General features: G+C 36.7%; 7 protein-coding genes across 10 annotated transcripts; 4 read left to right on the top strand and 3 right to left on the bottom strand.

Moving 5' to 3' along the window:
- The first annotated feature begins 2,729 nt into the window (after positions 1-2,729).
- Positions 2,730-5,471, top strand: mcl1b (MCL1 apoptosis regulator, BCL2 family member b). The gene is made up of 3 exons (XM_015605922.3): positions 2,730-3,296; positions 4,620-4,870; positions 5,153-5,471. The coding sequence occupies exons 1-3, from the start codon at positions 2,930-2,932 to the stop codon at positions 5,267-5,269; spliced, it is 735 nt and encodes a 244-aa protein (XP_015461408.2). The 5' UTR covers positions 2,730-2,929; the 3' UTR covers positions 5,270-5,471.
- Positions 5,472-25,101: 19,630 nt separating this feature from the next.
- On the top strand, positions 25,102-41,938 carry vps72b (vacuolar protein sorting 72 homolog b). 2 transcript variants are annotated; one of them, XR_002650430.2, is made up of 7 exons: positions 25,102-30,934; positions 32,070-32,222; positions 32,661-32,784; positions 33,707-33,883; positions 35,891-36,035; positions 39,618-40,497; positions 41,849-41,938. XR_002650430.2 is itself a non-coding variant. In XM_015605921.3 (6 exons), exons 1-6 carry the CDS (start codon positions 30,818-30,820, stop codon positions 40,042-40,044), a joined length of 1,143 nt encoding a protein of 380 aa, XP_015461407.1. In that variant the 5' UTR covers positions 25,102-30,817; the 3' UTR covers positions 40,045-41,756. The 2 variants fall into 2 exon arrangements, 1 of the variants encoding a protein (XP_015461407.1); XM_015605921.3 differs by lacking the exon at positions 41,849-41,938 and having other exon boundaries at positions 39,618-41,756.
- On the top strand, positions 41,850-59,150 carry tmod4 (tropomodulin 4 (muscle)). 2 transcript variants are annotated; one of them, XM_007249772.4, is made up of 10 exons: positions 41,850-41,939; positions 50,352-50,514; positions 50,827-50,983; positions 53,631-53,753; positions 56,824-56,916; positions 57,028-57,158; positions 57,798-57,905; positions 58,177-58,320; positions 58,450-58,594; positions 58,940-59,150. In XM_007249772.4, the coding sequence occupies exons 2-10, from the start codon at positions 50,407-50,409 to the stop codon at positions 58,960-58,962; spliced, it is 1,032 nt and encodes a 343-aa protein (XP_007249834.3). In that variant the 5' UTR covers positions 41,850-41,939; positions 50,352-50,406; the 3' UTR covers positions 58,963-59,150. The 2 variants fall into 2 exon arrangements, with proteins under 2 accessions (XP_007249834.3, XP_007249833.3); XM_007249771.4 differs by lacking the exon at positions 41,850-41,939 and adding an exon at positions 44,318-44,408.
- Positions 59,151-59,781: 631 nt separating this feature from the next.
- Positions 59,782-64,123, bottom strand: scnm1 (sodium channel modifier 1). Its single transcript, XM_007249776.4, has 8 exons — positions 63,955-64,123; positions 63,706-63,776; positions 62,713-62,801; positions 62,290-62,384; positions 62,077-62,177; positions 61,556-61,656; positions 61,281-61,413; positions 59,782-61,002 (listed from the first exon to the last, which is right to left on the bottom strand). The coding sequence occupies exons 1-8, from the start codon at positions 64,003-64,005 to the stop codon at positions 60,891-60,893; spliced, it is 753 nt and encodes a 250-aa protein (XP_007249838.3). The 5' UTR covers positions 64,006-64,123; the 3' UTR covers positions 59,782-60,890.
- Positions 64,124-64,185: 62 nt separating this feature from the next.
- On the top strand, positions 64,186-68,316 carry lysmd1 (LysM, putative peptidoglycan-binding, domain containing 1). 2 transcript variants are annotated; one of them, XM_007249775.4, is made up of 4 exons: positions 64,186-64,650; positions 65,286-65,528; positions 66,242-66,549; positions 66,810-68,316. In XM_007249775.4, exons 2-4 carry the CDS (start codon positions 65,349-65,351, stop codon positions 66,955-66,957), a joined length of 636 nt encoding a protein of 211 aa, XP_007249837.2. In that variant the 5' UTR covers positions 64,186-64,650; positions 65,286-65,348; the 3' UTR covers positions 66,958-68,316. The 2 variants fall into 2 exon arrangements, with proteins under 2 accessions (XP_007249837.2, XP_022529234.1); XM_022673513.2 differs by lacking the exon at positions 64,186-64,650 and having other exon boundaries at positions 64,658-65,528.
- An 802-nt stretch (positions 68,317-69,118) lies between these two features.
- Positions 69,119-82,345, bottom strand: tnfaip8l2b (tumor necrosis factor, alpha-induced protein 8-like 2b). Its single transcript, XM_007249777.4, has 3 exons — positions 82,001-82,345; positions 77,220-77,543; positions 69,119-69,750 (listed from the first exon to the last, which is right to left on the bottom strand). The coding sequence occupies exons 2-3, from the start codon at positions 77,535-77,537 to the stop codon at positions 69,508-69,510; spliced, it is 561 nt and encodes a 186-aa protein (XP_007249839.2). The 5' UTR covers positions 77,538-77,543; positions 82,001-82,345; the 3' UTR covers positions 69,119-69,507.
- A 5,971-nt stretch (positions 82,346-88,316) lies between these two features.
- Positions 88,317-103,108, bottom strand: LOC103038777 (soluble guanylate cyclase 88E). The gene is made up of 17 exons (XM_015605932.3): positions 102,621-103,108; positions 101,985-102,152; positions 101,477-101,609; positions 100,316-100,490; positions 99,064-99,155; positions 98,699-98,956; positions 97,586-97,727; positions 97,179-97,304; positions 96,429-96,549; positions 95,526-95,655; positions 94,385-94,531; positions 94,003-94,149; positions 91,908-92,064; positions 91,532-91,641; positions 91,252-91,341; positions 90,984-91,102; positions 88,317-89,383 (listed from the first exon to the last, which is right to left on the bottom strand). Exons 2-17 carry the CDS (start codon positions 102,110-102,112, stop codon positions 89,020-89,022), a joined length of 2,439 nt encoding a protein of 812 aa, XP_015461418.2. The 5' UTR covers positions 102,113-102,152; positions 102,621-103,108; the 3' UTR covers positions 88,317-89,019.
- Positions 103,109-122,803: the final 19,695 nt, after the last annotated feature.

Below are 122,803 nucleotides of genomic sequence, written 5' to 3'. Positions count from 1 at the left end.
ATGTATGTAAATAGATATGCCAAATATAATTGAACAGGAATGGGTAGTTTTTATGAGTTTTGCCATGTTGTATAAAAGCTAAAGCATGTTTTGAGGTGTAGTGTTATAAAGAATTTGATATTTTTGGTGTGTTGGATACTGGTTAGATTTCTATGTTTTTTCTTCATACAACTCAGATTTGTTTGAAGCTGAGGTGAAGGTGGTCAACTGCAGTGAGTTAAATCTAAAGTAGTACTCAAGTATTACTCAAGTTTTTGACATAGTTTCAAAAGAGAGGAATTTTGATGAATATGGGCAGAATGTGTAATGGTTTTAAGCAACTTAGTCTTATGTCCAAATAATTATATAATATACTAAAATCATGATTTCTGATCTGTAAAAGGAAAATGTAGTAAGGAAGAGAGTTTTTTTTTATTTAAGGAAATGTTTTCTGTTCTTCTTTCTGTTTCATAGAGAAAGTCCAAGGGTAAAACTCCTGTAAATTCTTCTTTGTAAAATTTCCCTTGCCTGTGTTTACAAAGTATCATATACTATTTGTTTATGTGATTGTAATCATTATTAACAAGGAAGTTGATAACCCTAATCAAAACACGTGGGTATTTCCCTGTTTTGATTTGGGAATACAGTTGTAGATTTTAGTAATTTCCCTGTTCTGACACTGTTTTATTACATGTCTGAGTGGTTTGTTGTAGATGGGTGTGTCTTTAAAAAATAATACTTAAGTATATTAGTGCACAGTATTATCCTGCTGCACAAACATTTAATTAAATGCTTCCAAACTAAAACTATATATTGACCATAATAACTGTCAACCATTTCTATATAAAAAAACTCAAATGTGCTTTATTTAAAAATACTACACACAGGTTTCCAATGCAATGTAAATAAAATAGCTATTCAATATTTTAGTTAATAGGATTTTCTAGCTATATATATATATTTATAGTGAAATATTAAAGTGCATTACAGACAGAAAACAGCACTCTTACATTTTTTTTTTTACATCACTGTAGATAAATCAGGTCTGAAATTGTTAATAAAACCATTGTGGGAATAATGCTAAAGCAGTGGTGGTTATTTTCCTTTAGAAAAACAATTGTTATCTGTATCTGTTCCATAGGGTTAAATGGAACTCCACAAGGCCCCAGTTTTTCTGTGTTGTGTTCAAAACACTTATTCAAACTAAATGCTTCTCATCTTTTCATTACTGTGACTCTGTTACTGTGGTATATCAATGGTCCGCTGCTGCGCTGGGCATTCTAGCACAAATTACATAAGCATTGTCATGACCCAGAATAAGCAGGATATTTTACACCAACTTGACATTATTTATATAAATGTATATAAATACAAATATATAAATACCATAATTTAAAACTAGAGAAGAGGGTAACACTTTACACTGCTGTAGCTCGGTAATGCTGGTAAATACAAGCACTTTCCAGCAGGTGGTGCGAATGTCACGGGCACTGTCCTATTTCCTTTGTATAATACGGAAGAGATTATTTCTCAGCAGACTCCCTGGTAAACAAAAACAGAACCAACAGCGTATGTTTTTAAACATTTTAGACAAAACATGTTACTCTAAAATTAGTGGTGTCAAATCGATTTAAAAAATTAAATTAATCACAATTAATCACACTTTTTCTTACTTAAGAATAAGCTCTTGATAATAGTTGTTTAAATGTGAATATAAGAATCATTTCTAGTATTGCTGCCAATCCCTTAAACGATAATTGTATTAATTACAACAATATTCTTTGACTAAATCATGAATAAAACCATTGCATTTTTTAAATGCTGGTACTTGTTACTGGTGTTTAACATGTATTTTTGGGAAGGGGACAAAATAATTTATTGTGGTATAAACCTGGCAGACTACTTTTTTTTTACTTATTATAATATCTCAGGGTAGTTTTGATGCTTTTTAAACTAGAATATTGCAATGTGCTGAGTTACTGAGTTTAATTGAAGAAAGAGACTGTTATTGGAAAAAATAAACCATAGTGTAGCTGTAGAGTTTTTTTTTTATTTTTTTTATTTTATTGAATTGAAAACCTCTGAAATATAATCAAGAGGAAGATGGATGATCACAAGCTATCAAACCAAGCTGAACTGCTTGAATGTTTGCACCAGGAGTGGCATAAAGTTATTTAAAAGCAGTGTGTAAGACTAGTGGAGGAGAACATGCTAAGCTGCATAAAAATTAGATTAAAAAACAGGGTTATTCCACCAAATATTGATTTCTGTACTCCTGAATCTTTATGAATATGAACTTGTTTTCTTTGCATTATTTAAGGTCTGAAAGCTCTGCATCTTTTCTCATTTTCTGCAAATAAATGCTCTAAATTACAATATTTTTTTATTTGAAATTTTGGGAGAAATGTTGTACGTAGTTTATAGAATAAAACAATGTTCATTTTACTCTCAAATATCCAAATCAGAGAAACTGAAGTGGTCTCTTCAATTGTTTTTCAGATGTGTACATTCCCGGGTTTGTGGCTATTCTGCACAGCGTACCACTCTACATAAAGGGATGTTCTTATTATTAGTATGCATATTTTTCTAAGCCACAACGTGCAGAACGAGACTCGGTTTGTGTTGAGAACAGGAACAAGGCCGCAGACTGTGTTGTGTGTGCTGTGTGTGAGCTACGTGTTTGTGGGTGTGTGGGTGGAGTCGTGGAGAACGGCACTCCCCCCACAGTCGGATATAAAAACTCCCTTCACCCACTTCCGCCGCGATATTTACAACAACTCGTCATACGGGGTCGGATTTTTTCTGGTAGGAAAAGATCAGCCAGTAAAGCAATAAACTAATAAAAATGTAACATTAAGATGATCTCTAAGGCATAGTCAGTAGTGTAGGTTCAGGTTCAATCTGCTGCGAGCTCTCAGAGTCTAATGAAAGAAGAAGAAACGCGGTGAAAATGATGAGCCCACAGGATATGTGTTCGTATAACAAGAAGACGGCCGACATTGTTCCCCGGGTCGCTGTTCGCGGAGGAGGGGGAGGAGCGGGGCTCTCGCTCGGTCTCGCGGCCGACATTAGACCTACCAGGCCCGGCGTCGACGACGGCTCAGTGCCCAGCTCCCCCTTGTCGGACTGCGGGGAGATGGCCGTTGGGAACTGCAAGCAGTACGAAACGCTGGACGGAGACACGCGAGAGATTATCAGTGACTTTCTGAGGAACTTTTGCGGACTCTCTCGGTCCTGTGGAGGACACGGTGCGGTTGTACAGACAATGAAGCGGGTGGTGGACGATCTGGTGGTCAAACATGGGATTGCGTACAAAGGTTGGTTAGCTTATCTAAGCTAACTTGCAGAGGTTGGTGACCCAGGTCCAGAAAGTAAAAATCCATCCCAGGGTTTTGTACCAACTGACTTGGCGGCTCTGCTGCTGGTACAAAACCATGGGATGGATTTTTACTTTTCGACCTAAGTTACCCACCTCTTAAGCTAAGCTAAGCAAGGCCTTATGCTATTTAACTGGAAACACCAGGAAGCGCTTTAGCTTGTGTACTGTCGCTTTTTAATGTTTTTTCTCCTTTATTTACTTTTAAATCGGAACCTCCTTTGTTTTATTGCTGTACCCTGCTGTTTGTCAATTTACAAGCTTTATTTAAGTAATGAGCTAGCAGTGGAAAGATAGTTAAGCTACTTTAGCTCATCTTGCTAGTGTTACATTTATTTCTTCTATTTTTTTGTTGTCTCCATTCACTTTTAGTGTTAGGTTTGAGATTATTTAGGGAACATTTAATGTGGCTGGTAATACTTTACATAAATAATCAATTAACAGTACGTGCAATAGCATTAGACCTTTCTTAAATTGTTACGAATTGTCTCAACTAATTATTAATTTATACTAGTTAAAGTATTAGTAAACAGTACTATTTTTTATTTTTATTTTTATTTTAATGTTAAAGATAAGAATGTTAGATAAGATACTCCTTTACTAGTCCCACAGTGGGGAATCTACTACACAGTATTACAGCAGCAAAGGCATAGCAAGGCACTAAATACATAAAATAAAAAGTACTGTATATGTATATGTGTGTGTGTGTGTGTATATATATATATATATATATATATATATATATATATATATATATATATATATATAATCACTCAAACACACAAATAAAAATAATGAAAAGTAAAGAACTTAAGACTGTATTTACAAATAGTTGCATAAGAGTAATAGGAAAATATTTTACAGTGTTCTGTTTTCTTTAAGTGTGCGTTTATGAAACAAATAATCATGTTTTTTGTGAATTCATAAAGTGTTGCCTAGTGTCAGTTAATAATTGAGACATAAGTACTGTTAACTAATGTACAATTACGGTAATGTTCCATAAGTTTAACTTGCTGTCTTCTACGGCTTGAGTAGCCCATTATAAGTATCTAAACTGTATCTAGCAAACACAGCTGTTCAAATAGGGTTGCCAAAAGTGAAACTATCTTGGAACAGTAACCCTTCTTAATTTACATGTTTATACCCAGAATATATTTTTGCTTTGTTTTGTAATCCCTAATATTCAAAAATGTCATTCAAATGTGTGTGTGTTTGTGTGATTTCATGTGGGTAAACCTGTATTGCTTGTGTTGCTCTCACTCAGGTATGTTGAACAAACTGGGTATGGAAGACAGAGGAGATGACATGTATGTAATTAGGGCAGTAGCTAAGGAGCTATTCAGTGATGGCATCACCAACTGGGGCAGGGTCGCCAGCCTGGTGGCCTTTGGAGCAGTGGTGTCCAAGCATCAGCATGACATGGGCCGAGGCCACTGTGTGAGTCTAGTGGGTGAAGAACTATCCTCATATCTTCTGTCAGACGAAAGGGACTGGCTCCTAAAAAACAAAGCATGGGTAAGTCACTGATGGGCCTGTGTTAGTAAAAATCAATGAAAAATTAAATTATGGATTGAATAGCACAGGGGGAAGATTGCACAATTTGAGTCTTAGCTTGTACAACAGGGCTAGCTATTTAAATATATAGTCACTGACCTAATGTGACCTTCCTGTTCTGTTAGAGATAAGTGATTAGATCAGTAGCCCCGCATTTCCTTTTTTTTTTTTTATGACGTCTGAAATAGGCATGTCTTAACTCCTTTTTTTTTTCTTCTCTTTTTTTTTCTTTTCCTTATTCAGGATGGCTTTGTGGAGTTTTTTCGTGTTCCTGATCCTGAGTCAACGATGAGAAATGCATTAATGGCCTTTGTTACTGTGGCAGGTCTTGGAGCCTCAATAGCATTTTTGGCAAGATAAGTTCAATGGACGTTGTGAATGATCTTGGACTTTTCTTTAAAAAAAGAGAAATTAATATTAAAATAAAGGACCACAGAATCCACTACGCACAAGGACTACATTTAAAGACAGTTGTGAAAAGACATTATTTTTGCTTACTTTGTCTGAACATACAGAATCTATTTTTGTATTAAAATATTTTAAACACTCCCTAGGGAAAAAAGTTTGCTGTATGCTGTTTATTGATTGTAAGATAGAATTACCGGTAGCTGCATTTGTACTGTTGGCCACAAACTGCTGGATCCTGCGCGAGCTGATTGTTAACTGGACTTTCAAATGAAGCTCAAAATATCACATTTGTCTTAACAGTTTGCTTAATACAATACAACGGTATACAACATGTACAATGTGAGACAATGACTAAGCACATAATTTCTATGATTCATCCCTGTAGGGGGGTCTGAGAAAAGCTAAAGGAGTTTACACTCAAATTTAATTGCTGCTTGGTAACTTGGTGCTTACCTGTGAACGTTTAGTATAGCTTATGCTGAATGGGTTTGAATAGTCACCTGGTACTTTTTTTTTTTTTTTTTTTTTTTTTTTTTTTAAATCTTGAATATTTTTTTTTGGAAATAACTAAATTGTTTTTTTTGGTGAGAATTTTCACTATTCACCCCGCCTTCATATTTCAACATATGTGTCTATAAGGAATACATTAACAGCAGTTCAGTTATCATGTGAATTTATGCAGTAAGTGTGGATTAATGCACCTTACCATTAAAACATATCATTATTGCATCAAATGCAATGCTTGGTTGCTCTGATGCTTCAATCAGATTGTGTGAATCACTTCTACTGAGCAATAAAAATGTTTCAGATGGTAAAACCAGCAACAGATCTACATAGCGATTAACAGGAAAATCACCAAAGCCAGTAATAGGTTGGACTGAGAGAGCAGTCTGGCAGAAACTAATTGATGTTTAGCGTTTGATTCAAGATGATGGTGTTACTCTATCTTATGTTGATTTTGCACTCAAGGGACGCAAAGCTATTATTACTTCTTGGTAAGCATGCGCACTGGGGCTTTAGGACCCCTCCTACCCTCCAGCTTTCTCCAGTCACCACAAGCTGTAGCCTTGGTGACGGTAACAACTTGCTTTTCAACAGACAGCTACTCATTCAGCCATGGAGTTTCTTTTAGTGTAGCTTTCTATTATATATGTATAAAACTACTTTTTTTAATATATAGACATTATAAAGACAGTGCTGCATAATTTAGCACTGTCCTAAGAAAACAAAATATTTTTCCTTTGGTGTACCCTTCATTTTTTCATCACTTTACATAAAAAATGTTAAATATTTTAAAGGTGATGGTAGAGGTATGAAGGAAACAAATTCTATGACTTAAGACTGAAACCAATTCTGAGTGATACTGGGTATGACTGTAGGAAGTAGATTGAGAGAATTGTTGAAATGCTCGAACTACACTTTCCTACAGTCATAAGACTTTGGAATCCTGTGTCATCAACTCATGAGAGATCACACACATGAAAGAAACAGTTCCTCATTTTAAAATTGATCATAGATTTGATCTTGTTTTTTTTTTATTCAGCCAGTCAAAGACATTTTGTCTACATGGTTATAATTTAAGATAAATATGATCACTACTGTTAATGAGAAAACTGAATGTAACATTGACTTTTCGGTGTAGGATTAGCATATCTGGATTCAGACTTGGAAAATTTGTGGTTTTAACTGAGGTTTTGTCAGATGATTGGGAACTGAAAAGGTTTTTAAAGCCTCAGCTGGAATGTATTCCATTGTATGTAACTTATCTCAGTGACTATCTGAGTCACAACCCTCACATGTTCAGTGCTGACCGATAAGTATAAAGCCTGCTATTCATTCTGATTTTTTTTTTGCATATGCAAGTCACTGTCAGATAGGTGAAAGATCAGCGGTTTAAGTGGTAAATGGTAATGTTCCTGAGTGGGCAAGACTGGGAACATTTAAGGAAGTAACAAAGATCTATTATCAGTTAAACACGTGCCCTGAGATTTAAATACCACTCTTAGATTGTCTAGACATGGCATCAGATTTACTTTAGAGTACGTAAAGCAGACAGGTTTACCATGGTAAGTGTTCTGTATGTGTTCACATATTAGTAATAAATGACAATTGGTAATTTCCAAAACTTTTTTAGTAATAAATATTTGCTTGCTAACTGTTATTTCAGAAGAGCTATACCAGCTGTAAAATAGGTCCACAAAAATTAGACTTATCATTAACTTCATTCATAATAGAAGACTTTTAAGAGGTGGAGTACAGGTCCATACAGTCCTGGCTGAGATCTCCTGCAGGTAGAGCAGTAGTCCCAGCCTGAGACCTCAGCGTGTTGAGTGTTCTTGTTTGTTCAGATGTGCTCTGTCTCTGGTTACAGGGCCATCCGCTGGGTATAATGAGGATTACCTGAGAATGGCACACACAAGGCTTTACCTGCTGCCTGCACCAGCACCTGCTGTGGTTACCTGATCCAGATAACATATGTTTATTATCCAGTGTGGAACATGGGTGACAACGAATCCACTCCACTGCTCTAAATCACACTGCATAACAACTAATAGGTATACCTGAACCTGACGAGCACTAGATGACAATTTTAGATTTTTTATATTTCTTAAAAAAAAATTATAATATTTTTTTGTTAAAGCTAATATATCAGGAATCCCAGAGCTGCCAAAAATATTATATATTAATTTTGCAATTGTGTAAACATGATGTTCACAAGTAATTAACTGCTTTCTATTTCTATTCTCTCTGCTAACTGCTGAGGTTCTGAGATGCGGTGCTTCCTGTCTGGTTGCTGTATTTACATTTTGCACAGACTTTATGTATCCAAGTCATTGCACACACTGTGCACTAATCATTGTGTAATATTAAGCCACATGCCTGAAATTCTGATATTGCTCAACTGCTCAGTGACTTGGAAGCAAGTGAGAAAGAAGACAATTTAATTGGGTCTGATGGCTTTTGTTTTTTAAATTATAAAAAAAGAAAAAAACATTTTTCTTAAGCCATTTTTAACATGAATGTGTGGATATTTCTTTTAAAGTATACCCATTGTAGACAAAAAATGTTTTATCTTTTAAGTCATACAAAAACATTGAAAGTAAAGTTTCACAACATATTGTTCACCCCCCCTATAAATTCCTTACGTGGAAATCAAATAACAAAAACAGAAAAAAATATTCAGAATTCCATTTTTTCAAATGTTTGAAGAACCAACAATATACATAAATCCATCTGGTCTTGTTTTCAGTGCAGCCCCAGCCTTTAACCCACCCAGCTATACTGCAGCTGTCAGTAGAATGCTTTTCAAATAAAGCAATAATGCAGGACAGCCAAACAGAGTAAAGTACATTTATCTCATATCTGCCTTAAAGGCACAGTTACAAAAACAGCCTGTGTAATCACAAAGGCATAAAGAGAGACTGGAAAAAGTTAGTGTAAAAATGCTGTTTTGTTTTTGCAACATAACCAAAACTAGAATGTGAAGTAATAACATAAAATGTAGTCTAAAACAGGATGTTGAACTGTCTTTTAATAGTAAGTTTCTGTGGTGTTGGAAACAGGAAATACAAATTTTCCAACATTTTTCAATGGCACAACCCAGACAAAGGCTGGGGAACCTTATAATCCTCTAGCTCACCCCTGGCATTAGAATCATGCAGATTCATAATGATCTTCCCCAGAGAGTTCTATTCTATTGGCAATACCTTGAGTTTTATTAACTAATTATGAATGACTAAGGTTGATGAGGTGGAGACATTCTCTTTTACTCTATATGTTGACTAAAAAAATGTCAGTTCTGTATGATTTTCTAAAAACGGAAATTGTTGGTATTCTCTTTCTGGTATCCTTTTTGTCTAAAACAAAACATGATTTGAATTAAGTAAAAGCTTAGGCAACAGGAAATGAGTTAAATTAAAAACCGAATCACAGTCTGTCACTTTGGCTTTCTGTTTTACAATCAGAGCAATGTGCTAGCTTGAAATGACTGTAGATGTTGGGAGCTATGTTATGGAGATATCCACGTCAGCAGTCAGTAAAAGGGTTATCATTCTTGGCAGTAGATTAGAAAAGGCAAAGAACAGATACTGTACCGTAACATTATCAGTACCATATTTGGAATAAAGATAAGCACATTCTGATGGTTAAAAGACGCCCGTGCTGCACCCTGACCCATTGGAAAGAGGTGAACGAGAGAGGTTAATTAAATATTACTATAATAAAAGTTTAATTGGTTTAATTATTCAGAAAAAATAAAATATCAGAAATAAATATTACTTTACCACTGAGTGTGAATGTGACATACTTAAATGTAAAGTAATCTGTTGATACTCTATAATTAAACTCCTCTTTTTTGATGCATTGTTTTTTATATTTCTTTCATTCATCGGTTATCCTATTTTCTTGGTCAGGGTTGTGATGGATCTAGAGCCTACCTGGAATCATTGGGTGGAAGGCAGGAATATCCTCTGGACAGGGAGCAGTTCATCACAGGGTACCATGCACAACCATTCACGTGTACCAAATACTTACATCTTGGGTCAAATTAGCTCATCTGCTGTTCTTGCTGAACATGTTGTTTTAAGATATATTTCAGAAAAACTACTTGGTAGGCTCAAACCCTGATAGCTCACAAAGCCTTGCCATGAGCATAATGGGCAGTGTTCAGCCTTACTCACAAGAGAACACCTCACAGCTTATACTGATAAGGAAGGGCATCACATAATGCTGAGCGCATGAACTGTAAGGCACACCTTTTTGGCGATGATAATGATAACCATGTAATATCAGCAACACAAACACTAAAGCAAAAGACAGCAATGACAGACACAAAGGAAAATCATTAGACCCTTTAACCCACACTAGCTTAGTAGAGCTCATTGCAGGTCCAGGCATGTCTGGAGAGAGAGCGTGTTTGAGTGTGATGTTTAGTCTGTTAACTGCATTAACATGAACAAGGGTCATTTGGTCATGATGCCCCCCGCACAGACCAGCGTCAGTTGTCAAAACACCTTAACGACCTGACCAGTAACTTGGGGGGGTTGGTGGGTAGCATACAGACATTGTATAAATGCCATGCAAACACTGTGTAGCAATAATTGTTTCCAGATTTACTATAAATTAACACATTATTACAAATATAGAAGAATTTGAACCTTTAAATTGACATATTGACATTACATTGACACTTTTTGTCATGTGGGTGGTGGGTTTACAAAGCATGGCCTGGTTAAATTGAACTAATCTTAAAGTGGATAATAACATTTCTAAAAGTTATATGTTTTGAAGAGGTTTTCAAATAATTTAGACATTTAATGTATTAATTTCACAATTAAGACATTAAAGTGTGTCATAAAAAAATCCTGTCTACCCTGTCATCTTGGGATAACCATTCCTTAAAAAAAAATTACCGTTGACACCAGTGACAACAATCATACTGTTTTATTTTCAGGAGACTTTCAGCTAATATTTATTATGTTGTCTCCACATTTAGATGAAAAAAACTGTCCACCCTATCATAGATTCAAGATTCAGGTAAAACATATCAAGTCAAGTCAAGTCAAGTAGTTTTATTGTCAATACTGCATATGTACAGGACATACGGAGAATTGAAATTACGTTACTCTCCTTCCCAATTTTACAGCAAGTACAGATAATAGATATAATAAAGGAGAATGGGAGACACTATGTGTACAATACAGCAGGGACACAAATAGACATACATGAGACAAAAACAAGGTGCAGTGGTGTGGGGGAGGAATAGATATATAAATATAAGTAAATAAGTAAAAATAGATATATAATTATAATATAAAAGAGTGGGAGACACTATATGTTCAATACAGCAAGACACAATAAACATACGTAAGACAATAGTGCAATATTGATGGTGATTGAGATGGAATGACAGTAAAAATAGTAAATAACAGTAGTGCAAATACGGTATATGGTATATAGCTTAAGGCTGGTAAAGTGAATGGGTGCGTAAGTCCTTAAAGTTCACAGTTTAATTAAGTGGAATTAAAGTGCGTATTGACAGTGCAAGTATATCAGTAGTGCAGGTGTTGTGTAGTGCAAGTCCGTTTGGAAGGGACCAGTACTTTGTGCATTGAAGTGCAGAGTTTCAGTACTTTATTAGTGGGGGGGTCAGGATGCTGAGTGAGTGTGTGCTTGGGACAGGATTGGGATGGGGGGTAGAGCAGGAAGAGAGTTCAGCATCCTCACAGCCTGATGGATGGGGCTGTCTCGCAGTCTGCTGGTCCTCGCCCCGAGACTCCGCAGTCTCCTCCCTGATGGCAGCAGGATGAAGAAGCTGTGTAGTGGGTGAGAGGGATCTCCTGCCAGACGGAGGGCTTTCCGTGTGAGGCGGGAGCTGTACAAGTCCTGAAGGGAGGGGAGAGAGGTGCCAACAATCTTCTCAGCTGCTCTCACGATGCGCTGGAGGGTCCTGCGGCAGGATGCTGTGCAGGCCCCGTACCACACGGTGAAACAGCTGGTCAGAATGCTCTCGATGGCCCCTCTGTAGAAGGTGGTCATGATGGGGGTGGGGGCTCCAGCTCTTCTCAGCTTGCGGAGAAAGTAGAGACGCTGATTTGCCTTCCTGGCCAGTGACGCTGAGTTGGTGCTCCAGGAGAGGTCCTCTGTGACGTGCACACCCAGGAACTTGGTGCTGCTCACCCTCTCCACAGCAGTTCCGTTGATGAACAGAGGGGTGTGCAATGTGTGAGTTCTCCTGAAGTCCACAACAATCTCCTTGGTCTTCTCTGTGTTCAGAGAGAGATTGTTGTGTTTGCACCAGGAGGCCAGGCGGCTCACCTCGTTCCTGTAGTGTGACTCATCGTTGTTGCTGATGAGACCCACCACCGTCGTGTCATCCGCAAACTTGACGAAGAGGTTGGAGGTGTGTGCTGGTGTGCAATCGTGGGTCAGCAGAGTGAACAGAAGGGGGCTCAGCACACATCCTTGGGGAGCCCCTGTGTTCAGTGTGGTGATGCTGGATGTGCTGCTGCCAACCCGCACTGCCTGTGGTCTTCCAGTCAGGAAGTCTAACAGCCAGTTGCACAGTGAAGTGCTCAGCCCCAGACTGTCCAGTTTGTGTATGAGCTGTTGGGGGACGATTGTGTTGAATGCTGAGCTGAAGTCAACAAACAGCATTCTGACGTAGGTGTTCTTCTTGTCTAGGTGTGTGAGGGCTGAGTGGAGAACAGTGGAGATGGCATCATCGGTCGAGCGATTTGACCGATAAGCAAACTGGTAGGGGTCCAGGGAGGGGGGGAGCAAAGACTTGATGTGATGCATGACTAGTCGTTCGAAGCACTTCATGAGGATGGGGGTGAGTGCAACTGGACGATAGTCATTGAAACAGGATGGCGATGCCTTCTTTGGGACAGGGATGATGGTGGTGGCTTTGAAGCATGTGGGAACCACCGCCTGACTCAGAGAGGTGTTATAAATGTCAGTATAAACCTCTGCGAGTTCCCAGGCACAGTCTCTCAGCACACGGCCAGGAATGGCCGTGAATTATATACAAATAATTAAAACTAAACCAAATGTATATTTGAACCATTTAAAATATTTGCAACTTTAGGTCAGCCATGTTTTTATCAAGTGCCAGTTTTCACTAAAATTGTCCACCCTGTCATTGTCCATCCTGTTATGCAGTTTGCCATGACAAGGTGGACAAATGCATGGAAGTAAAACTGTAAAGTGAGGAATTTTGGACATATTCTGTGTAGTCTGAAGACTTATAAATATGATAAATCAGCAAAAAGTTAAAAGAAATACATCGTTGTTTTATCTGCAACTTTGACTACATTTTATGTTTGCCATTTGGGAGGGCAGTACTGCAATATACAAGTTCAAAGTCAAAAGTCACAGAACACTTTTTATTTCAGAAACGAAAGGGAAACGTGCAATAGGGAAATTACGTATCTGAATGCACCATTAAGTAATGGCTGATCTGCCATATTTAGTTTCAGAAATAAAAGAAACTCCTACGTCTTTTGACTCATCTTGTAGAATTTGTGGTTTTACTCTATGAAGGGTCTTGTTATTTTTGCCGTTAAAGACGACACTCTGTCATCTTAGCGTCTTAGTATATAATGTAGTTGGAGGTTGAGGTCACATAGTGGTTGGTATATACAAAACAACACCAGTGAGCTCACCCAGCCCCAGGTGGCACTATGGCTGTTATCGCCGACAACAAATTTGCAGCAGCGTGTTTATAAGGAAAGAACAAGTGCATTTTTTTTCTTTTCATTCTTCTGAAATTATGATAAATGCATCTGTGATGTTTATCCTGACATCAGATGGATTTAGGTGGATACCTGAAGTTCCACAGATCTAGGCTAACAAACACTGTCCCACCATAATTACATGCTTCTATAGTCTAAATAATGGTTAAAGGCCGTCTAATTGTGAGATCAGTCTTGATGATACACTGCATGCACTGGGGCTGGTGACCTCATTCAATGCTTAAGCTTCCATTCAAGGTCTGGGTCAAGGTCTGCATTTGAGCTAACGGTGACCACATTACGGTTATATTTACAGAACCACAGACTGAGGTGAGATTTCAGTGCTGTTGTTCTGAAGCATATTTGAAGTTATTAATGATATGCTGGTGATTGACAGGACAACATCAAAGCTTTATATAATTATACAGTCCTCAGATCTTTTGTCTTCTATCAATAGGTACTGTTTATAAGATTTTTGTTAATGAATGGAGAGAGAGAGAGGAAGAGAGACAAAAAAAGAAAGAGGGAGACACAGGGAGCGTGTCTGTGATGGGGTTAATTTGTTGATGTTTACCTAAGATCTTATTTGTCTGTCCCCTACAGGTAGTAACTTCATGGGTCCAAACAAAGCAATAGGTATTATGATATGCAAATTTGAAATCTAACTCTTAAATTTAAAGATGTTACAAATTTGAACTAGGCCAAATGACCTTGAATCAGTATTTCGATTAATTAAACATTATACCTTGATCATAATTAATGAATGATATTACCCCGACTGTCTGCCAGTAGTTACCCTACCTACTTAATAAAACCCCCAACCCCCCATCACTAGTAAATTCCCCTTGTAAAGTTATTTACCGCCTCATTATGAACCATTGCTAATATAGCACCTGCTCTGAGGAAAGTGCAGCAACCCAGCTCTGATAGCCAACAGAATCATGTGCTGACCAACTTTACATTAGGAATGAAAAAGAAGGCCAATTGTGCTCTCTTAGACTCTGGCTGCTGATGGCATGTCCCAGGATTTGACCAGGCAATCCTTGGATCTTGGTGGCAGCACCTCACTATTTGGGTTCTCCTCTGTGTTAGTTCTATGTTTTAAAGTGGATGGGGTACATCACATGAAGTAGACAAACAATGGAAAAAGGAATGGAATTAGAAAAATGTATTAACACAATAAAAAAATAAATAGCTAATATAGGCAAGATTACGTAGGTTAGAGGCCCAGCCCTACTCCAAATATTTGCTATAGTACAACAAATAAAATCAAAAGTGGTTCTTCTATAGCATCAGATCTTGCCCTTTTGTTTAAGAAAGCAGCTTAAAAACAAAGTGAGTTAAAAAGCTGTTAAAAAGAGAATGTAAGTGAGTTGTAATTTGTCTATTGCTTTGCTATTATTGAAAAGGGTAACTGGTATTTCTTGAAATGAGCAAACTGACCTAAACTGTATTCATTAAAAATATGTGTTTGCCAGTGCTTTGCTACATGCAGTACAATATCTACAATATTACAATACCTTTCATATGATTCATCAACAATAAAGCATACAATATGCATCACCAGAGATTATTCTCTTACAGAAAAAAGTCTGCTAATCTTTACGATGCTTAGTCAACTGCTCTTGCATGCAAAATGTTTGAGTATAGTTGTTCACTGACCTTTAAGCAGATCATGCTAATCCTGCTAACCAATAAAATTGCAGAGATCTATAAACAGCAGACTCTGCCAAACATGTTGCTGTGACTTAGCTAATGGAGTTCTTTAAAAAAACAAAAACACATATCAATTCTTTTTTCTTTTTTCTTTTTTTATTAAACAACAAAAATGTGATTTATTTACAAGTATACTTGCACTTTATAAAATATCTTACAATAGTAGAGAAGTCCAAAAGGGAGAAATTATTAATTTATGATTATCTGATAAAAGTGCTAATAGTGAGAAGAAAATCTTATTTTTAGTCTTATTTTTAATCTGATCAAATTTTTTAGTAATTTAATCAATAAATATTACATTTAAGTAGGGTTAATAGTACAGCTGTGATGACTTAAAACCCTGTAAACTAAAATGTAATTTCAACATGGGCGAATTGGAAATGTATACAAATGCACTTAAAGTCTGAAATATGTATTATAATCATATCTGATTGGTTTAATTAGAAATTTTGAATTGTAGAACAGATAAATGGCATAGGGCATATAAATGTACAAACTAGCTATACAGGTCATGTTTATGCCACTAGCCTGGTGAAGGTTAACAGCTTTCTGTTTCATTATACCTCAAACATGGGTGAAATCTGAAACCATATTTAACTTTCAAAAATTCCCCATAGTACAAAAGATAACAAATAACAACATAAAGTTACTGTTAATGATGAGAAACAATAAAGGTACATTTTTTTAGGCCCAAACAGGAAGCGATGAAGTCATTCAACCTTACCTCTTTAAGAGAAGACAGAATAAAATAAAAACAAGTAAAACGTTCCTCAAAACAGTCTGATATTATTATTATTATTCTAGGATCATGTAAAAAACAGTCAGATACTTCAGAACTATTGTTTATCTATCAAGTCTTGAAAAAAACTGCTCATTTAAAAAAACTCCACAGTAGATTTGGTGTTTGGAGGGTTGTGGTTGCAGTTTGGCTGAAGAAATGTAGGACAACTGTTTTTAATGTTCTGCACTGCTTTTTTAAACAACAATGGTTTATAGTCACAGATTTTGCAGGAAGGAATGCTTGATTGTCAGACAGACAGATTAAAACCCTGTGAAAACATGCACATACACACCCACACAAATTTTCTTTCGATTTCACTGTGTGGGTGGGGAAACCTACAGTTACTGTGTGGACGGTGTCTCGGGAACATTTCCTCTGGATGCATTACATTACATTACATTTGGTTCCTCAAAACAGTCTGATATTATTATTATTATTCTAGGATCATGTAAAAAACAGTCAGATACTTCAGAACTATTGTTTATCTATCAAGTCTTGAAAAAAACTGCTCCATTAAAAAAACTCCACAGTAGATTTGGTGTTTGGAGGGTTGTGGTTGCAGTTTGGCTGAAGAAATGTAGGACAACTGTTTTAATGTTCTGCACTGCTTTTATAAACAACAATGGTTTATAGTCACAGATTTTGCAGGAAGGAATGCTTGATTGTCAGACAGATTAAAACCCTGTGAAAACATGCACATACACACCCACACAAATTTTCTTTCGATTTCACTGTGTGGGTGGGGAAACCTACAGTTACTGTGTGGACGGTGTCTTATAATGGTGAAGTACAAAAGTAATAGAAGTTGATTTTGTAACTTTGTATATATATATATATATATATATATATATATATATATATATACAGTTGTCCTACATTTCTTCAGCCAAACTGCAACCACAACCCTCCAAATTCCAAATTCTGCCTTTCTGCCTTTCAGACAGCTTCCTCTTGCATCCACAGTTAATCCTGTTGGATGTGGTTCGTCCTTCTTGGTGGTGTGCTGACATTACCCTGGATACCGTGGCTTTTGATTCATGACAAAGACTTGCTGTCTTGGTCACAGATAATCCAGCAAGATGTGTGCACCAACATTGCAATATTTTGTGCAAAACTGTGCTTATTGAACCTTTACACTTTGCTCTTACTGGTGCAATGTGCAATTAATAAAGATTGGCCACCAGGCTGGTCCAGTTTAGCCAGAAACCTCCCACACTAAAATGACAGGTGTTTTAGTTTCATTGTCCAACCCCTGTATATCGGCACTGAATGATGTTGGAATTCTGTACTCGCTGATTCACTGTCTTCTGCCTTTTGTCCCAAGTGTTAAACGGATGACACCATCTTTACCACATTCCACCCAGCCCTGACTAACCTGGACAATAAAAACCCTTACGTCAGATCTGTATTTAACACCATCGTCCATCAACATCTGGTTGAAGAAACTGAGCCTGGTTGATCGAAACACCTCCCTGTTACTGGATCCCGGAGTTTCTGACTGAGAGACCTTAGTCATTTAGAAACAGTACTGGTGTCCCCCAGGGCTGCATGCTCAGCCCACTGCTGTTCACTCTGACTCATGACTGTACTACAAAGGTACTACAAAGTACAGTGTAAGACACATTATTCAGTTTGAAGGTGACACAAACATGGTTGTAACCAGTTCTATAGTGATGAAAGCTTAGAAGCACCATTACTTCACAAAGGCTGAACTGAACTATTCTCTCAATTTAATGCACCCCTCTCTACTTTCTTGCAGATTTGTTCCAGAAATGTTTACTTGCTAAATGAACAGAAGTACTATATATTTCTACCTTATGAACTGTTGTTTTTTATATTCTATAAGCTGACTTAGAAATACCTATATGCCATAATGTGGCACATATCTTTGCACCTTTGTCCTCACCATCTACTGTATATACTATTCGTTATGTACTTATTCAGAAATCTGTGGTGGTTCTGCACTATCCTTAGTATGCTACTGTCTATCATTATAATCAGACTGCTTATTTGCACTTTTGCACATATCTTGGCACAAATGGTTGCACAATGGCAGTACTGTCTTGTCGTCTTGCGTAGTGTTTTGTTGCTCCATTTTGCACCATGCGCCTGGTAGAATTGACAAATAATTGCCTCTTGACCTCAAACACTGCTGTCTCCTCTTTCAACAGCAAAACTAACGTAATTAAAATGGTGCAGTAAAATAGGCCAAATCCACAGAGCCACTAACATTTACACAGGCTCTTACACAAACACAGCTCTAACTGTATGCCTTTCTCAAAGAGACCAGTCATGGGAAAGTTTTTAAAATTGAAACAATGGTTAAAAACTTTGGCTTCTGGAGCTGGACATCCACCAAAAGTAACCACAGTACTTATCACAGGCAAAAAGGAAAACGCAAACAAAGAAAGTGCTGGTGTTCTCTGAACAGTTAACCCAACATCCCGTCATCCAGACCTTAACGTCATTAAAACTGTCTGGAGTGATATAAATGGAAGCAGCTTATATCTAGCTATTGAGGCGTGTGGGTTTTGTGCCGTTACATACATAATTCTGCCTTGTTCTTGACACTGAAACACAAAGTCCTTATACTTGGTAGTACTTTTGACTGGAAATTAAAAAAAGGAACTCTCTCTAAATGTAAAATCCAACTTTTAAATCCAAGTGAATGCATCAAGCTAGGACATGAACTGTACTGTGCTCATAACTTCAGTTATATTTTGTTATTCATTTTGACCTTGACTTTAATGTGGTGTAGTTTTCCTCAGGACAGATATTTAGCATTTTATTCCTGCCTCTCTATCTTGTTCAAAGTTACGTCCTAAGGTAATCTCTTCAAGGCTCTGCTCTCGGACAAAACTTCCCAGCACTTCCCAGCAACATGTGAACATGATTCCCGCAGGTTGAGCAAATTTGTTTTGTTGTATGACGAGGGTCGGCAAACAACAAAGCAATGAGAGTCGTAGCTCCTAATGTGTCAAAACATGCTGTTATTTTGCCTTGTGTGCACTCATGGTTGGCGAGAAACTCTTTCAGATAACAATGTTTGTCCGCTATCCGCAAACAGACGCTGCTGCTTTGATCTCACTGCAATCCAAACATGGGAATTCAAGGTGAAAGACCTGCTGCAGCTGTAGCTATTAGGGATTGATGATGTCAGTCTGATACATGACAGAGCTTGTGCTGTTTGTGAAATGCTGTGTTTGGCCCTTAGGCTGTGATGTTATCAGTGCCAGAAAACTCTTCACATATTTCTAAAGAAAACAGGCTGTAAGGTTTCTGCATTCGTTGTGGATTAGAAGTTAATACCAAAACTGAAAATGCAAACCAAGTAAACAAGTATTTTTAAATTGAAGCATAACACATATTCCTTTAATATAGTGAAGTAAGAAGGCACTCTCAGGATTCGCTTTCATACAGTGTGCAAAATACCCTATGGCAATTGGGAAGTATTGGAACTGTTTTCCAATACTTACTGGCTGGCTGGGCAGCTGCTAAGTCACACTCATTCACTCAGGTGATGATTGATTATTATTAAAGTATTTTAGAGATAATTTAGACGCTGCTTTGTAGATTAGACCTGCTTAGCTTAAAGCTCATAAAGCTTTACCACATAGACATCTACACTACCTGACATCTGCTGACAATTTTAATGAGATTTTGAGCCCCTGAAACAGAGATAAAATAGAAAAACTTTAGAAAATATCAATATAGATCACATTATTATAAGTTGGAAGTTGGAAGGGATGCCTAGCAGGTTTGATAGTGGTCGTGATAAAGTTTAAGACATGACTTAAACAGGATCAATCAGTTTGCCATAGAGGCTTGTGTGACAACACATTATGAAATTCATGTTTGAGAATCTCTTTTATGTTCTATTTAATAAAATAGTTAAAATTCCATAAAAATGTGCCGTAAAATGGAATGGATGAGAAAAAAAAGTGCTCATTTTTTTTCTTTTTAGTTTGTTTTGCTCTACAAAGCATAAGTCAATGTGTGGGGCTAAGTAATTCACCAATATTAATCCCCAGATCTCACCATTTACCAGTCTGTGTGCCGTACCCACCATGTCCACCAACCAAATCTGTCTGTTTAACACTAGCTAACCCCAAAAAGGAGCGTGCCTTCTCCCATGAACTTCAGCCGCTGATCTTCGGAAATGATGCGTAATAGTATTCATGATGAATTCAATGGAAGAGTGGCAGCAGCAATAACAGTTCAGTGTAAGTATAGTGAAACTTATGACTAAACATTAGTGGAATCTGTGAATGAAGATTAGATTATTTTTCCTACTCTTTCTCCCACTATTGTTTGGGTTTAGAAGAGGAAACATTTACTATAATCATCAGTCACTGTAGAGATATGCCTGACTCTTTTACCAAGAAATCTATTTTGGTAAGCCATGTTCTGAACACCAAGCCATTTAACACAAATGTAATGAATGACGATTACCACCATAGTGAAATAGTTACATGGAACATCACAATTACAAAGATATGCAGGCAGATAAAAGAGACAGGAATAGCTAAAAATCATGGTTTTGTCATGGTTAGTTGAAATGTTACTGAAGTGTTTCCTTTTAAACATCTATATGGTCCATTGTCTGAAATCCTAATGAATGAAACTAGACCGGAAAAAGGCAGAAGAAGACAAAATGACGCAGAACATATTGTAAAGACAAATAAAGTATTTCAGAGAACACGCCAGCAAGTATTAGAGCCACACCCACCACACTAATCTAGGCTGTTTTATTAAAGTTATTACTAAGACAAAGAAGGACACACCAACTTATACCAACTATGGTTTAATACACTGTGAAGTATATCCACAGCAATGTTTACCATGTGTTCTCTATCAACCTCTCTGCATTCAAATGAATAGTTCCAATGAAAAGGCGTGTATTTGCCTTGTGTTTGTCTATGCTCTCAATATAATAAGCAGAACTGCAGGTGTGTATATCAGAGTGTGTGAGTGTGTGTGCACCTGCTTGGCAGTTTAACTGCTTTGCTATCTGTATTTTTCCATAGTGTTCACAGCTCCACTGTTTACAGAGTCATCCTCATGATGTAGTGTATACAGTAAACTGCACGTTGTGTGACATGTTAATGCTGAATTATTGTGTCACTGAACCACATTGCAACTATTTTTAACCGGAGAGAATGGCAGTAGTATACGTCTGCTAGGAAGTGTGGTTTCATTTTATAATTAAAAGCGTATATGTACACACTTCTAGATGTCCTTAAATAAAACATAGAGAATTATCATTAAATAAAGTTTTCAATTCAAACTTAACAGTAACTTTATTAACACCACCTCCATGTTTCTACATGCTTTGTCTATTTCATTAGCTTGATTTACCACATACGAGGACTGTGTAGTCCTATAAATCACAAACAGTAGTTCTTCCGTTTCTCTATTATCCTGTTTTACTCCTGTTCTTCAATGGTCAAGACCCCAGAGGATAAACCACCACAGACCAGCTATTATTATATGGGTGGCGGGTCATTCCCAGCACTGCAGTGATACTAGCAAGGTGGAGATGTGTTGGTAGTGTGGATTGTGATGGTATGAGTGGATCAGACACAGCAGTGCTGCTGGAGCTTTTAAACCCCTCAGTGTCACTGCTGGACTGAGAATAATCCGCTAACTAGGAATATCCAGCCAGCAGCGTCCTGTAAGCAGTGTCCTGATGAAGAATGACTACTTTTTACTACAATTATTTTTTATATATAAAAACATCATTATACATTCCATAATAACCAAGGGTTAGATTAATTCCTATACCTATTCATTCAAATCTGTGGCGCCAGTCGGGTGTAGGGGAAGGAGGAATGTTAGAGGTTATCTGCAAGCAGGGTTTATCACATTAACTACTTTAATGATTTCCATGAACTTTATATCTAAAATGATTTACATTTCCATCAGATTACAGCAGCAAAGCTCAGTGTTTGCCTTTCAAACACACACACACACACACAGTGTTTCACACGAGTTAACTTTGCTTATATTTGGCTGTTTATACGGCTGAGTAAGATTTGCTATACTGGTATGCTAGCTGGTTTACCAGCTCTTGACCTGCACAATGTATTGTAGCATCAGTGTGGGAAGGGTCAAAGTAACAAGGCTAAACCATAGCTCCATAGTCCCAGCAACTTTATTGAAATATTTCTTTTAAAAATGGCAGCCCACTGATAGAGACCCTTATTCACCCCTAACACTAACACCAGCAGGGTGAAAAATGCTCCACCATTGCAACCACCACAAATAAAATAAAAATAAATACAAATAATCACAAAAAACCTAAACGACCCAAGGAACAGAAAGAATGCAACTGAGCATGCTGAGAACTCTAGTTCTATGTTACACAATTTGCTGCAAGTTTGCACTTTGTTGTCTATATTGTACTGTTTGTTCCATGTTGCACCATGGTTCCAGAGGAACGTAATTTCATTGCACTGTGTACTTGGACTCGGATGAAACGGCAACAAAAGACTATTGACTTGACTTGAACTCCCTGATAGATCCTAAAATGAAAACTCAAAGATTAATTTTACCTTTAAACCTAGAGAACCTATGCATAACAACTCTAACTTAGGCACTATTAGTCCTCAAATAGGTTTTGGCAGACTTCTGACAGAGGTGTATGTTCCTCAAGCTGAACTGTGTTTCCACAGCCAATAAAAAGAGTTTGTATTGGTAGAGCTAGTATTGGTGTTTGTGGTAAAGAGTTGCTGATGAAAAATCAATTGTACTGAACCCTTATCTACTGAGCAAAAACCAAACGTTTTTGTCAGACAATATAGCATGTCTATTCATGCAAGACCATGTAATAAATAGCACAACAGTTACAATAATAAGTAAACAGCTCCTGTAAAAACATTTGTAGCCTACTATATGATGAAATATCAAGTCATAAACACTATACATATTGTTTTTAGACTGGATGTCAGGTAAAAGTATAAAATGTTTATGTATTATTTACTGCAACTAGTGTGTGCAATGAACAGATACATACTCACTAGTGAATACACTTCAAAGACACATACATGTTTTGTGAGAACATATGCCTGGAGCGATGGGGAGGTGCCCAGGGAGCAGTGGCCACTTAAGAGCCTTGCTCAACAGTGAGACAAATCCAGGTATCGAGCCTACAACCTGGTATTGTTTGTTTTAAGGGTGTAGCTAAACATTTCCTGCTAGACAAGTTGCATTCAATACAATACACTGCAACACAATAGCTTACATTCTAAAAAAAACCTTTAAAAATGGCAAAAATGTCTGGCAGCTAAAACGTCCAGACATTGACTGTAAAGATAAAGTAAGGGATAGGCTGATCTAAACTGGTAAGCATACAGTTTTCTAGTAACATCTATTTAACTTTGGCTATCAGAAAATCCTCATGTTTGCCTACATGTTAATCTGTTCACAGAAAGCAAATTTTGATATTCAAACCAGTCCATAAAGCATTAGCTGTGCTTATATTGTTCTTATAGAATTCTTTGAAAATATTTGCATCAAACTTCACTGACTTCAGGATAAGCTCTGCTTTGTTTAAACATTGTGGGGCTCTTTCCCCTAGTCTAGATCTAAACAGAATATGCTGTGTATTACAAGACTAAGCTTAATCCCTGCCTGGGAAAGTAATCCTGTATGATCAGGATTTGGTCCAGTCTTTTTACAATTTTTACATTGTCTAATGATGATGTTCATGGAAGGCCAGTGATTGTTTGACTAATCTATGTAGCATTTTACAGCTGGATAGACAATAGCTGGTTGCAGCCAGCCATTCATGAGTCAGAGTTATTTAGGCAGGGACACAATGTACAGAAGAAAAGTATGTTAGCCCTAAATCTCAGCGTGCCTTGGCATGAAGCCCTTACGTGAGATGCCATCCTTTTGACTTCACCGACCAGATAATCTGCCCTAAAAAGATAAAAGAAAAGAATGTGTTAAACAAAAAAAAAAACAGTTTTTGAACTTTCTTTGCAAACCATAGTATCCTAAATACTTTTAAATGTGGAGATGTTGTGAATTTGTGTTTAAATAACATACATTAGGTATGCCATGTATGCTGTACAACTTGTGTCACAGAGGGAAGCATGAAGCAATTCTGTTCTCTAACTTGAGACAGACTATGAAGAAATCTTTTGAAAAAACCCTGTATCTCATCATCTTCATGTTGCAGAACCTTCCTAAATGAGACAGAATGACGCACTGCATATCAGTACTGTCATGTCAATTATTATTACAATTTTATACACTTGAAAAAGGCAGCAGTCATTATATTTTATATGTAAACATTTTTTGACTAATGGACCAAAAGTAATTCTTCACAATTATGTTTATGTAAACTCATGACGCAGTCATTCACAGCAGTGTTTTGGCAGCAACAAAACACACTGCCACTATGACTGTGCATCAGTAGGAATGTTCCACTCCTTCACCAGTAGACTTTATGGTACGTCAAACCACAGGCTGACGTCAGTGTCCCATCCCTTCATTTCAGCAGTCCAGGAGATTAAAGATGATAAATAATAAACACCTGTCTCCTTTGTTTTGATTAATGCTGTTTTTGGGCAGGAAGGAAGGAAGCAGGAAATACGGGTAATTGTAAATGACAAAGTAGATCATTCAGAGGTGGCATATTCTGCATCATTTATGTATTATAAATGTGAGTGATGAAAATTGAAGAGTTCACTTTTATACATTAATAATAGTTAATCTTTGCATTCCTTATTATAATTGTTTCATTACTATATCACTTGACTGAGTTTTATCAGAAATTACTTTTTTATTTGTATTATAGAGCGACTTACAAGGTTAGTCCTTCTACAACCCAGTGTTAGAGGTATTGTCCAAGGACTCCTCTTGGTGTAGCACAGAATAGTCACCCAGACCGGGAATTGAACCCCAGTCTCCCAGATGGTGCACCAGTAGTAAAATTATGTGTTATTTGTATACATTTTATTTTTATTATATTTATTTCATGCCAATTTAACACTGTTAATTGTCCTTCTTTTTCTTTATTATTATTATTATTATTATTATTATTATTATTATTATTATTATTATTATTATTATATTATCATTACAAGTAAATGTCTCAGAAGACAAACCAACAATGTGCAAAATATTAACCAAGCAGTTTTATTTATAATAATAAATTGACTTAAATAAAAAGTGCTTGTTTTTGCCATTTTTAGTTGGATATTTTCGGTTGCCTAATATTTGGTGCATACCTATATTTTGTTATTAATGCCACACATTTTAATATAAAAAAAGAAGTGACGTGAAAAAAAATCAACTAAAAAAAGGTTATCCCAACCACCAGCCTCTCTCATCCCTTCAGCTTAGTCATTTTTCTCAGTCCTAGCTCCACTTATCAGAAGGGGTCTGGCCTTCCTGCCTCCTGCTCTGTCCCTCTTACAGTCTCCTCCCACAGTCTCCTCCCACATCATCATATCCTGATAGTGTGGTCAACTCTAGCTAAATAAAAAACTGTGCCTAATGTCCTATTACGGGTGTGAATGTGACATTGAAGATGAGTGCTGAATGTTACACAACCATATATACCACATATGTCACAGGCCCACCTTTTGATCTGATGCATGATGGGATGAAACAGTACAAGTCATGCTCTTTCTATTTCCTCCTCACTCACTTCAGAGCATGTGGTCTGGATTCCAGTCCTGTTATTAGAGGGGAGAGGGGAGATGCGGGTGGGGGTGTAATAGGCCTCCCTGTACTTCACCATCAGCAACAGCAGCAACAACACATACCCGACCAGTGAGATCATCGCCCACTCCATCTCACAGCTATGTAACTGGGGGCCTGTTGAGACACTCAAGGCCCAGGGTTCAGACAGACCACCCTGGATGAAACCAAAACAAAGGCCTTCATTCATAAAACTCTGCCTCAGAGTAAACTTTTCTAATGTTTAAAACAACAGTTTTTTTCTGTTTTATTTCTGTCCTTGATTCCAGTAAATTTTTTGATGTGAGGAAGGCTTTGTTTCCGTGGTTCTAGCAGATGTTCTGCAGAGAAAGAGCAAGAAAAAGAGACAGAGAGAGGGAGGGAGAGCGTGGGGAGGAATGTGGGGAGGAGACTTCAAAGTGATAAGTAACCAAATACGTCCCTTTGAGGACAAAGCTCTCTGTTTTTGTGGGAACAGACAATCTCAGGCTTTCTACCAGGAAAACCGAAACTGCCTTTTCTCCACAAAGGACAAGATAAATAGAACATTTTAACCCTACAATGGCAGAGCTTCTAAAAGTTTAATTCAAGATAATTTAAGTACATTGTTCTAGAAAAATAGAATGTACAGCTGGAGTTCCTTATAGACTCGTTTCAGTCTGATCTTTTGGTCTTTGGAGCATTTTAATTGGTTCGTTGCTGGCACATACCTACAGCACTCCCTGCATATCTTTACATAAATGAAAACGAGTCGAGACTTCTTCTTCATTCTTGTGTGCACGAGTCTGACACACCTTAGTTATACAAGCTGCTGCGTGGGAAGATAGATCAAACTCCACACTACAACAAATGTTAAAGAGTAAACTTCAATAAGCCTGATTCATTCACTGTGATTTCAGATCATTTCAAAGCAGTGTTAATAATATACTCATAACAACAAAGCAGCAGCAATGTCTTATCCAGAGGTTTCACAGTGAGTCAGTGAATATAGTCCTATGGTTTCCTGCTCTTAATATACCTTTAAAATGTTCTAGGAACATTAAGCAATAGGCACAGATTCATGTTTGGGGAAACTTTAGCAGTTGAAACATTTGCAGTTCTGTGCTCTTCATTATTGTGTGCATGTGAAGTCTGCAAGGCTTTAGTGTGGGGTGTCTCATTCTAGTCCTCTACACTCCCTTCCTGCAGCATTTGGTTACTGCAGATTTAAAAGTGCCCTAAATTTCCTTGAGGTACAGCCAAGAACTGATTGAGTTGAACTGATATGAGTTGATGGCCTTGTTTACACCTTTCTGACAAACAGCAGAGAACATTTCCAGCTGTTATTCAGCTGAGTTCATTCATTTAACTGCTCATTGAGCTGCATAATGTTTGTCATGTGAACTGAGCTGTGGAATACATCAACCAAATCAATGAAGGAAATGCGTTAAAACAGGAAAAATGGGTAAGCATAAAGATCTGAGCAACTGTGACATGGGACACGTTGTGTTGGCTAGACCAGTATTTCTTGACACTATTTATGGTGACTCACTCCCCTGCACTTTTTGGTTTTTTAGTGCTTCCAGATCCAAATAATCACTGAACAGCCCATTATTAAGTTAGAGTGTGTGTATGTTAAAGCAGAAAAAACATTAAAATTTGCAATACAGTGAGCCTCATTGACCAGGGTTAAGAAAACGAGAAAATGAAAAAAGAGTTAAACCACTGGGTCAAATCTTACAAAAATATCAATGGTATGCAGTGGTCAGTTTACCCATCAAAAGTGGTCTGAGAGAGGACATGCAATAATCTGATGATAGGGTCATGCACACCTATAGCTCACTGAGACCCCACCTCATAACATACAGGCATGCTGACTTAAAGGATCTGCTGCCAAGATAACAGAACTTTTTTAGAGGCCATTGTAATGGTCAGATCTGTTAAGCTGGCACAAGGGCGACTTATTCAGCATTAAACAGGTGGTGCTAATGCTATGACTGATCGCTGCACATGCAAATGAGCTTTAAAAAGGCAAACAAATAAACAAACATGTATGACCGATAACAATCTTTCTGGGTATGACATACGCAGAAACTGCACGCCACACCGCTCTGCCCTTTCAAACCCAGCACCCTCTAGGTGTTTTTCGCTCTGCATCTGCACACTGCAAATGTAACCAAACCTGGATGAGCACCGCATGGCTCATAGCTCTATTTGAGAAAGGCCTAATATAACAAAAAGCTAATAAAATAGTCAGGACTCATACCGGCGGCCATTGTGCGCCGTACAGGATGTGTAAACTTTGTTTAGGATAGTGTGTTCTTTCGTGAGTTTAGGGAAATGGAATACTTTTTTTTTTCCTTGAATGTGAATGTGTGAATGAAAAGTGGGAGACAAGCAATGTTTGTTCAAATCAACACTGCGTCCTTGTTCACCAAGGACAAGGCCTCTCTTTCAGCAGACCACATTCTTTTTAACAAAGGCAGGAATTATACTGCATGATCCACCACAGCCAATGAAAAAAATACCTCTTGATCTCATGGGGAATTCTGATGGGCCAACAGATATATCATTTTCTAAATGCCATTGTTTCTGTTGGGTTTGAGGAAAGTCCATCCTTATTTTATAGCAACACTTATTTTATGTCCTCTCCAGATACAACATCTTCTTACCTTAGATTTAGATTTTGAACCAAAGATCCCCGTAAATTTTACCCAGAAAGGGAATTCCCTTTCTGCTTTACTGTAAGTTGGGTAATTAAAGTATTTAGTTTCAATATGTGAGAGGGGAATCTATATAAATTCATTCAGTGTTTTTTATGGTTTGTTTTTCTGTTTTCAGTGTCCCATGAAGTCCCACACTCTTAGACTATCTCTTAGACTAGCTTTTAGACTAAGAAATCCTGCTTGTTAGCATTCTCTGTAAAATCATTCCAGCAATTACAAGCATGTAAAGGCAGGCAAAGTTCAAAGATTTCCGAAAACATTCCTGCTTGTGGTATAAGACAGCTATGTGGTAAAAAAAAAAAAAAAACTGCACACAAACTTACTCATCTTTTACTTCTAAAATAAAATATATTAATAGAGAGTTTGTTTCCACTTTGCAGCAGAAACAGCCTCTACTTTACTTTTCTGGGAAAGATTTACACTAAATGTTGAATCATTGCTGTGAGGATGTGATTATGTTTGGTGTTTGTGATTGTTTCTTGTTTCTCATTCAATGTTTTCCTATATTTCTTAACTTAACTTATTATTATGAATTATTTTTTCCCTCCTATTTTTATGTGCTGCATTTTTACTTGTTACAATTATAAAAATGTTAGAAATCATTTCAAACTCACATTATCACTTAAGCCAGAGCGGTAGATGCTCTGCACTGTCACTGGGTTCGATGAAGCTACTCATCATTGAGTATCAAACAATCAAGCTGATCTTATAAGAAGACCACAATGCTCCTGTTCTACATTTCAACTTTGAGAACTTTCCACTGCTTTCTGTAATAACTTCACAACACAGTACTGTTCTTTTACTTACAGTACTTTAGTTCAACATTTTACAATAAACTACTTGCTCAAATACTGCTTGCTTAAGTATAAAAAATGTTGAATACTTTAGTACTTCGACTTAAGTGATGTGCTTAACCCTTTCAGACAATGTATGCATTGCAATGGACATCATCTGTCTTCTTCTTTGTTTACTTAAAAAACACTTTAACTTCTACTCAAGTTGTTTTTGATTAAAATACTTGTACTTTTACTCACATCTGGGTCTCTAGTACTTTCATAAAATACAACATCAATGCTAAATATGCTAAAGGAAGAAGGAAACATTCTCTTTGCTGAATATTTTCTTCATTGCATTCCTGCTTCACATTCACACCAATTTACTTTAGGTATGCAACTAATGATTATTATGGCAGTTGATTAATCTAATGATTCTTTTTTTTTTATTAGTCGATTAGTCAACAATTATTTCTGCCATGTCCTTTAAAAACGATAGAAACAGCTGAACATAAGATTTAAAAAGCATTTCAATGTTGTTGAAACATGGAAATTACTGATATTTAGTGAGTAAATATGTAATCTGTGTAATATGTAATGAGTTTGGGCACTTTTGGAGACGATTAAGTTGAGTGTAATCTGCGTGAGTGAGCCTGTTACCCATCTCACATTGCACTTCTGTCCCCAGCACTTTAATGTGTAATGTGGTACTGATACAAATTAACGATTAGTTGACAATAACATTTGTAGTCGACAAATTAAAATAATCTAAATTGTTGATTATGTCGACTAATCGTTGCAGCCCAAGTTTATTTTACTGTAACAGGAGATGGCAGTTTAAATGGGCAAATCTCCATGGGCCTCATGATCCAGACCCACCTTGGTCCTGGGGAAGCCATGCTCTTCATATTTTTCTGATTTCTCTGAATTCTACACAAAGCTACACATGACCCAGCACATGATGAGCATGTTAATAAGTCACTGAGCTGAATGGAGATAAATGTCAGATAAAGGAAAGCTTATTATGAACAGAAAGACTTCAAAGCACCAAATCACAGTACGGGGTTACTGCAGTTCAGTCCCTCTCAGGACTTCTGTCTCCACCTGGCGCTCGTGCAGTGAATCATCGTAGTGCTCCATTAGCTGGGTCTGAATAAGGTAAAACACATCGATTGTGCTTTTTTAATGCGTATTAGCAAGTCTCTGAATTAGAAAGACGCGAATATTTTTACATGTAGTGAAAAAACACACACACACTCAGTGTCATAGTGTCTGTTTTAGTGCATTAAATAGAGGTGGGTAACCCAGGTCCTGAAAGTTAAAATCCACCCCAGGGTTTTGTACCAACTGCATGGGCAGCCCTGCTGCAGCTCATATATACAAAGAGCCTCCCAGGCAGTCGGTACAAAACCATGGGATGTATTTTTCTTCTACTTTCTGGACCTGGGTTACCCACCTCTACTATTAAAGCTCCTCAGGGTGGTCTGTGGACCCTGCTGCTAGCTACACAGTCTACCCATAAGTAGAGATACAGCCAGTTGATGTAACTCGGAGCCCCGCCGCTGTTCTGTGCTGGTTTATTTCTGAGGGAAGGAAAAATGAGCCTGGCGTTCAGTCGAGCTCCCCGGAAAAACGCGGGGAGCCGCATGTCCAAACTGCTGGATGCAGAGGAAGAAGACGAGTTCTACAAGACCACCTATGGAGGCTTCAATGATGTGAGGAGCATCTCCATTCCAGACTAGCCGGCTAGCTAATATGTACATACATGTGCACAGTGTATTCAGCACACTACATTACTATAGATATAACCTGAATTAGACTAGCAATGGAATTAATAAGAGTCCTTTACTAAATATGAAATGAGAAGTCATTTTTCTGATACTAAGGATTTTTTAGACACTAAGTTATTATTTTCAGATACTAAGTCATAACTGTGAGATACTCAGTCGTTATGAGATTCTAAGTCTTTATTTTTTTAGATACTAAGTCATTATTTTCAGATTCTAAGTAATTATTATGCTATACTAAGTCATTATTTTCAGATTCTAAGTCAATATTTTTCTATACTAAGTCATTATTTTCAGATACTAAGTCAATATTTTTCTATACTAAGTCATTATTTTCAGATACTAAGTCATTATTATTCTATACAGTCATTATTTTCAGATACTAAGTCATTATTATTCTATACAGTCATTATTTTCAGATACTAAGTCATTATTATGCTGTACTAAGTCATTATTTTCAGATACTAAGTCATTATTATTCTATACTAAGTCGTTATTTTCAGATACTAAGTCATTATTATTCTATACTAAGTCATTATTTTCAGATACTAAGTCATTATTTTTCTATACTAAGTCATTATTTTCAGATACTAAGTCATTATTATTCTATACTAAGTCATTTTCAGAAACTAAGTCATTATTATTCTATACTAAGTCATTATTTTCAGATTCTAAGTCATTATTTTTCTATACTAAGTCATTATTTTCAGATACTAAGTCATTATTATTCTATACAGTCATTATTTTCAGATACTAAGTCATTATTATTCTATACAGTCATTATTTTCAGATACTAAGTCATTATTATGCTATACTAAGTCATTATTTTCAGATACTAAGTCATTATTATTCTATACTAAGTCATTATTTTCAGATACTAAGTAAATACTAAATAATACCCCCACACTTAGTATCTCATAAGTACTTATAAGAACTTATTTCTGGAGTGTTGTGTACCCATTTGGCTGATTGTTGATCTTAGACATGAAGGTTTCAAACTATTATTATTACAGTGTCAGGTCAATAATTGTCATATTGTCTTCATTTGATGTGGTTGCTGTAGGAATCCGGAGATGATGAGTACAAAGGAGATCTTTCGGACACAGAGGATGAGGTGGACAGTGACTTTGACATCGATGAAGGAGAAGAACCTGACAGTGAGCAGGAGGAGGATGGACCTCGCAGGAAGACCAGAGTTGTTACCAAGGCCTACAAGGTGTTGAGCATCAGACAGCTTGATTAAACTTTTTTTCTATGTTAATTCTAATAGTAAAACTATTTTTAACCATCTACAAACAACTTATGTTACTAAGCATAAAAGTAAAATGTGGTTTCTTACACAAACCACATTTACACAACCAAGTCGGGGAAACGACTTTCATTTCTGAGAAATGTGCCACCCGACAAGCATGTGAAAGCAGCATTAATCCTGGTCCTGGAGGCACTCTCCCCTTTACAGTGGTTTCCTGGTTTAACTTGAAAGAACTTTTAATTAAGTCATTAGTTGAATTAGGTATAATAGTAAAGCAAGTGTCCAGAGCAGGGTGCCTCCAGGACAAGGATTGAAAAAAACTTTGTAAGGACATTTAGTACTATATATTACTTTTATTCAGTTTGTTTTCTGTGCTCTCTATGCTGATTATTGTTTGGTCAGGAGCCCATTAAAGCTGTGAAACCAAAGCCCAAGCCGAAGAAGCTCAGTGAGCTGCCCAGGAGGGCAGACAAGACCAAGACTGACAAACACAAAACCTTCGAGCTCCAAGAAGACATCAGCAAGAGTGAGCATGAGTATTATTTATTAGAATTGTATTCACATATTCACTGTGTCTCTTAACACACGCGTATTGCCTGAACTATGCTTCAAAATTCATTTTGAAGGCAAGGCTTATATATTAACCCATGCAACCTCAAATAATTATTTGAGAGCTTCAGGGGTCATTGAGTTTTCGAAAAGGCTTGTCAAAAAGGTTTGTCTAATTATTTTACAGTTTTCACAAGGTTTTAATAGTCCATGGTGCAATGAGAGTGTAAGAACTTGTTGCATGTATAGTAAGGCCCAAACATCTAAGTTTGATAGTCAAAATTCTATTTGATTAAAAAGTATGATTTTTCATGCTGAATTTCTGATATTTCATAATATTTTGTATGCCCCCTTTTGTTTTAATAACAGTGCGACGTCAAACTGCATGAACTTTACATACAGTTTGAATGAAAGCCTCTGATTAGAAGATCAAATGCACCTCAGAGTAATCTAAGCACAAACCTCAATGGAATGGATAAGAAATCCAAAATCTGATTTGAATCTGCTTTGAATCTACATTTGCTTCAATTTGAACATATAGCTACAAATTGTGTAAAATCGTGCCGTAACTTTAAGCCACAGTGTAGGTCATTAAAGAGACATATAAAAATACCCCCAAAAACTTGTCTACCATAGACTTATAAACTTGTCATCCATTCTTTTGATGTTGTGATGTGATGATTAGCTTACCTGACATCATCTATTGTGGTTCAGAGCATAAACATCTCTTCTGAGTTGATCATTCCTTGTTGATATCATTGTTTTCATCAGGGTAGAGAAGGCAAATAAAGGTTTGTTACAAAAAGGCCATGGGCAAAACACACATAACCACGCTTAAATGATTGTTAAAAACAGTAATGAGTCAGCTGTGTAACATGATGGTGTTGATTCTGTCTCAGACAGGAAATCTGTGCGGCAGTCCACAACCGAGCACACACGGTTGACCTACCTGAGACTACAGGAGAGACAGGTGGCTCCACGCCGCAGGAAAGGCACACGTCACGAACGTCCTCTGACTCAGGCCGAGCTCCTAGCTGAGGCCAAGGTCACAGCGGAGATTAACCTGCGCTCACTAGGTGAGACCGACTCATATATGTTATCTACAGTAAGGTTTACAGTTTACACTGTAATGTTACACTAGGTATATGATAATGTGACCAGTGTTTAATGTAGTGTTGTGTTCCCACTGAGTCATCTTTGTACTGTGTAAATATGTGTGATATTGGTGTTTTTTGTGTGTGTTTTGTTAAATGTAATGGAGCTACTACAGTGTGTCATATTCTGTCATTATTTTGTACACTTATTTTCATTTTTCTGCACATTCCTACACATTATATTATGAAATACATGTAATTACACAGTCATTTACATTACATTTACTTTCTACATGAACAGGTTAGAATCTGCATTTCATATTATGGCTTTAGAAAATATGTAGAAATGTATATAATGTAGAAAATATAAATCGTAAAATATCTCTGTATCTACTTACAGACACAAAAAAGGTATGAATTACAAATATAGGCTCAACAGTTTTTACAAAATATCTACAAATTATATGTCAGTGAGAAATAACTTACTTAAAGGACAAATATGTATGCATTAAATTTTTTTTGTGATAATGATGAATGATTAGAATGTCGTCAGATATTAAGGAAATATGTTATGTTTTAGCACTGGCATTGTCAGGTCTTAGCCCTGTCTCATGTTTCTGTGTGTGTCCCACGTGACCTGTGCCCCTGTGTTCTGTCTCAGTACCTTTCCACCACGTCTCATTTGTAGCTCCGCCCCTTCCCCAGGTGTTTCTAATTATAGTGTGTTTCCTGTTTCTTTAAATAGCCCTCCTCTGCCACTTTGTCTCCGTCGGTCTTTGCACCTTCCCCTGTCGTTCGTCTTTCTCTGTGTTTCATTGCCTCTGTGTTTATCTCTAGTTTTATGTTTCTAGTTTCTTGTTTATTTCCGTCTCCCTAAGCTCTTTGTATATATCCCTGCTTTGTGTTTATTTTCTAGATTAACTAATTGTATTTATTCCGTTAGTTTATCATAAGTACTTCTTGTTTGTTTAGGTTTATGTTCTCTAGTTTCACTCGTTTGTTTTGGTTTTTGATTATTCGTTTATCTTGGTTACGTGTTTACTTGTTTCATTGTTTATTTGTTATTTATTTATTAAATCATTCATTTTTCCCTTACCTGCATTTGCGTCCGTCTCCTCGTCTCCCTGCCTGGGTCATCCCCATTTCCTGACAGGCATGTCTTGACAGCAGCTGTGCTAGCAGTTCGCTGCTAATGCTTATGCTGCTGCACCCAGCCTTAGTGAAATTCTGGAAATCTAAGCTTCTTGTTAATAAACAAAAACACTTTACTCTTCAAAATGAACAGTTTTTAGGAGATACATTTGTGTAGATTAACATCCACTGCTTGTTTGATTTTAAAAGATTATTATTTTTTTAAGAATTACAGTTTTGTTTACTTAACCTAGCGTAGCTTTACAGGTCTTGTCACCCAGCGGCAACACCTGCTAAATTAGAAGGAAAATATGGCAACACCCTTGGTCCTTACAAGTGTTGCATAATGCGCCTTATAATCCAGTGCGCCTTATGTATGAAAATAGACGAGAAAACAGACGTTTATTGATAGTGCGCTTTATAATGCAAAATATACAGTATTGTGTTTTAGCCTCTGATCCCACCCACTGGCCTTTCCCAAGCCTATTTCTATCTAGGTTGCCAGACATGAAACATAATAGCAGGCAAACACGTCATGCAAATACAGCTATGGAAGTGAGAAGCAAACTGGTTTACCAGAAACAGAATTAGATGCTTCCCAACCTAAAAATCCTCAGCATTGTTCTAAAAAAGCTAGATGACCAAAACTCAAGTAAACACTGGCAATATGTAAAAATGTTATTTTTGTAAAAGAGCAGTGAAGAATGTGAAGAACCTGGTAAATAACCTTTACTTTAACAAGTTCAAACCTTCAAAAGAAACCTATGCTAGGTACTATATCCTTATGCATGTATGCAAAATGCTCTCAGCATTTGGACATTATGACCTACTGTTTTTTTTCCAACTTGTTTAATATAGAGAACTATGAGCGTCTGGAGGCGGATAAGAAGAAGCAAGTCCATAAAAAGCGTCAGTGTGTGGGCCCAGTCATCCGCTACCACTCCGTTCTGATGCCTCTGGTGTCTAACCCCTCTTTAAAAGAGGAGAATGTGGATGTGGAGGGGTAAGGCTATTCTCTCAGCTTGCCAAATATCTGCTTTAGTACTGGACTGTTTTCCTTCTCTTGGATTTCTTACTCTTAGATAACGTCTAATCATGTAATGCATCTTGACTAAATTTCTAAAAAGGTTTATGCACTTAAAATGCATACAAGATATCTAAATCCATTTTACATACATTACATTACATTTCATTTGGCAGACGCTTTTGTCCAAAGCGACTTACAATAATGAAGTAGAAAAGTAATAGGAATTTAGATAACCCATTTTTAGATAGGGCTTAAAGGAGGTCGAAGGGAAATAAAGGGATAGAGAAGTGAAGGAGGGGAAGAAGGAAATGGGGTTAGAAGTAGTTAGTGTGTTAGAGGTGTTAGGAGAGTTAAGTGCTCTTTGAAGAGCTCTGTCTTCAGGAGTTTCTTAAAGATAGAGAGAGATTCTCCTGATCTGGTAGTGGAAGGTAGTTTGTTCCACCATTGGGGAACTCTGTATGAGAACAGTCTGGATTGCTTTGTGTGAGTGTTTGGCAAAGCGAGGCGACGTTCATTGGAGGAGCGCAGCGGCCGGGAGGTAGCGTAAGCCTTCAGGAGTGAGTGCAGGTAGGAAGGAGCCTGTTCTGTCATCACCTTGTAGGCGATTGTAAGAGTTTTGAATTTGATGCGAGCATCAACTGGTAGCCAGTGGAGCTCAATGAGCAGCGGGGTGACATGTGCCCGTTTTGGTTGGTTGAAGACCAGACGTGCTGCTGCATTCTGGATCATTTGGAGTGGTTTTACTACACAGGCCGGGAGGCCAGTTAGCAGGGCATTGCTGTAGTCGAGGCGTGAGATGACGACTGCTTGTACCAGGAGTTGGGTGGCCTGTTGCGTCAGAAACTGTCTAATTTTCCTGATGTTATAAAGCGCGAAGCGGCAGGATCGAGCAACCGAGGCCACATGGTGTGTGAAGGAGAGCTGGTCATCAACCATAACACCCAGGTTCCTAGCAACCTTTGTCGGTGAGAGAGAGAGAGAGTCGATGCTTATAGAGAGGTTGTGTTGAAAAGATGGTTTTGCTGGTATGACCAGAAGTTCAGTCTTTGAGAGATTTAATTGAAGGTGATGCTCCTTCATCCAAGAGGATATGTCAGAGAGACACGACGATATCCGTGCAGAGATTGAGTTATCTTCAGGTGAGAATGACAGGTATAACTGGGTGTCATCAGCAAAGCAATGGTAGGAAAAGCCATGTGAGTGGATAACCTGACCAAGAGAGGCAGTGTATATTGAGAAGAGAAGGGGACCCAGTACCGAACCCTGGGGAACCCCAGTGGATAGGGAGTGGGCTGAGGACAGCTGTCCTTGCCACGACACCTTGAACTAAGCGCCCAGTGAGGTATGATCTAAACCATGACAGCACATTGTCTGAGATCCCCATGTTTGAAAGTATAGTTAGGAGGAAGTCGTGGTTGACCGTGTCGAAGGTGGCCGAGAGGTCCAGCAGAATGAGCACTGAGGACTTGCCTGCAGCTCTAGCAGTTTTCAACGCTTCAGTCACAGACAACAGAGCCGTCTCGGTAGAGTGTCCTTTTTGAATCCAGATTGGTTCTGGTCCAGGAGGTCATTCTGGGAGAGGAAGCCAGAGACCTGATTTAAAACTGCTCTCTCGAGTGTTTTAGAGAGAAAGGGTAGTAGTGAGACCGGTCTGTAGTTATCAACCTGGGCGGGGTTGAGAGAAGGCTTTTTAAGCAGTGGTGTCACATGTGCTTGTTTGAAAGCAGTTGGGAAAACACCAGAAGTTAAAGAGGCATTGATGGTGTGAGTGATAGCCGGAATGATTGCAGGTGCGATGGTTTGTAGTAAGTTTGAGGGAATTGGGTCAAGCGGACACGTAGTAGGACGGCTACGACTCGTTCTCAGTGAGAGAAGTGAACGAGGAGAGCGCAACGCCTTCGGTGGAGGGACACCGGGCTGCAGAGCATGTAGTAGGACTGCTACATGTTACATCAGTAAACTGGTTCCTGATAGCTGCCACTTTTCCAGTAAAGAAGGATGCAAGTGTTTCAGCAGTAAGGCATGTAGCCGGAGGAGCAGGAGGAGGGTTCAGTAGTGATTTAAAAGTAGCAAATAGTTTCCGGGAGTCTGTGAGGGAGCTGAATTTATTGTGATAAAATTCAGCTTTAGCAGTCGTGATGCTGGCTGAGAAGGAAGCCAGGAGCAGTTGGTAGTTTTTTAGGTCTGCTTGTTTTTGGTTTTTATGCCATTTTCTTTCGGCAGCTCGGAGTTTGGAACGTAGTTCCCTCAGTGAGTTATTTTTGAGCCATGGCTGCGGTTTGCTAGAGCTAATGGCTCGAGATGTAAGAGGACAGAGGTTGTCCAAACAGGAGCTTAGTGTGGAGCAGAGTGTATCGGTGGCATCATTTACATTGAGTGATGAAAATGAGCCTGGTGGGGGCATGTTGTCAGTCACCAGCGAGAACTGATCTGCTGAGATATCTCGTAAATTTCGGCGGAACGAGACCATCGTAGGAGTAGCCGTGGGTTTGTTTGAAATATGAATATTGAGTTTTATGAAGTAGTGATCCGAGAGGTGCAAAGGAGTGAAAGACGTCCAAATCATCAACAGGTATAACGCTTCTTTTTGGGAACTTAAACTAATCTTAATACCCTGAGACATAGCATACATGATCCATGCAATGACTAAACTGTTGAACTATGAAGTTGCAGCCTTCCTAAGGCCAACTGTTTTTGCATAGAACTGGAAAAACGAGAAAGAGGAACAGCTTGCTATGTCATGAGCCCTTTAGAGCAATTTGTTTTCATTTCAACTCACTGAAAACAACCAGTTGTAAATGCATGTGGTTAAAAGAGAAAAATGCATGTGAAGTGACCATTTCAACACATAAAACATAAGGCTGCTGTATTGAAACACTGTTTGGTGAGTAATTTCTCTTCATGTAAAAAAACATGCTTTTTAAAAAGTAAACTTTTTAATTAATTTTACAAGCAACTGAAATGAAGTTGCATATATATTTGAGGTTTTGTGATGTCTGGGGTTCTTCTTGTTAGATGGCTGGCACAACATATTGAGATGCAGTTTACAACTAAGCATCAACGTGCAGCAGTTCCACCTTAAAATACTGACTTTAAAAACATGTTGATAGTAATACTCCACTACCAGTCTGCCTGTCTGCCTTGTCAGTAGACATGGACAGTAGACATTTTACTTCAGCCTATCAACAAATTCACGTGTTGTGTACAGCAGTTGATGAGAGGTGGCCCAAAACGTGATTTGTGATTTGACATAGAGGTTTGCTCAATTGTGTAATTATTACTAATACTTTGAAGTATGAACAGTAGTAACAATGTAATTGTTAGAAGTTGAGTAGACTCAAATGCCGATTCTTTTTTTGAGCGTGGTTTCAATGCAACAAATAATAGAGAATAATAAAAGATGCAAGTGAAGAAGCAATAGCAGCTGTTATTTTATGCACTAACCAACCGAACCCACACTATTAAGATCAGTATATAGTCCATACTTTATAGTATTAATATAGTCTGCAGTGTTACAAAAAGCATAGATTGTTGTTTGTCCACCTGTGATGTTTACAGGTTGGACCAGGACCCCCAGCAGTCTCATCCAGGCCCTGCAGCAGGGGCTGCAATGTCCTCCCAGTCTGAAACACCCCTTTCTGGCCAGCAGCCATCCACCTCTGCCTCTTTACCACCTGGAGGTGCCAGATGCTCTAGGACGTACATCACCTTCAGTGATGAGGACACCTTCCAGTCCTTCTTCCCCAAAACCCCCGCCCCCCGAGTTCCTGCCAGAGAAGTGTGTCCCGTCACTCACAAACCAGCCCTGTACCGTGACCCAATCACAGACATTCCATATGCTAACCTTAGAGCCTTCAAGATTATTCGCGAGGCCTATAAGAAGTATGTGGCAGCTCATGGTCTGCCGTGCCCTGGTGCTACTCTGCCAGCAGAGCCCACTGCCAAGAACCCGAGGCAAAAGATTGTCATCAAACAAGGCATGTAGAGACACAAAAATGGGGAGATAGAGAGAGGAAGATCTGTCTGAAAAACAAACAAGGACTAACTATTTTGATGTGCTATAACAGGCTTGCCCATTTCTTTGAAGCCACTAACCTAAACTTCAGAAAGTACCACAAATTTGTACAGGCCTCATTTCGAGTATCCCCAAAACATGAGTGGACCAGTTAATGGTTGGACAGTGTTTTTTTATCTCGTTTAAAGGTCCACATAGAGGTCAAAATTCAAAGCAAGACATGTAATTTCAGCATGGCTAGCCTTGCTGATCTAGAAAATTCTAGAATTTTTTTTGCTGATGTTGTTTTCGTTCCTGTTTCTTATCTTTGTTTTTCCCTTCTTTTGCTGTGTAATAAGATTTGCAAACTCACATGAAAACGAACATTCTGCCACATTCAGCCTGTCCTTTTACTTCCACTCATGCTGTGTCTGAGGCCTGAGTGTAAGTATGTTAATTCAAAAGCTTGATTATTAACCATATATGTTACATATTTACTGTTCATATAATGTAAATGAGTAAGTTAAAAATCCTAAATTGTTAACTGACAGTGTAAGACCACTATTTATGATGTGTAGAAGTTTTATTTTTGTGTGATTGTAATTTTGACTAGCAACGAGAAATATTTACACTAATACTAAAGAAATGTACTGTAAGTTACATTACCAAAGGACAAAAACATGGTTATAAGTAAGCAAATACACTTAAGACACTTAATAATTCCTGAATGTCAACCATCAACCCTTTTGGGTCATGGTTTCAGGCTCATGTTTACTGTATAGTAGATATGTTGCTGCAGTTCAGTGTAGCAAGTCCATTTACTGGACTGTTTATTTTACATGCTTGTGGAGCTTAGACAGTGCATTTCATTTCAGTTCTGTTAACAAGTTCATAATGAAAACATTCTGAATGTATAACTTCACAGCTGAAGGACAAACAAGGTTCATATCCTTACTTTTGAAATAATTCAGCTACTTTAAGTTGCACCCATTGCTGACAAGAGATGTTCAAATGAAACTTGTTTAGTCCACTTTGGAGTAGTGGAGCTGTGTTCTCTGGCATTGTGGCTCCATCCAATACCTTTGCAATGAGGTAAGGAGTTGGGAATGAAGTGATCATCCAACAGCCTGATTTCCCGATTGCTCTTGTAGCTAAATGCAATCAAATCCTCACAAAACATTTAATACCCTTTATTTAGGAAGAAATAATGATTAAGAAAGTGTCCCAATACTTTTGTCCATTTTTAAATGTAATTTACTTTGTCCACAATAGCAACTTTACAGAAAAAAAGAAAAAAAAGTCTTAACGTTAATGGAAGTCAATTTCTATAGGTCCATTCATCATGAAATGTTGACACTATATTAAAGAGAACCAGATTAAAATTATTTAAAAAAATGGAAAAATGCAAAAATTATTATATTTTTGTGTACGTCATAAATATATGTCAGTCTGGGGATCAAGCACTAATGCTCCAATTGGTGCAGATTGCTCTGCTGATGCTGATTGTGCTGATTGACATTAAGCTATTTTACAGTATTTAAATGTTTACAGACTGTAGTTTGCATTAGTCAGTGTTTTATTAATGATTGTGAAATCCTGTGTTGCACTTTAATACTACAGTTAATGCTGTTTATGTACAGATGCTTTAAACCTGCTTTAGGGTGTTCAATACTGTTTATTTAGACTTGAATGTGTTAAACATGACATGTTTAACAAGTGATATGTTTAATGTTTTATTACTGTCTTATTTTACTTACTTTCACTCTTCTTTTTTTCCTTTTTGTTGTGTAACAAGATGTCTCAACCCAAATGCTGACCAGAACATTCAGACAGTCACACTCAGCCTGTCCTCATACCCCCACTCACGTTGTGTCCACAGCCCCACTGTAAGTACTTATGTCAGATGACTTTGGCCTTAGACCTTTTTTTGTGAGATGTAATATATTTTTAGGAGTCCTTACTGTTATTTTAATCTGTGGTTATACAAACACTCTAACACTCTACTAACTGTGTTTATGTCAATGTTTAAGTGTTTTAGTGACAAATGTGCTTCCAAATGATTTAATTGTTTTATTAATGAATGGTATGCCTTTTGATATTCATCGTCTTTGTATTGAGGAAGTGATAGGGTCACTATTGTCCAGCACCTTCTGAGAAATGCATAGTGAGATATATTCTATATAATAAAAGGCACAAGTCAAAAGGTTATCAGTAAAGCAGATAGTTTAGTGCAATACCCTGCAATCACATCTGCCACCAGGGGTCATTGTGTGGAGCTTTCATTCACTTTAATCCACTCAAAAGCCACTTTCACACATGCACAGAGGAACTGTGTTTGTAAATGCAAATGTCTGTATCAGTTGTAGCTAGGGGTGTGCCATATTGTATCATACATGAACACATTTTCATTTTTGAAAAATTAAAAAATATCTATCATGATAAAAATTTGTATTCTGTCTTGAAAGTAGACTTTATGTTAGCCTATCTGTATTTGTTTAGCGATTTACTGTGAAGATTTAAGGGTATTTTTGTACAGTTGTTTATTTTTACAGTTTATGTGCATGCGCTGAAACATCTACACTTTAGTGGTGTGTTAGATTTTTTAAAATTATTTTTGAGTTTTTACTGAATGTTTGAAACTTAATTTTGTTTGACAGTATATTTGTAAAATTAGTAAAATATTTTTCAGCATTGTCATATCCCCAAGAATATTATTTTCATAAATAAATCCTGAAATATTGTGACATATTGCCATAAGTTCTACTAGACATTACTCCAACTTTACCCTGTCAGTGTTATGGGAGAGGAAGGTGAAAATCAGATTTTTTTATTATATATGTTTACTCAGGTATATTTATAATTATTTGTTTATTTATGAATACACTTTAATATTATTTAGATTGTCACTTTTTTAATTGTTATTTGGAATGAAAAAAGGTGTAGTGGTCAAATGTGTGCTTGTGGAACTTTATAGAAAAGTGAACAGCCCGGGATTTGAGTTGGAAGAAAATGCCTTAAAAGAGGTGTAGAAAAAAAGGTGGGAAATAGAACAAAGAAAATGCCACTCCTGGCATATAAAAACAAAAGGCAGCATTTAGCTCAAAATAAACCAAACGTAACACCCAACAAAACTCAAAACTGACTTAGCACAGCTCAGTCCTAAATTCTAAATTATGTTATGCTGGTGGTTTTCTTTTCTGATAAATACCCCCTTGGATTTGTCCTTGTCTTGGGGTACTTTTATGATTTATTTTCTTTTTCCTTAAGTTTTCTTTTTTCTTTTCTTTTCTTTTCTTTTCTTTTTTCCTTTCCTTTCCTTTCCTTTCACCCTCTGGTACCAGTCACCTCCCTACAAAGATGTAACAAAGTGTGAGGCCTTTGTCCTGTGTTTTTATACCATGCTGCACAGGTGTGGCTGGTTGGTACTGATTACTGCTGGGAATTCTGGGAATTGGAGTTTTGGGACCTGACTCCAGTGATTCTTCCCCTACATCGTCCAGCTCCCCTGCTGGTGTTCAGTGGTGCAGCATTGCCCACCACAGTCAGCCCCAGTTAGAAATCTTGGTAATGTCTGAGTGAGCCCATGTGTGAATAGAGCAGGTAATTTTCTGAAGAACTCCCAGTGTGTGTGTGTGTGTGTGTGTGTGTGTGTGTGTGTATGTTGTTAATGAATTCAAGTATTGTTTCCAAGATGCCATGTATGATATGAAATATCAATATACATAATATCCCCAACATGATCAGAAATGTAGATTTTGTTATGTATGTTAAAATATCATCATGTTGCCCTAATCCCTAATAACAACACATTTGACAAAACATATTTCACATTTAAATGTTGTGAAAGGAGCTGTTTAAAATGGAAAACTAGCATATTATAGTAGTAAAGTGCATGCTAAGAACAATTAGTCTATGTAAAAAATGAGGTTACCCTGTTTCACCACTAGAGGTCCATATTTCCCTCTTTAAGAACTCATACTGTATATTTTGTGATTGAGCCTGACATGGCCTGTCAGTTTCTCTCTCTGTCTCTCTCTCTCTTTCTTTCTTTCTTTCTTTTTTTCTCTTTTATTTTACTCTCTTTCCAACCCCTCTGCCCTCCCCCTCTCTTTTTTTGTCTCCAATTTGCAGTCACCCTTTTAAATCCTAAATACTGACATGCTGACCTCATGAAGTGTGTGCCAGTATTACAGTCTCAGCACTGCCCAGAAAGCGAGCGAGTGAGTTAGAACGAGGGCAGGGGGTGGGGAGGGAATATGGGGGTGGGCAAAAGAAAAAAAAAAAGTAATGCAGCTCTCCGGTTCCAAAGGCTGGGTCATCCCTCCTGTAGGCTTTAGCACTGACTCTGAGTTCAGGTAAGTAGCAGACAACTTCTCACTGACATGCAAACTGTACTTTCTTTAATATGTGTGTGTGTGTGTGTGTGTAGATATGTATGTGTGTATATATATATATAAATGCCTGGAAGGTATTGCTGACTGAAGTGCCTGTGTAATAACTGTATCAGCTAATCAGTTTAAATCAGTTGGAAATGTGTATTTGATGTTTATAAAAATGTATATATGTATGTTTTTTTTTGTAGTTTTATGATGCATTTGATGACATTGTACACAACCTTGCAGTTTGTGGTTTGACTTGTGAAGTAAATCTACACTGTATTTAGAGTACTGTTTAGATAACCTTAGATTACTCATTATATAATGCAATATATATTAACTGAGAACTGTACAGCTTCAGCTTGGTTTTTAAACTTCCAGTTGCTGCATGATTATTCTACTTTAGTCCAACACATGCATGCATGCTATTTCCTGGATTTTAGGAAGTTTAGAATCAGTTTCCCAGTCAGGTTTTAAGCTAGTCCTAGGCTATATTGTCCTTTAAATGGAAAATGTCAATTTAAAATGTTGTGTAGTACAAGATTAAGCTTGAAAACGTCCCCATGGAGTCTTCCTTTAGCTCATTTAGATTCCTAATTAATCCCATATTTACTCTACAATGTTAAACTGAACATTTAGTGCAGTTGTCTAGTTTAAAAAGCATTTTTACATGGGTCTCTCATTTTGGCACATGGACTTGCCTGAAAGCTGAACTGAGGCTTGGGGACAAGCTTTACACTTTTGGAAGTAGCTGACTTGTGAAGCTAAAATTAAGCTGGGGTTGATTTGGAATTTTACACTTGGGCGGTGAGACCTGAAGGAGCTGACCCACAAATAGTGTGAAATCTTCTGTGCAATGGGTCAGCTAGAAACAAATCTAAGGGCTCAAATACACACAAGCACAGTGTAGCTGAACAGTTTCCACTTAAAGCGGTTCATTATTCTCAAGGTTGTTTAATATAAACATTTCTATTAGTTTGCTAAAAAGTCCTTCAGTTTTACATAAGAAATGTCTGTAACTATATAAATGTATTAATCAGAATATTACTCTTAATGTCTTGGTGACTTTGAGCAGCAGTGAGCTTAGAGGTTTAGCTAAGTGGTAAACTCCAGAGAGCTGCTGCCTGACCTTCACTTACAGTCCACCTGCAGTCACCCCTATGGAGCTTTGATTTAGCACTAGTTTGTGACCAGACACCTGCTATAATGTTTTTATATACAGCCCTGGAAAAAAAATGAAGAGACCACTTCAGCTTCTTTGATTTAACTATCTATATGTACATGTTTGAGTAAAATGAAGATTGTTGTTTTATTCTATAAACTAAAGACAACATTTCTCTCAAATTAAAATATTGTAATTTCAAGCATTTATTTGCAGAAAATGAGACATGGATAACAAACACGATGCAAAGCTTTAAAACCTCAAATAATGCAAAGAAAACTATTTCATATTTGAAAAGTTTTAAGAGTTCATAAATCAATATGAATCTTTGCATGTTCTCCTCCACCAGTCTTACACACTGCTTTTGGATTACCTGATGCCTCTCCTGGTGCAAAAATTCAAGCAGTTCAGTTTGGTCTGATGGCTTGTGATAATCCATGAGCCTGTTGATTATATTCCAGAGGTTTTCAATTTGGTAAAATCAAAGAAACTCATCATTCTGAAGTGGTCTCTTATTTTTTTACAGAGCTGTATATTTTATTTCAGCTAATGCAAAGAAACTAAGGTCTTGGGCAAAAATCTCAGTGCTTAAACTCTTGTTATATAATGGCGCTAAATAGATTCTATATTAACTAGTTTACACTGATACTATTTTCTCTATGGCAAACACGTCATTGGTGGATAGTTTGTAATTATATTACTGACATCAGCTCTACACTTTTAACACTTTACTGTACGTTAATAGCATGATGCAAATGGCATTGCATAAACCTTGGGGAGCAACCCAGCAGAGTTTATTTCTAAACTTAATCCAGGTCAGCCGGCTCTAATATTCAGATTCATATTCAGGAGGCCGTCATTGAATAGGGGGATTTAATTCCCTCTGCAGGAGGGTAGTTCTCATAGTCCAGGTTTGGAAACTATGATTACTAAACTAACCCAGTCCAATCTAATCAGAGTGCTGCAAATATTGCTCTTTTTTGATCTTAAAATAGTGTTGAGTGTATATTTCTTATTTAATATCATATTCAACCCTTGGTTACTTGGCAGAGATTTCAATAAAAAAATTAAAAAACTGGCACTGTCATGCCTTACTATTGTTTGGGGAGGAGCTGATGTGCCATGGACACTCAGTTGACAGCTGCATGAAGCAGGCAGCTAGCCACGCTTACTTGGGAAATGTAGTAGACTCATAAAGATGTCACCTGGCCAGTGAGACTGAGAGGTGTATTTATTGAGGATCAGCTGTTTTACAACTATTTATAATCCCACCTGCTCTCAGTGTTTTGCTGTCCCAATTCTTGACAAACCAGCGTCAGATGCATTGAAGAGTTTCTGGCAACACTTAACTTGAGCTCTGCTGCATAACCTTGACATAACGTTTTATAAACATGTTGCAGTTATTTGTTGTTTTTACAGATAATATTCATTATGTAGTTCAGTAATATAACAAACAGTATTGAAGTGCCCTGTTGCCATTACTCTTAATTGTCTTGACAGACAATGTTTAATGTTGTGTAATTTTGTGTACTGTCTAATTTAATCATAGCATCAAAATCATGCATTTACATGTACTTAAAATCTAATAATTTCAAAGAAATAACTTTTTTGTCAGTTATTAGATCAACATCTTTGCAAACACTTGGTAATCAGATAATGGGTTTATATGGGTCAGGCCATAATCCGATTTCTATTTTGCAACCAGCCAATAATCGCATAGAAACAAATGGTGTCAACTTCACCGAAATTCCGGATGCATCTTTCTGTAAACATGAACCCCCTTTACTGGCAAATAGGAATGTAATTTTTTAATGGATTTCAGTAGTATAAAATGCTGCCATTCTGACAGCTTTGACTTTATTGCTGCAAAGACAGAGTTCAGCCAAAGTGTCTGTCCTGTCTGGTTATATTTGTCTGCATGTGCAGCCTAAGAAAACTACAACAAAATCATAGTAACCATATACAAGCGCAGAGAGGTTCGATAACTGGGCTAAACTGGGCTCTCTTTATCAGATTTCTTATTTAAATAATCTGACCTAAGAATTTACAGTATTCAGTACACATAGCCACTGTAATAATCCGATAACTCCAGAATATTTTTTTTCATTAGATTATCATGTTTACAGCATTCTTATATCAACGTTATGTGGCAGGTACATAACCACAGGCACACACAGACTGAGAAATCAGAAAATACTCTGGCTAAGCGTGTACATGGACAGATGTTTAGATCTGACTCCGATCTAAGAAGTAAGAGTATGCTGTTTACATGACAGAATTAACAAATTAGGACCATCCTAAACTGATACACACCCTGATAACCCACAGCACACACTCTCATATTCTCTCACATGCATACACACCAATCTAGACTCAAGAAGCAATACCACTATATCCATTTTTGTCTTTTTTATTTAATTATTTATTTATTATATTTTATTTTGTCTTTTGGAAGTGACAGCTGCCACTATTGACTACTGGATCGATTAAAGTGCTGCCAGAGTGCTTGTAATAAAATCTTGCTACATTACCAAACTTTAAAATAGAGTTATAAGAAGTTGAGTTTTGAGTTGAGACACTGTGTGTGAGGTGCCACCACTGTGTGACTGGAGATGTAGCAGTTATATGAAAAGGACCACGCTGAGTCAGATTCAGCATGTTTGCCAAAATGGATCAAATGATCTGTGGTGTGTGTAAATATTATAATATTATATTATGTGTCATGTAAAATGTAATGTCTTGTTGCACTGATTTAAGCATAGTTAGGCCGGAAAATTGTAAAGTTTATTCAATAACTCTTTCAGACAAACACACAAAGCAATTCTTTCAAAATGTCAGATTTACTGATATGGACCGTTTTACAAATCTCAGGTAATTTCTGAGGTGATTATTTTAATATTTTTTTTAAATTAAAGATATAACAACTGTTCACGTGTTGTTCAGCCAACACGGAATTGTAGTCTTTCATTTTTACATCATCCTAAAAAAGAACATAGCAGACATATGTAGCCGAGTTTGAAGATGATCCGTGGCAGAGACTCGAGAGAACTCGAGCGAAATGTTCCAATTAGCTTCTTTAACATATTTGCATTGTATTAAAATGCATTCATTTTTAATGGGTATATATGCGGCTGAAACAGGCAGACTAGTGCATCCCATTTTTTTTAATGTTGCATAGTAATTATGACTTTTAGAAAAATGTGTCTTTGGCAGGGTAGTGTTCTATAGGCTCCTGTGGAGTGGCCTGAGCTTTTGTCCTTAATGGCATTCTCCCTACAAATGTATATTACTTTTACATTTATACTTTAATTAGTTTTGAAACCAGTACTTTTAGAGTACTTGTAAACCCTAGTATCTATATTTCTACCTGAAAAATGAAAGTGAATACTTTTTGTCATTATTTTATTTTTCTATAGCATGTCATCCACAATAATAAACATGCCTTGACAAAAAACAACTTAGATGCACTAGAAATCATTACGTTTTCAGAAAACATAGAGGTTCAAAGTTGGCTCGAACAAAGCACAGATGTGTTTAAGGTGTAGCGTTTTATCTAATGTAGATCTAATATATAGAAATATCTGTAAAATTTAGAATTGAAAAACAAAGTCATGTATACACTGCTGTGAAACATACAAATTAATCATTTAGGTTTTGTGCACTTTTTCATCCACACACACACACACACACACAATCACATGCCCCACTAATGCAGCACAGCTTTGCACTTAGTTTGAAGTCTGTAGTGCTTATGATACTGAAGGTGCTGACAACTGTTTAGAGCCCTAAAACGTGTACAGTCATTTGTATTACATTTTTTTTCTTTAGGTCTCAGTTGAGAATATGTTGTTGTTGTGGGTGGGGGGTTAGGGTGTGGTAGTGTAAAACTGTTGATCTTCCTGGCGTTTCCTATCAGCCGTGCTCACCAGTGGGTGTGCAGCCTTGAGGGCAGTGTGGATGTGAATGTAAACCTCTGATAAATGAGGGAACACCACTCTCTTTACTCCTCACCACTGTAACTCAAAACTCAGGCCTGCCATTCTCAGACTAAGAATAGCAAAGAGTCTCTCTCTCTCATTCGCTTTCTCTCTCTCTCTCTGCTCTGCAATGATAGCAGTGTCTCCTCTTTATATGTTCCACCCAGTATGTTCCAAATATTGTAGCCACTGCTATGTGCTGTAATCGGAGTACACGGTCATATGGAATCATCCTCAGCGTGCCATAGCCAGAAATGTTAAATGCTGGCTGTGTAAACAAACACTAGTGTAGCCATTCTGTTCTGCTTTTGTGCCTGAACATTAGATTTTATCAATCAAACCCTTTGTTTTTTATTAATTTTCACTTTTGTTTTCTTACTTTAAATGCCCCTCTATTTGACATCATGTGACATTTTCAATACAATGCAATATTATCTTGTTATTCAAATAATAATTCAAATGATTATCAAATCACGTTTATTGTCAGATTACGAAAGCACAGGTGTACAGGTGACTGAAAATCATTGGTGCATGTTCCCTCTTAGTTATAAGTTATAAGTAAACACAGTATAAACAAAATGAAATACTGCGCAGGGTATTAACTTTTAAACAATAAATATTACTGTTACATTACTATTTACATTGGATTAAATGTAGGATGTGGTGAATGAGAAGAAAGTCTTACAAAGGGTGAGTTTGTATGGATGAGCGATATTAACACTTTCCTACTATTATATGAAGTTCATTTTAGAGATATAATACAATATTTCTTTCTCTTGTCAGGGCTCTCTGTTTCTGGGCCAGTGGTGTGTGGCAGGAGTAAGATCAGGCAGCCAAGATGTCAAAGAATGATCCTCGGGACATCGATGAGGATGCCATCCTCAGGGGCCTCAGTGCAGAGGAGCTGGAGCAGCTCGATTATGAGCTCCAGGAGATGGACCCTGAGGTAGAGAGTGTATAGCTTATTAATTAAAATACCTCTCCATGCATCCCACACACTGCTCAATCTACACACTGAGAAGAAGGACTTTTTATAGAAACCCAGCCTAACCCAGTAGAATAAATTACTTGGCTCTGCATGTAACATCCGATTTATATGAAATATGAATGTTGCTTTATATGTTTTATATTCAGTATAAGGATTGCTCCTTTCCTTGGTTTAGAATTGATCTCTGAATCTTCTGATAGCAAGAAGCATGCTTAGCATCCAAAAACCTTAAAATGGCAATAATCAAATGTTAGGAAATGTCCTTTCTAGAATGCCATCCTCCCAGCCGGCTTCCGCCAGCGTGATCAAACCAAGAAGAGTCCCACAGGGCCATTTGATCGCCATGCCCTGCAGGACCACCTGGAGAAACAGGCTCTGGAACACCAGGACAGGGATGACCTGGTGCCCTTCACCGGGGAGAAGAGAGGTACCTTTTGTGTGTGGCGCTTCCTGCACTGAATGTCAATGGGATTTCCGACAGAGTGGCTTGTCTGTTCGCCAGGTACCACTGATCACAATCATTACCACCCACTGGGCTGTCCACTGTGGGTGGTAATTCCTTCTATGGTGTGCCTGCACAACATAGGATCCATGTGGCACTCACTATTAGGCCTTGCTCAAATTACTATAATTCACATTGCCTTGCCATCAGCCCGCAGACTAGTGTTCATCCTCACAACTTATACAGCAGTGGGCATTCCCAAGCTGTCTCCTCTTGTAAACACTTGATGATCAATTACATAATGCTATCCCATGACTTTTGATACTGCTCATTAGTCACTGCTTCACACATAGAGTTTGCTAATATGGGTTAAGGCAGCTAGTCTTAGGGACCCCTGAATGTCCACATTTGTTCTTTTTATAATTGTTGCAAGTTAGGATGTACCTTCAGATGTTTTAAGTTTGAGGACCACTGGCGTAACTCTAAATATGAACACATTTAACACATTGTCTTTTTTATATAGTACCAAATGTTTGGAAACACTTTCTTATTCAGTGCTGTAGTATTTAGTATTTAGGTGGCTCTTATCTGGGGTGCTGTTAACTTTCCGTTTCTGAAGCAGGTAACTCTAATGGACTTAACTCTTGGTCTCTTTTCCTGGGGTGGCCCTGAAGAGGGCCAGTTTCATCATAACATTTTTAATGGTCTTTGTGACTACACTTGAAGATACATTCAAAGTTCTTGATTTTTTTTCTGATTGACTGACCTTCATTTCTTAAAGTATTTTTTCCTTTAATTAGTTGAGTAGTTCATGCCATAATACGGATTAGAACATTATTTAAATAGGGCTATCCACTGTATACCAACTCAAACACAAAAGGTGTTGGCCGAAGACAACAAATCACTTTTCTGATTATTACACTGCACCCTAAATGTTTTAATATTTAATAAGTGTATTATAACATTTTATTTTAATGCTCATTTTTTTAGTTGACTTGTTGATTTGTTGAGGGCAAGATTACACAGTTAGATCACAAGGAAATCATGATAAAGCAGTAGTAATTTTTGTGATTTTTAATTATTTTCTTTACTTAGTTGAGTAATATATAATATGGATAATAATATGATTATTATAAGAAGATTATTTGAATAGGACTATTCACTGTATACCAACTCTACCTCTTCACAACTTTACAACTGATGCTCTCAAACACATTAAAAAGAACAAGAAATTTAAGTAATTAAATATTGGCAAATTCAGCACAGCTGTTAACTGAAAGACATTTCAGGTGACTCTACCTCATAAAGCTGGCTGAGAAAATCCAGCCAAGATGTGTAAAGCTGTCATCCAAGCAAGGTGCTACTTTGAAGAATCTAAAATATAAAACATATTCTGTCTTGTTTAACACTTTTTGTTTACTAAATAATTCCATATTTTCTTCTTCATAGTTTGGATTACTTTACTATCAATCCCCAATGCAGAAAATGTTAATTTATTTTAATTAATAATGTATAAAAATATATAAGATTTTTAAGCTTTACTTAGTTATTACAGTAGAAATTGGTATAAGAAGATACAACAATCTGCAGAATATTGTAGATTGATAGTAGAGCGGAAAAACAATGAATCTTATCCAATCTAGCAACAACAAATCAAGCCTAAAATAGCAGACAGTCTCACTGTGTGATGTCATGTCTTATTTCTTCCTGTAGGTCAGTAGAGTGTTGAAGTAGTTTGAGCATGATACTTACTTTTAGATTCTCATCTTAAGTGCATGGTTTCAACAGCTCATTTTAAAGCCATGTAGTCTAAAAAACAGGACTCAATATTACAATACAAATTTCCTACCAAACCTACTTTTAAGTAAATATCTTATGCTTAATACTCCACCTTTTTTGAAAGGGCTCAAAATTAATTTAAAAATGGCAGAATTTTTGTTTTGTAGTATGTAAAGATTGTAACCGATTCCAAATGTATGTTTGTTCCCCATAGATTACAGACCATATGGTTGGTGTCACATCAAAAAAAATCCATCTCCAAAATTACGACTTCATAGGAGAAAAAAACACATTTTCAATTTCACAAGTTTCAATAGAAGTATATGTTAAAATATTGGGCTATTTCTGTTGGTTCATTCATCCGAAAATGAAATTCCAAATTATGTTAAAAAGTTCTAACATTTTTATGGTACTTCACAGGCTAGGAACTTAAGGCTAAATATATTTTTACATACATAAACTCCTATTCAGACTTAAGCAGTTTAGCTACACATATTCATACTAACGTTAGCACTGAGGTTTTCACCTTGGACTCCTTTTAATTAATCAAAATAGAGAGCAGCCAATCAGAACAGAGCTTATTTGCATTATATCCTTCTTAAAGGGACAGTAACATAAACAGCTTAAATCTAAGCAATGGCAAGCGGTTCAAAAATTATCATCGTTCGAAAATTAATTTTGGCTGTTTTAGTACATAAAACCACCCAGCTGTCACAAAAAAAAGAATATATCCTTAGTCCTTTAGTTTAGTAAGATTTTGACTCAGTATTCTTATTTATTTTATGTATAGTTCCTCTGTAGTGAGTAGACAGTAGAGGGGTGTTTAAAACTAAACCTCTGTTTATCTCTTTAGGTAAGAAGTTTGTTCCAAAGCCTGGATCAGGACAGATCCCTATGGAAGAGCAGATCACCCTGGAACCAGAGTTGGAGGAAGCTCTCAGAAATGCCACAGATGCTGAGATGTGTGACATTGCTGGTGAGTGACATGACCCTAACCCTGACCATTCCCCCATCAATGACCTTTGCTTAACTTTTACCCATAATCTACTATATTGATTATCCCAGAAAAAAAACACAGTGTCTAATGCATCATGATAACCTCTGAAAAATGCAGACACTGATAAAGGTACTGGGTTACTCTCATCCTAAATGGCAAGACGTGAGTGTCTCTGGTACAATCAGATAATTTTGGACAGGCTAAGATCTAACACCACATGAATCCTGCCCCATTACACCAACTGCTATCCACATATATACAGCACTGGGTTTTTGGGCACACATCAGAACATTTCACCATGGCCTACTTTTCAGCAGTTTATATTTGGTTGACTTTTAAAAGTTTTGTGTGTGGAAGAATGGACTGGAGTATCACCATATGTGTCACCATGCATTACAGATGTGATTGCTCCAGTACCATACCGACCAGTATCTGATTCCCATAGCTCAGCAACTCACCAAAATAAACTGGCAAGAGGCCATCGGGTTAGCATGAACGCAGCAAGGCTTTGGTCGTGGGGGGCTGTTTAGAAGGGGATTGGTAGGTTTGAGAGCTGTCTGTATAATAAAGATGTTTTATCAAACAACCAAATGAAAAAACAACAGATATTTTGGAGACTCATTATAATGATATAAATTAATTTATTATTTAACGGATAAACTAATATTTGTAGCTTGTAGTATTTGTAAAAATCATTTTATTTGTTGCTTTACTTTTAAAAGCTATTCATGTGAATTTTTGTAACTTAAATTCAAAGACTTCTCTTAACCCTCTATGTCATAGTGTTGCACTCAGACAACAAACCATTTTGCCTAATTATTACACAGCCTCCTAAATGTTTTAATGTTTTTTTTAAGTATATTGCAACATTTTATTTTATTTTATTTTAAATCCTATTTTAATACCCATTTTGGCAGTTTTTTTATTTATCTTTTAAAACAGGCAATTTTATTTGTTGCCTTAGGGCAACATTACACAGTTTGATCACAAGGCAGTCATCCTATGATATACATACATATATGTTTTTATCAGTAAGCTAATATTTGTAGCTTGTCATATTGGTTATAAGGTAGTAGTATTGTAGTATTTGTAGCTTTTCTTTTAAAAGCTATTCATGTGAATTTTTGTAACCTAAATTTTAAGCCTTCTCTAAACTCTCTCTATGGCATAGTGTTGCCCTGAGGCAACAAACTACTTTTCTAATTATTACACTGCACCCTAAATGTTTTAATATTTGTTAAAAGTACATTATGAAATCCTATTTTAATGCCAAATCCGGCTGCGTTGTTTTCATTTACCTCTTAAAACATCAAACAGGCATTTTATTTGTTGCCTCAGGGGAACATTACATAGTTTTTTTAGATTTGTGGATTTTGGATAGCATTTAGCCCATAGTTCATAGTGTAATATTATTGTTCAATATATCAGAATAAATGTTACATTGGTCACAAATACAGGACTGTATTAATGCTTTCAGTGTTGTTGCTGTGTAATATGTTCTGTCACTTCACTAGTCTAGGTAAAGTGGTCGGTGACTTTTTAGAGCTGTGTGCAGATTACCGTGACAGAGCCCTTCATTGAGAATACAGTTTTAACTCTGGAGCTCGTCCAGTGTGGGATTAAAGCTACTTTACAGCTACGTCATTCTTCCGTCCGTGTTTTTTGTCCCTTAAATCCACATTTACCAAGTTGGCTCACGGCTGTGCTAGCGTGGGATGCTAATGCTTTTATGAAAAAGCAGCCAGTCTTGTTGTCTTTGTTCTTGATAGCGGTGTGGGCAGGGTTTTGTAGCCTTGTTATTGTGTGAATGTAAGCAGTACTGTAAGTGCAGCTGTCCCTCTGTCCCCCTCACGGTCCCACAGCTGTAGCCTCTCTAAAACTGGGCTGGAGGTTTATAATGGAGTTTTTTTTCTTTTCCACAAAACACTGACACCTGGTGGTGATGAGAAGCATCTGAAACTTCACCTCTTTTACATGATTTTGTTTGTTGAAGTTATCTGTTTGTTTTGGAACCTCAATTTCTACTTTTAAATTCTCTTTTTGCAGTATTTATTAATATGCTTAATTTCATTATTACCCCATGTTGAGTGTCTAGGCCAAGGGTCACCGCTCTTCTTTATAAAGGACTGATGTTTAGCTGCAGCTGTTCATTCTACTCAGTCAGAAGTGCACCTGATTCCTCTTGTTAGTGTCAGTCGTCAGCTACATAATTAGTTATTTGAGGTGGCCTCCAGCTTGGTTGGACGGAAAACCTGCTGCCATATTGGCTTGTTGTGGATGAGACTAGCGACTCCTGGGGAAGATGATGTCTGAATTGAGATATGTGTCATCAGATGTAATCCTTGTCATAATTGTCTTTTCAATAAATATAAGTTAATATAAAAGAAACAAAGATTTTATTCATTTTTTAGCATTTTTTTGTATTTCTGTTTATATGCGAATCTCTATTGTCGTTTTTACTTTTTGACAGTTTTTCTAAATATTGTATCAAAAATTCCTGAATATTTGTATCAGAATTTAATGATAATTAGAATAATATGTATACAACCAATATTTTGTATCAGATTTTATGATAAATGGACCAATGCATGTATCACTATTATTGTTATTTTTACTTTTTGACCTCATTTGAATCAGTTGACATTTTTGTCCAACAGTGATGATAGGGACATATTCTGAAGTTTGAAAGCATTTAGTTGTTCTATTTATCATTATTTTCTTAACAGTTTTCTTTAAACATATGCACTACAGATTTTCATACTTTAAAGGTACTGTATGTTTGAGTAATATATTAAGTATTAATTTAAATACATTGAGAGTAACAAGAAGTTGTTTATAATGTCCTGTAATTATTCATTCATTCATTCATCTACAGCTCCACTCATCTTTCTGGAAACATTTTTTTTCTCTGTGCAATTTGAAAAGATGCGTAGTTGTACAGGAAAATATTACTATTGAAAATACTGATTCCATACTTCTGAATCTGAAAGGCAGAGAATATAGAAAATAAATCCTTACTGAACTTTTAAATGTTTTGTGTATTTTTCAGCCATCCTGGGAATGTACACACTGATGAGCAATAAACAGTACTATGACGCCCTGGGCGCTACTGGCAAGATTGCTAACACAGAGGGCATCAACAGTATGTATTCATTTCACTGCTTGAGGTTCATCAATACCTGCAGCTTTTATTATTTCATTGCATTCTGTAATAATCTTTTAACCCAGTCTGTGTTAACCCTGTGTTTCTCAGGTGTGGTGAAGCCTGATGAGTATAAGATCTACCCTGACGAGCCTCCCAATGACACTGATGTTGAGGACACGCTCCGCAGAATCCAGAAGAATGACAGCGGCCTGACAGATGTCAACCTCAACAACATCCCGGTAATCTGAACCTGAATGACAATGCCTGAACTCAGTGTTACAGATTCAAAACTGATTCCTTTAGAGTTTTTTTTCTCCAAATCAATAAAACTGTTAATATACCATTTTTTGTCGATTTTTTTTTATTTATGTTTTTTTGTTTATTTATTAATGTTATTTTATTTAATGCTATTTGTGATTTACATTAGTGGTATGTAAACACTGATGTATACACTGATGAGCATCATGCAATTCAACAGAAAGTAGAATCATCCTATGAATATATGACGTGTCACAGGATATGACCTGTTTGATTGAATGCTGGCAGGCATAATCATTACCACCTATTACCCATTACCACGTAGTAATGCCTCAAATGAAAAATTCCCAGTACACACATGACATTATGGCTATCCCATGACTTATGGCGTGTGAGTATACGTATTATTATACAAAATAATAAAATCTTCATTAGTGTAAAGCTAGAAAAGCTTACTTTTTATTTTTTATATTTTTTACCTTGCTTTTATGTTTAGCTTTTTTATATCAATTGATTCATTGATTTATCTATCATTCTACTTCTTTTTTTCCTTATTGTCCTCTTCTGTTTTCGTCTTCTTTTATTATTATTAACAGCACTAGTATTGATCTATCCCTTAGGACATTCCCATCCCAACACTAAAAGAGATCTTCAATGGTATGAAGCGAAACACTCACGTACTGAGTCTCAGCATTGTAGCAACACGCAGTAATGATCCTGTGGCTTTTGTAAGTACCCTTTCATAGCATTTATAATATATATATATATATATATATATATATATATATATATATATATATATATATATATATATATACACACACATTTTTAAAAATAATATGTGCCTGAATATCCTTTGAAATCTGCCAAGCATTTTCCTAATTAACATTACACAGTGATCTACTGAAATGGATGCAGCTCATAAGAAAGAGAGCATTTCTTTACATTTCATCAGATTAGGTTAAATTAATATCTTTTCTTTCTTGCGCTACTGACCAGGCTGCTGCAGAAATGCTGGCAGCGAACTCCACACTGCAGAGCCTGAACATTGAGTCCAACTTCATCACCGCAACCGGAATGATGGCCATCATTAAAGCTCTTGCTAAAAACAACACCCTTGCTGAAATCAAGATTGACAACCAGGTAATCAGTAAACCTGGTTAATATAAGGTTAATTATTAATAGCATGCTCCTTACAGCTGAGTGTGTATATATATAATGGATGTGCTACTAGTTTTAATGCTGTCTGGTGTCCTGGTTGTCCTCGTGTAGAGGCAGAAGCTGGGAGACTCTGTAGAGATGGAGATCGCTTCTATGCTGGAGAAAAATCCCAGCATCCTGAAGATAGGCTACCACTTCACCCAGCAGGGCCCTCGTGCCAGAGCAGCCATAGCCATCACTAGAAACAACGACTACTGTGAGTCCAGATACATATTATTAACCATGATTTTAATACAATTGTGTAGTACACATACAGGTAATATTGTCACTGTCAATGCAAACTTCTTTTTTTTGTTTAATAATGAATGTACTAGTAAAACTGCTACTACATGGCAGTTACTACATACATACTACATACATTGACTTTTATTAAAAGTTGTTTATGTGATAGTGGCAATATTAAACTATATTTTTTTCTTAATATAACCACATATTTTGCATACATTTATTTTTTTATTCAAGTCATTATTGGAAAGTCTTACATTAAAATATAGTGTATGCTTCCTGAGTATTTATGTTTCCTTTATTTTTTCATATCCAGTCCGGCAGCAGAGGGTAAGATGAGTCAAAGGTTGGGATGGCCTCCCTTTTGGAGCACTCAAGACTGTCGGTGACACAGATTGCCCTTCCTAGCCTTAGCCATTCATCACTCCTCACTGTGAATATCATTGACTTCTCCGCTCCGTTTTCCTGGACACAGGATTTCATTAAGCCAAATCTTTTCTGACTGAATAAAGATCATGTGCCTTCAATTTTTGCTGAGTTTGTAAACTTGTTTGTAACTTTATTTTTTTTTTGAACGATGGTGCTTTTAACAAAAAGTTCTGTACATATTTTAAATAAAAGGTTATCTTCTTCATTGTCTTCAGTTTTGTTAAACTAATATTTTAAAGCAAACTGGCTCTTTCTGAACAGATTTATCAAAAATAGACTTCTAATTAATATGATCACTATTCCTCATTGGCTTAAATCAGCATTACGCAAGAAGTTATTGGCTCAAATGAAAGGTGCATTGTTGACAAATATAAGGTTACAAAACCAGCACTGGATATAAAAAAAGCTTGCTGACTGAAATGCTAGTGTACACAAATGTGACCGCATTAGACCTGGAGAGCAGCCCTACAATTGTCATATAGTATAGTTGGAACATTCCATCTTAAAGCAAAAAAGATTCTGGAGTATCCATTCTCCTCATTACAAGTTAGTAGAGCATAAAAAATATTTTAAAACTGTCATTTCAACATAGAACAGGTAACAGGGTTATCTGAACACGCAACATCTTGTGTATCACTACAACCACATTGTTTATAATGTAATTTATCAATCAATCACAAAATTAAATTCAGGTTGTGTATGAAAAAAAAAAAACTAAAACAATGGGGGTGCAATGTTTTATCATTTATTCATTAAAGGTTGGACTTGTACACAATATAATATGCTACTTAGCAGCAATAAACAGATTACTGCTATAAGCAGAATGTTGGAAATCCATGTTTTCAATTACATAGATTAGGGTAATAATTACAGAATTGTTTGAAACTTCAGTACGGTCACGTGGTTGACAGTACAAGCACATTCCTCAGTGTTAAACAGCCCCTGCTCTGTTTATTGTGATGAATCCATGTGTGACAAGTTCATTGTGAAGACAGAACTTGTTACTGTTGAGCCCTTTGGGCTCAGCCCAGTCGGAACTATTCAATTCCCAGCCATAGCTCTTCCTGATCCTCTGCCACCTGCCTATTTATGCCTACAGACTGGGTGATATGAAAGCCAGTCCCCTGGGATTGAGTTACAGAGCTCCAAATAGAACTTAGCACCAGGTCAGGAAGGGAAAGGGGGTGCAGGGTTAACAGAAGATTTATGTTTCATATTTGAAACAGCTGCTAACCTCTCAAGACTTTTTAGAGAGCTGTGGCTATGTATACAGCTATATCTTCACATTTTATTCATATATAACATAATATCCAGAGGCTGAACTGGAAGAAGATCCTGATTTTAAGAATGGAGACTAATTAATTAGTGTAGTGGTGTGATTTGTTTGATTTATTACAAACAACAGGCCGTCAGCAGTGGCCCTGTATGATGCACACTGCACTGTGGTATTTGGCACAGGATCCAGAGCGGTGATTTAAGAGCTCTCATGTCATATATGATTCTGTTTTTACATCTGTGATCTCTCTCAGACCACAAGGACATACTCTCAAAACAAGTCTACTGCTGCAGGACAATGCAGGGGCAAAAACAGCGATCTGATAATCCAAATTTGGGCTTTGAGTACACATTTTCTACTCTCCCTTTTAATGGCAAAATAATCCATTTGGTCAATCCAACAGTCACATCAATTAGCTCCCTCAGTGGACAGAAATTTCTTAAGTCCTGCTTTTCCTAGCCTTTTCCTAGTTTAATACAGATGCGAGGTTATTTTGGGGAGGCAGGGATATGTCTTGGGCAAAGAGCATTAGGGTTCTCCTGAAGTAGCTTCCTGGTGACATCTAGGTAGTTTCACTAGAGGGTGGTATTGGGAGCGGTTCTTCCTCATCTGAATCAAACTCCACATTTTCATCCTTTACCCATTTACCACTTGGGTCCTGCAACCATCCGGCACTGAAAGAAAGAAAAAGCAATAAAAAAAAGAGACACTGTGGCTCCTAGAAAAGAATGATTTATTCTGATTCTTCTAGTAAACTGTTATGTTCAGAGAAGTACAACACATAATGCACCATACCAATGTATTGGTATAGATATTAACATTAGAATTAAGCATTTTAATCTTAACATTTAAAGTATTGCCTATTGAGGCCAAATTCATTTGACTACTCACATAGTAAAGCCATTATGGGCTGCCAAAAACTCTGTGCTGAAATGGCTAAACAATGTCATACCTCTTTAATTTGAGGTAGTGTTCTAGTTCTCTGCGCCTCTGCTCAGTCAGAGGTTCTGACTCGGGTACACTGGGAGCCTTACAGCCCTTCTTTTTATTCATCTGTTTTCCACTCTGGCACTGATCCGGATTTGCTTAAGGGGACAATAAAGTCATTCTATAAATAAACTGCATACATCTGCATCAAAATAACATCTGATGCATCCTAGAAATGCAAGCAAACAAACAAAAACTAAATAACAGTTGTATAATAATAGTAAAATAATAGTAACTTACTTTCTCCAGCAGGTTTGTGTTCTGTGTTTATGCTGCTTGTTGCAGTAGATATGTAGCTCTCTGGAAGACAGCTTTTTGATGTAACGTTCTCTGATCTTTCACTTAAAACAATTAAAAACCATTATATTATGATAAATAAATACATTATACAAATAATTGTTAAAAGAATCTGAACACACTTATATATCCTACTCCAAATATGGAGTGAGTTGTTAAAATAAGGATCTGTTTGGTGTTCTACTGAAAATTTCAACATTTTTAACACTGCAATATATATTGTAAAAAAAAAATCTATTGTAATGCCTTTTTTTTTTTTTTTTACATTGTGCAGCCCTTATAGATATAGACACAGTACATATATATATATCATTTATTATGACTGATATAATGTCAAATGTAGTGTCATATATTGTGTAAGTTGCATAATATTAAATTGACATAATAATCATGTAAAATACAACATACAATAAAAAAATAGCAATGAGTTTCTAATATCAAAATAGAAATGTATTTATCATTACCTGGCCTTTTTATGGCAGCTGCTGTAAGGAGAAGATCTTAGTAAGGCATGGTGGGTAATTTTCCGTGTCTGTGTGAGTAAAGGTGCTGAGCTTCCAGCTTCCTAAACCAATAAACATGGTTTATGAAATTCTAATGGTTCTATCTACAACACTGTACATTTTGCAAAAGGTGGGTACCATTATTGTAAGTTGAACAAACATGCTATTTTTTACCTGCTGGTCGTCTTCCTTATTAACATATTCCTGATGTCGCCTTTTATCAATTTCGTTCTGTAATCGCGATTTTTTGCCATAAAACCATTTTAGACCTAGACAGTAGAAGACCCAAGAAGAAAAGAAAAGAACCCAACAGTGATCTAATACAGACTTGACGAAAAAACAACAAAATACACATTTCAACAAGACAATGCCAGATGCACTTATTTCATTAAGTTAAATTCATGCATAAGGTAAAATCCACCAAGACCTTGTGAAGCTAAATTAAGCAAAATCCAACCACTATTCTTGGTGTTTGAACAGCAATGAATAATGTGTGAGAAGTTTAATTTTAGTTTAATTAAAAGAAAGCACAACAAAGCACTGTAAATGTCCTCAATACTTTTTTAAAGACAACTCAATAATAACACAAATTCCCACCTTCAAGATGGCGCTTTCCTTTCCTGTGTACACTCAGCATATCCACAGTATCAAACACTGGACGATGTGAACAGACTAAACAGCTATACCTATCAAATCCAAAAGAATGTCAATAAATTACTACACATATACAAAGATGATCTTACTCATCTGAAGAGTATATCAACCACATATACCATACATATTGTTTAAAGTGTAGACATATGAATATTATAAGTACAAAGCTTCATTTTGCCCCAGTGGGAGTTGCTTGGTGGCAGGCCAGAAATTCAAGGAAAATAATCCACAATAAAGGTATTTTTGTAAAACCCATAATCTAAAGCTGTGCTGGGCAATGGCTTCTGAAACAATGTGCACAACAGGAAAAACACAACACTGATGAAAAATGCTGTTGTAGCACATAGCACATTCAAGGAGTATATTTATATACTAATTGATTAAATAAATTAGACATTACATTAATTTGTCATTTGGTTTAAAATAATATAGACCTAATTCAACATGTATTTGGTCACATAGCAAAATTGCACCTATTTCTGCACACACTAACTACCAAACGTTGCTTGAACAGGAACAATGATTAACGCTAATGTGAAAAACGACTAAATTTCACTCTTAATGAAATCCACATCACTAAGAAGCAGTATCCCAGATATGGATTAGGTGACCTAATCCATATCTGGGATAATTTAGGTCTAATTGTAGACTATTATTTTAAGTTTCCTTTCTATGGAACATCTCAATTTAAATTGTTGTGTGGTCGAAGACTAGGCATAATCCTTGCTATGTAAACTGCCACACATGTAAAATGCTTTTGGCAACTCAAAAACGCAAAATATAGCTTTAAAACCCCACAATTCACTTCAGGCAATAGTTAATACAAAAATGACAGAAGCGTGCAGGGACTTTAGTGGCTACGCTAGCTAACTCTGATTCTACATCCGGTAGGTTTGCTAACGCTAGCTACAACCTGCATATTTATTCATACACCACCTTCCATTCTTCATCAGAGTGGCCTCGTCTTCGGGTATGAAGTTGGAGAGTAAATCTGCAACACGCCGTTTCTATAAGCACAAATTATTAAATATATTAAACATGCTAAAGCCAGGATTTGTGTGCTTTCACAAACTTTAAAGCTAGCTAGCTACTAGCCAAACCTGCACTTAAACAAATCGTTTAAAGCATCTACCGCATCTCACGGTTCTCTTTAAAGCATACGGGGCTTAAGGTTGTTTACGTTACCTTTAGGACATTTAGCTGGCTCTGGTCATCGCCTTCTCTTTTGAAGGACATATTGTTTTATTAAACTGTGAGTTAGTGAGCTAAGCTTATCTTAGCTAACCGAGGTGCTGCGGACTTCTCACTCACACCGACTGCCTGACTTCCTGTTTTCATTGTGGGACTCGCTGGGCGGAACCATGGCAACGCCAGATTAGCTTAGCGAGCGCATTAGGCTAATGGAAGCTAGTCCATTACAGACACATAACTACAGTGCAGCTCACTATAATTAGCGGCGCGGTCACACCGCCAACACCACAGTCTGGGCTCCGTGCTCTGGTACAACTAGCTAGCTAGCCGTAACTTTACCTAACTATTTTAGAGACTGAGCCGCGTTTAGCTACGCTAACTTAATAAGTAAGTCCGTTATCTCGTAGCTAGCAAGCAAGCTAACTAACTTTTTCGTAGCGTAGTGGTGAGTCGGTATGTCGTATTTTACTAGCTACGCTAGTTAGCTAGCTAGCTAACTGTCTAATCTGTCGTATATCCTGCTACGCAGTTTAAGTTAATGTTGAGCTAGCTAGATTTGGCAGTACGCATTAAGTTAACTTCGCTGGAGCTAAAATGTTTCCTAAAGTGGGCAGATAGCTAACGCAGTTTTTTTTAACTGAAGAGCTAGCTAGTCATGTTGTGGTCTACAGGATGGGCCGGTTAACACGGGTAAGTTAAGTTATTGTGTAACTTAGCTACTATCCTAATAAGTTACTTGCTATCCTAAACTAGCTACAGACAGTGTAAGTTATTTATTTAGTTAGCTAGTTGTGGGTTAAAATCTAATATGTATGTGTGTAAACAGTGAGTAAAAGTGAGATTGTAACGTTGGTTGCTAAATTGTCAAAATGAAATGCAGTTTCCCCCCTCTAGCATAAATCATGTAAGTTAACCCTATCTCGTTTTTTCTATTTTTGTAGCTAAGTGGGTTAACCTCTTTGTATTGAAGGCTAGAGGTTTATATTCAGCAGTAAAGTGGAGCTAGCTAGTTAACGTTAGTGTAACTTTATCTGATGATGGAGCTAACGTTAAAGTTGTAGAAATTACGTAGTTAGTTCGCGTTAGCTAGCTTGTTATCTCTGTTTAGATGGATGAACTCTATAGCTAACTATGTTGTTGGACAAGAAACTGTCCAATCTGGAAAAGAAAACTTGTTTGGCAGTGAGCTGTTTCATTACTATACTGTTTATTGCTGAATTACCTAGTGAACCTAACCAAGCTATAACGTTATAACTAGCTATTTATCTACAGTATTACTCGAGATGTAGCAGCCATCCTATTGTCTTGCTTACTAAAATTCTCAGCCCCAAACGGATCATCATCATCATCATCATCATCATCATCCTCAGTAAACTAGTAAAGTCGTCATGTCCTCGGACCGGACATCTTCACTCACTGGATCACACGGGCTCCTACGCGGTCAGCGCACCAAGTCTTATGGCAGTCTGGTGACTTCGTCCCTGTCACCAGTCAGACAGAAACGCATTGAACACAAGGTTCAACCAGGAGACACTCTACAAGGATTGTCCCTGAAGTATGGCGTGTCTGTAAGTGCGTTTATAAAAGTGCTCTACTCTAAAAGTTGTAAAACGTAGTATTGCTTTTATCCATATTCAAAAAAAAAGTAACTATTTGCGTAGCATTGGCAAGACAGGCAGGCTAAATCCATCCCTTAATTCACAATTTTACATTGTAGTATGCCCTAATGACTGGGAACATCTTATTTGCTAGTAAAATATCGCTGAAACTGTCGATGACGAGCCAGGGATTTATACATGAGTGTTGTAGCTAAGCAATAATAAGCCATAATCAAAATCTTTTATTCTTTGTGTTTAAATTAAAGTTTGGTCATGAGGGTAAATAAGAATTAGATTTTAGATTGCAGTTGTATTTAAACAAATCTAATATTTAGGTGTAAGTAAGTAAAAGAAAGATTCTAGTTCCTAAATTGTCAAAATGAAATGCAGTTTTAAGAATGTACATTACCAATATTGTCACCTTCTAGCATAAACACTGTATCTCAATATTTTTCTCAATCATTTAAATCTAGGTATTGTTCTTAAAATGGTCTTAAAATATAATAACTAGTGGACTAAAAGAACATGACAAACTTAATACAAACACTTTTTACATTATCTACTATGTAAATATTTAATAATCGTACTGTTCACATTATTACTAAGACCCGGGTGCTGCTTCATACACCTGTGTTTAAGTAGCTTGTGCCTATTTAAATGCATCTGTTTTTGACCTCTTGTAGATGGAACAAATCAAAAGGGCAAACAGACTGTACACCAACGATTCAATATTCCTGAAGAAGGTCCTCTTCATCCCAGTACTGACGGAGTCAATATCCTTTGCTAATGAGAATGAGCTACTTAATGAAGTGTCAAATCAAGAAGAGAGAAAGTCACTTCAGCAGGTTTCCGCTGGAAACGGCCAAGCTGACTGTGAAAGCCAAGAAGTGACTTCAGATCTTTCTCCATCGGACTACTTGAAAAGGATGGATAGTCTGATTAATCAGTCTAAACAAGCAGCTGTGAAAACATGTCAAGAAGGAGATAAACAGTGAGTATTTGCAGTAATTGCTTTAGTATATAATCTTATATTGTTAAAATATAAAGTTATGTTTACATACATTGTTATGCTATTATAATAGCATTATATCAGTGACATAAAATAAGGACTAAAATTACAATAATTTAATTTTTCACTGTTATTTCTGCAAAATATTATTCTGCAGTCCATCATTCATATCTAGGAAGCAAATGTCTTATTAATGGGTATGGAAGTTGAACTTTAATTTAGTTCTTTACATTTTTTTCAAGGTTTTCATCAATGAAACAGCTTCCCAGCACTCATGTCTCCAGTGCTTCTTTCCAAGGTCAACAGGCAGTGCTGGGGGCTGTACCTCTCACAATCACCAAACGTACCAAGAAACTAAGAGACAAAGAGGATGAGATTTTTCAGCTCTGACACTGGCTGCTTAGAAGATCTCTCTGGCTTGTGTCAAGTATTTAAGTATGCAAAAAAAACCTTCAAGTTGAAGCATGAATTGAGGATGTCTGATTTCATGCCTTTGAGCTAGTGGTGCTGTGTGTTTGATATTCAGACTACCAGCATCTGTGCACTTGATGACTGATTGATTGTGTTGTGGGAGTGATGTGCTCTGCTACTGTACTAAATGTGCTGCTGTGGCCTTAGGTCATGTTTGCACTCTGGCCTGTTGCCTACTATTGGCTGCATCACAAAACAAACTGTACAGTACTACTTCCTCTGCATTTTCTGTCCCATGACTTCTGTCTTTTAGTCCTCCAAGAAATCAGACATGGCTTGCTTAATGACTGTTAGAAACACTACCTCACAAAAAAGATGATAGTTATGTTTACAAAGCAGAATTCCTCAAATTAACTTGGCATTAACCGATTGAGCAGGTTTAGTCACACTGTTGAGACATGACCGTTTGCTGCAAGTAGCTAAGTGGTATGCAAATGTGATTTTAGTCAATGATTCGACCGTTAGAAATACTTATATAAGCTGCATATTCATATATACATATGGGGAAAAATGCCCAAACATGAAAACATTTCATCTTCCCTAATTTCCTAGGCACATTTCATGTTCTATTTACTAAAGGTATGTGATACAGATTTTGTTTTGTTGATTTGTTTTTGTCACGTAGCTGCGAGACTGCCAGGGTTTTATTTCACAAAGAAGGATTTTTCAGTTGGATAAAAGTAAGCCAAAAGTTTCTGCTGTCCAGTGGAAATGAGCAAACTAAGCCCTCTGAGAAATCCTGCTTTGTAAAATGCTGCCATTGTCAAAATCCATAGTTTTAGTTCTTGCCATTTTTTTGTAATTGTAACTGAGCAGTGATCTGCAGGTATACAATAAGAAACACTGTGCCCTGTGCCCTCTGTTCTCTCATTATTGTAGGGATTTAACAGATTGCTAATCACTGAAGCCGTTACATTAACTAGTGTCCTAATTTCTTATCGATTTCAGTTCAGTGTTTTATTTATTTGGTGTTTGCAGTTTTAACAAGCTGTAGCCAATTCAAACTTGACTTTTTTTGTTTGTGTAAGATTTGTGAGAATGGCCATAAACAGGAATGCCACCAAGTAGAGTCAGAGCAACATTCAGGTTTTCAAGATCTCATGACCCATTGATTAATTGCCAAAGGGAATTGCTCTAGATGAATACTTTGTAGAATGTATGTGGTTGTGTGCGCTGTGCTTACATTGTTAACAATGTAATACCATGCAGAAATATAAAAATCTAGCAGTACCAATAAAACACACAGCTGATGATGAATAAATGCAGTGTGCCCAAAGACCTTTGGATTTGTTAGTATTTTTATGCATAATTTATTTGGTTCCCAAGGAAAAAATATAAAACTGATATACAGTGCATGTGTATGAATATGAGAATGTGTTGAACACAAAAATCCATGCAAGATTTACTTTCAATTAATGGAGCAGATTTAAAAATCTTTTTTTTGTCTCCTCTTTCCATGTGCCCCCCACATGTGACTATATCTATATTTTCATGTTCTGCAAAAACCTTGTATCTTCACTCATGGCATTATATGAATATGGCAATTGTTTTAAGATTTTCAAAATGTCATGATGAATGCACCAAAATATTCAATGTTTCTTGCAGTTATATCTATTTAAATTGACAGACTCAAAGATAGTTTTTTTACTTCTATATAGTTGCTTTTGTGGAGATACATGTATTTTGTCTGACAGTGATATGTATATTCAAATTACCACCTCTGAGCTCAAACATGTTCAAATATTTTTTGTTGCTTGTATTCAAAGGAAATCAACACTAGGTGGCAGTGACGAGTGATGTTTTATGAATTTTATATTGTGCAATTTTGATTCGCACGAACAGACCCTGATTGATGATAAAAATATACCCACTTCTTCCCAATGAGATCAAAAAAGGATTGTGACTGATCTTGTTGACCCTTGAGGTTCAGGTCTCATCCCCTTTCTGTTTCTTGAGTGTAAAAACCATTTACTGTTGGCCAAAATTGTTTTATCGATTTCCCTTATTTTCCTTTAAGAAAAGGATTTCTGTTAAAATGTAATCATTATTCCCCTTCTAGACAGAATGCAAGCAAACCATGTTCACACAACATTTTAGTAAAGGTGGACTTCAAAGAGAAGGTTTTTGATCAAAAAATAGAACAGAAATCTTGAAGTTGAAATATATGATAAGTAAACAGTCCACTGTATTTAACAGTGTTCACCACACTAAACCAAGTCACGCTGCCACTGGTTTGGGTTCAAAAAGGAATGCTGATCCATTTCGCCTTGTGTTGTTCTCAATGACTTGTGATGTGATTTTTATAGCATAGGCAAACCAAAGTGTTGAACCATAACAGGATCAAAGTTACTGTCATCAATCAGTCACTACATGTTCAGAGTTTGTTTCTCATCCTGCTTTGCTCTTGTCCAGCACCTTGGTGGTCTCTTTAAGGCAATACTGTTGAAGAGTTCTGCTGGCACAGTGTTCTCATAACTTGCCCTCCTCCAGCAGTTTGTTGAGTCCGTTACAGATTTTGGTGAGGTGGGGCTTATATGGGCCATCTGGATCGTAAAGGTGGGTGAGAAGCTCAATGTCAGAGTAATGGTTGAAGACATGGTTGATGCGTCCGTGGGATTTCGGTGTGAGATGAGTGCCTACAAGTTTCAGCAGCATGTCTCTACAGGTGGTTAGGATGTTCGACATCACATTTTTGTCGAAGGTGAATTCCACCTAAAACAGAGAAGGTTGACACACAGAGAACATCATTGTATTAAAAAAACAGATCAGACTGATATCTTAAAATTAACATTGATAACTAATTTAGCTTATTTTACACAAATTTAAATCTTCAAAAATAAAACAGCTGACAGTAAGAGCTAGCCAGGCAAAAGTATGGCCTGCACACAAATGAGTTCATTGCAGCGAGCCTTTTTTAAAGTTTCATAATGACAAGAAAAATACCAAGACTCATTTTAATACACTGTATGGACAAAAGTATTGCTTATTGGCACCAGAGAGACCTTTTCTATTGGCAGTACGTCTCTACATGGACTAGCCAATCTGTGTTAATGCATTGCACATCTGTTTTAGAAATAGGTGCAAATTATAGTAGAATAATGAAAATGCTTTCATTAAAAGCATTGTCCACAAACATTTGGACATATAGTGTATCATATACTACACACACAGCAATTTTTAAAGAAGATCTGTATGCATTGCCTACTATGCATTCATGTGCTTATCTAATCATTCATCACATTAACCATCAGAATGGGGTGGACATGTAATATCAGTGATTTTGAGAGTGACATGAGTGTCAGTGCCAGATGGGCTGGTTTGAGGAAAATGAATGATCTTAATATGGCAGGGTAAGTTAATAACAAATTACATGTAACAATGTTACTTAATCAGTATTCTAATACAATTATGGTAAAAAAACAAAAAACTAAAAAAGTATTTAGCATACATTTACATTTGTAAAATGGAGATATACGACATGGATAAAGTCTATGTTTATTAAGTGATGATGAAACAATGGAAATTGTTATACTAATTTATGAAATTGTTTCTCCTAAGTAGACTACTGCAATGATGAATTAAACTAAAGCAGCTACACTTTTGGGGTGGGATAACATCAGACAAGCCCTTAAGGACTTGCTTTTAACTGATTAGCCCAAATATCAGACACTCAGCTTGTAGCTTGTCTCGTCCTCCTCCTATTTGAGGTGACACTAAATTTTACAAATAGGTTTGTATATATTACACATAGGTTTGTATATATTCTGTCTGTTCTTTTTTTCTTGGGCTGAATAGTAAGCTGTATATACCTTGTTGACAAAAATCTTTGAAGGACTAATAATACTTTATTATTTATTTCTTTACAACAATCATTGTAGTTCAGCTTTTTTTCCCATGCAGATATTGGGAGTAAAATAGAGGAATAGGAAGTGCAGGAAAAAAATAAACAATACAAGGCCTGGTCAAAAAAAAAAGTCGCCACCTGGATTTAACTAAGCAAATGATCTGGGGTTGCTGCAGTTGTCAGACCTAGGTTAAGCAACAGTATGTGCTGAAAGAATGAGGTCAGCTGACTACCTGAATATACAGAATATAGACCAGGTTATTCCATCAATAGATTTTTTCTTCCTTGATTGCACGGGCATATTCCAAGATGACAATGCCAGGTTTCATGTTGCAATACTTGTGAAAGAGTGGTTTAGGGAGCATGAGATCATCATTTTCACTCAATCAGGGGTTTGGGAAGGTGGGGGTCCAAGCCCAGGTCCGGGGGTACTTCCCTGAAATTAATTTTTGCAACTTGTCTGTCAATGCATCATCAATGCAAGATCTTGCTAAAAAAAAATTAATGCCACGCTTGATTGAACTAAATCTTGTGGCAGTGCAGAAGCTTATCCAAACAATGCCACATTTGGACAGGCAGTATATAAATACACACATATATATATATATATATATATATATATATATATATATATATATATATATATATATACACACACACACACACTAGGATTACTGTTTATTTTAGCTTGTTGTTTTATCAGGTCTTTAAGAGCGTGTTTATGATTCTTTGCTTTTGTTACTGTTTGCACTGATTGTTTAATAATGACTCAGGGCGCGTTAATTAGTCACGCGGAGCTTTAATGACTCACGCGCAGGGAAACTGCGTCCCCCGGTGGAGGAGTTCTGCTTGTTTTTCTGAACGTCCATTTACTAACGGAAGCTTCTAAAGAACTTTATTTTCAGCAAAAGGGAACACAACTTCAAAACACTGCACTCCAGTTTACATAAACAAGGTAAGATAATGTATACATGTAGCTACAAGAGCCAGCAATGCTAACGCTAGCTAGGTAACTGACTAGCTAGGTAACTAGGTTACATGACCAGCTAGTTAGCTAAGTTAGTTAACTGCTAGCCGCTATATGTCTAAATGTGTTTCTGTTGGTAAACGAGTGTACAGCTGTGTTTGTGTGTAATAGTTTAATGCTAGTATTATTAACTTTCTGACTTGTAAGCTAGTTTAAATATTATAATCTATATATTATCACTGACATGAGAAAACATTCCTCAATACTCTCTTAAATACACTTTTCTCAATGTTAATAGAACAATAGCCTTAATAAGAAAAAACAAACGAAAAAACAGCATACATCTGCTAACCAGACTAATGGTCTAAACATTCTAGAGGTAAGGTAAATGACACAATAACAGTTATAGACAGGGATGTCCCGGAAAAAAGGTTTTGCTCCTGAGTCCGAGTCATTTGAGTCCTGATCCGGTACTGCAGTAAAAAGCGCAAAAAAGAAAATATCACATCTATTGTCCGTTAAGGTTTTTTTTTATGGTACCAAAACATATAATTTCACAACAAACAATATTTGTTTTGAAGTATTGTATGGTATTGTATTTTACTAGCCTGCACTTCTTAAAGGATAATAATTGCTTACTAAATATATTAATGGAAATAGTTTATTTAAGATTTTTTAATTTATTTATTTGAAACAAAAAAAAACATTTGTGAAAATATCTGTAATATATGTAAATAATGTGCCCTACTAGATTTTTTAATAAAGTGTATTTGAATGTAAATACAATATTCTGCATTAGTTTGGCAAAATTAAATGTTATTTATATTAGTGGTGACAATCACTTTCCAACTTGAAAAGAGAAAATGTGCTATCAGCTGTGTGTGTGCATGTGTGTGTGAGAGAGAAAATGAGCAGGTGGGAGAGAGATAGAGAGTCCTCAGCACAGTGACAGTTTGGAGTTAAATAAAGAGTGGATAAAAGTAGCGGATGGCTCATAGGTACATTGCTGGATTAGCCTCTATGCTAACCGGCCATACTGATAAACACACTGACAACAGACAAACTTGTGGCTACCTGAGGGACTTGTCTCCTGCCAGTGTGAGCGCAGGGGTAGCCTCTGCTAACTAGCACACTGTATGGGCATTCTCAATGCATGCGTGCAGCAGTCCATAGTGAACGCATGGAGTAAAGGTGATTGTTAATTGTTGTTTTTACTCAGTGATTAGCATACTTAATATTGTAGATGATATATATCACACAACCGCTCTCCTATCCTACTAGCCACCAGCTCACGGCTCAGCTCACTGCCACTCACACTGCCTAAATGGTACGCCGACTCATACAAATATGATGCATCCAGTTATGATCCTTTGAAAACTGCAAGATTGATCATGTAATTTGATCGGGGACATCCCTAGTTTCAGAACTTGTTTTTTAACATTCTGTTCTATTTTTTGTTAGCAATAGTTTTATAGAATGTAAAACATTTCAATGGAACAGAATAAAACAGAGCTGATAGCTAGTTTTATCTCTAGCCATAACCCATGACATCTACATTCTGTTAATTAGGTTACACATTCACACACTGTCCTTTGATGCTCTCCGAGAGTTTATTATAGGTCACTTAGGGACTTCATGAGTAAAAATGATAGCCGATGTGCTGTGAAGAACGGTAAAGAACTTTACCGCTTTTAAAGTTGTCACATATGTCATACGTGTTGTTTTGGGGTAATCTAAGATTAGAGGTTTGAGATGTTGTGGTTTTGATCATGTGCTATTACAGTCCTTGTAAGCCTATGTGTCCCACATTAGTGCAGTTCTCACGGTTTCTACAACTATAAGAGATCAGTATTTTTAATGTACGATAGTCTCTTGAGTTTACTCAGAATGGTATAACAGAGGCAAATAAGTGATCATAAGTTTTTGGTTAGAAAAGAATTGTTTATAAACCCTTGCTAAGATTTAACACATTGATTGAACTGAGAACTGCAGAACTGTGTTTAACAGAATTCACAAAATGTTTTCAAAATGCTGAAACCTGAGAGGGATGGGCTACGACAGAAAAACACCACTTTGAGTTTCACTTCTGTCAGCCAAGAGATTAGAAAGCTTGATCTGCTGAGACACACCGTATAGGGTCAGAATTTGGTAGTATGAATCGGTATGAACAATATGAATCCCTGGACCCAATTTGACCTGTGTCAGCAGTTCAGACTGGTAGAAGTGATTAAATGGTGGGGGAAATTTTCTTGGCTATTCTGGGCTTGATTATTCTAGTCAATCATCTGTTTGAATATTGTTGCTGACCAAGAGGTTGATGGCCATAATTTACCTATTATCTAATGGCAAGCTTAATACTGATGATGTATTTTGTCACTGAAATAACACAGTACACTCAATGGTATGAAATAATACTACAAAAATACTGCATTAGTGTCTTAAACTGCAGTGGTTATGGTAGGTGTATCATATATATAAAACACATTAATTAAAAATCCAAACTCTGGACACTGTTTAGTCTTATAATTTCAAGAGGATTTTAAATTTAATAATGTATTACAAATTATAAAATCTATTTATATGACCAACATTTTCACAGAATAATTGTTCATACTTCCAAGTTTAAACTGAAGACTATATATACAAATGTTTGTGGACATGAATGCATACTTAGCTACTTTACATCCACCCATCATTGCCACAGATGTGCAAATGCACACACAGCTCATCTAGTCCTTGTAGAGAAGTACTGCCAATATAATACTATTCTCTTAAGCAGATAAACACAGACACCTTGGCACCTTGCCTGATGCCAGATGTGGGCTAGAGGGATGTAAAGGTCCCTATAATTGAGTTGTGGAGCAATGGAACTGTGTTCTTTTCACTGACGGTGCTCCATCCAATACTTTTAGGATGAGGTGGGGTGGTGATCATTAAACATTCTGACAATGAAACAACAAAGTCCAAAACCTAGTAGAAAAAACTTTCCTGGACAGTAAAAGGAAGAACTCTTATCTAATATATATAGTGTATATAGTATTGATTGCTTTATCTGCCTTCATATATTCTATTAATAAACTCTAAGATACGTCCAAAGTACTGTGACTCTCCTAGACATAGTTCTTGTCAAACTATTTTTTTCAGTACTGCTGTATTATGTTTTTTAAGCATCATTTTATGTAAACTTTAATCAGTGCATACAGATGTCTGATCACAGTTCCACATAAATCATATCAGTTAGACAAGGCTTTTTCTGTCTCTTTTACATTTAATGCATTTTCTGAAATGTTTAAAACAGATTTTTTACGTTATGATTAAGGATGGTTTCCGTTTGCATTAGCAGCTTGCGTGCTTCCTTTTTGTGGTTCAGCTTACAAGAGCTCTCTCAGGAACAGAGAGTAAACAGTTTTGTTCTGAATGCCAAAAATACATTTGAATTAACCATTTGTTCATTTCTAAATAACTAATAATAACTAATTTATAATTTAGCATTTAGTGTAAATTGTAGGACCACATGAATGTATAGCTGTTTTTGTAAGACCATTATACATTTAGAGCCAGTCAGTTGCAATATACATATTTTATTCCTTTGTTTTGTACAGTGCAGAACTTGGTATTTTGTGAAGTCCATGCTTTTAGATGTTTTTATACGCATATCGCAAATAGCTATATCTAAAGCATATGATTCACGGCCTCTATTTTCTGGTCCTTGCGAGAGAAAATAGCATCTATTTGCATGTATCTTTATGTGCCTACATGTTGTGGAGAGCGGGTACCACTGAGTTCTATGATTCATTAACCATCACTATGCTCTCAATAATATAATATAATATAATTATAAATTCATTCATGGCTTATTACCCTCTTAATTTTATTTATTTATTAGTCAGAAAAAAATGTCTTTCTTAGAAGTGAATATTCTAAGTGTATCTATTTTTGTTGTGCATGCAGATTTATGAACAAGCTTTGATGTAACTATTTACCTTATTTTGCTTTATCAACTTTCAAGAGTTAGTTTCTTCTGCCTGATTTAAACCCCATCACCAGATAGCAGTGCTGTACTATCATTAGATCCCACTGTTCTGATTGGATTAAAGTCAAACTTTTCCTTTACTCAGATTTTATAAATATAATTGTACGTTTTTTATGCTATTAAAGTTTTTCTTCAATTTGATTTAAATAATCGCAATGTATCAGCTTGTCAATACAAACCCAACAGTCCAACATGCTATTTAACATTTATATGCATATAAACAAGGATCAATATTGTGGGAAAATATTTAACTTATATTTCCAAATATATTCCCATCTGCTTTGGAAGGTGGTGAATATTTATGTAAGTCCCATAATACTCTGGTTTGTGTTGTATTCATAATACTCTTCCAGTTATTGACATCCTTTAACCAAGCTTATTATACTAGTTATATGTTTTGTTTATTATTGCTGTGGTTGTAATTCGTATCACTGGATCTGATGTAGTTCCAGAATAGCTGGCACAGTGAACAAAAGAAGATGTTCTTTAAAGTGTAGCAGTGGGTTTATTGATTGTAATGTCTCTTTATGTACAAGCAGTTTATTAAATGTGCTGTGGCAAGGTCAGTTAGAGTTTCCTGTTTAAATAAAGTCTTTTTTTGCTAGGTTTATGCTTTAGCTTTATTTGTAAATGTCTGTTTATGTTGTATTTTAAAAATACATTTATAATGTATTAACATCCAGTTAATACATGCCCTTAGGTAAATGGCAAGTCACTCACCAAACAGACCGTTAAAGATGACATGACAGGATACGCAGGTTACGAGACATTTCACTGTCATTCAGACAACCTTAATGGTGCCAGAAATGTGCGGATTACAGCTTCAAATTGGCTGTAAAAGGTATAGGAGCCTATTAGCCACTGCTATAGAACAGGCATACTTAATGGCCACTGGGAGTATTTTAGGTAACATTAAGGGGCTTAAAATTGTCTATGTTGCCTGGAGATGGCATATTTATAATGTTTCCTGTGAGCCCAATTTGACTCCTAGTGATGTAACCTGGAGTTAAATATGCTTTGAGTGATACTAGCCATCTGGTTTTATGCTACTTCCTGCAGAAGAACCTGTAATGCTGGTACACATGCCATGTGCATCCTTGTGTGTTCCTTGGGAGTGTTTCTGAAGCAGGCTTTAGCAAAGCATTATGGTATTTAAGGGTTTTAGCATACCGAATAAGCTTTGGAAGTATCCTCGGGACTGAATAAGGATCTGATGGGCCATTTAGGTAATAAAAGTGATGATGGTCTCTTTTAACAGCTATGAATTTATGGGTAGGTTAGGCATAGACGCAGAGATTAAATGAGATATTGCTAATATCAGGGGATTGCAGGGTTACCTCGTGGAAGCTGATTGCTGTCATGGCGCCCTGTTGTAGTTTCTTCTTGAATTTCTGGGCTAAGCTGAGCTCCTCCTCACTGAAGCGATTGTGTCTGAAGAGCACTGCAATCTTCACTACAACTTTAATCAGGTCCTTAATCACTTTCTGGGCCTCTGTACGGTTCCCAGTGAACTCCTTTGACACACGATACAGCTCGTCCAGGATCTCGCTGCTGGTATCATCGATGAACATCTGCACTACTGACTTGTTGGCCATGTTGCTGAGAATCTTTTTCTGGGCTTTCATAGCCAAGTCCTTGGAGCTAAAGTTCTCCATTCTTTCCTGAGAAAAGAGAAGTAAAAGAAGAAGAAGTTGGCAAACTGGTTTAAAATTGAGAATGCATCACATGGGATGTGAGTTACTGCATGTTCTTTCTGTTTCTAAATGAGTATGGATGGCTCAGTACACTCTAAAAAACAGAGGTACGATATGAGTACTTTTTTGTACTCAAAGGTACACTCTTCATAATTGTACCCTCAAAGGTACAATATTGGTCTTTACAGGGTCAGATTTGTTCCCTCTGAAGTACAAAGTAATTTCTACCAGCAATAAGTACAAATTTGTACCATTTAAGCAGCCAAAGGGTACATTCAGTATTCTGTACCACTGTACTAATAAACAATATATATTTTAATTGCAAATTTTTCATTTGAAAGCCAGACAATTTTCGGTCCTCAAGTTTTTGAGGCATATTTAGTTGATGATAATGTTTATAATCTTTATAATCTTTACTGGCACAAAAACCATGGGTACAAAAAAGGACTTTCACTGAAAGGTACTTTTTTGTACCTCGATATAAGGTACAGCCCCAGCGACAAGCTTTGTACCCTTTTAAGTACAAATCTGTACTTACTTTTCTTAGTGTGTATAATTTATGCATAATTTATAATGAGCTGTTAATGAACTGATTGAAATGAATGTGCATGTAAATCGTATATACAATGTGGTGCAGTGAAGATTCAGACATATTTGAAGCAGGTGCTTTACAAAACATGACTCGAAACTGAACAAAAGACATGATTTGTTCTTTGTGTGAAGTTGTAGTGCATATGTCGTTTCCTTTCTATGTTTGTTGACTGTGTTACTGAGATTTTCTGCCCTAGGGGATGCCCCCTCAGGGCTTCACTGTGAAAACCAAGCGCTCAGGGAAAATCTCACCCTAAAGGATTTCATCAGTGCCTAAACATCATGTAAACAAAACTCAAATAGTTATCACAGTCGTCATCTAAATATCAAAACATCATAACTGTGCCAGTGATGTGTTCCCCTATTTATGGTACATACATTACACAGATTTTAAGCCCAGGCTTTATGTCTACTGTTATATTGTCTGAGAGAGTTGACTGGTGTGAAAACTCTTAAAGAGTGAAAGGCGTGAGTGAGTGAGAAATACTGAGCTCCTTGTCCTGTTTTCTGTTTTTTTTTTTTTTTTTTTTCTGTGGAGAGCGCATGCAAAGACAAGTAGGAAAGAAAAACTGATTGCATAGCTCACACAAGTTTCCACATGCATCACAAGATTGTTCTGCAACATGGTCTTTTTACCCTCTTCTTGCACTTTAGGGTGATGACCATAGGTCCTAAATTATACACAGAGCAAAAATAGCTAGTATTATAGTCTATATTTTTGGTGAAAGTAAAAGAATTTGTATATAAGTAGAGGAAAATTCTAAATTAGTTGTTTCAAATAAAAATAAACTTCCTGAATGACCAATAGAACAGAATGAGTGAGTATATCCACTATGTCTCATCTAGCAACAATTCCTTCCTTCAAAAAGTTTTTCAAAAATTCTGAGTTTTGATCTATCAGAAAGGAGTCCTATTCTAATTATTATAGGAATACATCTAATTAGCAGTAAAACAAAAGCAGATTGCTTCACTAAAGGTAAGTATATTTAGGAAACAAAAAAATACAGCAAAGGATAATAGTGTCTGGTTTTACGCAATAGAATTTATTTTCACTTTTATGCAAAAAACGAACTTTTAATTTAATGAATGTGTCCATATCTGAATATTTCTATAAAAATAGACAGTTTTATTGTTGTTTTGGACTCAGAAATGAAGAGTTTTAAAAATCTGTTGGGAAAACAGAACTTTGAAACAATGAAAATGCTAATATCACATGCATTCATGTTTCTGGACAAATCTCAAATATCTTCTTACTGCTTATATAATGAACTACTAGTGAACTACTAAGGGAGTAGTGTGTAATTTGGAATGTAACCATAGTGTTTTTTGTTCCTCTTTGTGGTGTTTTAAACCACAGAGAGGGAAATCTTAGTTTTGAAAAATATCTGGATATGTGTGAACAGATCCAAAAACTAAAATATGCTACTAAGTTTTTGTGTGTCAGACTTAAAAAAAGATCCCGTCATGTTTGTGCTATTTTTAACTGCCTACACATAAATCCACCTGTGTATGATTGGTATTTTTTTGTTATTATTACATTTTAGGTTTATTATATTTCTGTGTGAACTATATGACATCTGTCTGCTGGCCCACCCTTAAAGCCCCACTGAGGAGCTTAGGGATAGAAAACATGTAATTTCACCTTGAAGGTGTGGCACAATTAGCCTAGTAGCATTACGTTACTTCACCTAGTATCTTGATGTTAAATGATTAAATTCAGGTTAATAATATATGAAATCATGTGCTGTGTGCATTTTATGCACATTGTTTAACTGAGAGTAACACTTAATAAGGTTTACTGAATAGTTTATATTTAGCTACAGAGTATGGTAGTTAACTTGTATTTGACTTAACTAGATGCAGCTTTAGATATCTTTTCCCATATTTCCCATAGTCAGTCCTCAATCAGTTATTGCTTAGTGTTAGCAGGGAACCTGGCCTGCACTGACTGGTGCTTTTATGGAATGATCTGATTGGAGAATTATCCACAGGCGAGGTAAATATTTAGCATTCCACAGATGACTGCAGCATGTAGCCCGGGGCTGTGTTTGTGTGTGTGCTGGTGTGCTTGTGCATTCGGAGAAGCAAAACCCAGTGCTTTTATAAGATGAGAGGAGTGCTATTGTCCCAGTGTATTCGGTGCAGGAGGCAGGAGCACTAAGCCTGTCATTACAAAGGAGCAGGCCGCAGTGCCAGCCTTACTGACAGTAGCAGAGGGACAGGTCATAACCTGCTGCAGGCTGCCTGTGCCTGGGGGCCAGCAATCACACTACCATAGCCATCTCTCTGGAGCTTCAACTCAGAAAAAGGGAGCTGCCAAGTATTTTACAAAGACTGGTTTGACAGAATGGGATAGAATGTTGTGTCTTTGTAGACCAATAAGCAACTGCCTGGCACTCAAACAACCGTTTTGAAACCGTTTTGAAATGGCCCATGAACTTTTGGGACATTTTATTGATATAGAAACTTGATCAATTTAAAGTGCATCTATTTGTCACTTCGATTGGCATGGATGTTGAGCAATTAGAGTGCAATTCAGGCGTAGTGGTGTAAACCATAAGTTTATTTTCTGTTCCTTTTTCGCTGTGTCCACGTGTCAGTGGTTGGGTTTTATTTAAACTGAACAATTTCCAAGATACTGCTCTGTTCATTGTGTATCATTAAGAGAACATGCACAAATACAGGCAAAAAAAACACAGTACTGACAAAATGATTTGTCTGAGTCTGTATTTGTATACACATTTAACATGGGTTTTTTAAGGAACCCTGTAATAAACTGCCACCTGTCACAAGGATATTCATGTATTGGGCCTAGCGATTTAGGCAGAAGAAGCAGATATGATGAAGAATAGATGGATGGATGTTTCTGTGAAAAAAGTTAAGTTAAAGTTTACCCCTTTATGGCTCTAAACCAAGAACAAAAACACCTGCATTTCCCTGTACATGATCTTATTTTATTACCACTAGTCCTACCTACTTCACTGATTGTGTTTTTTCCAGGTGAGTGAAAGTGACAGCACACAGCACTATCTGTGTGTGTGGAATGTTCTCTCTCCAGCATGGCGAGCACAGGCACTCCATGTGTGCATGTGTCATATTCTTGTACGCACCCAACTCAGCACATCATTGCTTTTCGTAAGACTGCTAAGGAATGCACGCGGTTGTTCATAAAGGAAGTGAAACTCTGATCTGTTAGACAGAGCAAAGAGAAAAAAAAACATTTTTTTCTATTTGTTTTCAGTACATTTCACAGTTAGGTGAGTCAATTCTGAGACTCTGGAGAGGCCCTCAGGTTTTCGGGCAGAGGCTACTGTACATCATACATAGCAGTGACACCTCCACTTAATTAGGTCAGTGTTGGATGGGGAAACTCCGCTGGTAGAGATGTGATTGTGTAAGAGCAAATGGCGGCATGTGGTTGTGTCTTTTCTGCTCAGTCCGTGACAGAGGAGGCAGGAGGTAGTACCTGTTCCAGCATGAGCACAGGATGTATTCCCTCCAAACTAGCATACTGGTGACAGACGCAAGAGCAAAAAATGTGTACGTGAGCCAACTTGTCTAGCTGCTGACACACATGAGCTAGTATTCGACATTCTACAATTCATTTTAGTTTATTTTTTCTGTTAGGTTTTGTTGTGATGTTCTTTAAATGTTCCTCTAAAAGAGTATTAAACACATAAGCAGCACACTGAGTTCTACTCATATCAGTTTATCAGCAAGGCCTCAGATGAACCCTTACTAATGTCACATCTGTCTCTGGACCACACTTTGCTTTCTGAGCTGCCTTTGGAGAGGCCACAGGTCACTTGTTGCAGAGTGTAGAGTGTTCTTACCTCTGTTTTCTGTGCCCTCCCTCCTCTCTGTCAAATCTGTGTCCTCCTCCTGTGCTCAGATCAGGTGATTAACATCCAGATTTTCTTTTCAGATTAAAGGGTCTCCTCACACGAAGCAGGAACAGCAGAAAACCTTTCAGACAAACTCTCTGATCTGCTCACCACTCTGTTTCAAGATAATTTGACTTGTACTTCCTTGAGGAACTAATTGTCTAAGACACACCCCTGAGTGTGCATGTCTGTTTCTCTCTCTCTCTCTCTCTCTCTCTCTCTCTCTCTCTCTCTCACACCACGCTACTCACGCACACATACACAAACTCAGACACACTCCCTCCACCCTTCTCTCTCACTCTGTTAGCTGCTGACTGTGCCCCAGCGTGTTCTAACAAGTGAAACCCCTGTAAAGAATTTAGCAGTAATCCACTGATGCAGGCCATTGAAAAGGGGAGGGCTTTGCTCTTTTTTGTGGCCACTATTACTGGAATGCAGCCATGGTCAGCGGCACCACTGACTCATGTTCTCGTTGACTCTTTTTTGGCAGCTTAGGAAAAAATCATTCATCAGTATTTATTCTATTACCCTGATAGTGTTCATGCATTTATAGTATGTGCTTAAAATGTGTAGTTTTTTTTTTTCAGATTTGTTTAACCTTCAAAATGCACCACCGTTACAGAGTTTTCACAGAAAGTCTAGGACACAGGCATTGATCATTGATCTAGCTCTTAACAGAAATGACATCTAAAGGGTACTATGTTGCCAGCGGTGGTTAATGAACAACACAGAACTACTGCACTTATGCAACCTGTTCTTTAAACTCGTATAGTCATGTACATACAGATGAATTGTTAAATAGAATTTGTCACTGTTTTTAACACGTTTTAAAAAGAAATTTCAGCTTTACTGCATTAGCTTGCATGCAGTATTATACCTATGACAAAAAGTTATACGAAAAAAGGCTTATCTGTCTATTATCTGAATTGCATCCATCTGGACTACAGCCAATTGCTATAAAAAGACCTCCATACATCTGGCTCTGGTCATTAGCCAGTGATTGTTTACAGACTCTTGGGTCAATTTAGTCCGTTCTACACAATTGGCTCACTGTGTGGGTTAGGCATAGCTATATTCCTCCATTCAGCAGTTGGGTCTGGCAAGTTCAGTCAGGGATAATTCTAACTTATTGCTGGACCGCCTACACTTAAAAAAATATGCCTTTAAATGAGCTTGATTTAATCATGGACAGTGTTTTCACGTAACTGAATTGTGTTTTCTCATTGTGAAAATATCTTTTTGGAACTACACATAACAAAAAGATGACTAAATATGGCCAATCCAACTAAAAGTGAATATTTACACAAGTACCTGAGTGTAGCATTCCGCTAACAGCCACACTCAGCAGAAAAGAAAGGTTTAACTTGTGTTTATAGAATTGGGCCAGAGTGGGGAAAAACTACACACTGATGCTGAGCAATGGGATAAGACATGCTGAGTATGCAAATAGATGGTGGCAGCAGCCAATGGGAAATGTGTAAGATTTGATTATCAAAGATGCACTGCTCAAATATAAGGTATGCAGATTCATAACCTCACCAGGAAAGTCATTCTCAAGCCCCAGATTGTCAGTTGGCAGTGAAATTAGTTGTGGGCGTGACCATGCCAGGTCATACGTTGTGTTTGCGGAAGTTTAAACGCAGAATAATTAATGTGTCTTCAAAAAATAATGAAGTATAACACATAGCTAACTTATGCATTCCTTTTTTGATGTAAAATATAATTGTGTCACCACCGTGTTTTTTATGTAGAACCAGCAGCCACTCAAACCATTTTTTTCAGTGTTTGCCTAGAAGAGACGTTTTTGATTATTTCCCTTGTTTAATATTTCGTAGTCGGATGCAAAGATACCAAAGTAAGGCCTTCTTTTTTATTTATTTCCCAATGTAATGTGTATAAAACACAAACTTTTGTAAGCTGTCCAGCAATAGTAATATTCTTTACTGAGATCTGCACAGGCAGGAAAACGATTGCAGATCAGCGTTTTGCTCAGAGATAAGGAATACACTGTGCTCAGAACGAGAGCAGCAGAGCAGGGAAAGGGAGGGCAACTGCGGAATTAGGCTTGTCTCCATGGCAACAGACAGGAAGTGTCACTTACATGGTTTCCTGATGGCTTCCTCTTTATCATAGAGTGACATCTGACGTGGCTATATGTGTGCGCGGTTAGATCAGACCCATAGGTTTGCTTACCTCTGCATGTTTATCTTGGTTTATCTTCACATGAGGGAACTTCACAAAAAAACTAAGCAACTTTTATAAATGATTATATAGGTCAGCAGTGGAAATGTGAGAGGTACATGAATGCTGTATTTAGGTGTGGATTTTTTTTTTGATCGATCTGTTATTTTTTGCATAAAGATAAAGATCTGTGTGTGCTTGTCTGCTTATGTGGAGGTGTGATCCGAGTTATGTGAGAAAAAACACAATTTTATTGGGTTACTTTCACTTCCTGGTAGCATATGACCTAAAACTTTTATATGCATATTTGTATGTAAGACAGTTCCATATAATAAGTACTATAAGTTCAGATTTGCAAATGGGTGATTCTCACGAAAAACAGATTTAAAAGGGTTCACACTTGAAAATTTTCAAAAGGCATTTAAATATAAAATTTCTTTTTGTTATGCAAGACTAGGGTCTGAACTTTTTAGAAATACTTTTTTTTTTTAATTTTATAATTTTTTTCTGTATATTTTGCACCATTTTAGTCAGTCAGAGCACACACATTCTCAGTACCGCAACATGATAACACAGAACAGATATGGTTTAAAAGTTACACATTTGTTACTTTTTAAATAGATATTATTAACAGTTGTGCTCATATGTGTATATAACCCAGAAAATATTATATTTATAAGTTTCCCATTTTTTTTTATTTTATGATTTGTCTCATTACCGCAACAGATTTCATGATTCATGTCCTGTCTTTTCAGGATATTTAACTGAAAAATTACATGTATAATTTCTTATTTAGTACAGATGACCTATGAAGAAATACAATTTATCCAAATACCATTATAAACTAGAATTTGTTTTATAACAGTAAAATAATTAGTAAATAAATATGTGTTGCGGTAAAGAGAATGGTGTTTCGGTAAAGAGAGTCAATGTTTCGGTAAAGAGAGTCATTACAAGGATTCCTACTTAATTAACAATAACACTTTACACAACAAACACAGAGTGTGAATGCTGTGAATAAATAACAAATTCTAATGATGTACTTCTTGAGTTTTGTATGGAGTAGTAATATTGAACAAAATGTGGTATTTGCTGTTGAAAATTATTCTCAGTAAGACTCAAGCTGTGAAAATATCCTATTTTGAACTGTGTATTTTAATAAAACAAATTTCAACATACCTCATTAGACATAAATTCCTTAAAACTTTAAACATCACTGTATAACTAAATTGAAATGGAATGTTTAAATACAAAATAAGTAATTCAACATCTCATAAAACAACTTTTTTATTAAGTATTAATTTCATGACAGATATAAACATCAATGTACAACTAAATTGAAATTAAATATTTAAGTATGAAACAAGCAATTCAACATCTCATTAAACATCTTTGTATTAAGCATTAATCTCATGAAAAATGTAAACATCAATGTGCAACTAAATTAAAATTAAAGATAAAATTAAAGAAAGTTGTTTAATGAAATGTATATATGTGTGTATATATATAATTTTCATATATATAATATATACATTTCATGAAACAACTTTTATTGTTATAAACTGTTAATAAAGGTTGTTTCATAAAATGTGTATATATATATATATATATATATATATATATATATATATATATATACATATAAACAGTTTATAACAATAAAAGTTTATAAAAATAAATTTCATGAAACAACCTTTATTAACAGTTTATAACAATAAAAGTTGTTTCATGAAATGTATATATTATATATATGAAAATTATATATATATATATTATTATTATTATTTTTATATATTATTTTTATATCTTATGCGGAAGTTATATGGGTGCCACTGCCCTGCTACATAAATCTGTTTTTTATCTGAAATTGCATCATGTATTGTTTTATATATTGTTTATTATAAGTAAATAAAGGCTTTTTTATGAAACAATATATATATATATATATATATATATATATAAGTTCATGTCACTTAAAACATTAATTTCTCTTTACCGCAACAGTGAATCTCTCTACCGCAACAGGCCTTAAATTGTTGCGGTGTATGAGAAGGCTGTTGCGGAGTATGAGGGACCTTAACCTTCTTTGATCTCTGTGGGGCCACCATGATGCCTGGCTAAACTTTTGCTAGCTTTTTGTATTTAGACTTTAAAAACCTTAAAAATTCCCAAAACACAATAACATTTTCATTTTTTAAACATTAAAAACTAGCTGTTTCGGTAATGAGAAACAAAAAGTTGTGTATGCTCGCTGACAACCAAGTTTTTAACATTTATCTGGAGAGGTATAAAATTAGGTGCTTACCTGGTAGCCATCTTGGGTGTCATACTAAAAGGTGTCCCCCCTCTCAAAATGGCTGTTTTTTTTCTGTTCCTTGTGGTCTTAAATGGTGCTTGAAAATTGTTGCGGAGGCTGAGAACATTGGTTCTGACCAAAGTTATTTTTCTAAATATTTTCTTTTCTTTTACCAATGAATTCCAAGTAATACATTTTTATTGACTGTAACAATTTACTTTATGAGATACATTTAAGTTTTTTATTATTTATTTATTTTAAATATTAAAATTGTGTAATTGAAGAGCCGAGATTCAGCAATGGACGCGTTGCGGTACTGAGAATTTCACACTAAATTATAAAAAATACATAATTTAAAATATCACAATGTCTACTTTTAATCACTTCCAATATAGCCTTTGATGAGATGTTTATAAACCAGTGTTTCCCAAATTGATAGCATTTACCTGTTCATCACACTCCTTAATGCCACCTCATTAGTCTGATTTCGTGAGAATCACCCAAATAGGTTCTAATTCAGTCCAATAAACATACAAAAGAAAGAGAAAAATATATATTATAACTGATGATTTCTGATTTCTTAAAATCATATTTAGTTGACTGATACTCTGCTAGTCGTATTACAAGGTTATATAATATTATCTAGTTATATTGTAATAGTAGTACTTGTTTCATATATATTTATATTTACTGATATGCCAAAAGTCATGGGATAGCAGAATGTAGGCTGTTAATAAAGCATTATCTCAGGGTATGGATTGGGAATTCCCAAACTTGTGTAAGTTGTAAGGTGTTCTCTTGTGAGTGCGGCTGAACACTGGACAGTTTACACATGGCAAGAAGTGTGACTTTTAAGGCCTGATAGTGTATGCCAGAAACATTTGGACATTCCATTTCTAAAGCTGTGCGGGCATTTACGGTTCCTCACTCCAAAGTGTCATCCGGGTACCAGGAATATATCACAGAAGGCACTGCCACCCACAGTGGACAGAGCAATTAGTAGTAATGATTGTGACTGGTGGCAACAGAAATCACATCCACATTCATAGCAGGAGGCCCCACATGCATGTTCCACAAGTCAGTTTTTTAAGTGTTCTTTACCTTTAATGGAACATGGCAACCGTTCTGTGACACTGGAAATTTGTCTGTGTATAAAAAAGAAATCTATCATCTTGCATGTTAAAAAAGTGTTGGTGGAAGCTATCTAGCTTACATTTACTGCATTTGACAGATATTTGAATGATGTTACCTGATTATAATTGAATATTGTTGAGAGTCATGGGTGTTCAATATATTTTAATTTGAAATATTTTAATTGGGACCAGTCACTACAGGCTCCTCCTGCACACCCTTCTATATTGATCAAAAACAACACAGCACTGTTCCATTAATAGCCTTAGTTAAACAATCACTTACTTACTCACAATACTTGTACACATCTGACAAAAAATGATAAAGAAGACAAACACAGATTCAATAGAGATTTACCACAAGCCATTATTATACACTACACTCTTTCAAAATTTAGGGTATTAAACATAGTTTATCCTAGTGTCTAGGGAAGACATTCTAGTAGATTTTAAAGCATTGCTGTGAGAATTCGATTGCATTTGGTGACAAGCGTTAGTGAGGTCAGGAGGTTCATGTTTACCTGTTCCATAGAGTAATATTTTTTGCCAATATTTCTCTACAGGGATTGCACCAGCTGCTTTATGTGTATTTGCACCTCTGTGTCAGCAAGGGGTGAGCTTAATGTAGGTAAAGCATTGATTAGAAGGGGTGTCCTCAAACATTTCAACATATAGTGTATATTGATTCAAACAGGCATCACACATGTAACTGTACATACAAATATGCTAATGTAGTCAGTACAGAATCACTCTTTAATCAATGCTAGAAAACAACAGCTAGCACATCTTTTCCCCTGATAACAGCAGCATACACATGACAGGTTCATAATCTGTGTTTTTACTTTAGCTGTGATAAACCTGTTTCTTTAAGGGGATACTTCATGTTGGAGGTGCTGGCAGAATGTTTTAATATATGAATGGTGCAGTGTTTTGACAAGTTTTCTAGAAAAAGCTACTAAATACATTCATATGCACGACTGAATAGGCTTCTTTATTTGGTGAGCTAATTATATCATGGAAACTAGCACACTAACAGTAAACTCTCTCACTCAACTCTACTCAACTGCCAGGTGCTTCTGGTTCGTGTATCTGGGGAGCATACATCTGTGGTAACAGTATTGAGGTCTCAAACACTCAACAGGTGTTAAATAGAGTACAAATCTTCATAAGAGTGTATTAAACGTATGATCCACAGCTGTACGGAATATCTTTACCCTTATTTCACTCTTGTTCAGAGATGTGTATTCTTTACTGAAAGGTTGTCTAAGATTTCTAGACTTTGTGCTGTTTTATGAATTGTTCTGTCGGGTTATTCAGAGTTCATTCTGTGTTGAACTACATCATGTATCTTTGCTTGTTTCTCAGAGCAGAGTGCAGGCTGCACTGCGCATAGGCAGGTTGGCTGGTAACCGTGCGTATTGGTTTCTGAAGCTGTGTTTTTTGTTATTAAGCTCTGGGCCTGTCTTCTTTTGGTTGCCAGCAGGGGGAGAGCTTTCCTGTGCATTAGCAGAGGCGTTCTCCGCCTTGCCTCCTTTGTTGTTCTTTGTCTTTTTGACCTTCTCCTTGTCCTGGGGCTCATTAGCGGCTGTGGTTGCATCTGTAGAGCCCTCCAGTGTCGGTAGCGTGTCAGGGGGCAGGTCTGCCGGGGTGGGCTTTCCTTCTGCCTGCTCCTCATTGGGGATGTTTAAGTTGGAGCTTGAGCGTTTGGTGTTGGTACAAGTTGAACTACAAATAATAAAAAGAAAGGAGAAGAGAAACAGCCACAATCATTGTCAGTTACTTAATAACAGCTTAATGTAGAAGGTAAAGGGGAACTTGTGAACTTGTGCTATTTTTGCAATTTGGTTAACACGAGAAGTTTATAAAGTCTATTTAAATTAACATGTATTTTGCCCTTTATACTGTGTGAGAATAATGATGAATATACCAATAGAAATGATCAAAGAAAATACTATACATTTATTGTACATTTATTTATTTGGATTTGGGCCTATACACTATAGAATATAAAGAATGCCATTCAGTTCTGTGCAAATGTCTTAGTCACTTAAGTAAACTACACTGACATGCCAAACGTCAGAATGTCCTATGATTTATGACCTGCTGGGCAAAAATTAAGGGCCACCTACATTAAGTGTGGATGTAATTTCTGATGTGAGTTTCTTGTCTGGACAATTCTAGCCAGATGGCACTGGTCATGATCATTACCAGCCACTGTAATGGGTGCAGAAGTTAATACCTTCTGTGACGTATTCCTAGTACATGTGATGCTGTGGTACGAGGAATGTACAAGTGTTGGTGTTCCAAAAGGTGAAAATTCACAAACTGCTATATGACATTTGACATGCCCATGTAATTGCAAGCATTTACATATGTGATACATGTACCTTTTCTTGTTACAATAGAATCATCTATATTATATAAAATAGCCTTTTTTATTTTGTCTTAATAATTTAGCTAAAGTATTTTGAGTGTGAGTTCATGTTTTTCTGGACTTGATGTCCCAAGCCATCATCTTTTACCAGCAGTAGCACACTACATTTTGGTTAATCAAACAAATATGCGGAAGTTCATGAAATAACTAGATGCTGTATTCGTGTCGATCCTTGTAAGTTTATCGTCTGTCAGTGCTCTATGTGTTCCCCAGTTTCCTCAGTCCTGTTTTCAGTTTATTCCATGTGTATTTTGTATTTGTTTTCTTTAATAAATCCTTTTTTGTTTGCATTTGTGTCCGCCTCCGCGTCCTCCCTGCACCCGCACCTGACATGTCTACATTACGTGAATATCATTTTCCTGTATTATTTTGTTATTCTAGCTGTTCAGGTAATTAAATTCTAGAAATGTTTATTAATTTATTAGCAACAACTCTTTGGTGTTCTACTCTCGTCTGTCCTCGGACTAGTTGTTCAGTCTCCACCACCAATTACATCCAAATTTACATGAACTCTAACTGCTTTCATTACTTGTGTTGCTATACTCCTGGATATATTAGACCTGTGTGAATGCGTAATGACTAAATATTTATTTAAAAGCTGTTTGACCAGTGGTAGGATGGTCCCTCCTTATATATAAGTCTTCGTCCTTCCAAGTTTCTTCCTCCTCCAGCTCTGAGGGAGTTTTTCCTTGCCTGCGTGCTCACTGGGGGTTCTGTATTATATGTTCAGTGTTTTGTCTGATTCTTTGTTCTGTAAAGCTGCTTTGTGACAACATCAGCTGTAAAAACTATGAATAAATTGGATTTGATTTGCTCTTGTCTATTATTGCATAGTCTAGTCTTGTCTATTCTGGTCTATACTGTTGTCCTCTTCTTCATTCTTCTTCTTACCTATTAGAGCTTCTGTCATCTGAGTCCTTCTGTTCATTGCTGTATCGGAGCTCAGCTGGAGTTTTAAAAGACAAATCTTTCTTTCCTTTCAACCAGTAGGTCTTCATGTAGCCTTTCCCCTTAAACAAAAAAACATATATAAAGAAAAGATTATTAGAACAGTAATTTCTTCATTTGTCAAAGAGCCTCTCTGCCGGCCACAGATGCACATTATGCTGCCCCTGAATGCTCGGCAGACTGGGTGATGTCAGCGCAGAGTAATATGTACCTTTACAAAAATCTTGCCCCTTTCCTCAATGATATATGGCTCATGCTCCAAGTGGTCCTTGGTGGTCTGGCTAATGTGGATTTGCATGCCCTAAACACACAGAAAGACACTGATGAACAGGACACCCATAATTAACTTCCAATTCAAATTAACGTGATTAACATTCTTAATCCTCTTCTTGTCTTGGGAACAGTCCCATTGCCTCCTTCCGGGTTGCCTCGTTATTTATAAATGAGGAAATGGTTATTGCACAGACGGCACGGCGCAGATTATCCCTTACCACTCCATTTGACTCCATCCGAGAAGCAGTGTTCACTGTATCTCCAAAAAGACAGTAGCGTGGCATCTTCAGACCCACCACCCCTGCCACCACCATGCCAGAATGGATTCCTGGGAATTGTGCCACAAATGCATTTATCACCCTTTCACTGTACACAATCACTTTCCCTCAGAAATTGCTGTTTCTAAAATGTCACGGCACACAAATATTTTCAATCTGAACTTGCTGAAAAAGGCCAATTAAATTACTGTGGAATCAATGTGGCTGTGCTAGATGTCTGGCAGCAGAGTAAAGGATCTAATAAATATAGTTTTTAGGGCAGATTAGCTGGTATACTGAGTAATTTTCTGAAATCCAGAGCCCACCAGTCACCTACCGACACGGATCTGAATATTGTCCCCAGTCGAGGGGTCCTTGAGGTGGTCAATGGAGCTCAGCATGTCTAGAGCCATGTCACAGATGTGGTGGGCATGAAACGTGGTTTTATTGGGAACTCCAGCCACCACCATGTAGGCATCTCTGATGGTCTCCACCTGAGAATAGTGTATGTCACATTTAACCAGTTATTATTACTATTTTTCTTAATTGCAAAAACACATTATAATCTTCACTGTAAATGATATTACAAATGGTGTTACAATTTTAACATTGCTTTCAAAGTATTTAACATAGATCTCACACAAAAACACAAACTCCACTGGATAACAGTAGAATACATTGAAAAACATGGTACAATAACTCTTTTTACCACCCAAGTGAACCAAACAGTCCCAAACTTACACCACCAATCAGATTTCATCAGTTGCGGTCTACAAGTATGGACAAAACAAGCAAGAGACAGACGTGCACATTATTTATATTATGGCCACTGCTTGTAACTTTGATGTTTGGGAAATTATGAACTGTTTATTTAATGTTTTGTCTGGTGATGCGGTTTTAATTTTATTAAACAAACATCTGTTAGAATTGCGTTAGAATTGCAATCATACACTCAAGATTTGTGCTATAAGTGCTATAAAGCCATTACTGGTAAAATAATCTGTTATTGTTTTCCAGACTACTGGAATACGTCAGTTGTTGCATGTTGTCCAGTTTGTGTGCCAGATCCTTCTTCTTGGACTACATGGCCAGTTCATATTTCTCACACATCCTTATACTGACATGTTCAGTCCTCTAGTTTGGCATTATTCTGTGATGTCTTCTAACACCTTTGTTATTGTTTCAAGGACTGCAGTGACTGTCCACTGCATAAACGGCCAATCACTTGTGCTGCCGGCACATAGGCCGGTGGGTGTGTGTGTCCACTGCAGTTTACAGGAGCAGTATTCTGCCTTTCTCTATATGATTTAGTGGATTTAATATGCATGTTTATAGAGAACTCTCGATTTGCAGCTGTGTGTACTGTACTGTTTGTACTGTTCAAGGCTCTGTGTCATTATGGGATGGGTATGTTTGATCAGATTGGTTGTTTTGAATGGACTCATCTTGGCAGAAGTGAGTTGGCCAGTGTAAGAGTGTAGTTAGAGAATCTGTCTGACAGAGATTTGGTGTTGTATGGATATGAGTTTCAGCAAAATAATACAGCAAACACTATGTTACTAAATGTTTGACACTTTATCTAATTATTAATGCATTCAGCTACTTTGGGTCGGACCTATTGCTGACGCATATGTGTAGATGCACAAATAGAGTCAATAGAATAGTACTCTATAGAACAGAAAAACATGAACTTACTGGCAAGGAGGGTATAAAAGGGAATAAAGCCCCCCAGCATTGAGCTGCAGAGCAGTGGAACTGTGTCCTCTAGAATGAGGTGTGCTGTTCAGTGCATTTTGGATGAATTTGTGAGTTGGGGACAAGGCGGATAGTGATCATCTAACTAATCTTCTTATTAAATGTGCTCTTGTTAAATGCAGTATAATCTTTACAGCAATTTTACAATCCATTAGAGAGCTTTCACTTCACAGCAGTCATAGGTGGTCCTAAAGAGGACTTCCAAAAATGTAAATTGAATCTATCAGTACTTGAAGGGACAACTCCATCAAAGCCATAAAGCAATTAAGACCTTTTAATAAAATTTAGTAAGATGTTTGTTCACATTTTATTATGAATTTTGTTCTGGTTTATTTTATTTTCTGTTTTATTTTTCCGGATTGTTCCATTAACAAATTTATTTCTGTAAAGATCTATTGAACATAATTAGTTACATAAAGGTTACATAATTGTTACTGATGTTTGGTAAGACAAGATTAGATCTTTTATGAACATTTTTTTATGTTTTTAAATATGCGCTGCTAATACCATCATCTGCCCCGATTCTAGTACACAGTTAAGGATATTAGGCCATGCTCTGGTGGGTGGCTTTTTCTCTCTGAAGCCTAACGGAAGCCCTTAATTAGGCACCAACAACAAGAGCATTAGGAATCTATGTGCCGTGGCATCTGGTCACTGTTTTTTGGAGCTAATGTTACCTTGTAAACATTGTGTTTCTCGCTGAGGGTATCGAAAACGATGTAGATCTCATTGAGCATGTCCACCACCTGCATAGGTGTGATGTGGATGCAGATCTCATTAAACTTCACTACATCACTGAACAGGATGGTCACGTCCGGGAACACCTGCATAATAGACCAACAGGGTTAGATTCACACAAAGACAGCGTAATTATATTTCTTGTTTTGGATAGGATTTAACCAAGCTAGCTAATGAGAAATTTCTGAAACAATGGCCTGGAAAGAGCCAATAGCTTATTATGTAAATCATATAAAAGCGAGCCAGCTAATTGTGCTGAGGCAGTACTGCATGTGTCTGTGTTTTTGTGTTTGAAGCGTGAGTGTGTGTGTGTCTGTTTACCTGACAGGTCTCTAGGGCCGTGATGCCTTTGCGCAGTCGGTCAGCTACAGCTTTGGGTATCATGGCATATAGCAGCGAGTCGCCTCTCTTCTTCTCCTCATCCAACTTTTTAATGATCTCTTGTAGTTGGGCATATTTCTGCTGCTCCTATACACACACAAACACACACACACACACACACACACACTTTTACAGTGTGTTTCAACAGTACATGTCTAACCATAGTTCATCACTTAATAGCTTTTATCTCTATGTCTGTGTTATATCGTTTTGCTTCTGATACTGTAAGAGCTTAAAATGTAGTGTTTTTTTTGGTATAATGTAAATACTGTTTCCCTATTATTAATATACTGTATATTAGTGTGACTTATTTTTATTTTAAGTTCCCCCATTTTCAGTACTTTAGTGTACTTTATACTTTATATACTGTACGTTTCACTTCTCTCGTTCTTTATACACTGTTTTAGTGTTCCCCCATTTTAACATACAGTTTATTACTGTTCCCTAATTCTTTATATATTTTACATTACTGCCTCCCAAATTCTTAATATACTGTATGTTATTTTCCCCTTTTTTTATACTGCCCCCATATTACTGCCCCCCCATTCTTCATATACTGTATGTTAATGTTCTCATGGTCTTGATATACTGTATGCTATTGCAATTTATTTACAATAAATAATGACTTCTATAACCCATATAGTACAACTTTATATAAATTAATACACAGTAACTTGCTATGTATAACACTAAGAAAAAAGTGAATGATTTAAATAAATAGAATGTTTCAAAAGTGCTTGAAACATAACATTATGATAAACAGAAATGTTGTGTATATTATTTATCATTCAACAATTATCAGTCCTGTTTATTTCCAAAATACTTAAAGGTTAAACACAACATCTAAAAATACCTGTTTAAAGATATTAAATCTACATTGTATAGTATTTCTGCACATAGGTAATGAGCATTATTCATTTACCAAGTGATTGTAAACAGTAATGAACACTCATCTTGCACTTTAGTACTTTATATTACTGTTTATGTATAGTCATGCTAGTCACATATTGTGAACAACTACAGTAATTTGAGGCTTGATCTTAAGTGCTGCCCCATGGTTTCGAGAACAAAGTGTTGGTACCTGGTCCAGAGCCAGCTGCAGCTCGGCTGATTGCTGAGTTCCTGCCAAAATGAGCTCTCTGCTGGAGTCGTGCAGGTTAAGGTCATTTACGTAAACACCCATTTTAATCATGTCCTCCACTGTCTCAATACTGAAAGAGAATTGAACAAGGTTATATTCAGAGGAAGAAGTCTGTAGCATTGTTTGTGTCTAGAAGAGCTTTTGTTTAGCTTTAGCTTTACAGTTACAGATTTAAATTCAGACTGCAGGATATCTAATGTAGTTTATTTGAGCAGTTTTATAGAACTACTTTTGGTTCTGCAAAGAAAGAATCAGGTTTGGAAATATTAGGATTAAGATCACACTTTATAGCAATTGCACAGCAATCCAACAGAATTCAGTGTTTAATCCGTCTGTGGCAGTGAACACACATACAACTAGTGATTAGTGGCAGTGAGAACACACACCCATAGTGGTGGGCAGCCAGAGAGCATTTCTTTTGGTGTTAGCTATGTTTTTAAAAGCACCTCAGTCCTGAATGTTGAGGAAGGAGAACATGTTGTTTCTTTATCCTCCACCCTAACATCCAACTGCTTTCAGGTCTGCTTTTCTAACTGTTTCACCACACCACAAATCTCATGTTTATAATGAAGATGAAAAACCTTTTGTTAAGAACCTTTTATATAAGGGGAGGTTCTCTGAAAGTTCTTTTCACTCTCACACCAGTATTAATAACATGGTTCTCTAACCATTTAGAGTACCATTATTTATAAAGTGTAGTTAATCTATATGCAATTGTTGATCTATATGGAATTTGGCATGTTTTAGCCAAAAAATATCTGTCTGATTGCATATAGATTAACAATTCAAAAAAACAATTCATGGCATGCTGCTAAAAGCATGGATAATGCAATAGAAGCTTACATGGGTGTGCCAAGGAAGATAAGGGAATCCCACTGAGGAACATATTTCATCTGGCCCTTCAGATGGAGAGGCTTCTTGGGCGGCTCCCGCATGTCCTCAAATATGGTTTCACTACATTTACCTAAACATGATGAAAAAGAGAGCCATTTATTAGAACTTCTAAACAGTTTAAGCTTTTTTATAAGATTTTTACCCTTTTACACAAAGATCTACAACGAAACATAATTCCATATATAACAAAATGTAATCTTGTTGAATTTGTAGGTAGTTATTAAGCTTAAAATAAAAAAAAATTAAAAGACATCAAGACTGCTAGTTATACTGGCATGCCAAAAGTTATGGGACAGGAACTGTATCATGCACCATGGCTTTTGCCATGTTCCATGGATGCTAAAGAGTGTTACAGAGACCTGTGGAGTCATTTGTTTATCACAATCATTACAACCCACTGTGCTGTCCACTCTCTGGGTGTTAATCTCTTCTAGGATGTATTCCTGGTACACATAAATCTGTGGATCAAGGAATGTTAAATGCATTCAGAACTAGAACTGGAATGTCTCATCCATCTGGCATCTTTACTTTACTTACTTTACTTACTTACTTACTTAAGATAACACCTCACAATTTACACAGGTGTGGGCATTCCCAAGCCATCCCCTGAGGTAACTTTTCACAATCAATTTACACACTGCTATCTCTTTACTGTTGCTGTGTCAGTGTATTAGTATATAGAATAATTGGATATCTAACCAGTGACTGTCTGGAAGGCGAGCAGTTCGATGTCCTCTCCTCCAGAGTTCGCAGAGCTGTTGTACTGTGTTAACGTACTGCTGTACTCCTGGTCTGCTCCTTTCATCTCCTCCATTGCCTTTATGTCTAAAAAAAAATAAGAAAGAAAAACAACAGGTGATTGCATAACCAGTCATACTTCTGTAAACAAAAAGGTACTGTTGTACCTGTAGGAGTTCTGTTTGGCTCATTCTGAAAGCATCACCCCCCAGGCATGTGAATGTTTAGCAATATCATATCATATATTACAGACGTAGCATTCTCAGGCACCGTGTCCAGAAATGTGCTCTAAAAACGTACTTGTACTTGCTGAAATATTCACCATGCTTCACTGCCAACGCACTTCAAAGTGAGTGCAGTGCTTTTACCTCTTTCTTCTTTCTTTGGCTTCTCGCTCTCCTCTTTCTCCTCCGGCTCTTCTTTGCTGAGTTTGGGGATGTTGACCTTCTGCTTGCTCTCTACCACGGCTTTTGACAGCAACTCAAACACATTGTTGAGGTGAGTGTAGATCTGAGGGGAAGCACACGGCATCAAATGTTTTGCTGTTGCGTACAGATAGATACAGATACTGTGCTACATTCTGATAAATAGCCTCTGCAGTAGATGTACAATTTTGGGTAAAGGGGAGAAGATATATGCTTTGAATTCTTAGGCATAAAATGTACTATCCATTTCGGTCCTAATCAATTTGAATATTAGTAATAATTTAACATGAGGGATTTAACATCAGGGAATCAGATTTCGTAAGCTATGGAGCCTCTCTGATGCAGTATAAAAGTAGTAGAAGTTCGTTTCACTTTTGTATAACATTATCTACTGACAGTTGAACTGTTTCTGTTCAAAATGGACTAAAATCACTCCGTGAGTGTTGAGCTTTCTGAGTCTGTATATAGTGTATATGTGAATACCAGGATTTTTACATTTTTAGTCAGAAGGATGTAACAAAAAATCCCCTTTTTGGTGCTATAATATAACCATTTACAAAAAGATTGCTCGAAGATCTATATGCAATAGATCTTTTGGTGAACCCCCTTTTAAAGCAATGCAATCATATAAAAATTGTACCATAAGGAATTAGTACAATTTACAGTTCACACTACAGCTCCTATTCACCGGTGGCACTGTTTTGCCAAATACACACAACTTGTGTGCCATACACATAAAGTAAATTTAAGAAAATGGTATTGTTACATCCACGTCTATACAGCATTTCTCTATTATGGAACTTCTAAAAATGTATATTGTGAGGATTAGGTTAAGTTTAGGTTATGTTAAGGTTAAAATTAGGTTTAGATTGAGGTGTAGTAGGTTAACTTAAGGTGTAGGTGTAGTTAAGTTTAGGCTAAATGTTATTTGGGCTGCACCAGAAATTCACGTTGTACATTGTAAGAATCCTGAAGTAGTCTTTAAGTTGTGAATGTATAAATTCTTCTTCAGTCGAGCCTGTTTTATGAGAAAAGAGTATGCACTTCAACACTTACGTTATCCCAGCTAAACTCCAGCATGGGCCGCACCAGAGTGAACTCCTCGTTGACCTTTTTGCCTTGCAGATCAGAAAACACCTCCTTTAGGCCGTCCCCGATGCGGTACATGGTCATGTCTCTGCGGAAGATCACACTAAAAGGGAACATATCAAAGAAGATGCCCCTCTTCATAGGGAGCTTCTCGTACCCTGGAGCTGTCTTCTGCTGGGGCATCCGGTGCTTAAATGCAGCGTTGTCAAAGTTCATCTTATATACCTACAGGGATGTGGGAAATATACCAAAAAAATTATACATTAATTCGAATATTCTCTGTGTCTACTGCACATTCTCTATTGTCAGGGTTCTTGAGATTTCACACTTACCACATACGTCATTTTCTCTGTCTCCTCTTTAGACAGAATTTCCACTTCAATGTCTGTGTTGTAAAATTGCCGGCCCACTTGAGAGAGTTGCCCTGCAGAGCAGTCACTACAGAGATTCAGTGTAATATCACCAAGAATGAACCAGAAACACTTTAATGTTGCTGGGTCACAATATTTAAAGCAGGAATCCACTTTAATACAATTATCTTTAATATATTATTTTGAAAATGAGGGCGCTACAAAGTCTTCTTTGAGTGATACCATAGAAAAAACATTTTTGCTTCCATAGTGAACAATTTCTTCTGCTCATCTTGTTGGTACGGCACCATTTTGGTTTAAGTTACTATATATTAATAAAGAAGGAGTTGAATTTAATTCTTTATTATTCTTAATTTAAATCTGATTGTTCCATCTCTATCAACCAGCAGAGGTACTTTAGATTAAAAAAAAATCCACTGGTGGTCGCTGTGTCTTTCAGTAGTATGCCTTTTTTGTTGTCATCAGTAATCATTCAGGTTTTAAATCTAAATTTATTATTTTCATTATATGATAATTTCAGAGGTTTGATTAATGTAATTATGATCCGTTATTTATTAATGTAGTTTATTATTATTATTATTATTATTATTATTATTATTATTATTATATTTTTTGTATGTGTGCTTTGTGTTCAGATTCTAGATTACAACAAAGTGTAATCTCTGTTAAAGGTGCATAATTAAAAAAATTGGGGTCTTTAAAATGTTAAAATCCATTGCTTTTCATTGCTGTGAATGTGGATGTACAGGATCTGCACCAATTGTGAAGGTTCTTGACTTGATTTATATCTTTTGTTTTATATATATCATATACATACATATATTCTTCAATTCTTCAGTGGTATCACTCATACTATTACTCAAACTTAATTAATAGAAGTCTATGAGACATAACAGTGAAGTTTACACTTTGCAAAAAGGATTGTTTAAGGCTGATTTTGACAACATAGTTCTTAACAAAAAAAATATGGTTTTAGATTAAAGAGGATGAGATTTTGTTGTTTTTTTTTTTGCATTTTTGCCATTTATTTCACATACCTTTCTATTTTAAGACAATACCTGACTCATCCCTTGAGCTGAATTAGATGTGCTTCAAGTGTAAGCCCAAAATATGCATAGAATGAGAACCCTGGACTGGGACTGGGAACCACTATAGTAGACATTAAAATTCATGTCCATGTTCAGCCAGAGCCTGTCTGTGTGTGGGGGGTTACCTTTGACAAACTGAGTGAAGCCTTTCCTGGTGGAGCGGTAGTGCAGTGTCAGGCTCGTCTCACACTCCTCCTCCACACAGAAGCTGGGCGGCTGCACTTTGGGGAAGGAGAAGCGGAAATACTCGTGCAGGTTATCCAGCTCATTGATGAAGTCTCGCACGTTTCGACCCAACACCTGAGATGCATAGGAAAAATAAGTGTGAGAGCGGTTTATTGGTCAGAGTAAACACTATAATTATGATAAAAAAGGGTTAGTGTTTACATGTTAATGCATCACTCTCTAACATTCTGCCAGAGCATCTAGACTTATTCTCATATTGTATACTTAAGTCATAGTTTGTGAAAAGTTTTTACAAAGTTTTATCAGTGTAAAACCATATAATTTATTCCGAACAAAAACGAGAACTGGCACATGGGTGTAATTTGCTATTTGAGACACCACTAAAGGACAAGTTTTATATGTGCGTTTCTGGACAAGCTATGCAATGCTGAAAATCACTGAAAATAATATAATTAAATGGACTGATAGTATAATACTATAGGATTTTCTTCCAGAAATATGACTCATGTTACAGAGAATTACGCAGTTCTTCCTAACCTTATGCAGCCCACTTTATCTAAGTGCAGTTTCTGGCATGCTGAGTCTGAAGTAGCAATGGTATAGCAGCACAGTTTGACTCTGTGGAGCATTACAATGATTTTGAAGCTTTTATTTAAAGGTAAATTGCTACATAGGGCTGTTTTAAGCAACCAAATGGTTCTTTGAATTGTGTTGGTTTTATAGAGAACCAAAGCTTCAAAAAAAATTCTAAGCAAATCTTAAATAACCAATTTTATTAATGAAAAAACATTACATTCTTCAAAAAATGTGCCACAAATGTTTCTTTGAGCAAAGAAGAACAATTATTTTCTCTTTTGTAACAACCATGTCTTCTTTTGTGGCATTACACAAAAACCCTTTTGGCATCTTTATGATTTAAATGTAATAATAAACATAAAGGGTGAAATTTGTGGACTGGGGTTAAACCTAGACTTGGATTACACTCTTTCATTTAGGGGAAAAATTTACGATAGGCTTAATCCCTGTACAGGAAACTGAACACTAGAGTTTGTAAGTTTATATTCTAGTTTAAACTCTTGGATAATATGTTTCATAACCACCTTGAGGATGCGCTCATAGCCATAGTTTCCTATTCGCTTGACCATATAGACTCCAAAGGCGTACATCAGCTCATCATGAGTCTTTCCCAGAACCTCTCCAGCTGCTTTAGCCAGACGAAGGATCAGATTGTCGCTAGAACAGGAAATTCAAATATTTCACTTCTAGAAACAGTAGATACAGCAAGTTTATTCAGTGAGCTTAATTGCGCAGGTAACAAACAACATTTAAATAACAACAATCTGTTGTTACTTTTGTGACATACATGCAATTAGGTACGTTCTACAGAGCTACAACTAATTAGATTAATAGGTTGCTTATTTAGAATTATGCTTACTGTAGCTATTATAGGCATATCATCTTTCAAGAAAAGCTCAGACAGACAGTTTCCTGGATTCTCCTGAATTGCAGAAAGCTTCTGGAAAGTTACAGTTGTCGTTCACCATGCCAAGTTCATTTTTGTGCACAATAGCTCATTCTGTGAAGCTGACTCATAAAGAGAAGTCTTACTTGTACATCTGGTGGCGTACAAACTTGAGGTGAGGGATCTCTGCCCGGGCTTCGATCAGCCTCCAAACGTCCTCCCCATAGGACTCATTAATGTAGTCATTCACCGCTTCCAGATACAACCCATACATCTTCAGGGGGTTTGGAACCTCCAGAATCCACCTCCACTAACTGTATACAGCCAACAGTATCCAACAACGATATGTGATTTAATAATAAATAGAGAACAAGTAACATTTTTGACAAGAGAAACACAGTATTCCTGATTTAATCATTCTATTTAAATGTTCTACCTTGTATCACATTTATAAAAAAAAGTAAAGTCAAGGCTGTTCTAGATCTTTTAAATGATAGTAAATCGCCCTACTGACAAAATAAAATGTATAAAAACGAACTGCAATGCTCAGTTTGTTGTGTGAACATTCTATATTAAATGAAGTCATAAAACCTGTTAAAATAACTTACAATAAGATATCACAACATACAAACAAACAGATTTAGATGTTAAGTAGGTTTTTGCTATTTGCTATAAAGTTACAATTTTAGAGAGACCACAGTATGGTAATGCATGCTTGACCTACTCATGTAATAAGTAACATAAAGACCTGATATGCAATTAAGTGTATAGATGTTGCTTACCTGCTGTTCCTTAGTCCAGAATACTGTGTTGTTCACACTGGTCCAGGCTAAGACACACTGGCCTGCCTCTCTCTCTCCTCAACACATGTTACTGGCACTTGAAGTACTTCACCCACTTCTCTGTCAGGACAATATCCATGACCAGCTAAAACAGGCCCACACAATAGAGCCGGGGTGTGTTTGTGGCAGGTACAGAAAAGCATTAAACCACCTGACTCCATCAACAGATATGGCTAGATAACTACATTTCACACTTCATTAATGAAATCCTGACCTTTATTATCAAAAGCCAAATCATTAACAAGAAAGGTCCTTCAACACAGTTCTTCAGTCACGAAAATGTCAGTGTATTGTAAAGAGACCTTACCTAAAAAAAAAGGAAGGGCCTGATTGTACTTTTTCTGTTGTCAGTTACATTACATATAATACCATGTTTTTTTCCTGTGGGGTTTGAACAGTTTGAACAGACCTAAAACAATCTGCTGTTAACATCTTACCGCCACGTTCCACATGGTACCTTCATAGGTTTGTTAAAATGAGAGGCTTTGGTGGCAAATAGAGAACAGCATACAGAGAACATGGCTTAATGTTTTGCATGTTCGCATCTGAATGTATTCAGTCATTCATTAAAATCAAGTAGGTATTTAAAACCTTAAATTTGATGACCCGTAACATCCCAAAGTGAAATATTCAGTAACTACACAAAACTTAGAATATTTTTTGAGCTGTTCTTAAATTAAAGCGGGAATAAAAGCAATGGAAACCTGGATCTACAGTACCTGCAAGGCTTAGGACCAACTTTAGCCAATATCTCTTTTACTCTGTGGGTCATTATCTGAGTATTAACAAAAAAAATACACAACTTTTTATTTTTTGACTATTTATCACATTTATAATGTAAAGCAGTTTGGTCATTTGCAGTTTGGTTGTCATGGGTGCGTCCACCCTATCACGGAAAGCTGCACGACCGGGAGGACACATTTACTGTAAATTAGCATTTGATGAAAGGTGGTTGGCCACAAATTGTTTATGCTGACCTTGTTTTGTTTCAAAAATACTTTTGATTTTCTAAAATTATTAATTACTGTAATATTTTACCACAAAGTAAGTATGGAGACAATATTATAAATATTACATGGAATATTACATGTCTTTTCCCTTGAAAACAAAACAGTATGAACGTTGTGATATCAATTCTCTAAAAGGTTACTTTTTAACAAGGAATTCTTGGTTAAAAAGATGCTTAAAAAGATTGTTATTTTGATGAAAAAAGAAAAAATATTCATTTAAAATGCCTAAAGTATTAAAAAAAACATCTTCAAAACTTAAAAAAAAACACAACCATTTGAAATCAAAGAATGATTAAACTTAACCAGGCAGACATGGCAAAAAAAAACATATTATATTGATATTGACTCTTGAATTTGTTGTTTTTTTCCAGGCTTAGCTTCTCTTTGCTCTGCTCTGCTCTGCATCTTCTGCTAGTGCTCCTCCTGTGCAGCACCACAGAGGCATGGTAGGGGGCACTGTTGGCACATTGAAACTTTCAGCTGGAGAGAGGGAAATTAAACACTCAAATGTCTTTGTTGGATCAGACACGTCTTTGTTCTTTTAATTTTGAATAATGTGGCACATATTTGCTCAGCGACACAAGAAAACAGCTGACGTCATGCATTTCTGCCGTAGTGCTATGTGTGTGTGTGCTTATGTGTGTAGGGATGCTTGTTTACGTGCAGCACAGGCTGCGTGTGTCTGCGTCTTATCAAGGAACTGAACTGCTTGACAGTGCAATTAACGGTCCTCTGAAAAACAGATGACAGAGGTGTGAATCACGTCTGGATTTTTCTCTCAGAGAGTTGGACTGATAATTAGTACGCTTTTTGTGTCGTTTATTACCCAGGGTGCTTTAGCTCACCTTTCTCTCTTTATTCAGCCCGGGATGTGCCAGTGTCTTTGTCCTGGTTTTGTAGTCAGGCTATAGGCCTATGTGGCACAATGGCATGGGTACTTATTGTTTTAGCCTCTTTCCCTTCTTATTTGTGTTCTGAGAACAGTTTATTAACTTATTCTCAGCAATTTGGTTCCCTGTAAACTGTCTGCTGTATTGTATTTGTATGATCTATGCCTGCCTGGGCTGAATTCCAGTCATCTCCACTAATCCTCCATTAGGTTTTTCAGCTTTTGTGCTCAAAAATCCTCTATCCCTTCTATTCGTGAGGCAAATCTGAAGCTCTTTGGATACGAGATGTTGTGTGCTGTGTGTATCTGTGTGTATGTTTGTGTGTGTGGAGTCTGGAGACTGGAAGCTGCGTGTGTTTGTGTGTGGGGGTGGAGAAAATGCTTATGAGTCTAACGTCAATGCCCTGAAACATTTTGCAGAAACTATGTCTTATTCTTACGATGGGATGAATGATTACACAAGACACCTCATCGATTTGTTGTTTTATAAATAATGACCTTGAGACATCTGAACAACAATTGCATTTTTGCTCCTCTGTTTTCCTCAAAATGATAAACAAAAGGAGCAATGCTGAACTGCCCTGAGGCTTGCTATAGAGTCAGCTATAATAATTTTATCCCTGCAGCCTGTGATGGTAGACGCGCTCTCCTTTTAACCTTCACTGCTTCTGCTGCCGTCTCATAAAATACAGGAAACTGACATTTAGTTCATGCAGAATCCTCAGTTAGTCTAAGATGATCTGGATGTTTGTTTTCAGAGACAACATATCACCACATTCCTAGATATAAAGGTGCTTCAATTGCAAAGTGTTTTGAGTGATGTAAAAGAAGAACTGTAAAAAAAAAGCTGTCAATTTACTGTATCACCTTTAATTGACAAGAATACACTGCTTATTGTATTGTAATGTGATTTGTGCTGCACATGAATTATCTGTAATGTACCAGCTTTTAGCTGGCAATTAACAATTATATAATAATATATGTAATGTAATGTATAAAGAACGTTTCTGTAATTTTACATTGTTGAGTAATAAGCAGATGAATGTAAAAATGAATGTACAGGCATATACAAAGATGATAAGTGTCAGTGTCACCCAAACAGGGGCAGTTCCAGTGATGATTCATGTGGAGATATAGAGAGCAAAGAGTAATAAAAAAGTAAAGCTGTGCATCATAGTTCTTATTCTGACATCAACAGTTTTTTTTTATCTATTTCTTAATCCTGCAAAAGGTGCTTGTTTGTGTTTCAGTTGACACATTTTCTTCTTTGTTTACTCATCTGTTTTGTTCTGAAAAATATTCCCAGCACATCGCTGTCTAATAATTGTCTCGCTCAGTTGTCCCAGACAATCAGATAGTTTTGTTTGTTTTGATTTTTTGGTGTGTATGCATGTGCACATCTTCCGAGAGATAGCAATCACAAAAACATACAACACTGCATTAAAGAGTCTATTCCTCACTTATACCCAGTGACTCCAGGAAGGCTCTAACCCTTCCATGGCCTTTGACCAAAAAGATGTGGATTAGATGAATTAAGTAAAAGACCAATACTAGGAATTTTCTCTAACTATTTAAAGTTGCATTTATATTACTAATATTATAAATTAATTGCTTTTGACAGGTCACAAAAACAACTATGTGTAAATTGCGCGTATACCCCCTATTCAGTCTGAAACAGCTGCTATGTTCACACTAAAGTGATCATAAGTTGTTTGAAATGCTATTTCAGTGGCAACATTTCTAATCGAAATTTGATGGAATTTTCAAAGCGAAAACTTCTCAAACCTTTGTTCCAACAAACAGCAGCCATGGTCTTCTTTAAGCAGTTGCCTAGAACTCATTGAAGTAATACATACAAAAAAACATTGGTAACTTGATTGATAATTCTTTCAGTTTTTAGTGAAATTTAGAAAAACAGCATCACAAAATGTATTTTCTGCCACTACAATATTCTTGAACAACAAAATAGTCTGTAATAACAGGCTGTATGTAATGTGTGTTTGATATAATCACAATAATAAAAAAGGTATGTGCTTTTTCCTCAAACATGTGTATGTTAGATAGTAAAGCCTACCAGCCACAAATAACATGTAAGAACAAATTTAAGTGAAAAAAGTGTAAAATCCACGTAATATATGCATTATTTGTCTGTTATCTGATATAATGGCCTAGTTATTTTAGACGAGGGAACACCAAACTATAAGTAATCTCAAATAAATGCAACTGAAAGTAAATATCATTAATATTTTGCCTTTTTTAATATATATTTTCAACAAAATAACTTGGTCTAATATGTTAAGAGGCAACAATGATTTTGCTTGACTTTTTAACTACACTCTCTATTCCAGCAATCGATTTTAAAAAGAAGTGATTTGCCTCACTATAATACAGATTTCCTATAAATAAAAACCAAACAAAACAAAATAAATCCACCCTACAACAAGCTCTCACAGACAGGTTTGGTTACGCTCAGTTTTTAGTAATATTTGCACCTGTAAAATAGAATAATAAAAAAGAGACTCACTCAGGCTGTGCCACAAGCTTCAAACAAAAGACTGAAACACTAAAGAAACTGGAGCACTGAAAACTACTTACACACACAGTGATGAAACATTAAGCCAATAACTGAACTCTACATTAGGTAATATAAATTAGACCATAATAGGACATCAGAGATTTCCAAAGGCTAAATAAATGAACCTTAATGTGTTGCTCTGGTCAGCAAAAGCCAGCAGCAAGGAAGAAGCGATAGCGGCCTGAGCCTTCAAAATTAATCCTTTCCTCATTTAGTTTTATCAGTTAACCTCAGGCCAGAATAGTTGTTAAAGGTTTAAATGAAGTTTGAAAAAGCAGTCTTAAATCCACCAGTCCTGCTGCAGTCCTGATACTTTCAGGTCAGAGATAGGACACACAATACATATAAATGGAAAATATAAAGCAGAGAAATAAAGTGAGGAACTGTAGTCTTTTATCCAACTAATTGCTCTCTTTGTGTTTTATTTGAATAAGATGTGAATTACAACTAATAAATTCTCAGTTTTAGCAACATCAACCATGTTTCTGACAGGTTATTGACTAGTGATGTGCTATTTATTATTAAGAGGAAATACTGGCAAGCTCTGCCTACCTCATAGCATTTTTCTGTCTGTAGTGCTTCATATTCAGAAACATATCTAGGTCACAAAAAGAAAGAAAGCTGGTAAAAAATAGCTACAAAACTAGTGGCAAACTAGGAGCCTAAAACAGAGCGTTTTCAGCTACAATTTACTTCTTGATGAAATATGAACTGTAACTAGCTAGCTTATTTAATCAGAACATGACAAAACAGAGTATAATTTGCCAAAAATGAAAAGTCATTGCTCACACAGTACTGTAGTTCTTAAGTAGAACACAGAATTCCTTTAGTGAAGATCTTCATGAAAGTTGTGTCTTCAATAAATGGCCCTTAAATACACTTTACAAATAAAGGAAAACACATTTTGAACTTTCAATGTAGGTCAGTTTTGGAGGAGTTAGCAGAAGGTCCTGTTTTACAGATATGTGTTTGTGTCAGGGCCATGAAGGGGTAAGGATTTTGACCCAGGCAGGGTCAAAAACAAAATACAAAAATGTAAGCAAACATACCAAGTATATTGAGACAGTCCAGGTCAAAATATGACAAGGCAGTATCGAAGGGCAAGGCTAAAATCGTAAAGGTTATAACAGAAAGGGTCAGATACAGAATAAATAAAACACAGGCACAAAAACGCTTTGTAGACGATGGACGTAACCAGATCAAATACTTGGCAGGAAGTCTGTGTGGTAAAGAGGTTCATATAGTGAGTACAACAGGTGAAGTCAATATTCAGGTGATTGTGGTTAGGGGCTGGATTGTTGTCATGTGAGTCATGTGAGGGAGTGAATGAGTGATGTCAGTGTGTGGTGCATTCTGGGCAATGGAGTCCTGAGTTAGGAGACCTCCAGGTGCAGAAGGAATAGAAATGCCGTAGGTGCCATGTGTGACATTTTGGCAGGTGCAGTTTTTGATTAATTAAGGTGAATAGTTAGTAGAGCTATTCATCTAATTTACTTGTCTAATTTGTCATTTGGCTTAATGAAATTCCAGATCTCTTTGAAGGGCTGTGTGAAATAGTCAAAGCCACTGCTATAATTAAACTCTAACATGCAACTCTAATAATGACCATTCATAAAAAAAACCTTGTCTGAGGTATTAGTCTCTCTCTACCTCATGTAAACTGTACTTTAACTTTTTACATAGTGTACTTGAGGTTTTTAAATGTACTTATATTTTTAACTAGCTTTCAAATTTACTGTGATATATAAAAAGTAAAATTAATTAGTTATGATAGTGTTACATGTTTATAGGTGAAGGGAAGAACATTGACCTTGTTACAGTATAGCATATGTCAAGGGTTGGGATTTGCTAGGCTGCAAGTGATCAGACAGTTCTTCAAGTCAATGTGTTGAAAGCAGGAAATCAGGAAATCAGAACAAATGACAAGTGTAAAGACCCTGTTTACACCTGGCCACTTCACTACACTTGGTAGTCAAATGTATTTACAATTAGTCAGACGGAAATCTGATTGCTGCGTAGGGAAAATTGTTCAAATTTTCTCATTGCACATTCATTATAATTGAAGTTTAATTTGTACTGGGATGAGTTTTGTTGGTCAAGTAAAAGAACATCTCCCAAATAGTAGGCCTTGTAGGGGTATCTGGTATCAGTGGTTAGAACCTATGAAAAGTGGCCCACAGAAGGTCAACCAGTGAATCAGTAATAGGGCCACAGGCACCCATAGGTCTCTGGCTTATATGTACATTACATTATTGCTTAAGAGAGAGATACTTCATAATGATATAATGAATAAGACACATGGCTGCCACTTTAGAGATTAAATTCTGAGAATAAATTGGAATATTACTTTTTAAATGTCATTGAGAAAGTATGTAAATATGTATATGTGCTGTGAAGTCTCTGTGTAGACCTAGCTAGCTGAACACAGTTTTAATGAAGGTTTGAACTTTGTTTAATATATGTGAGGAGTCATTTACAGTACATGGCAATGCTGACTGAAACATCAGCAGTGAAATTGACAGGTTTTAGCTCACATTTCCCACAGTTGTGTACCAATGCAGCAGCCGTCTGTCCTGAATAGCTCGTAGCAGTTATTTATTGACGATGAATGTTAATTTTCAGTGACAGTGCGCATTTACGATGAATGTGAGTTCTGAGAATATTTCCACATTTTCTTAATATGAACTCAATATTTGCTAAATCAGGGTTCCTGCAGTCCCGGTAGGCAGAGATAGGATTCAGAGAGCGGGTTGTTTAATAGGAACGTGACTGCACAATGGCAGCCCGGATGATTCACACGATGTGGAAAATGGAAATCTCCTGAACGGGCCCGAGCTAAAGCTATTGTACCCTGCAGTTGAATACTTAATACCAGTGTGTATCCTCCCCCCATCTCTCCATCTCTCCCCTCAGCATCTCTCTCTCACTCCACAATGTGCCACATTTTTATTTTAGAATCCCATGATACTCCTTTCTTATTGGCTTTGCTCTGCACACAGAGGCAGAACACGGGCTGAATCCTAACAGCCATGTGCCTGAGATACCTTCTCCCACCATATACAGTCAGTCTATCTATCTATCAATCTCTCCCTCTCTCTCTCTCTCTTCTCTCTTTCATTCCTTTCTCTTTCATTCTTCTATTCTCTTTGTTGTTTTTATCTCCTTACCTCACCTTTCTTTTTTCTGTTTCTCTTTATTTTTTACCAACCTCTCTGTTTTTTCATTTATTTTTTCTTTTGTCCGCCCTACTTTTCTTCTTTTTCTCACTCCTTTTCTCTCAAACTGTGTAGCATTCTCTTTTTACGTATTTCTCACATTAGGGGTGTGCCATATCATATCGTACGCGAAAATATCGCCAACATTTTTGAATATCGTGAACGATATTATACTCTAAAAATATCACTCACCCCCACTTATTACATCAGGGTACTACTTTTTTCACACTGTTTTCATTTTCCATTATATATCTACTTGAGACATATTATGTCTGTCCAGTATCATTTATTTTACTTTAAATTTCATAAGTCATCATGACATTCTGGATCATTGACTTCTGTTACAAATCTGATCAACTTCTTGTATTTTTTTCAGGTAGGGGTGTGACATAAATCGTATGCAATAATAAAATGAAGTATTCATTTTGTTGCAGTAGTGTATTCTTGAAAAAAATATACATATATCGCCAAGAGTATCGTTATCGCGATAATACCATGAAATATCGTGATATTATTTTAGTGCCATATTGCCCACCCCTATCTCACATTCTCCTTGTTTCTAAATTCTGTTCCTCTCTCTTTGTTTTTTTTTGGTCATTTTTCTTACTTTGTCTATCTCTACCCTCTATCCTGTTTCTTTTTTACTGTTTCTCTTTGCCTTTACATTTTACCATTTCTCTCAAACAGTTTTTATTTCTCTCACTCTTTCTTTCTGCTTTTTTATCATTTTATCATATTTCTGTTCCCTTATTTATTAGTTTCTTTTTCATTATTTTGCCCTTCTTTCTCTTATTATTTGTTATCATTCTCTTTGTTACTTTTTCCCTATTTTTTAATATGTCCTCCCTCTTTCTGCCTATTTTCCATTTTCTCACTGTTTCTATCTTTACCTACTTTCTCTGTCTATTTTGATCTTTTTGGAACTTTGTCCCTCACTCTCTTCTGTCATTCTTTCTTCTACTCTTTCTCTCTGCCTCTCACATTCTCTGCATTGCTTCTACTCTGCTACTTATTTTCCTCTTTCTTCCCCCCCTCTTTTTTACTCATCCTCTTTTAATCCTCCTCTATCTGTTACACTGTTTATATGTACCTTTCTCTTTCTGTCAGTCTTGCATACATTCTACTCTACTTTGTCTTTTCTTTTGATTATGTCCATCTTGTTCTTTCTTTTCACTTCCCCTGCTTCTCCTCTATCCACTTTTCTTTCTCTTTTATTAAAGGCCTGTTGCATCATTGAAAACCCCACGGTATTTAATCCAAGTCTCATCTGGCCTTTCTGCATTAGCTTAATTGGCCTCCATCTCTTCACTCAGAAGCAAAGTGCAGCTTTACCTTACACTGAACAGGACGTGACTCACAGCCTTATTCCATCAATTTACCTTAAGCTCGGACTTACCGAGCACTGGGCAATCTCCTAACGGTTGTATTTAAACCAATGTATTAAAACTGATGATGCTTCATATTCTAAAAGATAATTGGTCGCCTGAACAACGGCCAGGCCTGATGAATTAACAGTGATGTTGTCAGTTGTTGTTGGGAGCTGTGTCTGCAGGCTGAGCTCTGTCACAGGCCTCATGCTGCCAAGCTCTACATGCGGTAGAAATGGAGGTGCACAGACCCCAGTGCAGTCATCACAAAGAGGCAGAAATAGACAGGGAGAGAAAGAATGGAAGATGGAGCGCAGCAATCAATGCATGAATATTCCATTAACTGTGCCGCGTGCAGTGGAGACGCATTCATACGTTCAGCCACCTGATCTGAAAATGAAATTATTGCAGGCACCGTTTCCTTTTTCCAATTTCTCACTCTTCCCTTTACTGTCCTTCACCTTATCAATGCTGACACTAATCCAATTCCAGCCCTGCTGGGGACATGGCTAATGTGGTTATGTATACTGATGCGTCTCAAACACACATATATACAGTACGTACACACAGACACACACTGACACACACACACACATGCACACTAGGTCTGCCACAGATGCCCTTTAATTTCATCAGTAAGCGTTCACTTTGGCTGGAATTCCTACTGTTTCACTTATACAGTGCGGTCAATGGTCAACCACAAAATCCTTACACTAAATAGGGACACACACAAAGTCCTTTCATTCCTTTAATACTTTTTGTCAGACTGTTAAGAGAGGTTTTAATGTAATGTGGTCACTCTGTAAACTGTAATATTTTAAATGTGGACATAAACTGTACAAACTGGGCAGAACTGATGTATTTATTGTAGTGTAGATGTGTAATATTTAAATTGTTTTAGGTAATTCTGATGAAAGTCTCTGGTCTGCCATATCTATAGCATATCATCCATGTAAAATTGCATCATCATTTCAGACAGTAGCCTATTGCTAATGCACAGTTAATCAGTCCCTTTTTACCTACTACATTACACACCAGTTAGAATAAAAAAAAAGCAATTCAACAGGTGATATTATAAAAAGGTATTGTTAGTAAGTGAGTAAGTGATTCTCCAAGAGATTATTTTCTTATTTAATGTCATTCCAGGATTTTTTTTTGTATTTACAGAAGTTAACAAAGCAAGTTCTTAATACTTACACAGTAAAATCCAGTTTTAAATCAACACCGTAAGTGTTAATCTAATGCTGGTAAATTATGTTATTTATTAGTTTCTCTAGTAAGTAAGCAGATTTGTTTATTAGTAGTAGGGATTTAGATGTTAATACAACACTATTTATTCATTTCTTCTTATTCCCAGCCTAGTTATTAATTACAGTGGAACAATATTATACATTATTCCTAAAATATCTATCCTCTACCGTTTACCGTTATATGTTTAACTCTACAATGCTTAAGGACTCTACAATGAGTAACGCAACATGTACATGTAAAAAACAATAACCTAAATAGTCTCTGTGTAGTCACATTGCGAAAACACTAATTTAAAAAATCAGTAAAGGTGCATTATGTGCAAAATACTATTCATTAATATTTTGCTGAAAGTGGTCCACAACACAACTAATATCTGTTCTGTAAAGATCCAAAGATGATCTTTTCCGCTGATAAATGGAATAGAGGGGGAATTAAGAATTGTGCAAAACCTATTAGTTACAGTCCGTAATTTTACACCTAAAACATCTTTTATAGTAGGTGTATTAGATGACATTTGAGTGTAGATACAAAGTACTGGCAGCTCAGTATGTATATTGCATTGATTGACTGTGATGATAAATTATTAAAGTAGAGACAAGTGGAGCAGCCATCATTTTTTCAACATTTCATGGTGTTACATTTCAGTGATGTAAGGACACTGAAAGATTTCTGCTGTTGATCAAAATGACTTCTCAGATAAATATTACACTGTGAGCTCAGTTCTGTTGCTCAAACATTTTGTTAATAGTAATGACTTTTTTCTATGTCTGCCGTTAAACAAGGTTCTTCCTGTTTAGTAGGAATTAATTAAAGCTACACAATTTGGCCTTTCTTGCCTATGGGCTCCCCCTGCAGTTGAGGAAGTGTGATTTGTTCTTGGAGCCACCAGTATAGGACATGTTTTTCTGGACAAGCTGAGAAATACAAGAACCATTACTGAAAGTAAAAGAACCATGTGGATTGATGTGGCATGGAAATGTTATTACTATATTTATGAGATGTTGTGTTGCGAAGGTCTTTCAAGCACTGCCCTGTCCACTTCACCAAAGTTACAATAAGTAGAATTCCGAGCACAGAATACCAATGACAGTGATGCTGTGCTCCCTATAACAGATCAATGGGCATCCCAATGATTTTGAAGTAAGCATTTTAAAGTGGCAGGCTTTAAGTTTTGGGGACTTAGAGACGTCTCTGGTTAGAATTTGCAAGTGCACCGATTATGTGGAATAATATTTTAATGCAGGTTAATGTAAGTAAATTAACATTCTTTGGTTTTAAGTATATTACATTCAACAAACCTATCAGACCAGACCACTATATTCCCATCTCATGAATACTGAGATAAAAATGTTATATACAGCTCTGGAAAAAAGACCACTTAAAAATTGAAATTGAAATTGAAAAGCTCTGGAATATAATCAAGATGAAGATGAAGGATCACAAGCCATCAAACCAAGCTGAACTGCTTAAATTGTCGGGTGGAGGAGATGCATGAAATCTATTATTAAAAAACAGGGTTATTTCCACCAAATATTGGTTTCTGAACTCTTAAAACTTTATGAATATGAACTTGTTTTCTTTGCATTATTATATATTCAGCTATTTCTCATTTTTTGCAAATATAAGCCCTAAATGACAATATTTTTACTTGGAGTTTGGATGAAATGATGTCCGTAGTTTGTAGTATAAAACAACAATTTTAATTTTACTTAAACATATACCTATAAATAGCAAAAACAAAGAAACTGATTTAGAAACTGAATGGTCTCTTTTTTAAGAGCTTTTTTCAGAGCTGTAGTGTTGCTTTAAGTTTAGGTCACATGTCTTAGCTTTCAGTAAAGCAAATGAAAAGGAAAAGCAAAGGAAGCTGAAGGTTCAAATGCTGTAGTCAAGTGAACAAGCTGTTCTTTTCCATACCCTATGAGTGTGCATTTGCAAACCTGTGAGCCTGTATGTATACGTGTGTTGCTGAGTAATGTAATTCTGTGCAAGGTCAGATAGTCCTTGCTGAAGTTTTGGAGGAAAAGGCAGGAGAAGGAACCATCAGAATAATGACAGACAAAATCACCAGCTGAAACACAAGGTGGGGGCACGCACCAGGGTATGAAGAGTAATTGCACCGGTTCTGCTAACCTAGCAGATCCTCCGGAGGGCAGGAGAGTGTGTGTGTGTATGTGTGTGTGTGCAGCTGTAGCATTCTCATACCTACATCAACAGCAGGTTTAATGGCCTCAGTAATAGTGTCAGTTACAGCTGTCTGGAGTTCCACAAGGACATCTGTCATAATGCCAGTGTGGAATTGAGTGGAGCTAATCCCATTGCTAATGTTCACCATGAGTCCTGAAAAAAGCTTTGACTGACAGCACTAAATTCAGCCTTGTCATGCATTTGTAGTTGGTTGATTATCAAAAAACAAAAGCACAAAAGCAAAACAACATTTTTAACAAAGCCCTGTGCCTTTCTTTCTTTCTTTCTTTATTCCTTTCTTTCTCTGTATTCCCTTGATAAGACTTCTAAGTCACTGGGTTTCAGAGGTTTAAATCAGAGTATGTCTGTCTCATATTAGTGTCACTTCTGTGTGTTATTACTGTGCATCTGTTATTTCTTCATTTCATGCTTCTTGTTATCTGGTTTTGACTACAGGAAGATGAGTTCCTTATTTGAGTCTTGGTTTCTCTTAAGCTTTAAGCTTTCTTTTCTGGCATTCTAACGTTGGTATGGATCAGGACTGGATCTCGGAGCCCTGCAGTCTCATGTAAAATGTGTCCAAATGGTGAATGAATTAATGCATTCAGCTTCTACATATTGGTGTCAAAGATGTACAAATGCACATAAAGGTGGCAGATTAAGCCTCCCAGCATTGAGCTGTGTTACAGTGGAACTGTGTTCTCTGGAATGATGGTGCTCCACCCAGTACTTTCGGGATGAGGAGTTGGGGATGAAGAGTGATCACATAAGATTTTAACCTCACTAAAGCTTGTTTTGCTGAATGCAACCAAATCACCACAGCAATGCTCCCAAATCCCATAGTAGAAACTGGACAGTAACGATAGTTATTCCAGCAAAAGCAGGATGCATTCTTTTAAATACCTTTCATTTCAGAAGTGTCTCAAGTGTCTACTTTTGACCATAGGGACCACAATACAATACAGACCAAAATAAAAGTACAATAAATGACAATAAGCATCATACACAGATAGGATAGTGCAACACCCACACAGCACTCAGTACTGAATGTCCATATAACATATTTTACAGTCAGATCATGACATATTTGAACACAACCGAAAAATACATTACTTCTGTTAATGTAATATTTAGCAGCATACTCTTTTCTCATTCACTCCACATGCCATTCCTGCTGATGAGACCCACCACAGTAGTGTTATCAGTAAACGTGATGATGTGATTTGTACAGTACTTTGCCCGTCAGCAGAGTGTACAGCAGTGGACTGAGCGCACAGCCCTGGGGGCAAAAATGCTTAATGTGGTGCTGCTGGAGATGCTGTTCCCGATGCTGACAGACTGACGTCTCCCAGTCAGGATGTCCGGAATCCAGTTATTACGGAAGGTGTTCAGGCCCAGCAGGCTCAGCATTACCAAATGCTGAGAGATTGAACGCTGAACTGAAGTGTTCACAGGTGAAGTCTGACAAGTAAAGTGAATGGCATTTATATTCTTAGCATCCAATGAAGAATAGTCAGGTTGATGTGTTCGAAACAGCAGTAGCAGTGACAGTATGTAGAATAATAAGTGAACTAGGGTAGTTATAGTAGTGTATAGTAGATGCTGAATAAAAAGTGAATTATAATAATTATATAAGTCATTTATTGATGTTAATGAGTTATAAAGCTGTGTAAATGATTGACTTTTATTTAATTGCAAATAGTATTAAACCACATTTCATGTTGTGCTTGCTCCACTTCATTTGATTTGTTAATATACCTCAATTTCTCCATTACTGCTTTGTAATTTTACCATTTCTTCACACACTACTTAAAAGACATTTTGACACAGATTATACCAACTGATGAAGGGTTTCAAGTGTTTCATTGTCCCGTTCTTCAAGCAGAAGAATTACCTTTCAGCCTGAAGAAGTGGATTTTGCTTCTGGACATGGTTAACATGAGGCTCCTGTTTAGCACAGTAAAGTTTAGAGTGGTATTTGTAAATATAAATTGATATTGTAGAGCTCAACACATTTTTAATAAAGTAATCCGTTTGCTTATATGGTTCTATCAGCTATTGTTTAATGACCATTTTATGGACCAGCTATTGTTGCAGACCACTTTCTTGAGCCCAAAAGTGATGGGAAATCTCAGCCTGAGCCAGTTCAGATCGGGCTCAGACTCGGGCAGAGAATCTAAACTCTAACTAATACTAGACTTCCATGAGGAGAGCTTTGGAGATGCTTTAATGAATGTGATGTAAAACCACAATGTTCTTTGTTTCCAGAATTGTTTTACTGAGCTAATAAATACAAACTGCCTTGATAAGAAAAAAAAACTGATGTACTGTACATCATCAGACTAAATGAAGTTGACTAGACAAAACATGAAATATTGTCAGTTGCTAATGTTTGCAATTAGATAAAATTCGAAGTAAATATTATTTTTTCCCTATTGTCCATACTATGCCAGCTATGCCAGTAGTTATTCTGTTACTCAATAGCAAGACTTACTGCAAGATTAACAGCTGAAATTTTAAACTCAATAAACATATTAACTTAGGGGGTTCATAAAAAGAGAGGTTTGGTTGTTTGCTGGCCAAATACTTTGATCTTAGCTACACTACTGTCTCATGTTGAACTGCCTGTCTCTGAAGGAGTACTCTTAAGCGTGTGGGATTGGGTAGAATGACTTGCTGTAATTTAGACACAATGTGGGCTGAACTGTCATCCTTGTCTCCAGCCCTCAGGCCGAGAGGGAAAAGGAAGCAGAGAAAGTGCTTCATTTTCTTTTTCCTCTTTAACACTTCTATAGCAGACATCAAAAGGCCTTCTGCGGCTCTTTGATGTGTGTAAAGAGTTAGGAAACTATATGCTGACCAATGTTGTGTTGTGACCTTCAGTGAAACAAGCACTTGGAGCGCAGACAGTCTTTCCAAGCTGTAATTGAAAACAGGGCAGCAGTACATAAACAACTGTAATAGAAAAGGACCAGGTTTCTGTTCAAGTCAAAGAAAAGTCCTTGATCATCAATTATTTGAGTGAAGGTACTTGTGAGTCAGGATGGGTATGTCTGCTTTTAAGTGTACTTGCGTATAAAAGGTAAAAGTAAATGTGCTCATTTCAATATCTAAAGGTGGTTTATCCCTTTTACAACAAATTGACTTTAAAATGGAGTCCTGATGAGCTCACTGACAGCCTCGATTGACACAGCTTTGAAGCTTTAAGCTGTTGAGCTACCTACTCTGTTTGATATCACCATCTGTTCCAGTGGCTGCAGCAATAGAAGTCAAAGTAAAATATCCCCAGTTTGTGCCACGGAGTGTGTTTGCTTTATGAATGCATCAGATGAAAAGACATGATTGTTTTTATAAAAGACTCAATCATCAAGACATTCTTAGCATTGAATATAAATTGGTGTCAGCTTACCCAGTCATCACCTGAATAAATAATAACTGAAAATGAGCAAATCAAAGACGGGTAAACCTTTGCTACCGGCTCATTTTAAGAAATGTTCAAAATGTAAAGTATCATGGCTTTAAAATTCTAAAAAGCAATTGAAACAAACCAACCTTGATTAAGCTTTCAAATCAGGGTAGTTGTTGCCACAGCAGAGGTTTCCAAACAACTCTAAACCTCCAGCATTAAAATTGCTATCACTGACCCTGCATGCTGGACTGAATTGTGATGTTGAGGAAACTGGTATAAACAAACTAAGCCAAAATAGGGCTTTATTTATTTACAATCTGATCATAAGCACTTGTGTCATGTATTTAATATCATTCTTTTTCACTTTGCCTAAAAGAGACAGATTGTTTCACTGATTTTTTTGTGTGCTTTTCTATTGGAAAAAAAACACAGTTACCTAATCTTGTAGGAGTCAAAGATAGGAGGGAATGTGCGAATCTGTTTTCTGAGAAGTAGTTGATGCGTTTCACTATTAATTTGCATAAAATTGAGCGATGCTTAATTCTCTAAATTCACCCACTTCATGTCTCTCACTGTTGAGTCACTGCACGTTGCTGGGTGTTGCTGACTTTTATCGATAATGTTTACCTAACCTACCTCATAACTCAGTATTGGACGAAATAATAGAAACCTCCCCTAATTCAAAATTGCAAACTGACATTATAACTTGACCTTGACCTTGACTCAAATTTAGAATGTTCGAAAGAAGGAATTGGGTATAACATTTAACAAGAATCTTGGAACTGTGCTCTACAAATTACAAAGAGTTAACAGTAGTATCTCTTGTGCCATATTAGATATAATACAATTTATAGTACTGTATTTTGCACGTTTATCTAAGGCAAGATTGGCTAAGATATATTCTGATGATGATACCTATTGTGATAGGTGTCACACTACCCCAGCCAATCTGACCTACATGTTCTGGTCTTGCCCTGCTTTAGCCACCTATTGGCTTTCAATGTTTCAATTCTTAACAGAATCTTTTAATATGGATTCTCAGCCTAACCCATTAGCCGTCATATTTGACATATCTAATACTAAAAATCACAGAGCCGTCATTGCCTTTAAAATCCATCCTGCTCACAGAAGAATTGTATTACACTGGAAATCAGAACAACCTCCTAAAGTATCTGTTAGCGCTTTTACCAAAAGAACCAGTTACATTCAGGCTTATAAGAACCATGGTGCTTTTCAGAGAACCAGCCCATGTTTCCACCAGTTTTAGTGGAACCGTCAAAATGTCACATCGTACGTCATTAACAGAGGAGCTTGCACAGCGGCGGTGCTCCTGTACAGACAGACATGCCCACAGATGTCGTCACGGTGCACACTTAAGAACCAAATATTTTCCGGTTCCCACTGTGAACAAATGTTCCTGGTTCTGGAACCTACTTTTGTAGATGGAAACATGGCAAACCGGTTCAAAATTATGTTCGCAAACCAGAATGATGCCGGTTCCATGTCGGTGGAAATGCGCTGTGTGGCATCTGTTTTATTTTCTTTCTCTTTTCTTTGATCTTCATGCCATATTTGAGTATTGAAATGTAGAAACTTTGTATGCCGGGTGGCAAGGGGTCTGTCCAAAGGTTCTTTTATTTGTGTTTGATAGAAGGAGGTAACTGGGTGGGTGGATTATGTAGAGTATGTAGACCACACACTGCTAATAAACTCAGAGTCTGGTCTGGAGCTTCCTGGAACAAATCTTGATAAGGTATTAAGAACAAAAGATAGAACAAATCAAACAAAGAAACAGAAATTGACTATAAACAAAATGTGACAAGCAACAATATTTGAATTTATGTATTTCTTTTCTGCTAGAACTAGAAGCTCCTGTCATGATGTTCTGTCTGTGGATCAAGCCAATAAAACCTACCAGGTGGATATTTGATATTATGTATTTTCTCTCACTATGGAAGATTAAGTTTGTATATGCCAATGCAGGTCTTGGAGAACACTATGTTGTGGTTTTAAAACCTGAAATTTATCTTATTGATGCTTCCATATTATAAAAAACACAGTGTCTCAAACACACAATGGAAAATGATGAAGTAGATAACAATAAAGAAGTCAGGCTTGTGTTTCCGAGCACATCTAGCATTGTTATGTGATGTACAGATGTTTACGTTAGTCCTGCAGCTTGCAGTACCTCAGGGAATGAGGCTCTGCAGTTTATGGATTGGCTTAGCTACTGTAATTTAATCTCCTTTTTTCTACCACAGGCTGTCAAGCTACATGCTGCCTGTAGTGATGTAGAGTTACACAGATAGCACAAATCAGTGTCTGGTGTGAACTGATCCGACCCTTTACACGTTTCTTCTTTCTTGGCAGGAATTTGGCATTGAATTATTCTCTCTGATGTAAGAACAACTATCTATCAACTATCTCTCTGAAGGAAGGGGTAACAAAACAAGGCATCTGGAAATGGAAAGTCAGAAGAAAGGATAGCTTGGATAAATAACCCAGACCTAAAAGGCATTTTCACACCTGCCTCACTGCTTTTTGCTCTGGGTAAATTGGACTGTGGCTAATTTTCACTCTTGGTGTTATTCGTATGAGAAGGTGTGAATACAGTAGTCACACCTAATTTCCTGGTAAGGTTCCTGGTTTCAGTCATGTCACAAACAAACTCTGGAGCAGTTTGTTTGTGGTGGAAACATGATCTGGCATCAACCTCTCCTCTGTTTAGTGGGTAGATAAACATGATCATGTAAAGAACAGTTTGATTGTCATTTTGAACTGCTGATGTGTGTGTGTGTGTGTGTGTGTGTGTATGTGAATGTAGTCAGTGTACAAGAACATAATTGTGTCTTCCAGGTTTTAAGTTTTTTTTTTAAATATATAATTTTATTTCCAATTTTTCTCGGATTTTCTCCCCAATTTACAAAGCCAATTACCCAACCCACTTATTAGGACCCTATCACTAGCTATGCCCCAACATCAGGAGTGTGAAGACTAGCACAATCCTCCTCCGATACCGTTTGAAGCCCCTTCCGAGTTCTATGTTAATATGTCTTTTACCATATTTTGGAATGTTGATAAAATATATAGTTTGCTGCAATTAAAAAAAAGCAAAAAAAGAGTAAGTGAGGCTTTTGTTTTTATGGATACACATGTACATCAAGTTGCACCTGAAGGACAAAAGTTTTGCCTCTTCACTTTTCTTAAAGATTGTAGTGGTCTAAGCTGATATTTTGCTTCTAATGCTTAACTACTGCCAGAGGCAAGTGTGGACAGAATGTACCATGATCTATGCTTCTGTTCACAGCATGGTGCCTTCACTGTGTCCTCCGTCTGCACGAATCTAACTGCTAAATGCTCACGCAGACACTCTGTTCGATTCTTTTTGTGCATGTGTTTCTCTCATTGCATATTTAGAGGGCATTCCGAGAACAGCGTGTCTGCAAAACAAGGTTGAAACCATTTACCTCAATTTAATTTATCTCTTAGTTCTCTGTTGAGGCTGCAGATCCAGTCTTTGTGACTTAATGACTCACTTACATGCTTTTCACTAAAACAAAATCCTGTGGTTTTCACAGCATTACTGCTGTATAACAAACACATTTTAACTGTAGATCCTGTATTACAAGAATAAGTATTATACTTTTCTTTAAAGTTCTTGAAGGAGCAACTAATTGCTGCCTGTAAATTACTGTACATTTCAGTGTTTGTTCACAGTGTAGTTGCTGAATAATAATCCATTCATCCATCCAAACATCTTCATGTCCATTTTTTTGTTTAGAGTCACCGTGTCTGCAACATTGGATGAAGGCAGAAATCCCTCATGGACAGGGCAACAATCCATTGCAGCGCATAGTGGTGTTGGCAGCATAGTGAACCCAGGTACGGGACCCTCAACCCTGTCAGTAACAACACTTTAACCACTGAGTGACCACTGCCCTCATACACTGATTTCACAGTGGTATATTGTATATTGATCTAGTTAGTTACTATTAAGTTTAAAAGGGATCTCAGATAAACAGGTAAGTCATATAAGTCATATGAAGCTTAACTACTTGAGTTTTTGTGCCAGGAGTGGCATAATGTCACCCAAAAGCAGTGTGAAAGACCGGTGGAGAGCATGCCATGACGCATGACATCTGTGATTAAAAATCTGTGATTCCACCAGATATTGATTTCTGAACTCTTAAAACATTCATATTGTTTCTTATTTTCTGCAA

This window comes from Astyanax mexicanus, chromosome 6 (assembly GCF_023375975.1).
Source record: "Astyanax mexicanus isolate ESR-SI-001 chromosome 6, AstMex3_surface, whole genome shotgun sequence".
NCBI lineage: Eukaryota > Metazoa > Chordata > Actinopteri > Characiformes > Acestrorhamphidae > Astyanax > Astyanax mexicanus.
The sequence above is the reverse complement of the archived record's forward strand: the minus strand, read 5'-3'. Positions and strand labels throughout refer to the sequence as shown.

Bases quoted from the DNA above. Each gene is read 5' to 3' on its own strand.
- mcl1b (XM_015605922.3), top strand. From the start codon at position 2,930: ATGATGAGCCCACAGGATATGTGTTCGTATAACAAGAAGACGGCCGAC. The intron at 3,297-4,619 runs GTTGGTTAGCTT...GCTCTCACTCAG, and splicing joins ACATGGGATTGCGTACAAAG to GTATGTTGAACAAACTGGGT. The intron at 4,871-5,152 runs GTAAGTCACTGA...TTCCTTATTCAG, and splicing joins TCCTAAAAAACAAAGCATGG to GATGGCTTTGTGGAGTTTTT.
- vps72b (XM_015605921.3), top strand. From the start codon at position 30,818: ATGAGCCTGGCGTTCAGTCGAGCTCCCCGGAAAAACGCGGGGAGCCGC. The intron at 30,935-32,069 runs GTGAGGAGCATC...TGGTTGCTGTAG, and splicing joins CCTATGGAGGCTTCAATGAT to GAATCCGGAGATGATGAGTA. The intron at 32,223-32,660 runs GTGTTGAGCATC...TTGTTTGGTCAG, and splicing joins TTGTTACCAAGGCCTACAAG to GAGCCCATTAAAGCTGTGAA.
- tmod4 (XM_007249772.4), top strand. From the start codon at position 50,407: ATGTCAAAGAATGATCCTCGGGACATCGATGAGGATGCCATCCTCAGG. The intron at 57,159-57,797 runs GTAATCTGAACC...TCTATCCCTTAG, and splicing joins TCAACCTCAACAACATCCCG to GACATTCCCATCCCAACACT. The intron at 57,906-58,176 runs GTAAGTACCCTT...GCTACTGACCAG, and splicing joins GTAATGATCCTGTGGCTTTT to GCTGCTGCAGAAATGCTGGC.
- scnm1 (XM_007249776.4), bottom strand. From the start codon at position 64,005: ATGTCCTTCAAAAGAGAAGGCGATGACCAGAGCCAGCTAAATGTCCTA. The intron at 62,385-62,712 runs GTGGGAATTTGT...TCTACTGTCTAG, and splicing joins AGGAAAGCGCCATCTTGAAG to GTCTAAAATGGTTTTATGGC. The intron at 61,414-61,555 runs GTAAGTTACTAT...TGTCCCCTTAAG, and splicing joins ACACAAACCTGCTGGAGAAA to CAAATCCGGATCAGTGCCAG.
- lysmd1 (XM_007249775.4), top strand. From the start codon at position 65,349: ATGTCCTCGGACCGGACATCTTCACTCACTGGATCACACGGGCTCCTA. The intron at 65,529-66,241 runs GTAAGTGCGTTT...GACCTCTTGTAG, and splicing joins CCCTGAAGTATGGCGTGTCT to ATGGAACAAATCAAAAGGGC. The intron at 66,550-66,809 runs GTGAGTATTTGC...ATTTTTTTCAAG, and splicing joins TGTCAAGAAGGAGATAAACA to GTTTTCATCAATGAAACAGC.
- tnfaip8l2b (XM_007249777.4), bottom strand. From the start codon at position 77,537: ATGGAGAACTTTAGCTCCAAGGACTTGGCTATGAAAGCCCAGAAAAAG. The intron at 69,751-77,219 runs GTAACCCTGCAA...TCTCTGTTTTAG, and splicing joins CAGCAATCAGCTTCCACGAG to GTGGAATTCACCTTCGACAA.
- LOC103038777 (XM_015605932.3), bottom strand. From the start codon at position 102,112: ATGTATGGGTTGTATCTGGAAGCGGTGAATGACTACATTAATGAGTCC. The intron at 94,532-95,525 runs GTACCAACACTT...GTGTGTGTATAG, and splicing joins TGCAGCTGGCTCTGGACCAG to GAGCAGCAGAAATATGCCCA. The intron at 94,150-94,384 runs GTAAACAGACAC...TCTATTATGCAG, and splicing joins CGGCCCTAGAGACCTGTCAG to GTGTTCCCGGACGTGACCAT.